This window comes from Medicago sativa, chromosome 4 (assembly GCF_051527215.1).
Source record: "Medicago sativa cultivar Bolivia chromosome 4, Bolivia_mono, whole genome shotgun sequence".
Classification (NCBI taxonomy): Eukaryota; Viridiplantae; Streptophyta; class Magnoliopsida; order Fabales; family Fabaceae; genus Medicago; species Medicago sativa.
Window position 1 is genome coordinate 77,605,526 of NC_140752.1, and position 144,179 is coordinate 77,749,704.

At 33.7% G+C, this 144,179-nt stretch overlaps 11 protein-coding genes, 2 long non-coding RNA genes and 1 pseudogene across 23 annotated transcripts; 6 read left to right on the forward strand and 8 right to left on the reverse strand.

Annotated features, from left to right (window-relative positions):
* Positions 1 to 2,136: 2,136 nt before the first annotated feature.
* LOC146932150 (putative carboxylesterase 2 pseudogene) lies at positions 2,137 to 3,665 on the reverse strand (annotated as a pseudogene). The gene has a single exon (XR_015006955.1). The product of XR_015006955.1 is annotated as a putative carboxylesterase 2 pseudogene (transcript).
* An 11,074-nt stretch (positions 3,666 to 14,739) lies between these two features.
* On the forward strand, positions 14,740 to 19,512 carry LOC146932151 (uncharacterized). Of its 2 annotated transcripts, none has more exons than XM_085703788.1 (6): positions 14,740 to 15,243; positions 15,561 to 15,796; positions 15,888 to 16,146; positions 18,061 to 18,240; positions 18,777 to 18,932; positions 19,038 to 19,512. In XM_085703788.1, the coding sequence occupies exons 1-6, from the start codon at positions 15,214 to 15,216 to the stop codon at positions 19,209 to 19,211; spliced, it is 1,035 nt and encodes a 344-aa protein (XP_085559914.1). In that variant the 5' UTR covers positions 14,740 to 15,213; the 3' UTR covers positions 19,212 to 19,512. The 2 variants fall into 2 exon arrangements, with proteins under 2 accessions (XP_085559914.1, XP_085559915.1); XM_085703789.1 differs by having other exon boundaries at positions 14,887 to 15,243; positions 15,579 to 15,796.
* Positions 19,513 to 24,074: 4,562 nt separating this feature from the next.
* On the forward strand, positions 24,075 to 28,484 carry RBP47B (RNA-binding protein 47B). Its single transcript, XM_085703793.1, has 6 exons — positions 24,075 to 24,659; positions 25,390 to 25,885; positions 26,914 to 26,999; positions 27,078 to 27,208; positions 27,536 to 27,632; positions 28,087 to 28,484. The coding sequence occupies exons 1-6, from the start codon at positions 24,237 to 24,239 to the stop codon at positions 28,216 to 28,218; spliced, it is 1,365 nt and encodes a 454-aa protein (XP_085559919.1). The 5' UTR covers positions 24,075 to 24,236; the 3' UTR covers positions 28,219 to 28,484.
* A 761-nt stretch (positions 28,485 to 29,245) lies between these two features.
* On the forward strand, positions 29,246 to 29,991 carry LOC146932153 (uncharacterized). Its single transcript, XR_015006956.1, has 2 exons — positions 29,246 to 29,330; positions 29,419 to 29,991. It is a non-coding gene; the product is annotated as an uncharacterized LOC146932153 (long non-coding RNA).
* Positions 29,992 to 35,592: 5,601 nt separating this feature from the next.
* Positions 35,593 to 36,771, forward strand: LOC146932154 (uncharacterized). Its single transcript, XM_085703794.1, has one exon. The coding sequence runs from the start codon at positions 35,647 to 35,649 to the stop codon at positions 36,601 to 36,603; it is 957 nt and encodes a 318-aa protein (XP_085559920.1). The 5' UTR covers positions 35,593 to 35,646; the 3' UTR covers positions 36,604 to 36,771.
* A 3,968-nt stretch (positions 36,772 to 40,739) lies between these two features.
* On the reverse strand, positions 40,740 to 45,806 carry LOC146932155 (C2H2 and C2HC zinc fingers superfamily protein). The gene is made up of 5 exons (XM_085703795.1): positions 45,614 to 45,806; positions 45,181 to 45,381; positions 42,495 to 42,573; positions 41,368 to 41,463; positions 40,740 to 41,283 (listed from the first exon to the last, which is right to left on the reverse strand). The coding sequence occupies exons 1-5, from the start codon at positions 45,620 to 45,622 to the stop codon at positions 40,931 to 40,933; spliced, it is 738 nt and encodes a 245-aa protein (XP_085559921.1). The 5' UTR covers positions 45,623 to 45,806; the 3' UTR covers positions 40,740 to 40,930.
* A 2,137-nt stretch (positions 45,807 to 47,943) lies between these two features.
* Positions 47,944 to 49,846, forward strand: LOC146932156 (PIF / Ping-Pong family of plant transposase). Its single transcript, XM_085703796.1, has one exon. The coding sequence runs from the start codon at positions 48,236 to 48,238 to the stop codon at positions 49,565 to 49,567; it is 1,332 nt and encodes a 443-aa protein (XP_085559922.1). The 5' UTR covers positions 47,944 to 48,235; the 3' UTR covers positions 49,568 to 49,846.
* Positions 49,847 to 52,726: 2,880 nt separating this feature from the next.
* Positions 52,727 to 57,480, reverse strand: LOC146932157 (uncharacterized). Of its 2 annotated transcripts, none has more exons than XM_085703797.1 (5): positions 55,887 to 57,480; positions 55,719 to 55,788; positions 54,368 to 55,238; positions 53,739 to 54,180; positions 52,727 to 53,153 (listed from the first exon to the last, which is right to left on the reverse strand). In XM_085703797.1, exons 3-4 carry the CDS (start codon positions 55,196 to 55,198, stop codon positions 53,752 to 53,754), a joined length of 1,260 nt encoding a protein of 419 aa, XP_085559923.1. In that variant the 5' UTR covers positions 55,199 to 55,238; positions 55,719 to 55,788; positions 55,887 to 57,480; the 3' UTR covers positions 52,727 to 53,153; positions 53,739 to 53,751. The 2 variants fall into 2 exon arrangements, with proteins under 2 accessions (XP_085559923.1, XP_085559924.1); XM_085703798.1 differs by having other exon boundaries at positions 54,368 to 55,244.
* Positions 57,481 to 65,268: 7,788 nt separating this feature from the next.
* Positions 65,269 to 69,258, reverse strand: LOC146932158 (uncharacterized). Of its 7 annotated transcripts, none has more exons than XR_015006952.1 (6): positions 68,576 to 69,257; positions 68,324 to 68,442; positions 67,962 to 68,016; positions 67,717 to 67,852; positions 66,318 to 66,432; positions 65,269 to 66,013 (listed from the first exon to the last, which is right to left on the reverse strand). XR_015006952.1 is itself a non-coding variant. In XM_085703791.1 (6 exons), exons 2-6 carry the CDS (start codon positions 68,644 to 68,646, stop codon positions 65,912 to 65,914), a joined length of 456 nt encoding a protein of 151 aa, XP_085559917.1. In that variant the 5' UTR covers positions 68,647 to 68,705; positions 68,908 to 69,258; the 3' UTR covers positions 65,269 to 65,911. The 7 variants fall into 7 exon arrangements, 2 of the variants coding, with proteins under 2 accessions (XP_085559917.1, XP_085559916.1); XR_015006950.1 differs by having other exon boundaries at positions 67,717 to 67,861; positions 68,324 to 68,438; positions 68,576 to 69,251; XR_015006949.1 differs by having other exon boundaries at positions 67,717 to 67,861; positions 68,576 to 69,250.
* An 18,934-nt stretch (positions 69,259 to 88,192) lies between these two features.
* LOC146932159 (proteasome subunit beta type-3-A-like) lies at positions 88,193 to 93,768 on the forward strand. The gene is made up of 6 exons (XM_085703799.1): positions 88,193 to 88,399; positions 88,491 to 88,598; positions 89,573 to 89,662; positions 91,680 to 91,764; positions 92,826 to 92,920; positions 93,488 to 93,768. Exons 1-6 carry the CDS (start codon positions 88,209 to 88,211, stop codon positions 93,534 to 93,536), a joined length of 618 nt encoding a protein of 205 aa, XP_085559925.1. The 5' UTR covers positions 88,193 to 88,208; the 3' UTR covers positions 93,537 to 93,768.
* A 401-nt stretch (positions 93,769 to 94,169) lies between these two features.
* Positions 94,170 to 94,976, reverse strand: LOC146932160 (uncharacterized). Its single transcript, XM_085707729.1, has one exon. The coding sequence runs from the start codon at positions 94,974 to 94,976 to the stop codon at positions 94,170 to 94,172; it is 807 nt and encodes a 268-aa protein (XP_085563855.1).
* A 4,836-nt stretch (positions 94,977 to 99,812) lies between these two features.
* LOC146932161 (CDPK-related kinase 5-like) lies at positions 99,813 to 105,429 on the reverse strand. Its single transcript, XM_085703800.1, has 11 exons — positions 104,451 to 105,429; positions 103,809 to 103,939; positions 103,174 to 103,215; positions 102,864 to 102,972; positions 101,738 to 101,816; positions 101,349 to 101,645; positions 101,153 to 101,265; positions 100,941 to 101,048; positions 100,797 to 100,859; positions 100,539 to 100,706; positions 99,813 to 100,389 (listed from the first exon to the last, which is right to left on the reverse strand). Exons 1-11 carry the CDS (start codon positions 104,982 to 104,984, stop codon positions 100,246 to 100,248), a joined length of 1,788 nt encoding a protein of 595 aa, XP_085559926.1. The 5' UTR covers positions 104,985 to 105,429; the 3' UTR covers positions 99,813 to 100,245.
* A 14,148-nt stretch (positions 105,430 to 119,577) lies between these two features.
* LOC146932162 (uncharacterized) lies at positions 119,578 to 120,566 on the reverse strand. The gene is made up of 2 exons (XM_085703801.1): positions 120,180 to 120,566; positions 119,578 to 120,041 (listed from the first exon to the last, which is right to left on the reverse strand). Exons 1-2 carry the CDS (start codon positions 120,454 to 120,456, stop codon positions 119,770 to 119,772), a joined length of 549 nt encoding a protein of 182 aa, XP_085559927.1. The 5' UTR covers positions 120,457 to 120,566; the 3' UTR covers positions 119,578 to 119,769.
* An 8,468-nt stretch (positions 120,567 to 129,034) lies between these two features.
* Positions 129,035 to 133,049, reverse strand: LOC146932163 (uncharacterized). Of its 2 annotated transcripts, none has more exons than XR_015006958.1 (5): positions 132,823 to 133,049; positions 132,691 to 132,745; positions 132,177 to 132,239; positions 129,926 to 130,060; positions 129,035 to 129,444 (listed from the first exon to the last, which is right to left on the reverse strand). It is a non-coding gene; the product is annotated as an uncharacterized LOC146932163 (long non-coding RNA). The 2 variants fall into 2 exon arrangements; XR_015006957.1 differs by having other exon boundaries at positions 132,177 to 132,236; positions 132,823 to 133,047.
* Between the last annotated feature and the right edge of the window lie 11,130 nt (positions 133,050 to 144,179).

The following is a 144,179-nucleotide window of genomic DNA, read 5'->3' on the forward strand; positions in this document are numbered from 1 at the left end:
CATTGAATCTCTTTTCTAAAATTAACGATGACAAGTAGTTTTTCAATAAGTTTAACTTTGAAAAACTTTTTTCTGCAAATGTATCAGTCAGCGAAAGTGTTAAGTGAATTCGATAAGCAATTGAAATATTTGTATAACAATATGTGGCTTTGATTAACACAAGAATTTCAAAAGTTGGCATCAACACATTTGGCAAAGATATTTGCTACACTTTCAATTCAGAAAAAAGATCAATTGGATCAACATTCGACATATCCTTTTTAGAATTGAAGTATTGTTTTTTGTTTTGGCCTTGATATACCTTTTTTATTTTATTTTGGGGCTCGAATTTTAAACTTATTTTTTGCGGTCAAAGATGATCGCCCTCTTCACCCTGCCTCAGATACGGCCCTGGTGACAAAGATGTGATTGTGGTCCAACCCATATGGTAATAAATATGGCAAGTTTGTTTATTCAGGATCACTTCAGTAGTTTAGTTTGTTTATTTGACATATGGTTTTAAAGCATGACGTTCCTCTTTGCTGTTTATTTAGCTCTCTTGTGTGCTTGGATTTTGTGAAACGAAAGAAATAATAGATTATTCAAGAACAAGGAAAGTTTCATATACCAATTTTTTTTTTGAACAAGAAAGTTCCGTACACCAGTTGTTGGATAAAGTTAAGTTATATTCCTTCTGGTGGGTGAAGGCAACACATGCTACTTTTGGTTTAGGCACATCTGGTAGTCGAGCATGTTCGCTTATTTGGGCATCAGCTAATTCTTGTCTAAATATGTTTTGTTTTTGACTGGACTTTGTTGTAAACTTTTGTTGCTAAAGAGAATCCTCCTTTTGCATTAGTATAATCCATTTTTGCTTGTCAATCCCAAAACAATAATATCTGATTTTGGAAATTTAATCTTGTCGGATGAATGTTACCAAACATTCCATAAGGGATATTAGTCACTTTAGTCCATGAATATGAAAGGAGGCGTCACTTTAGTCCCTGAATGCAGATAAATTGCAAAATAGTCCCTGAATGTAGACTCTGTTAATCAATTTAGTCCCTGAATGCAGACTCCGTTAGTCAATTTAGTCCCTGAATGTAGACTCTGTTAGTCATTTTAGTCCCTGAAATTGACAAACAGAGTCTACATTCAGGAATTGTTTTGCAATTTCTTTGCATTCAGGGACTAAAGTGACTACTCCTTTTCCATTCAAGGACTAAAATGACTAATTCCCCTTTCAATAACTTCTGTGGGATGGGGGTGGGGGGCGAATAAGAAATCAATGTTCCAAACCATAATTCAGAACAAGTTCACCACTTCCACATCACCCACTCATTCACAACAAGTTCAGCACTTCCACATCACCCACTCTTTTCAATCTTTTTTATGACATCCTCTTCCCATTTGAGATCCACTAGTTCTTACCAATGGCCATGGCTCATTGTTTGTGTATAGCACCAATTAGAAGTGGCAACTACAATTACAAAAACAACAACACTGACACACACGTGTACAAAATATTAACTCCAAACCACTGCTAAAAATCACAATCATATAACTTTTTTAGTAAAGTAATAAATTATAACTTTAAGATTAATATAGTATTTGCTCGATGTGCAAGAGTTATAATTTATTTTATTTCTTTATTCATAATTAGCACCAATGTTATTTTTAACTTTTGTAGAATTAACACCATAGTTTTTTTTTTTATGGAGAGGATATTTTTTGTTGTTTTTGCAACCAATGTTTATATGATATGAAGAGTGTGAATAAAAAAGTGGAGTATGAGTGGAACTTGATTGCACACTTTTTTTTAAGGATGTTGACGTGTTTTAATTTTAGATTTCTTTTTTATATATTTGACAAAGTTCTCAAATATTTTGTAGTTTATCCGATCATTGGGATCCAAACCAACTCATTGTTTTGTTTATCTATTTGATTTGGTTTGATCTTAATCACAAACTAGAGCTGTTATATCAAGCGAAAAATACATTCCAAGTGAATCAGGAGAATTGCGTAACCAATAGAATTGTTTATGGGCGGAAAACACGCCGGGTGTGGACGTGTGGTGCTAAGTTGGCTTCAAACATTATGCATGTGTTTTTGGGATGATTTCGCTGTCTAATTTGTCGCTATAAATATCTTTTCCCATCACAAAAATGTGTAAATTTCATAAGCAATCATGAAATCAAAAAGCTACACGTAATAACAAGAGATAAATTCAAGGTTATTCAAAAAAAAAAAAGAGATAAATTCAAGGAAGAAAACAAAAATACATTCATTATAAATGTCCATATGGACATCGAGAATTCAACATAAGTTACAAACCAAAAGTGATCAAAATTCAAAAGTAAACAAATTACTCCATCGTACTAAATTATTCAAGGCCCCATTGTCCCAAAAACACTCAATCGATTCTAGCATTAAAGTCACTCTCACAATGACGAAGAAGAACGTACGTCTTTCTCAACCTGTATCATAAAAGATCCGAACCTTTTAACAAGATCCACAGATTTTTCTTTAGTAGGGTCAAACAAATGAAACACGTGTCCTTCATCTTCTGTTTCCACCATCTCCACCACCCCATTCCACCCACTTTTCTTCACTGCTTCATAATAGTTTCTTCCTCTTTCCCTCAGAAAATCCTTCTCCGCCACAAACACAAGCACTTTCCCACATCCCAAACTTGAAAGCTTTGGATCCTTAGCTGCATGAATCTTCAGGTCATCAAATCCACCATAAGTAGGATACAGAAACTCAACAAGCTCGTCTTTCTCATCGTTTCCAAAGTATGGATGAATCAACACCATTCCTTGAAGCTTCAAACCACCAAAACCAAAACCTTCTGATGCACCTCTCATCGCTATGTTATGTGCTAGGTTTGCACCGGCACTGTCACCGGCGAAGAAAACAATGTTTTGATCAACATGGTCTTTGATCCATGGCTCAGAAGTTTTGGAAACCCATTGAATAGCTTCCCATGTATCATCATAAGCAATGGGAAGAGGATGTTCTGGAGCTAGACGATAATGAACGGAGAAAACAACAACGTTTGCATGGGCAACGACGTTGTTAAGGTGACGGTGGTAGCCAGGGTTATAGGGAGTGCAAATACAGAAAGCACCACCGTGGATGTAGATGAGGAGAGGTAGTTTTGTAGAAGGAGTGGCGTTTGGTGGGAGATAAAGACGAGCTCCGATACCGGTGTTAGGGTTGATGGTGATGTCTTTGGATATAACGCCGGTTAATGGATCGGTGCCGGGTGGGGTGGTTTCGGTGCCGAGGAAGCGTTCGACACGGCCGTCTTTGTATTGACGGAAGAGACGAGGGAATTCACGGAGGATTTCGTTGGAGTTTTGATCGGAGGAGGCGATTTTGTTTTGGAAAACTTCCATGGTGAAAATTGAATGGAATGTGAAGGGAGAAGATTTGTTTTGAAGAGAGAAAGAGTGAGTGAGGTAAGGGAAAGAAAAAGGAGAATGAGGGAACGGTTTAATTGATTTGTCTAACGTAAGGTTGTTTTGTTGTTTCTTTCTTTAGGTATGACTTTCGTAAGTTACGTTTAGCTTTCCATTCAAGTGACGGTCAATTCATTTTGTGTGAGCTATGATGTTAGAATATTTTGTCCAATCAATTTCCTTGTAAAACAATTCACTATTTATTTTTGGCAAATGTTCCAGGACTTATAATCTTATACTCCCTCTAGTGGGAGAGGATCCACTCCAGTGGAAATTTCCTCCTGTTTTCTCCTGTGAGACAATCTTAGCCGTCTATTCCTTTTAATGACACCTTAACTAATCTCAGCCCTTCATTCATTTCAATGTGTCATTTTCATTTTCCTCCCTTTTGGCTTCCTGTAGAAATAATAAAAACAACTTAATCATCTTCCATAACAACACAGATCCAGTGAACACGTACTGAACATCATCTTGATTGATGCCGTCGTCGTGTGCTATCTATTGACGCCCGTCGCGTGCTACTATTGTTGGTGTCGTTGTGTGCTCTTTGGTTGAGGATGTCGTCGCCGTGCTCCATTTATTACCACCGCCATGCTTCTTGATTGCCATCGCCGTCACCGTTGTCGTTGTCTCCGCACCAGTATTCGACGTTGTGCTTTGTCGATTGTTATTGTGCTCTATTTTTCTCGTCGTTACATCGTCCCCTGCACCGTGGTTGACATAATTTCATTTATAGGATGAATATTGAGTCGTTCCATTGTCCATGGTTAGAAGAGCAACCTCAGACTAACTGTTAATAACTCTTCAAAATTTGCTTATGTATAATTAACTTGGGTCATAGTTTGACGTTAGGTGACACTAGTAGAATTATTTTAAATTGCAGTAGCTTTTTTTTCAGACATATAAGCTGCAGTAGTTTTAAACTCTCAAGAATTATAGTATTTATTTCAACTAGTTATTTTTCTTTCAATTAATTAGGTTTGCCAATTGATTCTACTGTTGCACACCAGAAGCCATGACCAAGGATAATGAATTTGAGTGGCAACCTCATGTAAGAAAACTATTTAATACTTGGGAAGAGTCATGAGATTTTTGGAATGAATAAGGTTGAAAAATTAGATTTGATGTTCTTAGGCAAACTGAAGAGAAGAAATTTAACACTGACAAAATTAATTATATAGAGAGAATGGGAGAAGGAGAAAAGAACAAAATCGAACTGGAGAAGGAGAACAGAATCATGGAGTTGCAATTTATGGGGATGGGTCTTTTGAACAAGTAGGTTGAGGTGAGGAAAAAAAGGAGAAAACTGGAGATAGCCAAAATGAACCGAAAAACAAAACAGGGGAAAAGGCAAAGCGACAAGTCATATTCATGTGTTTTAATTCCCATCGATTGATCTATCATTAAACTAAATGAACAGCTTAGATTTGTCACAGGAGAAAACTGGAGATAAATTCCACAGGAGACAATCCGTTCCCCCCCTCTAGTCATTATTATAAGCAAAAATTGACTTTTTAGTTTCATTCAATAAATGATGTATGTGGTCTTCTTCATATAGACCACATACATCATTTATTGAATGAACCTAAAAATTAAATTTTTGCTTATAATAGTGACCGAAGGAAGTAAGGATTAAGGAGTACAATATTTAATGCATTGAAAGTATTTCTTTTTTGGGAAATATTAATAATCTTTTATGTTAAGAATTCCACTAATAGAAATTATGTATTGGAAATTGTGTTAATTTATTGCTCAAAATATTTAATATCAATTTATTTTCAATAAATTTTTATCATTAATGGAATAACATTAATGCTTAACATGTGCTCTAAGGGCACAAGTTAGCATGACCCTTCTTTTAGGGAATTAATGTATTGAAATATTGAAAAAGTAACTTTGTATATTCAATACATTGAACATTAAAAAATAACTTTTTCATAATAAAATTTATCAATTATTTCTTTTTTTTTTCTCTTATACGACACTTGATAGCAATACCCTTTATATTTTTTTTTTATTTTGACTTAAATGCAATTTTGATACCTTCATTTCAACTTATTTGAAATTGTAGCCCCCATTTTAAAAATCATTGGTCCCCTATTTTATATTTTTTAGGTTTTTTTAGTGTCAATTAATTTCGGTGGTTTGTCATTCTCATTAATGATGTATCAATGACCTGATGTGTGTTGGTTATTCATTTTTCATGTCATTAATAGCAAATTTTGATTAAAAATGAATTGAATAACAATTAAAAAATAGATAATTAATTAAATTATAGGAAAAATTACACTAACCTCCCCTGAATTTTATGTAAATATACTTTACCTCCCCTCTATTTTCTCACAAAACAGTAACATCCTCTGCCGTCACACCCCATCCACCTTCCGTTAAAATAAAAATAAAAAACATGAGAATGCTTCTTCTCTTTTTGACTTACACGTTCATACATACACATGAGAGACGACCTCATAAAGTTAAATAATCATAAAACCAACAACTCAAAATACAAACCAAATGGGAAGAAAAAAGACCAAAAGAAAAGAATTCACATATCTTAGACTCTTTAATATATTAATTAACAACCTATCTTCTTTACGATGTCTTCAAATTACCACACGTATAGAGTCTATGAATAAAAGGAGAGGTACATCATTAACATCAGAAGATAATAGAAAGAAAGGAAAAAAAAAACATGTAAAGAGAGAGATTTTGCTGATTGTAGAGTCAGTCAGCACTTAATTTTCTACTCGGGATAGGTGTGGAGATGGAACATTGATGATTTTTTTTCTCTATAAAGAGGAATAAGAGGTGGAATTATTACAAATGGATAGAAACCCAATTTTTTTCATGTAAAGATCGAGAGGCTTAATACTGATTGTAGAGGCATGTAATGTTGAAACAAAGACGTTCCCAAATGAAAACAACTGATTATAGTCGTTCTTTCCGATTGACTCGCTATTGTTGACTTGTATTAATAATAATTACACTTTCTAATGATGTTATGCTATTGTATCATTGCAACTCTGTTGTTTTTGGATTTCCAAACTATTGTATTTGGATTTCCAAATTCTATTATCCACCGAAGTTATTACTAGGTTGAGTCACGACCAGGTCGCTCTCTTTAAGACGTTTCGTGGCACTACCCAAAGTTGTGCAAGGTAGACTATCAACCACGCCGCCTCCAGGATAAAACAAGCTCAGCTACAACTGTGCGGTTAACTACTGTAGAAAACCGTTCGAGAATTACACCTTCAAATATGGTACTAAGACCGCTCTTTAATACTGAAACCACTTTAATATGGTATTATTACCATTCTATATGGTGCTAAGACCACTCAAATATGGTGTTTCCACCATTCTAACCTTTAAGTTCTCCAAACTTTCAATATGGTACTACGACCACTCAAATATGGTGATACCACCATTTCTCCTCAAATAGAAAAATATTTAAATAATTTATATACTGTTAAGATCATTCATAATTCCAACGGGACATTATTATTACGAAAGGGACTATGATCTTAATAGTACTCTTTATTCCGAAGGGACTTAGATTATCGAAGGGACTATGAACTTAAGACCATTCTTAATTCTGAAGGGACATTAAACCGAAAAGGGACTATGGTCTTAAGAACACTCTTAATTCCGAAGGGACAGAAAGGAGTAGAAAAAGGAGAATGACTTGTTAAACAAGTCGAAGGAGGGAGAAGAGAGGAAAGACTCGTCAACACAACTCAAGAAAGGGAGAAGAGAGAAAGAGTTCCCAACAACTCAATGAAACTCTTTGGTGTGTGGAATGCACTGTGTGAGCTCTCTATTTATAGAGAAAATTCACAACTAATAAGTGAGAAACTTTGGGAACAAGTAATACATTATTTGTCATTAAGTAATTCACATATTAGATCTAGTACAAAAATATCTCAATTGAGTACCAAAATATATTAGATTTAGTACAAAAATATTTTAGCAAAACTTGGGGACTAAGAAAGCACTTTCTAATAATGATTAAATTAATTATTTAATTTATCATTTCCAAATAATAAAATATATATCAATATATATTTTTTCGCTAGTGCTTATGTACCCCCATTAATTAGAGGTACACCCCCACTATATAAACACTACTAATGTGTGTGTTCCATCCGACGTGGGACTTCCACTTTTTTCAATTCACACAACACTAGTTCTACCCAACATGGAAATTTGTGTTTAGTCTTTTTACTCAATTTCCACACATGTTCCAACAAACTCTAAAGCCAAATTCCACATGACAAACCATGGAAGATGTTCTTCAACAAAAAGAAGATGTTTATAGTTTTAACAGAGAAAACTAAAGATGTTAAGTTGTAAGGGATATGAGTATCTATTTTAAGAGACTTGAAGGGAGGTTAGTGTCTAATATAAAATTAGTGGGGGTGTTTATGTTATTTAAAAAGATCTCAGGGGAAATTAATGTAATTTTCCCTAAATTATAAGAAGGAAAGGAATCAGATTGGAGGAAGACGAACCCTTATTCTTCTTCTTCTCATCATTGATTTTCTTTAGCAAAGTCAATATAACTTCTTTGGCACATGGGTTCATTTCTTCATCATATCAATTAAAATTGTTACACTTTTTTCCATTCAATTGCAACTGTAAAGGGCAATTGTTTAGATTTTGTTGCAAACCAATAAAACTAATACCAACCCACAGAACTTCAAAAACGATATGCTTGTAGAACATAAATGATATGCTTGAACCAAAAAAGAACAAAAATGATATGATGAAGAATGTAACGGGAATCGAAAATGAGAAGGAATTGATGAACGAATTTCGATGTCAAACATGAGAAAGAATTGGTATGATTTGAATATGTGAAGGAATTTCGAATTCGAAAACGAGGTCAAATGAGTCTGATTCGAAAATAAATGAATGAATTGAATTCGAAAATGGTTCTTATTCCAAAAGAAGAAAGGAAAAGAGGAAGAAAATGAGTCTGATTCGAAAATAAATGAATGAATTCAAAAATAAATAAATGAATGAATGTTTTGATTGAGGAATCTTTCTCTCTCTAACCTTTCCTTCTCCGACTTCTCTCTAAAAAACCAACAAATCCACCACCTTTACCTTTCTTCCCTTTCATCCAAATTTAACACAGCAAGATGTAGTCCCTTTTCACGGTGGTGCGACGAGAGACTTTTTTCTCCGCACCGCCCCTTTCCGGTCGTTTGGTGCTGAGGCATTTTTCTCTGGTTCCGTTGGTGTGGCGTCGGTTGCTTTGGAGGTGGTTCTCATTCCTCGGATCGACGTGCTCCATGCCTTTGTTCGATCTTCACCATCGTTCACAAGGTTGTTCCGACGTTCGTGTTGGCACCAAAGTCTGGTTTCTGTTCGGTGATGTCGCTGCTGAGGTGAGGTTGGTGGCAGCGCCGTTGCTTTCTTGTTTCGTTTTGCTGGATCGATGGTGCTTCTGTTATGTGGATATGGGTTCTGTTTGTATCGTTTTTCTGTTTTTTTGTATCGTTTGCTGTGTTTCAAATCAGAGACTTCGGTGGTGGTAGATTTGGCCTTTTTTGTGGTGGTTCGGTTTCGTAAACCCTAAAGGGTTTGGTTCTTTTAAACCCGAAAGGGTGGTTTCGTGAAATCGGCTGAGTTGATGTTTCTGTGCTTGACTCTTTGATGCTCCATGTCTGTTGAGATCTGCAGGTCTCAAGTCTTCAGGGTCACCTCCTCTCCGATACTGTCTTTTTATCCATCTTAGTCAATATGACTGTTATCGGACTGTGCTCGAAAGAGTTATTATGCACGATGCTTTGTTCAGGGGGTTGCTGGTACGTGGATTTGTTACCGTGTTGGCGGTCGATCCATTCGCCAATCATATACCTTTTTTGATTCTATGGATGTCGGCTTTTCACTTTTTTTTTTGTAATCTGGTTTCGTACTCGTACGCGGGTGCGCTGCGTTGCGTTCGTGAGAAGTGTTCTTTCCCTTAGGATTAATAAGGGTTGAGCTACCTAGTCTGAATTGTATTGTTTTATTCCCATTTGGGTGGTACTTGGGTCAGGCTTAATGTCCCCGCAGTCTCTGTATCTTTTGTTTTTTATATAATATATTTTTGTTTCCTGCCTAAAAAAAAAACATAAATGAATGTTTTGATGGAATTTTGGTCCTTGTAAAAAAAATCACTTTTTCGTCCTCATAATTTTTTTTGTTGTTTAATAAAGTCTCTGGACCAATTGAAGTTGTTAGGTGTCACTATGATGCTGACTGTGCATAAGTGCCCATGGGGCATCTGATGTGGCATTTTAATTAATTTTAAAATGTAAAAACAATTTTAAAAATTTGGAAATTAATTTTTGAAAAAAATAGAAATTATTAAAAAAATCTGTTTATTTTTTAAAATAAAAAATATGGAACTTAATTTTCCAAATTTCAAAAGAACAAAATTAGAAAATAATTTTCGAAAACTAAAAAAACAAATTCAAAATTAATATAAAAGATTTTTTTTTTTCGAACTTAAAGATATATTTTTAGTTTTTCCTTAAAATTAATTTTCGTAAACTAAAAAAAACAAAAAGTTAGATAACATTTTTCGAAAATTATAAAAAAAATTAGGAAATTTATCTTCAAATGTTTCTTTCAAAATTAAAAAGAATTTATTTATATTTTAAAAATACATTTTCAAAATTAAAAAATTGAAAAATAAAATCTGTTTTCCGAAAATTAGAAAAAAATAAAAAAACAATTTTTTATTTTTTTCAAAATTAAAATTTTTTTTCTAAAATAAATATGGAAATTAATTTTCATAAATTACCAAAAATAAATTCAAAATTAAATTTTCAAAAATTAAAATTAAAATTTTGGACAATTTTTTTTTCAAAAAGTATTTTGTGATTTTTTAAAATCTTGAATTAATTTCCATAATTTTAAATTGATTTTTTATTTTTTAATAATAAAATGCAACACCAGATGCCACATGGCCACTTATGCATAGTCAGCGTGCGCCACGTCAACATCATAGTGCCACCTTGCTGCTTCATTGGGACCAGGGGCTTTTTTAAAAAACAAAAAAATTATGAGGACGAAAAACAACATTTTTTTTACAAGGACCAAAATCCAACCAAGACATATTTGCAGGGACCTTTGGCATATTTTAGCCTTTTAAAAATTAGGGTTCATATGCCATATCATTAAAACATGATGACTAAAATTGATAACATGGTAGGTGTAGAGATTAGAGACACCATAACGGTGTCTGAGCTTTGCTGATTGACTTACTCTACCTAAATTAGTTTTAAGGTCTATACCATATTATCATATTTAGTATGTTAAGCTCCCTAAAACCCTTTGTATCGAGATGGAAAAAAAATCCAAAGGATTTTTTTTATGGTGAGATATGACTAAACTCACAAACCTCATCTGGTGAGATGGGGCATTTGTTGTCTTCCTAAGAATGAGGGTGGCTTAGGCATCAAGAAACAACCTCATCGTATGAACGACGTTTTTCCTATGAAGATGCTCTGGAATCTGATCATCAAACCTGATGACCTTTGGTGTAAGGTTCTTAATAGCAAGTATGGAAGGAACAAGAACCTTAGGGTAACAATAAATTATCAACCCTATAATTATCCTTTATGGAAAGCTTTAACGAGTATTTGGGATCAACTTTAGCAAAACATTATGTGGTTGGATAATGGACTCTTAGTGGAAATTCTTTAATGTCTATCACTAATCAAACTAGTATCGGTATGATCCTCTTTGTGAAGGATGTAGTAACCCCCCCTCAGGAGATTGAGATTGTTATTTCCTTATTTCTAACTTATCGCCTACCTTTGATTTTTAGGTTCTCGCTATCCCTGTACCCAAGGACAAAGATGGACATGAAAATAGTGGGTGGGGAGGAGTCAACACTACATATTTCACAGTTAAAAATGCCTATAATTCTCAGAACACTAGCTCTCAACCCACAGAGGGAGATTTAAAGGTATTGTGGAGCTGGAAAGGCCCTCATAGAATTCAAACATTTATGTGGGTGGCGGCTCATGGGCGGTTACTCACTAATTATCGTAGGAGCAAAAGGCGTGTTGGAGCTTCTCCCATGTGCTCTGACTGTCACAGAGAAATTGAGACCACTATTCGTGTTTTGAGGGATTGTCCCATAGCAATCCAAACTTGAATAAGGTTAATCCATTCGAATCAAATCCCTAATTTTGTTCTCTTTAAATCGAAGGGATTGGATCTTCAAGAATATCAATCATCAGGTGCATGATATTCAAAATAAAAGTGGAGATCGATTTTTATGGTGGCGTGCTAGCACATGTGGAAGTGGAGGAACAAAACCAATTTTGAGGATGACTTCCAACGTCTTCCTGATTCAACATACATGATCCTCGAGATGGTTTAAGACATATACAAATACCCACGTTGTCCTATAAATATTTGCCGATGTGAATAAAGTTAAGGGCGATGTTATTTATCGCAGGGGATAAAATCACGAAGCTATCGCTAAAGATTTGCAAGCATTAGGTCTATTTTGGCCTGAAAACATGAGTGGATGGATGTAAAAGCGGTCCCACTTAGGATACATGTTCGGCCTATCTGGATGTTGTTGTGGGCTTTTGCTTCGCGATATGTAACATTATCCTAAAGTTAAATGCACTATTTTTAAAAAAAAAAAATCTAGAATTCCTTAGCATTTGCCTTAAAATTTTCATTGTTCACTATCTATTTAATATTATAATCAAATACATTAGTCATTCAATTAATCAAAGAGGATAAGTAATGTTTTAAAAACAAAGAAGAGTAACGAGTGCTTCGGAGCATTCTTTATACACCAAAAACAATCAAATTTTATGAAAATTTGTGTATTTATTACACTAAAAATTAAAATGTTTGATTTTTATTAAAAATAATTTCTTCATAAAAAATTCTTAAAATATGTATGAGAGACAGTCGTTAACAAAACCTAAAATAAAAAAAGGGTCATGTTAACTTGTGCCATTAGGGCACAAGTTAAGGAGCTTAAAAAGGAAATTAAAAATAAATTTTATATTGAAAGTATAACTTTTGCAACTTTTAAGACATTGAATGCACAAGTTTCAAGAAATACTTTCTATATTTGCCTTCTTAACTTATGCTCCAAGGACACAAGTTAACATTTTCCATAAAAAAATAAAAAACACTTGGTTCTACCTTTAAACTTTTATTGGCACTGTCTGCGCCATACTTAATGCACCTGCTGTGGAAGGAAGACCCATGCTTTAAATTTGGATAATTACTTTTCAATGTGTCTAGAAGCAATAATCATGCTGATAGACATTTCCTTTTAATTTAAAAATCCTACTTTAAACGGCAAGACTGCAATCAACAACGTGGGTAGAAAATCTATAATATTGTCAACATTTATTTTTGGTAAGGAATCCAAAAAAAAGAAACTTTGCATTGGAAAACATGATATTTTAACTTTTTAGAAGTTGACTACACGACTTTTGATGTGTATATTTCTTTAATGAGTTCCTTAACATGTGCCCTTAGGGCACAAGTTAACATTTGCCTAAAAATTGTCAACAGTTTTTTGTTTTAATTTTGGTAACATCTTAATTTCTTCTCGTAAAAAAAAAAAGTCAAGATTTCATATTTTCTTTTTACAATTTTTTTTGAGGGAATATTTTCTTTTTACAATTAAACAGTCAAGATATCTCATGCATGTACTAGTAAAAAAAAATAAAATTCTCCCATTCCTAGTGGGTTTGATAATGCAAAGTTTAGTCTAAAAGTAAATAAAACCGGATAACAAATTATTTTATCCGAAATCAAACACATTCTCTTGAACAATTTGTATTCGGTTGGAGAAGTTTCATTATTTATTTTTTTGACAAAAACAAAATGACATTTTTGTCATACCCTAATTTTTGACCTAAGATTATATAGTGGGGGTGTACCTTTAATTAATGGGGGGTACATAATTGTGTGAACAAAGTAAGCACTATAAATTTTTATTTGGAAATGATAAATTAAATATTTAATTGTATCATTATTAAAAAGTGTTTTCTTTGTCCCCAAGTTTTGCTAAAATATTTTAGAACGCAATCTATAATATTTTGGAACACAATCTGAAATATTTTGGTAGGTAATCTAATGTATTTTAGTGCTTGACCTGAAATATATTTTGACATTCAATAATATATTTATGTACTGGATAACATATTTATGTACTGAATAATATATTTTTGTACTCAACATGATATATTTTGGTACACAATTGAGATTTTTTTGTACTAGATCTGATATGTGAATTACTTGCTCCAAAAGTTTCTCACATGAATTTTCTCTATAAATAGAGAGCTCACACACAGTTAATGCTTCCTGTGCTTTTCCTCTCTTCTCCCTCCTTCAACTTGTGTTGACGAGTTTTTCTTCTTTTTCTACTCCTTTCTGTCCCTTTCGGTTTCAAGGTATTTTAAAACACCTCATTTTGTTTCGTTTTAGGTCCATTTTTTTATTATTTATTTTCATAATTTATTTCAATTCTGTTACTTATTAATTTGCACTCAGGTTGTATTTTAGGAAGTGGTAACATCCTACAAATGCTAATTAAATAGTTATGATATCCGAAAAATGATGCGACAACATTCATTCATTCAATCGAGAGATTACATCATTCAACACCGCTAAAAACATAAAGGATGAATCTGCGAACAAACTCACAACATCCAAGTTAATAGCATATAACAACATAATGCCTACAAAAATATATGATAAAATTAAAGTGTCCGGAATATCCATGACCTCCGGATCTGCAACGTTGACGCCCAAATCTTTGATTGAATAACCGATCTTTCAATATGAATCAAATGAACACCGCAAAAAACGAAAAATCAAACAACACCGCACAAGACGATGAACAACAAACCACCACACTTAGATAATGAAATCACAAAGAAAAAACCCGGATCTATGTGAAAATCACTTATTCAGATTGAAATAGTGAGTGATTTCAGGTCAAGATTTGACCTAAAACTACCCCTCAATGAAGAAAATGGAAGAGAAAAACTAGAGAGAGAAAACTAGGACCGACTTATTAGAGAGCATAGCATAAACTATTGTAAACATAATTTTTTTTTGGGAAATAAGGCACAAGTTTAGAAGTCAAATGTAGAAACTTATTTTTAATTGTATTTTCAGAGACCGATAACCAAACAACACATCCAACAACAAATTGGTTTATACGGTAAGAGATGAAACTCATAAACAAGTCGTCACGAGTTGGATCTATACTCTTGCGTATACATAAGTCATTACTAAACGGCGCAGAAACATAATTAATGTAGGATTGATTGGGTCATACTCAACCCTAACGAAATTGAAAAGAGTGTTGCTGTGCACTTGCCAGGTGTGAGTTACAAGATAAATCAACGAATTTGTTTATTTCTGTATTCATTATTACAAAAAAAAACAACGGTCTAAATTTAGTTAGAATCCACTAAACACTTCATCATTTCGTTCTTCACAGTACCAAAAAAATGAAGCAAGATTAGATTAAAAAACAAAAAATAAATAAAATAGCAGAAAAAAGAAAAAGAAAAAAAAAAGCTCAGTGGAAAACACACACCCCATAATCAATCAACAACAATCCCTTTTTCTTTTCCTACAAATTTTTTATCATATCCATGGTTGTTGCAGGTTTTTGCAATGAGAGCTGAAAAAATTGCTTTACATTAAACAAATTTCCAAAAGGGTATCCAAAAAATGCATTTTTATCCACATTCCTTTTGATTTGAGCTCATCAACAATGGCAGATGATCTTTCTTCCTTCACCAAGGTTAGTGTTTTTCTTTGTTACCATGTTGTTTTCTTTGGTGAAAGATTCTATTTTTTATTTTGTTTTTTCATGGGGTGTGTGTGTCACATGAATTTGTCCGATCTGGTTTCTTGAAATAACCCGAATGAGATTTTTTTTTTTTTCTTTTTAAGGTTAATGGGTTGTTAGCTTTTTGATTTGGTTGTGTAGATTCTGTGGGGTTAATCTATTCAATGTTGTTATCGTGTTGGATCAATAAAGTTGAATTTTTTTTTAGGATATTAATTGATTAATTAATGATGAATCAATTTTAATAATGTTGTAGTTAATGGTTACAGGATGTTTTGCTTGTGAAGGGTTTGAAGAATTCTACGTTGGTTTGGAGGTTGATTGTGTTGGCTTTTGCGATGGTTTGTGGTGTGTATATATGTTCTATTTGTTTGAAGCAGATAAGCACTGGTAGCAGAATTGGTTTTCTAGATATCAATGTTATTCAAAAGCCTTGTCCTGAACCTAACATTGAACCTTGGGAGATTCCTTATGTGCACTATCCAAATCCCAAAACTTATAGCAGGTGATTGAAATTTAAGAGTAGAATAAGAGATTTTGTTTCTGAATGTTTCTGAATTTTACTGGTATTGATTGCATCGTTGTTTGTTTGTTAGGGAGGAATGCAGGTGCCACCCGGTGCGGTATTTTACTATTCTGTCGATGCAAAGATCTGGGAGTGGATGGTTTGAGACGTTTTTAAATAGTCATCCTAACATAAGCTCAAATGGGGAAATCTTTTCGGTTAAGGTTAGAAGGAGTAATGTGACGACAATAACAGAGACTTTGGACACAATTTATAATCTAGACTGGTTTAATAGCGCTTCTAAAAATGAGTGCACGGCTGCTGTTGGCTTGAAGTGGATGCTTAATCAGGTAAATTTTGTTTTATTCATGTTTGATTACTTGGCGTTGTGTTTTTGGTGCATCTTTCAAAAGGAAAGTAGATTCTTTTAGGTATTCTGGTATTAAATTCAAATGAAGTCCGAAAAACCAATATTAAAATGGTGAATAGGAACGATAATATGATGCTTTGAAATGCAATTGTTTATTGGAATGTATCCTACTATCCTTTAGTAACCTACAATATCTCAGATGATTTTTGACCAATACGTCTGTCGATTTATATGGGATTTAGAGGAAAGTATATTTTTTTATGTCCAAAGTGTTACTTGTGAGTTGTGAAGGTATAGTTTTGCACTTTTGCAGATTCTTTTCTTCCTATTTTAAAAGAATTGCAGAACATTGTTACATGAAAGGAAAAGAAGGATTGTAGAACTATTGTCTCAAACTCGCCCTCTCTCTTTCACACACACACGCGCGCGCGCGCGCGCACCCACAAACACTGACATGAGTTATGATGTTGATGATGCATGCATTCACCTTCACTTGTTATCGGTAACGCTGTTATCAACATTTCTCTGATTGTTCTGTTTAACTGCTGCTGTTATAAAGGATCAGTAGAGGTTGACTGGATGAGTTTTCCGTTATCGCTTTTATTTATATTTGTTTGCCATATTTTGCTTGCTGCTTCCCAGATGGTACATGTGTTTAGAAATGTGGGTGCATACTATGTTGAAGGTTCAGTGATGTTTAGGTTGGTATTTCTTCTTGTGGAACACTTTTGCATAAGATGGATGGTTCTTGGAGTTACTTTAAAAGATGGTAGAAAGCTAAAGAGTATACAATATAAACAAATCCGCATGCACAATAATAGAATTTGATTAAGAATGAAATATGTCTGTAGTGTGGGAAGATGACCTTCAGTACTTGGGTGCCCTAGAATGTAGAAGTTCTTTACTGCTAGGAACCCAAATTCAGGAAGAAGAAATTGTATTATTGATTGAAAATAGAAATATTACCTTTCCTTTCTCTCTAAGGTCCTAACTGAAAAGAGATGATATTCTCTGTCCAACCCTAAGGTCCTAACTGAAAAGATACCAAATAAACATTCCCTTCCTTTCTCCCTCCCCTGATACTCATGTTCTGTATGCCCACTAACTGCCGCATCAACAATCCTTCTCTAGCTTTCCTGTGCAGCCAATTTATTGGACTTAGGCCCAATTTCTTAAAAACCACACCTTTCGGACTTACCAATCCGAACGGGGAATAACATTTTTTTTTCTCTCGCTCTGATGGGTATATCCGGAAAAACTGCGTTTTCCCTGTCCTGATGGGTAAATCCAGATGAGAGTGGTTTCTAAGAACCTCGGGGGATGGGAAAAGTTGTTCTCACCGTCAATAAAGTTCGGTGAACAGTACTTTATTATGTTATATTAATATCTAATGGTAGAATTTTTCACTCTTTTCAATTACTTAACTTCTTCTACTAATATTTACTACCCATTCTTTCCAAAGGATATTTGGGGTACTGCCAGGTTAAGCTAAGCATTGTGGTTCCTCATATTTGTCTTAACTTTGTTGCAGTAGTTAATCAGATATTTCCAGTGCGTTATATATATATATATATATATATATATATATATATATATATATATATATATATATATATATATATATATATTATAAATGCGACTAATGCCCAGGAAAACGAAAACAACCTAAGAAACAAGCCTGTCAAATCAAAAGCACCTCATTAATAAGAACTCAGTTTTTCAACATCTGGATTTTGTATTGCCTACATGATATGGGTTTCTTTATTTTTTAGCTAACTTAATATTGGACATGTTATTGACTGTATATTGTATTATTATAAACTTACTATATAAGGGAGCTGAGGATGTCATACTATTGTATTGTTAATTGACTCTATGTTGTGATTTAATGCAGGGATTGATGCAGCATCATGAACAAATAGCCGAGTACTTCAGAATACATGGTGTTTCAGTCATATTTCTTTTCAGAAAGAACCTTTTGCGCCGGATGATTTCTGTACTTGCAAATGAATATGATAAGAATGCTAAGATATTAAATGGCACTCACAAATCCCATGTTCATTCACCCAAGGAGGTCCGTCTCTATTTTTTGTTGTGGATTTGTACTCATGTGTGAATTTGAATATGTCCCTGGTTGTACATTTGCATGAGCGCTTTATCGCGACGCTAGGTGCTTTGAGTTGGTTGAAATGTGAGTAAACTGCCTACTCTGTCCTCCAAAATCATGATGTCTTCACATTAGCCCCCATAGATTTTATCACCAAAGTAGTCTCTCAGATGATTGAACTGTTACTGTATTTTTCATCAAACCAGTCACTGATATATAAAATTGTAACCAAATTAGCCATTTTTGTCACTAGTATAGTGATTCTATGATGAATTTACTGAAAATAGTGTCTTTAAGAGAGACTAACTGGTGAAAATTCTTTGGAGGACTAATAAGGTGACACGTTGATCTTTGACAAGCAAATTTATGAAGAAAAAAAAATCTTTAAGAGGACTAATTTAAATTCCTTGATCTTTGGAGGACCAAGTTGAGGGTTTACTTTTGATGTATTATTCTACTAAAAATATTTACACTTGGTTAATAGATTCTAACTATATTTTCAGGCAGAAATACTTGCAAAATACAAACCCACACTCAATTCAACACTGCTGATTAAAAACCTAAAGCAAGTAAATGATACAACCACCAAGGCTTTAGAATCTTTCAAAAGCACAAGGCACATCATGCTATACTATGAAGATGTTGTCAAAAACCGCACAGTAAGTCACACCACCTCTGCATGATTCCTACTTCATCTTCCTTTTATATATGCCTAAAAGAGTTTCTTGACGGTTCACTAATTCACTTGTCTCTCCTGTTTTCAGAAACTCATGGACGTTCTGGAATTTCTAAAGGTTCCTCAAATGAATTTAAAGAGTCGTCAGGTCAAGATTCATAAAGGATCTTTATCGAGCCAAGTTGAAAATTGGAATGATGTGAGCAAAGCACTCAACGGCACGCAGTATGAGAGTTTCCTCCATGAAGATTACCGTAGGTAAACTGATGGGTATGTACATACCACGTTTTGCCTTTTCTTTTAACCCTTCCTACGCCGTTAGCATTCTTCTAATCTTTGCTCACAAGTCGCCACTCGAGCCAACAGGAAAGCCATCCTGTTGAAATTTTTGCCAGTCACATTTTTGTAGCAAGTTTTTGTTGTTAATTTGTCTGCCAATTCAATTAAATATTTAATTCATTCTTTGTAACTTTTCCACTTCACTGTTTTGAACACTTGTATTGAAGCCATCAAGAGAATTTGCAATTGTCAATGTTAAGATCAATTCCTTTTCCACTGCCATAGATATATGATCTATAGATAGATAGATATTTATAATGGATTGAGAAAGGTTTGAAGCCTTAGATTTCATAAAATTTGTCAATGTTAAGCACAAATGTCTTTGGAGGGTATTGAAGGGCAGTGTCACTAAAAGCAAAATCAAGTTGTCTAGCATTTATAGTTTTTCTTAAGTTAATATCCTGTTTAGCTGCAAACAGCTGTGGACATTTTGATGCACACAGCTGGGAATGAGTTGTATTATGAGGCAGAAAATAGAAGGTAGCTGCAGGTAAGTAAGTAGCTTGATGATTAAGAGAAAATCTCATGAGTAATCATATTTTAAAAAAAGTAAGTTTGATATTTGAGTAATGCATGCATCTTATCAATGATTGTAACTAACTGTGCTACCGACTAATCATCTTAATATTGCATTAGCAAATAACAAAACATAAATAAATTCACATAGCATTGTAATAGGTAAAGTTCATTGCAATATTCCGTCACATATCATATTTCTATCCAACTAATTATTCACCGTGTCTTTCTTAATATTTTATCTTATAGTTTTTCTATATCTTCTTCCGGCTCTATTTATTTGATTATCCTCTATCTAATCCACTCTTATCGTAAAACCTACTGAAAAAGTCTTTTCTCGACATACTCAAACCACTTAAACCTATAAAAAAAGTTGAGTTTTGTATTATGCAAAATAGAGGTAGTAAGTGGTGATATCATCATAATTAATTCGTGAATATAATCATGTTTTCCCTCCTCATTCATGTAATACAAAGTTAGTCAAAGGAGGTTAGGAAGCACATCAAAGTCTAGAAATTCCTTTCTAAATTTTCAGCGTTGACTTGACTGGCAAAATTTGACACGGTAGTTTATTGGTAACAATATATCACACGCATAGCATAGCCATTTTTGACCTGGTCGTGGTCCCAAACATCATGCAAGTGTGCAAGTGCAAAGTTCCAAAGCTACCACCAAACACAACTACTGTTTTTTAAAAAAATTGAATTGATTTGAGACCAACACCGACGTATCGTTGAATTCAAAAGGTACAAAGTGAAACCTTAGATTAGAGCCACTTTTGAAAGATTTTGATAAAAGCATGCAGTATTTATACATTGTCATCATCAATAACAAGGATTATGATGCTACATTGTCGATTTTGAAGAGTGGAGCAGAATGTAGGTTGGCTCAAGCATGTCCTAGTGATAAGTGATATAGTATTGATCTAGTGAACTCGTAAGGGTTTTTGATTTGTGAACTAAAAGTAATCATATTTAAGGAATTATCAAATATTTTATGTGGTACTCGTAAGGGTTTTTGATTTGTGAACTAAAAGTAATCATATTTAAGGAATTATCAAATATTCTATGTGGCTATTTCTTTCAGACGGTAACATTTCAAATGATTTGTTCATTATGTTAGACCTAACCACCATTTAAGAGTAATTATTCATTAATGAATGTTTATATCCTTCATTTTATATATCCTCGATTATTAATCTCTCAAGAATAATTTTTCATTTTATAATAATATTGATACAATTATTTGAATTAAAATTGAGATAATATATAGTATATACCGATACTGATTGTATAATGCTAGCCTCTAAGGTTTGAGTTTCTTTCTTTAGTAGAAAAAAAATGACACTTTTTTTTAAGGAAAAAAAATTACACTGTTTATTGGTTTACTACAACTCAGAAATTATGTAATTACCTGTACATATCTGTCCCTCCTTGTTATGTTTTTTTTTATCAACAATCATATATTGAAAAACAAAAATAAAAGTCATTTTAAATTATATATGCGTATAATTTAAATGATGATTGCAAACTGCTCAAAATTAGAGGTGGTGAGGTTTAAGTCAGTTTTGAGCCAAATGTTATCGCATTTTTTAAGAAGCAAAAAATTATCCTTTAAAAAAGTATCTGATGCAATTAAATATTAATATTATAAAATCACAATCAAATAATATTTTGATATAAAATATCTTACAATTTATTTTAAAATTAACATTGCATAATATCAATGATCGTTTATTGTTTTTTCGTCAAAATTTTAAAAAATGATCAATCATTTTTCAAACCTATAAACAATAGATTAACACAATATCTTATATCGGTAAAATAACAAATAAGTATTAAAATTTACGTACATTCTTTGATTTGATTTTGAAAAAGGAATATGCAATCGGATTTGATTCAATCCGCGCCATTTTAACACAAGGAGATATAAATTTTTAATAATATTCTATTTGTGGCATTTTTTTATTTTTGGGGTCGATTTACCATTTTGATTTAGATGGATTTGAATTTGCTGCTCTAAACAATAAAAAATTAATGTTACATGCATATATAATCAATTAATATACCATGGTAGGTTAATATCTATAATCAACTATTGTTTGTCAAAATGGAAATGTTCTTGCTTTTGCTCTAATCTGTACTTAATTTGACAGATATTTACAGGTAATTTCTCAGATTGTCAACAAAAAAACAGGATTTAGAATCTTAAATCTCTTCCATATAAAGCTGTTTTAAAATTAGAATTAGACGCGGTTTTTTTTTTTTTTACAGGACTATTCTTTATTCTTTTTTACTTGAGTTTCATTAATAAGTTCATGAAGTAGTAGTAGGGAATTTTATCTTGACAAATTAAATAGTATACACCGTACCTATTTACTACTGTTTTTTGTGTGGAAACTGTATAGACACATTAGTTGTCCAAAAGAGGGAAAATGTTTCTATATAAAAAATTGATAAAACACAAAATCTAACAATTTTAAAAAAGAGAAAATTACAAAAGTTTTTTTTTATGAAACACACATTTTTAAAATTACATTTTCACCACTGAAATCTAATACAAGTTGATACTTGATAGGCTATGCACATGAATATTGTAAACCCTAAAACACTAAATTAGATTCTAGGCTTAAATATGAATTTCGTCCCTGTAATATAGGCGTGTTTTGATTTTCGTCCCTGTCAAAAAAAAAAGTTTGAATTACGTCCCTGTAAATTTTTTTTTGTTTGAAAATGGTCCCTGGACCCACTGTAGCGCTGATGTGGCATTGAATTCGCCACGTGGCAGTTGCTGACTGTGCAACTTTTGCCACGTGGCACTGACGTGGCGTGCCACATAATATTAAATTTTAAAAAATATTTTAAAAATTCTGAAAATTGTTTTTAAAATTAAAAAATATGAAAATAATTTTAAAAATCATAAAAAATTACCGAAAAAATTCTGAAAATTATAAAAAATTTCTGAAAAAAATCTTAAAATTATAAAAAATTTCCGAAAAATCTGAAAATAAATTTAAAAATCATAAAAAGATTTCAAAAATTTTAAAATTTATAATTTCGAAAACTTAAAAATGATTATAAATTTTCGAAAATTTAAAAAAATTTCAAAATTCCGAAAAAATTTTAAAAATTAAAAATTCCGAAAAAATAAATTATGAATTTTCGAATTTTTTTCAAATTTTCAATTTTTTTTTAAAAATTATAAATTTTTTCCGAAATATTAAAAAAAAAAATTCCGAAATTTTTTCTGAAATTATGATATAAATTTTCTGATTTTTTCTGAAATTAATATATATATTCTGAAATTTTTCGAAAAAACTGAATATAATATATTAATTTCAGAATATATATTATATTTTTCTGAAATTATGTTTTTCGAAAAAAATTTAATATATAATTTTCAAATTAAAAAATCTATTTTTCTAAATTTTTTTATGATTTTTAAATTTTTTTTCAGATTTTTCGGAAATTTTTTTATAATTTTCAGATTTTTTTCAAATTTTTTTATGATTTTTAAATTTATTTTCGGATTTTTTAGAAATTTTTTATTATTTTCAGATTTTTTTGGAAACTTTTTTATGATTTTTAAATTTATTTTCAGATTTTTTAAATTTAAATAAATAATTTTCAGAATTTTATTTTTATTTTTTATTTTTTAATTATGTGGCACGCCACGTGGCAAAAGTTGCACAGTCAGCAACTGCACGTGGCCAAACCCTTGCCAACTCAGCTGAACAGTGGGCCCAGCGACCATTTTCAAACAAAAAAAAATTTACAGGGACGTAATTCAAACTTTTTTTTTGACAGAGACGAAAATCAAAACGCGCCTATGTTACAGGGACGAAAATCATATTTAAGCCTAGATTCTATTGATAAATAAAAACACTATCAAATTCAAATTAAATTCAAAATTCAAAACCAAAAAACTCAATCAAACGTTCCTAAAATTAAAATATTAAAGTGTGGGGGTGAGGATATGCATATGCTACTAGCAGTGGATATATACACACACAAATATGCAAGTGGGAGTTAAACTATAGACGTTAATCAGAAAACAAATGGGTCCCACACCACGAGACAACATGAGAAGAGATCTATTCACGGACGGCTATTTTAAACGACGTTAGAATCATTATATTTACCATTTTACCCCCAGATCCAAACCCAACTTGCCATACAATCTCTGACCAAAAAAAAAAAAAAAAATGTGTAACACAGTGTTAATGTTGTCGTTCCCTTTAAAACCCAACCCTACTTCATTTCGGTTCCTTCTCTTTCTTCTTTCTCTGTCTCTTTCTCTTAAGTGTCTCTCTTGTTTAGCTACAGACTCTCTTATACCAAATAGGGAGGTGCAAATAGCAAGTAGTAAAAAACTAAGCAGAGAGAACTAAGAGAAAAAACAGAGAAAGAAGTTTCATTGATTCTCTCCCACTATGGCTGCACAAACCAACGGTGGAGATCTGAATCAGAACCAGAATCAAAACCAAAACCAGAACCAGCACCAGCAGCAGCAACAGTGGGCCCAGCAGCAGCCACATCAGTATCAACAACAATGGATGTCTATGCAGTATCCAGCTACTGCTATGGCTATGATGCAACAGCAGATGATGATGTATCCTCAGCATTATATGCCTTATGTTCATCCTCATCATTATCAGCAGCAGCCTCCTCATCAACAGCAAGTGTCGCCGCCTCCGACGGGGCATAGTCATCATGGAGGCCATCAGCAGCATCAATATCAGCAGCATCAGCAGAAGCAGCTGGCGCCTGAAGAGATCAGGACGATCTGGCTTGGTGACCTTCATCATTGGATGGATGAGACTTTTCTTCATAACTGCTTTGCTCATACTGGAGAGGTTTATTTCTATCTCTTTAATTGTAATTGAATTTGTTAGATTCGTTGTTTTAATTTCAATATTAATATGCTTCATTTGCTTAATTAATAGCATATCTTGTTAGTTTCTGTTTTTATATAAATGGTCTTGATTTATTGCTGGAAGTTATTAGGGTACAGGCTTCTTTGTTTAATTTGCTGATTTGAATTTTTTTTTTTTTTTTGATTTGAGATTGATTTAAGGAGCCTTGATTTAATTAATCACTGAGGATTTGTTGAACCTTGATTAAATGTTTTAACTTTTAAGCTATGATTTCGAGTTTAATTTAAGTTCATCGATCTTTTTGTGTGTGATTATTGGACTCTTTAATGAATTAGGGTTGTAAATTGACTCTTGTGATTTAAGTTGGTTTCCTTTTTCTATCCTTGGCATTGCCCATATAAGATAGTTATACTTTTGGTACCCTAAGTGGTCCCCTAGAGTTTTGAAGGCCGAAAATGTGACCTTGTTGACCAATGTTTTTAACTAGACTTGCTAGTATAACCTAGATCTCTTAATTGCACTTTGAAAAATGGGGCTAATCAAAATTTGCTTTTTGTCCAATAATGTATTGTAGGATATTCACATGTTAAATATCAATAGCCGACTTTGACGCTTAGACATTGCCGATTATCGCATTTATGACCAAACTTTTTTTTTATTGTCGTCTTCTGATTGGTTTGTTGATGTTTTTTCGTTGGCTTATGTGCAGGTTGTATCGGCCAAGGTCATACGTAATAAGCAAACTGGTCAATCGGAGGGATATGGATTTGTCGAGTTCTATACGCGAGCAATGGCTGAGAAAGTCTTGCAGAACTTCAATGGTACTATGATGCCAAATACCGATCAGGCGTTTCGTCTGAATTGGGCTACATTCAGCGCTGCTGGTGGTGGTGGCGAAAGGCGTTCTTCTGAGGCTACATCTGATCTCTCTGTATTTGTGGGAGACTTGGCCATAGATGTTACTGATGCTATGCTTCAAGAGACGTTTGCTAGCAAATTTTCATCTATTAAGGGAGCAAAAGTTGTTATTGACTCTAATACTGGTCGTTCAAAAGGCTATGGTTTTGTTAGGTTTGGTGATGAAAGTGAAAGGACAAGAGCAATGACTGAAATGAATGGCGTTTATTGTTCTAGCAGGCCTATGCGAGTAGGTGTTGCAACACCCAAAAAAACTTATGGCAATCCACAACAATATTCTTCGCAAGGTTTGTTATTTAATTATTACCACTTAAATCAGCACCAACCTTTTCTGCTGCAGATACTTCAAATTTTCATTATAACTGAAAGGAGGTCCTAATAATTCAATTCCCTGGTTGGATTGATATTAATATTTTCTTTAATGATTTGTTTGATTTCATTTGTGCATATCTATTTTTATGTTGGTTAAAATTTGAATATTAACATGTATGATGAATAAATCGAAGTGGCCTGTTTTATTTGTAAGTGTGCTTTATGATTTCAGTAATCATACTTGACTTTTCAATACAAGTCTTGGAGCTTGTTGCATCTTAAATATGTTAATTCGTAAATATCATATTTGTTTCTGGCTTTATTCATGAATTTAAACATGTGTGATAAATAAATTGTGAAGAATAGTTATGCATGAATTCAAACATGGCTTTATGCATGAATATTTGTTTCTGGCTTTACCATAGATGTTTATTAAATATAAACATGTATGTTAATTTGTAAGTTAGCCTGTTTTATTTGTAAGTGCGCTTTAGTATTCATAGTTGACTTTTCAATACAAGTCTCTGAGCTTGTTACTTCTTAAATATGTTAATTCGTATATTAAATCTCATATTTGTTCCTGGCTTTATGCATTAATGGACTTGCGCTTTTTATTTTTGACAATTGCTTATTGCAGATTTTTCTATGCTTTTGCACCACTTTGTTATATTTCCTTGCACCACTTGAATCTATTCCCTTGCCTATCTCATGATGTATACTGTTTGATGTCTAAACGACAAGTTTGTATTTTTCAACCTCAATTTATTTATTGAATGTTAGTGATGTATGTTTATAGATTTTTTTTTTTTTTTTTTTTTTGTAATTTAGAATCTTGAATGCATAACCAGGCAGAAAAATTAATTTTTATGGCATATATATTGCAAAGCTTTCTTGTTTATGTTTATGTTTATAACACGAGAGAGTTATCACTGGAATGCAGTAATATCACGTATCATGCTTCAGAATTTTAAATCACTGACATTTTTTTTCTTTCTTAAACTAGCTGTAGTGTTGGCTGGTGGCGGTGGACACTCCAATGGTGCTGTGGCCCAAGGTTCCCAATCTGAAGGGGATTCTAACAACACAACTGTGAGTCTGCTTTGGTAGCTTTTTCTATATCTTTTAATCAACTTCTTTTGATATCTCAGTAACGGATATCTGTTGCAGATATTTGTTGGAGGACTTGACTCTGACATTAGTGATGAGGATCTCAGACAACCATTTTTGCAATTTGGTGATGTAATCTCTGTGAAAATCCCAGTCGGTAAAGGATGTGGTTTTGTTCAACTTGCTGACAGGTACACTTGTGGTATCCCTTAGCATAGATATAGATCGTAACTTGCTTGCAAGTCATTGCAACCCCCACAGCACAGTGGGCGGTTTCTTGCGAAATGAACAGTGGCATAAGTATTCCTCAAATGGATAGGGAATCCTTGATTATGCCAACTCTTCATCCTGTGGAATCATGTAAGGATGAGGATATGATAATAAAGAAAGTTGATGTGAACTACTGTATAAGATGCTATGATTCTGATTGCAATTGTAACTGCCAATATGTATCGTCTTATTTTTGACTGGGTGGATTAGCTATGTTTTAATAATGCCTTCTGCTCTTTATGTTACAGAAAGAATGCTGAGGAAGCAATTCAGGGATTGAATGGAACAGTGATTGGAAAGCAGACAGTGCGTCTTTCTTGGGGTCGCAGTCCAGGAAATAAGCATGTGAGTTTATTATTCTGCTCTGAATTCAATTTGTTGTTATATTTTCACTTTGGCCATCTAATGGGAAAATTACGAGTCTCGTTCTCTCTGTAATCAGGTCCTGTTCTAAGTTTGTGTACTAAATCTGTGAAACTAATTGTTTTTAGTAGTGTAAGCAATACAGGCATCAGTGTACTAAATGTGTTGTATATTTTCTATTATGAGCTGCATCTTCTACTTACAAACCAAATTATTTTATAAAATTTCCGCATTCATATACCTTCAGCATGTAACTAGTTGCTACTAAGAGTTTTCAATTAGCATATACATACACTTTTTAATTTCTTTTCACCTTAGATTTTGATTATGAAGTCCCTAAAATGAATTCTCACTTTTAAGTAAAGCAGAAACCAATCAAGTAATCTTATATCATCATTTAAATCCATCTCTAATTTAATTCTTTGTGATGTCGCAGTGGAGGAATGACTCTAATGGTTATGGAGGTCATGGATATGGTGGCCATGGATATGGAAGTAATGGATATGCTGCTAGACAAAATCAGGATATAGCTATGCAACCCGCTGCTGCAGTTCAAGGGGCTTCCTAACGGTCATAGCTGCGAACTTGGTATTGAAATAGGATGGATTTTATTGCCCTCTTAAGTGAACTGTAGTATTATTTTTATATTTGTAGCTGGGTTATATGGTACCCAGGGTTATTAAGATTATATATTTAAGTGTCTGAAATTTTGGATTGAACCTGACCATATAATATGGCTCAGGTTATTTTTGTTTTTTTTTTTAACCATTAGTAGACAGCTAAAATTATTTTTAATACTATCTTTACACAGTGCAACGTAGCTGCTTGCAAAAACTTGAAATTGAGTGTAAAGACTGAACAATATAGAAATATTCATTTCATTTTCAATCTTAAAATTAAAAAGACAATGTTAATGGAAAACAGCCAAATGCCAAGTTTAATCGGATTTGCACTTCGCACATAGTTCAGTTCTCTCCCAAATTGCTTGTGTTGCATTTCATCTTTTTTTAAAAGAACTGTATTTGTTCTTTTAAACAAAGTAAAATATGTCTGTTGACATGATAATGTGCATTAGTGCTTTAATCTGTTGTAACTTTTTTGTGGAAGGTCTGTCATCTTTTAGACAATACACATTATATTCAAAACTTAACAATTTTTTTAACGAAAGGGTGTTTATAGCATTTCATTCATAATGATGTTTTAGATACATGTGTTGTATCGATTGCATGGTTCCATATTTTGTTATTACGCTGCTTCCTTAGGCTCCACAACAGGCTACCGAACACTACAAATTTATGTTTGTCCAGCTGAGATTTGTCAAAACTGACAGTAGCAGCCGCGACATTGCTATGCAAAACTGTTGCATCCACCACTGCATGAAATCTTAATCTTTGCCAAATCTGTTGACTGCCTGCGTAATTAAAGAAAATGACAGTTACCGCAAATATGCCAACAAACCATATTTTTAGTTCTAGGAGAACCTGTACCTTCTAGATAAGATCTCGTTTTTTGGGCATGCACATAAATGAAGCGTCGGTTAATTCATTCACGCATGCGATAAGCACTCTTGACGGAATAAATGCCATTGTTTTCAGCCTTCCAAACTCGTCTATCTTCCGTAACAGTTGGAACTAAAGGTGTGTGTAGATTTTGGTTTGCCACATCTTGACTAAAAATAAGGTTAATCATATTCACATTCCAAGTCTTGCTACCTGGTAGCATTATATTTGCAACTATTATTGATTCAAAGTTGAATCACTGTTAACAGGTTTGGGTATCACGGAACCATAAATAAACCACCTTTGGTAGAATCAGAGCTCTGGAACCAATTAACCATGTGTTTTCTTCAAGGACAACACATTTAGCATTTCAGATGCTTCTCCAGACAAAGCTTGGAGCGTGTCTAGTATTCGAATCAAGATAACTAATTTGGGAAAAACATATCCTTCAAAAGGCGAGAGAAGCAAGGGCATTCAAATCCGTCATAAACCTCCGACTTTGTTTATCAAGCATAACAAGATTAAAAGCTGTGACAATTTTGAAACTCATGCCTCCATTTTTGTGCATAGACAATTTATCCAAGAAGAGCCAAAGAATACCTTGTTATTTGATCCACTATGTCCTCACTTAAAAGAGTTCACCATCCTTTCGATTTCTTCAACAAGAAATGAAAGAATAAGAAAAATATTCATCACATACGATGGGATCATTTGCAAGACTGATTTGATCAACACTTCCTGAGTAGCTTTTGAAAGACATTTGCTGCTTCAAGAATTTATTTTCTCCCAAACTCTATCTCTAATGAAGTTGAAAGTACAAAGTCATTTTAAGTTTAAGTTGATTTATTGCCTTTTCAAAACAAGTTTCAGTTTATCTATTGATTTCTAGTTTGAAAAATGCGAAGAAATCATACAAGGGGAGGATGAAATAAATTCACCCTTTCTTTGCACAGAAAATCACTTTTTTTAATCTTATTTCTCGTCTACCACACTCATCACTAAACATTCGGTTTGATTCCCCCCTGCCGATGTATGTAAACCTGATGCAAGTGAGATGTTTGATGAATCCCTTTAAGGATACTTTGGGATTCTTGACTTAAATTGCTCACACACATTAAATGTCTCGACTAATGATACTTTACAGAATAAAGTTCCGACAATTTCTTTGATGCACAATAAAAAAGAGAAGGACAAAAACAAATTAGAATTAATTGTGTTTAAATTGGGTATGTCATGCTTGCGGCCGTAGAGACTAATCATTTGAGGTGAGTAGGACCACAATATAGGACAAAACTCTCTCTCAAGCATTTTAATGCCACGACATTCTCAATGCTAAATTTGAATTCACAACTTTTGGTTCAACAGAAAGATATTCGAACTACTTACTATCTCATCCAAGCTCTCTTGAGTTGAGAAATGGAGGTTCAGACAGAAAAAAAAAAAAGAAATAGTCTCATTGTCTTTATTTTTTTATTAAAAAATAATAATGTTTCATACACATTAGTCATGGACGAGTAGGAGCATTGTACATGTGATTTAATTGCAATTTATTTACTAAACATTTTGTTTTTGACGTCAACAATTTTTTTTTTGAGGGGACGTCAACAATTTGTTAGTTGTACAAATGAATATTAAAAAATAAATAGAGTTGACGAGAACGCATTTGTCTGCGTTGTTGGATTTTCTATGCTAAATACTAATCACATGTTTTTGCAAGAAACTAAGAATTCTATCAAAATTATTTCGATTTCCAGAAGCAAATTTTATAAACTCAAGTACACATTATTTTTCATATAGTAATATTTATGGTCAATAAGCATCAAGAGGGGGGATAAATGAATGAATTTCATGTCAACTATTTAATCAATAAAAAACAACCGCTAATTAAGCTTCACAGTATGTCCCTAAAGAAACAAAATGACAAAGCATATGCACATAATTTTCTCACTATTTGAGGTCGTTTGTGATTTTAGTCATCTAACTAACAACTACTACCATGAAATATTGTTACAACAAAGCAAAAGCAAATCATGAATTAGATTTCTTATCGATTTGGTTCATGACAGAGATCTAGAATAAATCTATGTCTTTATTGTTTGCTTATTTTTATCGAGCAATCTTTATTGTTTATTAAAACCTGGAAATGATATCACATAATTATAATTATACTTATAATTGTACATACACTGCACATGGTATATTCATACAAAAAATGTTCAGACTAAGGCTAAATTGACCATATAAATTTCTCGGCAGACTATATGTCATAATCTGTGGTAGTTAAAAATTGCTGATTAAAGACAAAGTAAGTTTGATAATTATTTCTTTTATTTTTTTTTATTAATTGAATATATTGTATGTGAAATTGGTTGAGCAATGGGAGTATTCATGCATGATATTTTAATTTTATTACTAGAAATTCTACAATCTAGAAACCTGTGGTGTACATCGTCATGGTGTGCAAGTGGCCAAGATAGAAATCCGTTTTGAGAGAATATGTGCTGGGCTAGCCGCAATGTGATCCAAACTGGGTAATTGAATTATCATTTGTTTCCCGCGCGGTCTATACAGTTCATATTATAGAATTTGAATGACATAAATACCTCATAAAAACCTCTAAAATACGTTGAAATATTTCGGATTTTAAAATCTAAATAAGGCGGCGCGCGCGAAACTTATATGATGGGAAAAAATAATGGCCTTATTATTATGAACTTAATATAATTATGATATTGTTTTGTAGTAGCAGACTAAGATTATAAAACTTCAAATACTATTTAACCATTCTTAATATCATTGGCCTTAACAAGAACATGATTAGAAAGGTTGAAATTGAAAGGGACATTATATTGCTTGTTTGTTTCTACATGGTTGATAATAAACTATGGATGTTTCATGGACAATAGTCAAAAAAGAACAGAGGAGATATATTGTTATGACGTATTGGACATTTTTATTATATATTTGTGCAACGTGTTCATTTCGATTATCCTTTTTTTTTTTTTTTGTGTGAATTGATTTCAATTATCTTTTATTCAAGTGCATAACTTCAATTATAATATATTTATCAAAAAATAATCTTCATATATTAAATTCTCTTCATTAGAGGACAATGTGCCTTCCATAAAGTTCGTCAAAAATTGCAACCAAATTACTTAATAAATAACGAGAAAATGAAAGCATTCCTTCCACTGTTCAGCAAGATGAATGAGAAAAGTCTTATTTTTTTGTCATAATAGTGGAAATATGCATGTTTAATATATTTTGTCATTTTTAATTTTCAAATTTTTTAGGTGCAAAGTGTCATGATATAGGTGATAGCTCACTGAGATTCTAATGAAAGTTTAGTATTTCTTGTTGGTGTTTTGAATGGATAATGGATAAAGTAAAATTAAAATTCATTTTGTCTTCCACTTAAACCTTATGTTATCTACTCTAGCTAGCAGGGGGAATAAACTTTTCATAGGACTAAAATTTGGGACTAATCACATTAAAAATCTAAACATATATTTGTGTTATTATTCCTAATGAAATTTAACCAAGAAATTAAAAACAGAAAGAAGCTGAGCTGAGATAGACAAAAAAGTAACACAATGGTCAATTGCCATCCCATCAACAAAGAGAGAATTGATAATCAAATGCAAAATCATAATCTTTGTCTTTCTCGTGCATTTTTTCTTTTCTTTTGTAAACATGCGTCTCTTTAATTCAAAATGTATTTTTATGAAAGTTTGAATAACCCAACTGTCATTTTTTTTTCCTTTCTTTTGAATAACAAATATTATTAGGAAAAATTACACTCACCTCCCCTCAGGTTTGTGTAAATATAATGGACACCCCTTCTATTTTCTCAATTGTCAACAACAACTCCTGCCGTTATATCTCCATCCAATATCGTTAGGAAGTCTTTCTAATATTCGCTTTCACTCCATGAAACCATTACACACATGAAAGCTCCATGAATCCATTCGTCGTTAACAGATACTAGTACCCATTCATCCATCTCCATCTCCATCTCCATCTCCCTAATTCCATAATTGTAGTCTGCCGCCTCACCTCTTGGTAAAATTTAAGGGATAATTAACTATCCTAAGGAAAACTGACGATAAGATTAATAAAGAGAAATATGGGAGTGGTGGATCTCCCTCAAAATGCAAACATATTGGGACTTGAGACTTGAGACCAGAGATCCATCTATATATTGCTCCTTGATGTTTCATTCAGATTTTTAATCTATTAAAACCTTTTGAATTCTTATTCAAAGCCAAACTTGGACCACCTTGAATATTCTCATCATCTCATGTGTATAAAATTTCATTAATTCGCATCATTTTGATTAATTTGGTTCAATTTCTCCATGAAAATATGTAAATTCGATTGGAGCAAGGAATGAGTGGTGGTTCTGACATATGGGGTCAAAGGCTGGTTGCAAAGACAACATAAATATAAAATTAAATAACCGAAAATGTTGGCAATTGGTATGGAAGGATATGTATATTTTTACTGCTTAGTGATGGATTATCATGCTGATTTTTGTTGTGATTTCTAACTGTGTTTGACAGTCATTGGATCATCAATAAGCACTACGCAGTAAAAATCACAACAAAAATAATATGTGCTTTGTTGGTTTTTGAATTAGAAGTGGCTTTGTTGGTTCTGATAATTTATCTTTGTCACAGATTCATTAGAAGTGGCTGGAATTCATTTATTAACAGCAGTGGACATTTGGTTCAGTTCAGTATCTGTTATTTTAGCAACAGGCGAGTAGTAATGGCTCCTCATTTATCTTTATATATATTTTAGGTTGTATCTCCTTTCAAGTATAGGTTTATGGAGTTGGTTGTAAAGAGTGAGCTGTCAAACACAGACGTTTGCCGAAGTTAAATGGATGTTAGTCATAGGGGTCTGGAGAGCCATTTATCAAACAAATAGGGGAGGTATTTGCTAAGTGATAAAATAGAGGGGGTGTTAGTTACATTTACATATATCTCAGGGGAGGTTAGTGTAATTGTCCCATATTATTATGTTAGTAGGTTTGTTAGTAGTTTCTCCCCTTGTCGTGATTCAATAGATTGGATCGAGCTAAAAGAAAGAGATTAAGGGCACTTCTTAAACCAAGGGGAGGAAAAAAAATAGATAAGCAATTTTTGGGGACATATATTCTAACAGCATGTTCAATCAATATATTATGATATTTTTTAGCTCCTACAGGAAAAAAGAAGCAATGGGAAAATTTAGATTATGACATAACAAAATTATCATTTTTAAGATCATAATTACCTAAACTGAATTTCTAAGCGCTTACCTTATCAATATTTTGTATAGGGTGTTGAATTAAACTCATCGTAATTTTAATATGATATTAGAGTTTAGTCAACATCAGTTGGACTACATGTTATCTTAAAGTTTTGGTTGGATCTAATTAAATCTCACAAAATTGGTTTATATAGTATTATTTACTCCACTTATATACATATTTTGAAATAATGTATCATCTGATACACACTTCTTACGTCAAGAATTGAAAATTTAAAGTGTGATCCAATAACAAATAACCATCATATCTTAGATAGACTCTAATACCATCTTAAAATTTATGTTGGAGTTATTTCTTTTTACTGTCTATATCCCAATTGATTTTATTTACATATCTTAAAATGGTGGGACCCCTTCTCAGACCCTACAAATGCAAAGAGTTATTTTTTTTAGGACGGTATCACGATGTAGAATATAAGTGCTTGTGAAGGGATTCATTATAGAATTCATCCTTACAAAATTGACTTATAAAATTAGAGATGTCTCTCACTTGTGAACAAAAATTCATATCTGAGTTAGGAATAAGATCATCCTTATTTCTCGAAAGAAATAGAGGTGTCAAGTTAATTATTGTTAGTTTAAAAGTAAATAAATAATATAAATGCATTCATATTTACAAACAACAATGATAAATGATATATGAATATTCCAATATTTATACACTCATTCAACATCACATTTTTTCTTTATCTCTTTCTTCATATTACAAAATCAATTTATCACATTTGTCATATCAGTTTCTTTTATTTCTATCTCTTACACACCTTTGGGAAGTCTAACAAACATTTCCATTTACAAATTTGTGACATTAATTAAACATTATACCTTAAAAGTGTAATAATAGAGAAGTCAATTTCTTATGAAATGGTGAGGTCTCTACTTATTCATATCATATCCAAATGTTAGCTCACATCAACCAACTCACACATATCATTGACCCAAGAAAATACTATAATTAATGATAGCAAGGAAAACAATTGGTAGAGTAGTCTAGTAAAGGCTGCTCCTTCTAAAAACCAGTCTAGTCCTTCACTCAAAAGTCAATCTTTCCCACTCATACCCCCTCTTTCCTCTATACTTCCCCACTTCCCCTCTCTATATAATCACCTCTTCATATTCCAACCGACACCCATTTTCCATTTCCACCATAGCAACACAACTGTTTGGTTCCACAAACCAACATGGAGGTGGTTCTACCAGTTGCACCACCTACTCCTCCAGTAGACTTCAACTTCGACAGTAACTGTTCCTCTCCATACATCACTGCTCCTTCTTCCCCTCAACGCTTTGCCAACAACTTCTTCTTCAGTGCTCCTACTAGCCCCTCTCGTGTTTCACCTCTTTTCTCTGAATCCTCTCCTTTCAACACAGACACCAAACCCAACCACAGTAACAATAACTACAGCTTTGGCAACGATGATGATTTTGAGTTCGATTTCAGTGGTAACATCCAAAGAGAGTCTCTTTCCGCTGCCGACGAACTCTTCGACGGTGGAAAGATCCGTCCCATGAAACCCTTGCCACCAAATTCTCCGAGAACCCGAAAGAAAAAAACAGTTCATAACCCTGAGAGAGATTCTAATCCATTTGAAGCTGCAATTGAAGAAACCTTGAGAAAAGAAGAAGAGAAACGAGGAAGAGAGAGGGTAACATCTTCTGGTAGGAAAGGAAGCAGGTCTTTGTCTCCCTTAAGAGTCTCAGACATCGTAGAAAACTCGGAAGATAAAGATGTTTCTGTTTCTTCTTCCACAAGCAACAACGTGAAATCATTCTTGTCTTTCACGAAAGGTTATAGAAAATGGAAGATAAGAGATTTTCTATTATTTCGAAGTGCTTCTGAAGGAAGAGCTAATGAGAAAGATCCTTTGAGAAAGTACACGGCTTTGTCTAAGAAAAATGTTGCGGAAGATGAAGTTAAGAATTCTAGTTTCCGGTCTACTGAGAGTTCCGGTTCGTTTTCGAGGCGGCGTGGACCGGTTTCGGCTCATGAAATTCATTATACAATAAACCGGGCTGTTACTGAGGAGATGAAGAAGAGAACTTTCTTGCCTTATAAGAGAGGTTTGTTAGGTTGCTTGGGGTCTGATAATCGTATGGATCAGATTTCTAGGGGAATAGGGTCTTTCTCACGTTCCTAATCATTCATAATCCATATCTTGTTTTTTTATTATTTTTTTAGAGGGCTCTATGCTGTTGCCAAACATGTTCTTTTCTCATTTTCATGTTGTTGAGTCTGAAATTTGTATGAACATAATATCATAATTGTACCCTTCACACACAAACATATATAAAAAGGTTCTTTCATATGTTGATGCTTTGGTATTTTTTCATATTTGTATGATTTAATTTTGAATGAATTGATTTTATAAAATTGATTCTGATTATTGTAAAGTGATTTATGTTTAGATAAAAGTTAGATGAAAAAGAAAGTTGAAGCTAAAACCAATTTTAGATGCAAAAACTCCAAATTAGATTCAATTCTTGAGGCAAGATTAATTTTACTAGAACATCCAAACATGTCAAAGTTATTTTACTAATTTAGAATCAATTTTACCACTCAATATGGAAACTATAAAAGCATGACAGGAAAAAAGAGGCAAACTTTTAATCTACAATAATCATTAGTGTAGAGAATAATGATCGAAACATGTAAAACAGGGAAAATTTTGTTGCGGATTTGGGCACCCAAAGTCAAATTAAAGGTAAAAAAGGTCATGGTAAGATACCCTAAACTAAAGCATGTGATTATATTTGTCCAAGACTACATGATGCAATGATTGATGACCACTTAACAACGTTCTACCTCTAATTGGAATTGTAATTTAGAAAGAGGAATGATATAACATCTTGGCATGTGTCGTGTCTCAAATTATACCCTCCTATTACTCCTGGTCCCCTCATACCCCCACAACTATAAGAAAAATACAAAAAGAAGGATGGTAGGATCGGGCAGGGATCCTCTCCAGTCACTGGAGGGTCCAGTTGAATCCAAACCATTGATTTAGTTGACCAGTGTTCATTAAAAAGCAATAAAGACCAATTGAATGGTCATGATTGAAACTGGACCTCCTCCTGTGTAGTTTTCACAGGAGAGAATCCCAATCCGGTAGGATCATACACTTTTAATTTTTCAAATCATTTTCATTAAACATTATGGGTGGAAATAGGTCTGATTTTTTTCAAAAAAAAAATTCAAGGTTTAAATCTGGTTTGTTACTTTCATTAAGCTTGATTGAACTATTTGAAGGCTTGATATAGCCTATAGCCTACTTAAAAATATGTTAGAGTTGAAAATAACTTTTATAGAACTTTTGGGAATTTATAAACAAAATAAAAAAGTTTCTGACAATTAGTTTATGTCACTAACAAGGCTGTAAGCAGTGATAACCATGAGATGTTACTAGCAACTTAGTTGTACTATTTGGACCACTGGCACTGTACTGTCCACTTCTAAGTTCTAAGTACCAACTCGCTCAAGAATAAATATCATGGCCCTAAGTAATTGACATACTAATAAAATTAGCAAAAGTAGAGAACAGCACACAGATTGAAAAATGATCAACCAGGTGCTTTGCTCATAATAATGAACACAGCTGCTTAATTGTACTATAGTAATATACTTTAGAGATACTAATGACCTACCAGGTGCCTCCCTCCTCATAATTAACATAGCATTGCCTAATTGTATATGATACTGTTACTTTAGAGATTACAAAAAATCTCAAATATATGATAAATAGCATTGCTTTTTGTTGCTTTAAATCATATATTTGAATTAAATTTCATGTATGTATTTATGTATGTATATACACACTATAATTTTAAACTTTTGAGAGAGGTGGCCTAATAGAAATAGGTCACAGTTCATGTATGTGATTGGATATGCTCGAATCATGAATAGCATGCCGCAATCAGTGATTGATTCAAGCATAAGATATTTTCATCTAAAGAGAGAAAAATATTGGATTAGAAGGGAAGATTTTTCATCCTATATATCCAATACATGAATGTTCATGTGGTTACACGCAGTCTTTTTAAAGAAAAAGCAAAGTCCTTTACGAAAAGAAAGTGTGAGAGTAACTAAGCCAAGGCAAGCATGCAATACTGTCTTTATGTAAAGTCTACTTATGATTATGAAGATCTTTAATGTAATAGGTAACCCAATTCCCTTTTTTTTGCCTACTTTTATTTTTCCCTTTCGGTAGAATGCAAAGCACAACCAACAATTCAAGTGGTACGAGATTTAAACCTTAAATGTTTAATGGTTTGATTTTTACACAAGTTCTTCAATGGAGATTAGTTATCGCTAAACTCTGATGAAAGTTTTATACCTATAACACGATAACAAAATAACAATGCAAATCACTCCTAGCAGAATAATTTGGTCGTGAAGCATTCCCTTACTTAATAGTATTTTGATGAGATGATAAGTGATCTCTTTCGGAGTAATCAAAAGTTTTGGATTCAAATCTACCACTTGTAATGCAGCAGTGTTAAATCTCTCAAGGGAGATTAGTCCCTTCAAGAGATCTTTACAATCAATTGTGGTCATACCAATTCAAAAAATTAGTCTCAGCAATTACGTGCATGCAATAATAGGTTCACACCAAAAAATACTCTAGCACTCCTTGACTAATTAGTAAATAAAAATATTCCTTAACTATTAATATATAATCAGAATGCTCTACACACTTATTAATTTATTTAGCCCCTCAAAGCTGATTTAAAATTAGAAGAGAAAATGGTTGTTCGGATACTATTTGATGGAATAAAAATAAATGTAGGAATTTTTTTTTTTGAAGGAAAAATAAATGTAGGAATTATTGACTATATTTCGATAGTTTCAGCATCATATTAGAGAGAATAATAATATAGGGTATGGCCTTGACCAAAAAAAGTCTTTAAGTAGTGAGTAGTACACCTTAAAGATTATGATTTTTTTCTTATAAATAAGACTAAATTTCTTGTGAAAATCTTTTTATAAATAGGATCTACAAGTAGATAAAAAGAGTTTGACAAACGTGGCCCTATACTAATTTATACTCCCTCCGTCCCAATTTATTTGACCCCTTGACTCATTTCACACAGATTAAGAAAAATGTATAAATAAAGGGGAAAGTGAAATATATTGTATTGAGAATGATAAAAGTAGTATTATTTAGTGTTATATTGTATTGGGAATGATAAAAGTTGTATTGAAAATTGAAATTGGTCAGTTATTTTGGGACACTTTTTTTTAGAAAATGGGTCAGTTATTCCGGGACGGAGGGAGTAACTTTTTAGCTACGGACAGGAGACACGCGTCACTACCGGCCGAAATTATTGACTCGGTCATTTTAAATTCGGACTTTATTTTTCGAGTACAATTTTAAATTAAGAATTTAATGAAGGAAGACTAAGTCGTGGCACATGCTTATTAAAATTTTCATAAATAATCAACTGATGAGGAAAAAAATGTAGAAATCAAAGTACACGATGTAACATGTCCCTTTCTTGTAGATCATACGATTTTGCATAAATAATAAACTGATGAGAAAATATATTCAAAGAACGATATATTTGAAACGATGGAATTGTATTATTACACCTGAGAAAGATGTTACTGAAATACAATGTAAAAGTGCATTGCTTCCATATCCTTATTATTACACAAGGATTAACCTATATATTTTTAAGAGGAAAAAAATGTAGAAATCAAAGTACACGATGTAACATGTCCCTTTCTTGTAGATCATACGATTTTGCATAAATAATAAACTGATGAGAAAATATATTCAAAGAACGATATATTTGAAACGATGGAATTGTATTATTACACCTGAGAAAGATGTTACTGAAATACAATGTAAAAGTGCATTGCTTCCATATCCTTATTATTACACAAGGATTAACCTATATATTTTTAAGAGGAAAAAAATGTAGAAATCAAAGTACACGATGTAACATGTCCCTTTCTTGTAGATCATACGATTTTGCATAAATAATAAACTGATGAGAAAATATATTCAAAGAACGATATATTTGAAACGATGGAATTGTATTATTACACCTGAGAAAGATGTTACTGAAATACAATGTAAAAGTGCATTGCTTCCATATCCTTATTATTACACAAGGATTAACCTATATATTTTTAAATAATTTCCGATAAAAAAAAAAATCGCCCATTTCTAAAAAAAATATTCAAGGATTTTTAACCTGCATTTTATCAGCCTAACTTACATCAGACTTTTAAGTCCTCTCCTTCAGCCTTTTCGCAGAACACGAATACAAATACGACAGAAATTTAACATGCATTGCATAAAAAATTGAACAGTTACATATATTTTACAAGGTACATTCACAAGAGAGAAGAAAAAAACTTGGGAATTAGACACAGTTAATGCCAGCATAAACAAAGCAGGCATAAAGCATAATCCTCAAATTTTTGGGGAAAGACAAGGTTGTTAGTAAATACTTTTACACTTAGTAAGGCTTGTTATAAAGCCCAAGCAACGGTTTCTCCCTCTGTTCCACTCTTTTCCTTGCAGCCTCTCTTGCCTTGAGAGCTTCTTTTTCTTCTTGGGATATAACCTTGGGTTTTTCATTGGGTCTCTTTCTCTTACCGACAGCAAGAGATGACGCGGCAGCGGTTTTTGCATTTCTCATGGGATTCACTCTAACTGGCAACGTTCCTTTATGATGTGTATTTGGTTTGTATTCATCGTCTGATTTGGATTGTGAAGTTATCTTTCCCTTTTTTCCAGATGGTACATTCCGCTCAGCATTTGATGCAAAGTGTGGTGAGGCATATGCTTCATCATGGGTCACCCACTTGCCTGTTGAAATTTAAACAAGTAAATATGGTATTGACACGAATATTATTACTATATACATGTAAATGAGGAGTACAACACTCATACCAATGGCATCAGAATAGTAAAATCCCGACTTTTGATCATAGCAAAATCCATTTGTTTTATGGTAGTAATAGCCTGAACTGCTGTCAAACTCCCATTCTGCCAAAGCACACGGCAAAAATCAGCATCGAGGTAAAAAAAAATCAATATTGCAGTAAGGAAATACACTAACAAGTCTTCTTGAGTTATATGTTTGTGTCCATGAACAAATGTATGAAGCTACATGGGTATGCAAGATTAAACTGCCCAGAAAAGATAATGAAGATAATTAGATAACAAGTAAAAGTGGCCCAGGTTTCTCAAAAACACCAGAGCACCACTCTTGAAAGGGCGGTAATTTGGTTTGGCTAGTACTCCCTCCGTTTCAAAATGAGTGTCGCTTTAGCCAAAAAAAATTGTTTCAAAATGAATGTCACTTTCAGTTTCCAATGCAATAATAACTTTTTCTTTTCAATTGTACCCTCCAATTAATACTCTGCACACTACTTCCAAAATATTACTTTTAAAACTAACCAATAGTTAATAAGGATAATTTGGTAAAATAATCATTCTCTTTCTTTTAATCATTGCATTTCTTAATATTTGTGTAAACATCTAAAACGACGCTCATTTTGAAACGGAGGGAGTAGTAATTATGTATAACGAATTCTACCACATAAGCAATTTCCAATCTTTAACACAGTTTTCCATTTTCTTAATTTATTACTCAAATAGATAATTCTGTGACAACTGCAGCATGCAAGGCGTACAATATCAATCTTTGAACTCATTTGGAACATCCAGTTATAGAAGGCAACCCGTGGTCCCCCACTTTATCCCGACAAAAACACCTTATGAGTGCAATGATTCCTAGTTACTTTCGTAAAGATGTGTGGCAAAATAATTGTGCACTTCTGCTTTGAAAGACAGCATAATATTGAGTAACTTCCAGAAATTGAGCTCTCCTAAGTCCTAACAGAGATGTCACTAAAATTCTTTTTTCTTTGTATATCGCTACAACTCATTCCTTACAGCATCCGCCAATTAGGTCTAAACATAGTTTTAATGTTGAAACATGTATAAGACTATGCTAACGAACAGTTGATTAGAACTCTATCAAGAGAAATAGATGCAAGGACATTCATACTTACCGCCTTGAGAATCCAATTCATGTGATTCTCTAGCTTCCTCAAACTTCGCCTTATCCTTTAGATAGCTACGCTCTGCTTTCTGCATTAGAATAAAAAGAAATGGATATATGAAACGCTATATACCTCATCTATGTGTTCAAATCTAAAAACAATGTATGAACTAAGAAGTAGTCATGCAACATATACATTTCCCATTTTTAAACACCAATATAGGCGCTAATTTCTTCCTACTTCCAGTTCATTTTCAATTCTTTGAATGAGTCAACATTTGACTTAATGAGTCTCTTTGGGAATCCAACATCTTTATTAAATATAAAATCATTCATGTGTTTCATTTAAGAGCAGTGCTAGATCTAGATATTACAAAAAAAAAAATTAACACAAGAAAAGCAAGAATATGTATGTGTCATGTTTTGGACAAGCTAAGAATTATCATGTCCTTATTTGATGGAAATCAGGCGCATGTTTTGCCGAAAATCAACAGAGTACAATAGTTTCGTGTGTTTCATTTTCTAATATTCCCTAACAATGAGCATTTCCTTTCATTTAATAGCCCATGCTTTTGGCATAGTTGGCTCATGACATGTATCAAATCTTTCACCAAAATAGACCAAGCTTATGGGATAGTTGGTTCATGACATGCTATCTAAGCACAACATAGACATTTTCCTAACAAGAATCCTGCCTGATTAGTTTTCATTCATGTTGGTAATTCAATTCTCTCTGTCTCAACATATTCTAATAAGAGATCAAGTAAGATACTGTAATATTTAAGATACAATAAATATTATGATATCAATCTAACACTCCCCCTCAATCAAAAACTTACTTAGCTTTAAGATTTTTACAGATGAGTCGCTCTTTCAGAAAGGAAAATATAATATGGACTAGGCAAGACATGGTTCAGAAGGAAACTTAATGAGGCTGGAGATGCCAAAAATGAGCACCAGTGAAAAGAAGAGTAAAAACAAGAGTTCATCAGATGGGATGGATGCGATTCGGTGTGGCCACAAACATTATATGGTAACATGGTGTTGATAGTAGTCTTTGGATGTAAGCATGTAGGACAAAAGAACCATGTTAAATTGTGTAGTTTTAGTGATTACTTACTGGTATTTATACAAGCATGGGTAGACGGGGATGTGACATTATCCCGACAAATGTTACAAGAGCTATGAATCGAGAAATCACACGACGATACACTGTCTGTTGGCCTCTAGTATAAAAACTCAATCTGATGATGAAAGTTATTTTTTTTTTAATATAATCATAAAGTCGAAGAATATTGAGTTTTTCTTGACATTTGCTTGGCTTCCAAAGAACAATGGTGCAAGTATGAATATTTGATTTGGGATATTGCTAAGTAATATCTTGATCGTGATTTGGGAAATTTGATTTCGAATAATGAAGGAGAATATGAATTGAATACATTGAAGAAAGCTCTTGGATGACAAAGTTAGAGATTGTTGGGTTCCAAAATACATAATTTGAAGAATTAAAGTGATAGTTTAATATTTCATTGTAGATTCACATATCTTAATTTAGACATTAAAATGGAAAAGGACGTGATAGATGAGGAGTATATTGTGAAATTGTTTGATTGTAGAATTGTAAGATATATTACATATAAAACCATTAATGTTTTAATCCAATAGTATAATCTTTTGGGGGTACAACTGAGTATGAGTTTATCGCTCCCATTCTTGTAAGTTGTAAATAAATGTTAAATTGCAGCACAAAGTACATGCGTAAGTTACTTGACACTTGTCAGCTTCAAGCCCAAAGGGCTTTTGCATGAGTGTTGTTCTAGATAAAAATATGTGCATTCACTCGATAGCTTAACCTTTTGTTCTAGATAAAATATGAATGATGCATAAACTAATTATTTGAGGGTTAAATTAGAGAAAAAATTTATTAGTTTGAAAAGATTAAACGATACTTAATATAATATATTTTTCATTTACTAAATTGACGTCAATTTAAAACAATGAGAATGAAAAACCCTTCAGCATGACCGACTTTCAGTTGGAAATGAATCATGCAGTTGATGTTGTGTTGAAAATGATGACAGACATTAATATGGATTCAAAATAATTTGGCATATTCTTCTTTCTACATTATTAACTCTAATATGTACGCAGCAAACCTTCTTATTTCAAGTCTAGACTACAGATCAAATGAAAACAACTCAGCCCTGTTCACTTACTTATGATAATGCTAAACAATAAAATATAAAAACCACGAAATAAAAATAAGTTATTCTCAGGAAAACTATGTACAGTGCATGCAAACTAATATATGGAACAAATATGGTTTTTACAATAGATCCCTGAGCACTTGATTGAAAAACACAGCTTCTCTAAAGTGGAGTTTCAGTAAAGTTATATATATTGAATATTATAAATCTACTGAAAATATTACTCCACTAATGTTGTATTGCTAAGAATTGAAGATACAAGACAAGGCTTGGCCTGGTTACTGATATAACCCAAAGTTTTCTATCAATGTGTGCTATCAATGTGATTTTTATTTTCATAAGTAAATTCTGTATTTAAAAAAGCTATTATTCGACTAATATTCATCAACACCACATTCAAACTTGCTAGTAAACTTTCCAATGAAATGCAAATGAACCTATGCACCTTGACAGAAACAATCATATGTTTAATAAGAAGAAAAGTCTTACCGCTTCGATTTGCACAAGAGCATTAGCTGTTTCTTTGTGTTCTTTATCTTTAGCAGCATTCTCTTTTCGCATAGTCGCGAGCCGCTTCGTAACATTTTCCTTATGGCGTGTTCCAAGCTCATGATTTCTGATGCTGGAAGGGTTGTTTGATATGTAAATTTTGCACACATCACACCATTTGTTTCCCTGACTTACCCAGTACTGCAAAAACGAGAAAAACACTTCATAATCAATAAAAAGTGCATAGAAATTATCAGGCACAATTCAAAACCAAACAAAGTGCATCTAAACTACATCTAAACAATTTTTTTTTTTTTTTTGTGATTTTGATATGAAGTGTCGTAATATTTTTAAGGGAATACAAAAATTGAAGAAAATAATGCATTTTTAGGATAATAAATTGAAATTGTGAGTAAGATTTTGTTGATCAAACCTCAGTCATGGTAGCAAATTAGGGTTTGAATGAAGAGCGAAGGAAGCTAAGCTTGAGAGGTAATTCACCAAACTCTGTTCAATTTTGAAAACCCTAATTCACCGCAATCGGAACAAGCTCTGTTACTTCTTCTCTCTTCGTGTTGTTTTTGGGGGGAATTAACGGAGATTTTTACTTTTTTTGTCAGATCATTGTTTTTTCTTCGTTGCGAACAGAAAGAAAGAAGACTACTGGCAATTCTTGTGGGCCTATTTCCAATCTAAATGGGCTTTAATTGGGGCTAGCTGCCCAGGCCCAGTATAAGGTGTAACCCACCCAAGTTAAAGAAGAAGGATATGATAAATTAAAATCAAGATAATATTTGCATATTTGTACACACAAAAAATTATGTACAGTTTTTTTTTTTTTTTTTTTTGTTTTGTTTTGTTTTGAAATGTTGTCATTGTGAGAACCTCTTTGATGGATGGTCTATAGATAACTTTATTAATGTTTGTAGTTCGTTGAACCTTGTCCTAACTTTGGTGATCTCCAAAACTCAAGTAACCTATAATTTCAGGTTCAAATCCTCTACTACCACATGATGATTCTATACGACATGAATCATTAATTCCAGTCAACTACAAACAATCGACAATACGTATTTTTTGTTTATAGAAAGCATAAGAGTTTATTTTTTTTCGCACTTTTTTTGGTTACATGCATTGGGGGATTTGATCCCGATTCATTACATTAAACAAAATTTACTCTCATTGTTTCTTAACATTTTTTCAAGTAACAATCTTGTTCTTTATCTTTTTGATCGATTTGCATATGAATTTTTTAAGCTTCAAATATATAGTTCTTCACTATGTTTAAATATGAATTTTAGATTTAATGTTTGGACATTCATATGCAAACAATTTAAAATGTAAAAAAATGATGTGAAAAAAGATAAGCAACAAAATCGTTATCTAAAAATAAGATAAAAGCATGATGAGTATGTCCCGTGAGCATAACTCAGTTAGCAAGACAATGCATTAATATGAATATGAATTTTATCCACTGGCTACTTGAAAAATAACATCAATGTTTAATGTTTTTTTATTTAAATAAATGTTTAATGTTACTTTTTTCGACAGAAAAATGTTTAATGTTACTCAAAAAATATAATGTGGATAAAAATAAGTTCCTTAAAAAAACATGAATGTTTAATGTTTTGTTGGTAAAAATTAGGGGGGTGTATTGGATTAGGATTTTAAAAGACTATTTTAATAAAAAAAGTCTTTAAGATTTTAAAAGACTGTGTGAGATTGTATTGATTCTCTGAGATTTTAAAAGACTTTTTATGTAAAAGACTTTATACACTCAAGATTTTAATGGATTTATCACACTGACTTTTAAGGATTTCAAAGGATTTTATGGGATTTTAAAATTTTAAAGGATTCAATGAATTTTAAGGGAAAAAAGAACAAACTTACAAGTGTGAATGATAAAAATAATGAACAAATAAATTCTAGCGTTTGAATAAAGAAAAATAAAACCAATAAAAAATTCTTTTACTATTGATTTTAAAATTTTAAAGATTTTATGGATTTTATAAGATTTTATGGGACTAAAAAACACTCTTAACACATTATTCTCCATACACATTTTTTATTTGTTAAAAATGTTATTCCCACAAAATTTTAATGTTATGACAGCCCTTACAAATCTTTCAAAAAAAAAATATTGTGTCAGCCCTCATTTTTTGTTTGAAATTAGAGAAGTCGTTTGAGTTTTTCTAAGAGAGGTGAGAGAGAGAGAGAAGAGAGGAGGAGAGAGAGAGAGAGAGAGAGAGAGAGAGAGAGAGAGAGAGAGAGAGAGAGAGAGAGAGAGAGAGAGAGAGAGAGAGAGAGAGAGAATGGAGAGATAGAGAGACGAAGAGAGAAAGGAGAGAGGGGGGAGGGGAGAGAGAGAGAAGGGAGAAGAAAGAGATAGTAACTTTTATATGAAAAACAATCCCAAGAAATCTCATCTTTTCATGAAAGACTTTTTCTTTTTAAAATTAAACTACAAAATCCCACAAAATCCATCAAAATCCAATTTATTAAACAATCCTTCGAAATTTGAATGATTTTGAATACCATGAGACTTTTTTTAAGTGATGAAAAGTCTTGATTGAATACCTCAAGACTTTTTTAAAATGACAAAGAGTCTTGATTGAATACCACATGACTTTTTTTAAGTTGCAAAAAGTCTTGATTGAATACCACATGACTTTTTCATAATTAAAAAGTCTTTTAAAATCTCATAGAATCCTAATCCAATACATCCCCCTTACTATAAAAAAAGAATGGGTGGGAAGATGGAGTAGTGGTGCTGAAGTAGGCAGTGACCGGCTACTGCCACCACCACCAACACCAGAAGCAGACAGAGAAAGTGACACAACACAACACAACAAATGCTGCAATAGATCCCAAACCCAACACACACTTTTCCTTCTAACATTATTATTATAGATAGATTTATTTATAGCAACACCATGTCCGTCTCACTGAAGAGTTAGATCCATCATCGTCATCGTCATCAGAAATCAAAACCCTAATTCAAACCAAATTGGGGAAAAACTGCAGGAGAAATTAGGGTTTTGATTCAGAACTAGTAATGGATCAATGGTTCCTCGTTATGCTTTCAAATCTCCTTCACCTCCACAACTCCCTCGACCCAACCACCGACACTCTCTCTTCCACCGCCACTTCCTCCACCTCCTCCGCCACCTCCCTCCTCCAATCCTCCTCCATCGCCCCTCTCCTTCTCTTCACCATGGCCTCCGTTCTCTCCCATGTCGCATCCACCCGAACACCATCCTCTCCTTCCAACCACCACAATAAACGCCGCCGCCGTAGTCGCAACCCAAACGCCTCCGACTACTCCGTTGCCGCCTTCCGTGCCCTCTCAACGGAACACATCTGGTCCCTCGAAGCTCCACTCCGTGACGCTCAGTGGCGTTCTCTCTACGGCCTCTCCTACCCCGTTTTCACCACTGTCGTTGATAAACTCAAACCCCACATCGCCGTTTCAAATCTCTCTCTTCCGTCAGATTACGCCGTCGCTATGGTCCTCTCTCGTCTTGCTCATGGTCTCTCTGCGAAAACCGTCGCGAATCGTTACTCTCTCGAGCCTTACCTTGTTACCAAAATCACTAACATGGTCACGCGCCTTCTTGCCACTAAACTCTACCCAGAATTCATCAAAATCCCAGTTGGTCGTCGCAGACTCATCGAAATCACACAATCCTTTGAAGAACTCACTTCACTTCCTAATATGTGTGGTGCTATTGATTCCACCCCTGTTAAGCTTAGGTCTGGTCCTAGTTCAAACCCTGCTACTTATCTTTCGCGTTACGGTTATCCTTCGGTTCTTCTTCAGGTTGTTTCTGATCATAAGAAGATTTTCTGGGATGTTTGTGTTAAAGCACCTGGTGGAACAGATGATGCTACTCATTTTAGGGACAGTCTTCTTTACCAGCGTTTAACTTCTGGTGATGTTGTTTGGGACAAAGTGATCAATGTTCGCGGTCACCATGTTCGTCCTTATGTTGTTGGTGATTGGTGTTATCCTTTGTTGCCGTTTTTGCTTACGCCTTTTTCTCCGAGTGGGATGGGTACTCCTGCGCAGAATTTGTTTGATGGGATGCTTATGAAGGGTAGGTCTGTGGTTGTGGAAGCTATTGCTTTGCTCAAGGGGAGGTGGAAGATTCTTCAGGAGTTGAATGTGGGTCTTCATCATGTGCCGCAGACTATTGCTGCGTGTTGTGTTTTGCATAATTTGTGTCAGATTGCTAGGGAACCTGAACCGGCGGAGTTGTGGAAGGATCCTGATGAGAGTGGAGCTCAACCTAGGGTGCTGGATAGTGAGAAGTCTTTGTATTTCTTTGGGGAAAGCTTGAGGCAAGTTCTCACTGAGGATTTGCACCAAAAGCTCTCATCAAGATAGTTACCTTTACTGATATGTTATTGTTGATGGTGAGGGTAAATCACCTCGTGATGTTAGATTTTTATTTAATTTGTTTTAAAAGAAGAATTTTTTTGCTCTTGTAGGAGTAGGATGCTTATTATGTATTTTTATGTTGATTGATTTTAGTAACCTGTTGTAGAACTAGATTATAGAATTTGTGGATGTGTTCAACTGTAATGGCTACTTGACTTGTGGATGAGGAGAACTATTGTACTAACATTAGATTTGAATGAGATGTTTCGGACAAGTTTAACTTAACTCTATTGGCAGAGCTTCATCATTTTGCCATTCAGCTTCTTTTACATCCTTTTTCCGTTGTCAAGTTTAATCAGTTTGCAGAAGTATTAGACAGAAAATAGTTTTACGAAGATTTTACTTGAGTTATTTTGACTGCAAAATATATTCGCAAGCTCATGTTTTAATAGTTAGTTTGCTTTTAACCTATGATGAAATTTATAGCAGCATTAATACTCAGTAGATTGCTCCCTGAATGTCAAGCTGTTCTAATATATTGTTAACATGGGTTTTGCTTCGTGTTGGCTGACATAATGGTCAAGCAGATAACAAAATAACGAACTTATTGGTGTTTGGTTGTGATGCAAAGTTATTGAAGTTGCACAGCATTTTTTGAAAGTCAGTTCAGCCAATGGAATTGCTGAAGGTGGCGAGATCAGAATGCAATATTCTCAGGGTTAAGAAAGTTACAGAAAGGGGATCATAAATTTAGAATCACTTACAATTCTGTTCCTCTTTAAGCTGCACCTTAAGTGTTTATCCTCTTTCATTGCATATTATGTTTTATAGCAAATTATCAATACCCCTCTTTCTGTGAGACGTCCTGAGAATATGCTTATCTGGCATTAGGAGAAGGATGAAAATTATTCTGTTAGACCAGCTCACCGCATTCTGTGCGAGGAGAGAATTATTTCCCTGTCTGAATCATCAAACAGTAGATTGTTGCCCGAATGTCGAGCTGTTCTAATGTTTTGTTAACTTGGTTTTAGCTTCGTTTTGGCTGGCACATAATGCTTGAATAGATAACAATATACCGAAGTTACTGGTGTTTGGTTGTGATTCCAAGTTATTGAAGTTGTGCAACATATTTTAAAGTCAATTCAGCATGGAATTGCTCAAGGTGGCAAGATCAGAATGAAATATTCTCAGGGTTAAAAAAATTATAGAAAGGGGATCACAAATTTAGAACCGCTTGCAATTTAGCTCCTCTTTAAGCTTCACCTTTTGTTTTTATCCTCGTTCATTGCAAATTTACTCTCCACAGCAAATTATCAATATCTCTATTTTTGAGACGTCCCGAGGATGTCTTATTTGGCATTGGAAGAAGGCTGGAAATCATTCTAATAGAGATCAGCTCGCCGCATTCTCTGCAATTAGAGAAATATTTTACTGTCACTGAATCATCAAATGGTAGATGTATTGATTTATAGAAGAGGATTTGGAATGTTCCAGTCCTAAAAGTGCTCAGAATGTCCTGTGGAGATTAGCCAAAGATATCCTTCCAACACGAAGCTAAGGAAAAAATGGCATTAACTTGGATGAGCTGCCTTCTTTGTAACACACCATTGGAAAATATTGATCAATTATCTACGCAATGCCCCCTCCTGGATATTCGAACTTGGATGTTGTATTGACTATCAGCCTCCAATGTCCTGGCTCAACAATTGTTTAGTGTCTCTTTTGGCAGATTTGGAAACATAGGAACCAAACTGTTTTTACCTAAGATGTCTTTGATCCCGTTGGGATTGCACAAAGTGTATCTCTCTTTGTGGAGGAGTTTAAACAAGCCAATCCTTTTCCTAAAATAAATACAGAAGCCGTTGCAGTGCCTACGCGGGCTTCTTCCCCCCTGAATCGACGTGGATGCTGAGTGTTTTGCTGATCGAAAACTGGTTTGGGGTCTAGTGGCTAGAAATTCTTCTGGCTTGGTGATGTTTGCTGCAACAAAGGCTGACTGGGACATCTATGTCCCTGCCAATGGAAGAGTGTACGGGTCTTTGGCGGTGCCTTGCTTTGACCGAGGAACAACATTTCGCTAACCTCTCCATTGAAATTGACGTTGAGGCACTGTTTACTGTTTATGCCTCTATGGAGCTCCTATGTTTGCTGAGATTAAGCTCATAATTTTATATTTAGATTGTCTTTCTATATTGGAAAATGATATAGGGTTGTTAGTAGAGTTTGTAATTCAGTGGCTCGTAGCTTTCGAATGTTGGTTGTAGCTTTCGAGTGAGTTGTATATCTGACCGGAATGAACAAAGGTGCAACAATGTATACTTCTTTCCACATACATTAGAATCTAAGAATGTTAAATTAGTACACTCTGACGACAATACACAAATATAAAAAAAGAGTATAAATTATAAGACTTTCAAATGTAAAATGTATATAAAAGCATTCGTTAAGATAAGTGCACTAACTTATTAGTTATTACCACCCATCAAGGCAAAGCTAATCCTAAACCTACGATTCATATCTTAAGCCACGGTTCTGTAGACTATTTTACAAGAAATATTGTTGCGGCCACCAGCAAAATCACTGATGTGTTGCAAATGTGTTTAAAGATCATGGAACAATCTCATTAAATTTTCCTACTTTGTGAGTAAAAGAAGCAAGTTGCACATCTCTCGTAGTCTTCTAATCATTGAAAAATTCAATATGAAACTTCTCTCATGTGATAGTGACAATGAGAAACCAATGCTTGTCAAATCCCTATTTCCCAACAACGTAGCAAGGATCGAATCCTATGACAGTTGCAACTGTGTTTTCTGTCCCAATGGTATTTACCCACACACTACTAATCATGATAAGTTGATCATGTTATCATGTGGAACCCAACAGCTAATGTAATGAGGTTACCTCATTCCCCATGCTCCTTCACTCGGTAATTGTTACATTGATGAATCAATGTATTGTTTTGGAGTCGTTAATGATGACTTCAAAGTTGTTAGGCTTAGTTTATCTCATATCAATCCGGCGAATATGTTTTATCAAAGAGCAGATCAACTGCATGATGCTAATTGCTAACAAGAGAGTGAAACTATGAAATTATAATTTCATTCATACATATCTACATCACTCTCTTAAATAGACATGTACAGAACCAAACCAAGGTCACCAACATTTAAAAATTAAAACAGAAACTGAAACTTCCAATTATAGGCATGAGAAAACAGTACAAAAAAATGGGAATATCTACAGTGTATACAGAGACATTTCACCATGCTTTGTAAAGCAGCAATTTACCAATAAAGTAACTATCAGCAAGCATTTTTAGACTGTTTTTTTTGTTTATAAGATTTATATTCTGAGCTGAAGTGTAGAATATCATGTTGCTTGTTACTACAAATTGCATCAATGTGCATATAATATAAGCTCAAACATTTGGAAATTATGAAAGCTCTAATGGTTAAACAGTTGCCTTGAAGAGAAGGATATGAACTTTGTCAATGGAAAAATACAAGAAACCACCAACAGAATGAGTGACATAGGAACCAAAGCTAGTACCTACAATGCAATGCCAAGCTGGACCATAGGTAGAATCAAATTCCTGTAACAACAAAATATTCCCAAAGTTAGCAGGTAATAAAATAATACCAAACAGAGTTCTAATTCATTTGTTAAAAAATTACACACCAAGCCAAGATAAAGTTACAACTGACAAAATTACACTCAGGATATCACATAATTAGAAAATTCAAGATTACAACTTTAATATCATTTACCAATACCTGAAACCTCCATGAATGAAATGAGGGACCATCTAATCTAACTTTTTTATATTTCACAAATAACTTCCACACCAAGCCAACTAAGTTCATTAATAAATACAACCAACAAAACTATAGCCATACTTTTCAGGTTTTGGCCATATGAGAGTCACATCACATGCACAAGTCCAAAATATAGTGTAAGGATGGAAACTTTTGGCAGTAGTGAACATAGAATTGTAATAATTGTGTACTAGAAACTGTAACATTTTGTAGTTATGAATAAGCACAAGTTTGAGTGATGATGCTGTGAAATATTTTTGCATTAAAATCTGACAGTATCCCCACAAAATGAATTATTTTAGATCGGTATCTTAAAATTCTATTTCAAAACTAGTTAGACCTAAAACTAGTTAGATCCGTACCTTGAAAGATCACTTAAGAGTTGGACCTGAACTTCGAAACATCCATCATGGCCAGATGCAAATCAAGATTGTGGGCTGGGTCGTTATATTCCTTCACATCGAAGGTGTTATCTTTTAAATTGACGTGCACGAACAAAACTGTGAACTGTTTTCGAAGTGCCTGGGCCAACTGATATTGTATGGGAGACAAATAAAACCATTCTCTTTCACTTATGGATGACGACTTGACTTCAAAAAAGGAAATCGTGCCATTTATTGTATCACGGACGGCTATGTCATATGAAAGATCGGATTCATCGGATTCGTCTGGTCCATTCACCCAATCCACATCATACTTTGGAGCTGGATACCTACCCTTCAGATGCTCAAGTGCATGTTCCTCTCCTTTTCTGCCCACCTCTCGGGCTTCTTCCTTCGATTTTATCATGGATCTTTCATGTCTCTACAACAAAAACAACAACAAATAAAACAACATTGAGGTTGTACTTATTAAAAAAAAAAAAAATCTGGTACAACAAATACAAGAGCTGTCACACAAACAGCAGAAGGCATTAATCAATAACATCACATATGCAACAAAAATACAACTGCTCTTAAGTTGGGACTGTAACAAAATTTAACATACTTACATTTCTGACTGTTTGCCATGGATAGAACGCGTAAACTTCACCTTCAAGTTCTTTGTTCTTGTCTTGTCTGAAACTGAAAGAAGCTAATTGTTGAGCAAGAAAATGGTGTTGCGAGATTTCCAGCTGTAGTTTAGCCTTCCATCTATTACATGGGTGCCTCTCAAATGCCTTTTTGGCAGCTGCTCTATAACGATCTCCGATAACTTCAACTTCCTCTAGAAGTTCTTTGTGCTCACTAAGAAAATTCGCAAGAGCTTCTTTATAATAATCCTCTTCCACATCGGTAGGTTTAACTTCAACAATTGGTTTCGCAGTGATTTGCCTATCCGACTCTCCTAACTTCGGATCATCCTCATCTGACTCTCCTAAGTTTGGATCCGCCTCATCTGACTTTGGATCCACCTCATCTGACTTTGACTCTCCTATTTTTGCATCCGCTTTATTAGATTCCTCAGGTAGAAAATCAGACATCCCCAAATAAACGTCATATGCTTTCTTCCAAACTTCGGAAACAAAAAAACATTGTAAGACACTGCGTCCACTCATCAGGACTGTTTCCTCCATAGCTTCTATACACCCAAGAGTCGATTCCAATTCATTTCTTCCTGGCTGTGGAACAGGTGTGTATTGAAGGTTTTCTACCTTCTCTAACATTACCTCAACAGGGACACTCAAGCTAATTAGACCCTTATTTTCCTTCACGAAAACTGAGGATATCATAGGGGGATGTTTGAGGAAAAGGTACTTGACACAGCCAGTCATTACTATATCATACTTAACCTTCGACTCTAAGTGTTTCCATAAGAGAAGCAATAAGTCATCTTTTTGCATGTGCAAAACTTCCTTGCTGGAATTGCAAAACTCGAGAAAGCTGAAACTACATTTTTAAAAAAAAGAAGTCAATATTAATGTAATATAGGGGTGGCAAAAATACCCATGCCCACGGGTAGGGGTGGGCATTGCTAATCTAATTGAAGTTAATGCTAAAGCAACTTTTAGAAGAAATAAATTCAGTGTTAATTTTGTCAAAAAAAAAAAAATCACTATGTTAAAGAACTCGATTGAAGGATTTGTGTAATTACTCTGAAATTTCACCAACTTGTTTCATCAGCCACAGAATATAAAAGCAAAGAATTAAAGCTGAATTCAGACAAATATATGTTGCTCATTCGATTATCAATTATCATGTTCTCCAAATGAGCTATTTCTACATAAAATTGCAAACACTTTGATAAAAGGCATAATATGTTCCAAACTAAGATACAAACAGGAGATTGAGTTTCCCACAGATCACAAATCAACAAAACATAAACATTTTCCAAGCTACAGTTACTGTTAAAAAAAAACATACCTTATGATAAAAAATTGCGTCCAGCCGCAGAGATCAATTAAACAGATGTGACTTCAAAATATTTTCAGCACTGTTCAAAAAAAAACAATAAGCTTTGAATTCAAACATATGTATAAAATTGAATTGAATTTGAAAAAGAAAAAACTAAATAATTAATCATAAACATACCTTATGAGGTTAAATTGAAGTTTTATTTGGACCACTCCTTTATTCCAGTAACCATTTCCATCGACAAGGAGACCATGACACATAAACTCAAGGGGTGAATCGCCGCCAATCACATGCTCAAAGACACGCATTACTTTAGATCCGCACGGCTTCTCTTTAATGGCCGCAAATTGAAGTTGACAAGAAAAAAGACTCAAAGGAGCATGGTCAACTGTTATTTTGACATCAGAGTTAACCTTCAATTCAACTGAATTCCCCCAACTGTGAAGGTCTGAGATCTAGTCATGGATTCTTTGTTGCATGGGAACCGCACAGAACACACTAACACCCGGTATTTGCAGGAGGCCTCTCGAGGATCAGGCAAATTCAATCTATACAGGGCACTATGAAAAACATCTATGGGCGAATCATCCATCTTTGCAGTTCAGTTGAAAACAAAATTCGATTTTTGGACAATAAAATAATAATATCATTTCAGCTGAATCAAAATTCAAAATTTTTATAAAACCAACAAAGGTTATTTGCAGCAACCAACAAACAGAATATTTTTTACCTCAATTATGCGGTTTAAATCAAAACAAGATGGTATCAATTCAGAGTTAGTACACACATCAGAGACAGTGGTGTTTTGGTCATTAAATTTACATAGAGTTCTTTCTTGTTTTGGTCATTAAACAGTGGTGTTTTGTTGCAAATAAGCCTTTCTAAATGGAACATTCAACACACATCATCAGTAACAAAAAATGAACATTCAACACATCTAACCAAAATCAAAACACCTATCTTTACACTTAGAAATTTCACACTGTAGAGCCATAATCAAGAACTAAAGATTAAAGTTGATTATAATAATTAGAAAAGTTTTTGGTAGGGAGTGGCCCAGCTAATCCTCCTAATACAGTCTATCATAGTGTATTAAATGCTTAGTTTTTAATGCTTTGAACGAGTAGGCTACGGTGGTAGTATCTATTGCCAAGAGAAGAAAGGTAGAGAGAGATACTATAAAAGAATTCAGAAAAAGGGGTAAAAAAATTATCTTTTACATTGACGCGCTAATGATAAAATTTGTCGTTCAAACATAAGAAAATTGTTGAAGGAAAGGGGGAAAAATAAATATAAAAGAAAAGGTAAGAGATCTGGAAATAGAAAATCAACAAAAAAAATTCAGGTTAATTTTCCGCCGCTGCTGGGTTGACCTCCGGCATGGTGTCTCCGATGAAAATAGTCCAATTAATATTTTGATTTGAGAGTTTTGTTGAGAACATCAAGCAGGTTCTACTTCAGAACATAGTTTTATCAAGAGAAGCATTTGGTGGCTGGAAAATGAAGAAATGACAGTCTCAAAAACAAACTCTGAAGATCTGAGAAATAAAAATAACAATTTTATAGAGGACAAAGAGTAGATCAATATGGTGGTTTTATTTTAGCATGGGGTGGTTGGAGTTGATGGAAAAAGAAGAGAGAAGGTTCAGTTTCATGGTGTTCTCAGTTGAGAGAAATAAGAAGAAAAAGGGAATGCATGCAGAGAGATAAAGTTGGGAGTTGGAAGTATGACAAGGGATAGGCATCGGTGGTGTTAACACGTGAGAGAGACAGGGCGCAAAAACCAGTGAAGAAACATATAATATCCCTTTTATTTTCTTTTCTTATTTGTTAAATAATATCCCTTTTATTTTCTTTTCTCATTTGTTATGTTGATTTTTTTTAGGAATTTTTTGTTATGTTTATTTCTATTTTTATTTTGAGATATAATTTTTTTAATTGATTTTGAGATATAATATAATACTTTTTTTTAATAGATTTTAAGATATAATATTATACTTACTAAATCATTTTTTTATCATGATATTGATACGAAGTTTTCACAGTCGATTAACGGTGACTAATCTTTGTCGGAAAAACTATGGAACATACAAATTGTGTTCTCCCCTCTCAACCAATTTTCTTTTTATACGCATAAGATAGAAATTTTCTTGTCAAAAAAAAAACCACATGCTTAAGAGTTCAAGTTCATTACCACTTGAATCAATCTATTGTTGGTTACGTACTAAATCATTAATAGGATTAAATTAATGTTAAACAGATCTTCATAATCCTAACTCAGTTAATAGAAATATTGTAATATGCAACGTGGTTTGATCATCTTAAAAGGTGAAAATCTATCAACTAAACTAAAAGAAATAAAATAGTAAACGGTTAACTATATGAATTAAATTAATAGTCAATTGTTATAATATAGATTTTCGAGTCTTTTTTGAAATATTCATGTTTTTATAGACTTATTCAAAAATGCACTACAAAGTCATAAACTAATTTTATGATTTATTTTTTGTAAAAATAAAATCAATTAAAAAAAACACATGGATCATTGGAGGGTACCGCATAAACTTGGGACACACGGGAAACGTGAACAAGAAGAGTTACGATAGTAGGTTTTTCATTTACAAGTCAAGGATTGGTCATTGATTTTTACAAAGTCATAATTGATTGACCTCGACACTAATAGTAATTTATTTTCTTTTACGTGATAAATAGGTAAAAAATTATTGAAAAATAATGATCAAAAGATATAAAATCATAAGAAATTATATAAAAAATTTCAGGGGAAGGATTTTGTTAATAACCGAGTCATGGTTTTTTTTTAATTAAATCGAAAGGTATTTAATTTATTGACAAAAGAAAAAGTTATTTAATTTAACTTTTTTTTGCATTTTTTTTATAAATTATGTGTCATAACTCACTCGTGATCCAATATGAACTAAGTTTACGATCAGGTTTGATTGGTTCGGATTTGAAATAAGAAATTGAGTATTTTGATAAATGCAAATTAATGAAATTTGATTGAATCAGGGAACGAGTTTTGTCAAAACTTGTCCAACTAAGTAGTAAAAATTAGTTTAAAATCCAAGAAACAATTGTATCATTATTATTTAATCGACCTTATAATATTGAATTTATATACTAACCTAAAATTTGTGATGACCTGTTGAGATCCTTATATATTATTGATTAAGGAGTAGCCAGTATCAATTATCGTTTTTGGAAGTGATTGGAGGGAGTGTTATTGTGAGAATGACTTTCAAGCTCTAGATGTGTGGAGTTTCATTTCAAATGTTCATTTGTTGTGGACATTGACATTGTATCGTCACCAAGCATTAATAAAATAGTAACAAAAAATAATCACATGTATGTGGGGGGTTGCTAAATTTATTTTTGTGTGGTTGGTTGTTTGTTAAATTTTTATATGTTGTTGCATTATATGTAGTTTTCGTGCTCAATTAATTGTTTATTTTACACAAAGGATACTAAATACTCTTTATGAAAGTAATCAAACAAACAAACAAAAAAATTACTCATTTGCTCAACCAAAAACTTCTTAACAAAATAATAGATTTATATGTATTTTTGGTATAGCAAGCTGATACCTTTTTAGACATCTAAAATACTTATTAGATTGCATATTTTGTTTAACCTATATGAAAAACCTATATATCAATTTTAAATTTTATTTATGTTAGTATGTAAAAGTCATATAAACAACCTGAAATAATTTTTTAATTGTAGTAATTGGTTCAAATGTGGTTCAACCACATTTGAACTATTGAGCCTTATAATAGTGCCTTTACCAGTTCAATGATTGGTCAGGTTTTCTAAATATTGGTTAATCATGTTACATGTTTATCACTTACTTTATACTTTTTTTTAAGCAAGGGGAAATTATATTAAATAAAAGAAAGAGATACAGAGACTAGGAGGCGTTAGATATGACCCAGGTATAACCTAAACGGGAATACATAATGATAAAATAGACCAAGTGGCCCAGCATAATCTATCATAACAAAAATTCACTCATCACAACTGAGGGAACCCGTGTACGACCGCGAAACCATGTTACAAAAATTATGAAGAGTAAACATCTGCAAAGAAAAGTTAGGGTTTAAAAATGGTGAATAGATTGACCGCCAACACGGTAGCAAAATCCAAGTGCCAGCAACTTTCAGAATAAAACAGCCAGCATAAAATCTCTTTCAAGCATTAACATTCTGTGAACAGTCACAAGGACTGCACATATAACCAGCCGATACCAAAGTGGAGGTAGACATAACGCCTTGAAAATTGCAGATCTCAACAAATCTAAAACATCAGATAATTAATGAGGTAAAACCACCAAACACTACACTTTTCAATCGACGCATAAAAATTCATATTGAGGGATGAGTCCAATATATTAGTAATCAAAACCTTTCGGGTTAATAGAACTAAATCCTACTGGGTTTTTGAAACTAAACCACATCAAAAAGAGGTCATAAATCTTCGACCACCCAGTTTTTAATCAAGAACAGAAGCATAAAAGCACGTATCAAATAGTCGTAGTCCCACAAAAACAAACAACACACCAGTGAAGAAACCAACCACACACGAACACCACCGACGACCCGTCCAGAACAAAACAAAACGCATTCCACCAAACAAACGCGGGTGACAATACTACCACCAACGTCGCCTCAACAACGACTTCATCCACCAATGACCATCAACCTTGTGCACATACACCAACCTCAATTGGAACTAATCTCGCGAACGATGAAGAAGATCGAACTAAGACACGATGGACGCCAACCTGAAGAAGGAGACAACCTCCAAAACACACGGCGCAAAACCACATGAACTAGAGAAATCGAATCACGACACTGACAAACTATAAAAAGGGTGCAGAGAATAAATGCTCTCATTGCACCACCGTTAAAAACTATTAAATCTTGGTGGATGAGATTTGGATCAAAATGCTAAGGTTATGGAGGGGTTAGCTTAGAGAGAAGGCAGAGAAATAAATGTTAGAGAAAGAGGAAGAAAAATGAAGGGAAAAAAAACATCACTTAATTTGTTACCATTAGTGTTTCTATAAAAGAAATTAGTATTATTATTATGAACTATTTCTTCGTACCTACAAAATTAAAATAATTCTTTTTTCGTCTATATAAAAAAAGATCTCACACCAACAAAAAAAAAATCACATTTTAGTTCCTACAAAATTATCTGGCAAAATGTTTTAGTTTATATTGTTTAGACAACATGTATTTTTCAATACTTTTCCGCGTGAATATTTAGAACCTTATAAAAATTTCTAAAAAAAATGAGCTCGAAATTTGATTTATAGGTTCATATTTAAGTTACTTTTATCTGGTGTTTTTGCCATTTAAAAAATAAAATTCAATTTATATTTTTTTGGTGCATATTCAATTTATATTAAGTTAAGAAAATCTAAATTTTTGTGGAGGAAATTTTTATAATGTTCTAAACTTGTATGTGAAAAAAAGAAATCAAAAATTTAAAAATTAAAAGATAATTAAACACATTTTTTTTTGGCTTTCGCACCGGTTTCCAACCCACCAAAGGTGGGTGACTAATCCGGCTCGTGCGTAGAGGCATGCGCACTGGCCAAGCGTTGTTCCCCCTGGGAATCGAACCCGGTATTCCCCGGATACGTCCTTGGAAGGAGCTCCTTGCCACTGGAGCCCAAGCAACTTGGTTGATAATCAAACACATTTTGTCCCAACAGAGATTACAACTACTTGCATGATAAGTTTTCGGGGTTTAAAAAAATATGATTTTCTTGTGAGAACAAAACACGAACTTGGTAATTTTAAAGGGAGAAAAAACATATTCAGCATAAAATATTATTGATATTTTGCACGAACTCGATTTCAGATGGAGTGTACATGATGTTGTTATTATTTTTTTATGATATTTGTATCGATGTATTAACCATATTCCAATGTAGTCTTATTTAAGGAGAAATAGTCACCTTGGCCCTTGAATGAGTGACGAGTAGTCACAATAGTCCCTCAATGTATCGAAATAGCAAAATAGTCCCTGATTGTGCACTTTGTTAGTCAAAATAGTCCTTGATATTAAAATATTTCATTAATATTGTCATATTAGTCCTTCAATAGACTTACTTATTGTCATATTAGTCTTTATACGTACTTACTTATTATCATTTTAGTCCTTATATCAAAAGAGTTAATGTGAGTATTAAGGGGTTATTTAAGCTTTATGGACTATTTTGACTAACAAAGTGGACAATCAGGGACTATTTTGGAATTTTGATACATTGAAGGGCTATTGTGACTACTTGCTACACATTCAGGAACCAAAGTGACTATTACCCCCTCATTTAATTATGAGTCACACACTAGGTATAAGGCGTTCGACTTACACTAAATATGGACCGTTGAATTCAAGAGATCATGCGGTTCAAAATATTCAACCGAAAAATTAAAAAATTGTGACGTGAGAAATTTTATGCGATTTGCTTTCTTCCCTAGACATCCCTTTTCCATCGAGTAAACCCAGAGTGTGTCATCAAGGAAGAAAAAATCAAATAAATTTGAACAATAGTCAAGGCATTATGTTCCTCTAATCAATCACAAACTAATTATCATCCAAACGCTGTTTAATTTGTGAAACCTAATTTATGACTGAGACACTCAAGTTTTTTTTTATTCACAAAAACAATCAATTTTTCAATAATAGTTTGATCTATACGTCAAGAGAGAACAACACTGTAATTAAATTTCATCTTAAATCCTATGTTAGGATTTTTTTTTCACTCTCCACATGTGTTCGAAACAAATGGGAGATAAAGGGGACAAATTAGTCGAATTTTAGGTTAGCGTTAATCTAAGAATCCATCTGAATTTCGCAATTGAACTAGAATATAGAATTGGTTTTAGTCAAACTGGTTACTGCATTTTATATTTTCATCGACATCGTGTTTTTTTTGTTGTCAAATTGGGTTTAGTGCCTGCACAATTGGTGTTCGATTCTTTGAACTTTTTATAGATATGAGGGTCGTTGTGTTCTCTATGAAAAACAAGAAAGACTAAAAGAAACAGAAACATGACTCACATTCCTTCTTACGAAACATTTATGAACCATTGGATGTGTTAGATTTAATGGTTGAGTTTTACACCAGGTGTAGATCCTGACTCTTTAATTATAGCTATTTGTATCATCATATTTTTATTATATGCTCTAACACACCAAAAGTAATTTTTAGTATATGCTCTAACACATCATATTTTTATTTGGATATGAGTTTGGATTTTTCCCAATTTAAAATCACAGTACAAGACGGGTTACATGGATATATAGGTACTCACCCCGAACTCATCCCTGAATGTTAAAAATTACTTTATTCATCTTTTTATATAAATAAAAACACAAATCCTAAACCATTTCACCAAGACAATAAGAATACCAGTATGTGTCTACTCACTTGAGTTCTCTCTCTTCTTTCACATATCACACTTTTAATCTCTCTCTCTCTCTCTCTTCTACATTACAATATTGCTCTAGGGGCTGGAAAAACTTCTTTTTATATTTTGAAAAATGATTCGTATTGGGTACGGGGATACTCGAACCTGCCGAAGACGGGGACGAAATTCAGTTTCTCATCCCCGTTGGATATGAGTAGGGTAACAGGTTAGTATATGATAATCAGGGGATGGAAAAGGTAAAACTCATCCCAACCTCACCCCATTGCCATGCCAATGGTAATTTAAAGTTTGATCGCGAGGTAAGTATAGTCTGACCAAAAATTGTTTCATCCAAGAATCAAACTCGGGTACTCCCGAACAATTCGTCATTTAGTGAAGCTCATTAATCACTTGAACCCAATTAATTTAACTGTTGTAGCTCATCTTTGAAGCTAAATAACATTATTTTTTACAATACCAAAAAAATGAAATTATTTTTTGTTTTTAGTTATGTTAAAACATGTAATGTTTTTAGTTGAATGTTTATTCTATGTTGAACGTAGGTTTTGGATGTCATTATTATTTTTTTGGTATGAAGTTTGTAATTTGTATTTTTATTTCAAAATTTCGTCAGTTTTTGTGTTTAACATATAATTTATCCTTCATTTTGTACAAAAACTATTTTCTCTTTTTACATTTGTGTGTGCGAGTCAATATTTTTTTTTTTTTTTACATTTGTACGTGCAAATCAATATTTATCATCGTATACAGGTGAATGGTTGAAGAAAACCGAACGAAGTCCGATTCAAGTTAAATGAACAAAAAAAATTAACCGTGCGACGCACGGGTTAGATCACTAGTAGATGAACAATTCAACAGTGGTGAGAACCCTAAAATCATCTTTCGAGAGGTATCTCAAAACATCTACGTCGAGCTTCATTTTCGAATTTCTTCTTAGTTATCAAATTCACACTCTCTGCTGATTCAGATATGTGAAAATTGCAGCGGACGACGGAGATAGGTAGGTGACTGGACTTTCACAATTTGCATTAAGTTTTGTGTGTGAGAGTGAGAGTGTAATATCTTTCGTGTATCGGGTTAAGTTTCGTGAATCGGGCGGGTATTGGGTTTCGGGTTTATCATTAACCTAACTAGAACACAGACCCGTGCGCCGCACGGGTCTTATGAGTTAGAATAATTTGATATATAATAGACCGAGATATAGTGGAATGAAATTTAAATAATTAAACTACATAAATGAAATTTATCGCCAAACAAAAGCTACAATATCGATAAATATTGTATTGCCAACCAAACATGTGACACCAAAGAAATAAACGGTTTTTAATGACAACATAGCATATATTATGGAATATTACACATTTCGAAATACTTTTTTCGTACACAACATTAGACGTCACATCAATATCTTCACCATCTTCATTGGTTATCGCCCTCCTCTGGATGTAACTCTCGAGACAACAACATATAATTGTCAATGTGAAAATACTGGCGTTGAGAAATATAATCCAACATGTCACAGTAATTGCCCTTGGCTCTCGTTAATTGTCACGAAAAATGAGACAACTAAAAGAAACTGTCGTCTTTGAAACTTGAAAGATCACGATTGATGCACAGGTCTTTGTGATGCACACATGAAATGTTTGTAAAACATGTGTAAAATGTATAGTTGCTTCTATTTTTTTTTTTGTTACAAAAATAAATAGAAAGAAAAGTGGTGTAATTTTTTGGAAGAAAAGATGGTATAATTATTACTTGACAAAATACACAATTATTTTTAACCCAATTTTTCATTTTATGGATCATTGAAGCAATTGTTAGAAAGACGCTTAAAAATAGTAGCAATCACATAAATGATTTGCTATGTCATTTAATCATTCATTCATATTAGCAAAAAATAATAAATAATCATTCATTCAATAGCTTTTTCAAATGGACAATGGTTTCAATATCATATTTTTTTATAGTGATTTCAATATCATTGAATCATGCATTCATACTGTTAACATCAGTGAAAAAATGCTTTACTTTAAGGGAATAAGGATCAACAAAAAAAATTACAAAAGATATTACTAAGTATAAAAAAAAACTAAAAAAAATTGAAGCTTCAAATGTGCACTAATATAATCAAACACTAAGTATAGCCAAAAAAATATCAATGTGAAAAGGATCTTAAGTGGCAATAAGTTTTTTTTGAATCAGCAAAATATTATGGATAACCAAAACACTCGCAAGACGCTAAGAGACGGTGGAAAATAAAAACAAAGAGGCCGCATATATGCGTAACATCCACCCAAACAACCAAAACTATAATCCCACACAAATTCATAACAGCCCCACTAACGAAACGAAGCGAAATAGCGTAAGATATGACACTGAAATCCAATAATAACCACCGGAATTCAGACCCATAAATATGCCACAACCTGCGGAAATCGCAACACTAAAAACCGGAACCCCCCAAGCACCTGAAGCGGAGAGATCAGTCAAAAAACAGCAGCAGAAATAGGTGCCGAACCAGAAAAAAAAACAGGTGAAACAGGTGCTGCACTGTCATGACAGCAACAGAGCCACTGCCCACCTACATGCAATAAGTAAGAGCACATCATGATGTTCACCCCTCATTTTTAGTACAATCCACTATCAAAGCAACATAACAGAAAATTTCATTATGTACACTGATTATATGGAAGACTTAAACATTTGCCCACTTTTCCAACCCACTTTGAGAGTCTTGTATACTTATCCTTTATGGGAGCCTAGCTTCAACACAGGTACCAAAAAAACTATCTTCATTTGTGCTTGCACCTTTAATATAATTGATAAAGGTTCATCTTCACAAACCTGCAATGCAATTTCATAAAAATAACAATAATTTCAGATGAAGTCGACCCCTTTGCTTGAAGTCAGCCATATCATAGAAGTATTCCCTATTAATTTCTTCATTTCTGCACAAAACTCCATCAACATCACTTGATCAATACTACACTTTATCACATCACAACTACTCAATTTCACTACTAAAAATAGTCACATCTCGAATCGAGTTCATGATACTTCAGAGGTTGAAATCAATATATGATGAATTTTATATAAAAACACTATAGTTGACATAAAAGTTTTAAGACTAAAGATTTAGGAACTTTACCTGAAGTTTTACAAAACAATCACAGGAAGTGATAATCATGATTATCCAAAATGGTAGTGGCTTATGTATGGGGGAATGCAGCCGCCCTTCAAGGGAAATCAAACCATGCCAACACCTTCACATGTATTTATAGAAATGATGAGTACTTATCTCATTGATAACATAAACCTGTGCAAGAGAAATCGTGATTGCTTAAATAAATAAAAAACTATGACAACATAGAATAGAGTGCACTAATTACATAATATGTGGTAAAACGTGCAAGCAAGTCCATTGTGTCATTTTAACAAATTGTGCAAATATCCTTCTGATAGCCTATAGCTCACATCCAATTGAAATCATAATGAATGGATTTAATTGACAGGCATCCTTATAAACACACTCAGATTGATAACCTTGCTATATAAGAGCTTGCTTGTAGATGGTAAAACCTTAACCTAATTTCCAAAAAAAATGTGACAAAAAAAAAGGCTCAGGTATATCAGCCATTTTTATGGACATCTGGTTTAACCATGACACTATGGCACCTACAATATACATGATTTGCGCATCCTCATGTATCCATTTCTGCATCATTCACATCAGAACATGAATGACCCTCACTCATCCAATCATTAAATTTAATGATACAACAGATAAGGACTTAATGTGATTGAAGGGTTTCCATGAATTTGTTTTGAAGAGTTTTTGTTCATAACATCTGGTATAAACTAATGAAACTAAACTTTTTTCAATGTCCTTTTCATGTATATTTTTTAAACTCAGATAAACTGCCATTCAGAAAGCGCGTAATCTCTGACCACATTCATTGATAGCTATTTTACCACATACTCATTTTACTAACAGACCAAAGTTCAACAACCATAATTTATTCAACAACTATTACCCCTGCAACTGAGGGTAAAAATGGATAATAGTCTACCATACCATATATTCAACAACCATATACATTGACATGATCAAACTTCTAGCTTACCATAATTTTTTCGATGCACGGCAAGTAAATGTCAACCATGTGTTGATTAAGGATTGTTAACTTAATTGGTTGTCCATCATACAAAAAGATTGAGAATTATGATAGCAATTACTATCATATATAAAATTAAGATGAAATGGATTTTCATTATTTATTTGGGTGAATATCTATCTTTTCTAAACATACAAAATATGAGTTGATATAGAAAACTCAAATTGGATGTCGCTGCTGTTCATTGAAAGATAAAATAGGCATCCACAGATTCACATGGTTTACTCTAGAGCGAATATCAAATCCATGAGATTCAAGCTTAAAAAGAAAACATCCTTCAGTAGTATCCTAAATCATTGATTGTAGAAAAAAAAAAGTATAAACTTATCGACAATACACTTTTAAGTTAAAATTAGAGATTATTTAACTTGCCTCAGAATTGCAGACCTTGTCATTTTTCACATAAAATCTTCACAATAATAGTAATAACTCTCGATGCACATTTACCGTATGCCTGATAGACCATCCTATACCAGTCTTAAACTCACAGGTTCTTGCCAACACTGAACTGAAGCATCTATGAAGCAACATTGTTACACACACAAAATAAATTAATTTTGGCATAAAACAGTAGAATGAAGAGTAATCTTGCGAAAATCATGAACAAAATAATTAACCTCAGCTGATTCAACCAAATCTTCGATAGTTGTAGAAAATTATCAGAGAGAGGGACTGTAATCAGACCAGTAAAACAAATTAGAAACTTTAGGCAAATCATTAGTTAATTTTTTAAATGCACACAAAGGATAGAATAATGGTTATTGTAAAAGCTGCACCCTATAATTTTTTCTAAATCACGGCGGCGCACCGTGATTTTGATAAAGTCACCACAGAAACCCAAAATAAGCTTGGATAAAAAATATACACATCTAAGTATAACCTTATGAAATAAGCTCCTTATAGCAGTCAAAGAAAACTACCTTAAAACTCAATTTAAATTACTTGCAACTTGAAATAATATGAAAAAGGAAGACATTACACATGTAGAGCAGACTCTAATAGATAATGTTGTTTCTTCCTCATTTTCCTTTGTCCCTAGAAGCCACAAACCAAGCTTAGTCGCCTTAAGATTCTGATCGTTCTCATACGTCACTCTGCCTTCATAAAATGATACAGATAATGAGCAAACACCTTTATAGAAATGATTCCTCAAAAAAAAAAAAAACTATAGAGAAATGAGAAAATACTCGTGCCTTGGTTGAAGTCAATAGAGAAGAACATAGCAAAGTACCTTGATATAAAGTAAGCTACAATGTGATTCCATAAGTATGCCCACTTGCAAAAATATGTAACACACTTCATATGTTCTTGCCAAATGATTAGCAACACAGAATGAAAAATAATAGCAGATTCATATGTTCCTTTCAAAAACCAAAATCATATGTTAAATAATTAAGAGGTAATTACATATTGTCAAGCAAGATACTACAACAAATATCAGCGACACACACAAAGAGGTGGAGAACAACAAAACATATATAGCTTTAAATCAAGGCAAGCCTGATGCAAATACAATGTTTCAAAAAGCAGGACACAAAAAGGAAAGAACTATAAGTGAAAAACCTGAAGGGGAAAGAAACCTGTAAAAGCATCACCTTCTCATCAAAGCCTCACTCTCCATCATCATCTTCAACATATGAACTCAAACCTAGTCACACTAACTATAAGAGAAGTTACAGCTCCTAAAGAAACAGAAGAAAAAAAAATATGCTAGCATAAATTGTGTGAGAAGGAAATAGTAAAATTGAATCCACGTTAAATCACTTCTATCAAATTGCGAAGTTGGTGAGATGAAATAATATTTATAAAAAGATAGTGAAGTGATACCAATGAAACAACCAAAAAATACAATTTTCGTACCTTTTTTGCTTATGATTGTAGCTAGTTCTTTGAACAATGGAATGAATAGACAACATGAACGACACAACAATTTTTTTTGAACAAATGAAAATGATATTAACACACAACGGTAAACTCTCCCGCACAAGGTGTGCAGAAGGAAAGCACCGCTAAATATTTACAAAGTTAAGGTGCTGCAAAGGGAGCACCAAACAAAGTAATAAAGATTACAACCTTACACCAATACAGATAAGCGGTTGTTTACACCAGTCATAGTAACTGTATGCAAAATTAACCTGTTTAGATTTCAACCATAAGAATGATAATTGCTGAATTTTTTCAATAAGTGTGAAAGGACTTGAAGCCGGATTTCGGAAAACACGGCTGTTGCGATCCTTCCAAATCATCCAAACAGTTGCAAACCAAATAATATAAAAGTAGTGATGTGAAAAATGAGGCATAGCCGCCATGTTGGTGAACTGAATAAAATGGTGTCGCAAATCACCTGATAGCACTGATGATATACCTAACCAATTCCACACTTGAAACCACAAATTAGTTGCAAGGGTGCAATGCAAAAATAAATGAGTAGCAGTTTCTGATGAGTCACAGCCTACAGAGCATGCCAATTCCGTCGATGCAAGGATACCCCGACGACCCAAGTTGTCTTTAGTCGGTAGTCTGTTTCGTAGAAGACGCCACACCATCAAAGAGACCTTTGAAGGAATTTGCTTATGCCACACGTCATCAATCGAAGACCTATCGATCATGTCATATGTGTTTGAGAAGTAATTATATGATCCCCGAACCGTGTAACCATGGACTGGATCTAACAACCACTTCCACGTGTCAGATACATTATCCTGCAAAACAAAGTTATGCAATAAAACAGAACACTCCCTCAACATATCCTCCTCCCACGCAAACAAACGGCGTCTCCACACCCACGCCCTACCATCAACCGCCCACCCTAACCTCTCCTTATCCACCACCTTACAATTTTTATCCATCTCTAACTCAAACAGACGAGGATATTTAAACCTTAACGGAATATTGCCTAACCATTTATCATACCAAAAAAATGTATTTCTACCATTACCAACGACACGACGAATATTGTCTTCAAACCAGTTTCCAACCCCCAAACCAACACCCTCACGAATCTGACACACCGTTTTCCACCAAACCGACGAATTTCTACCACCCTCCCCTAACCGCCCCCCCACCTCACCGTAACGGGCTTTCAAAACCCGATACCACAATCCCTCCTTATCCACCAACATCCGCCAACACCACTTACCCAACAAAGATAAATTAAAAGCTCCCACCCGCCTAACCCCCAAACCTCCATCCTCCTTAGGTAAACAAATCGAATCCCATTTAATCCAAGCTATTTTTCTACTATCCTCACTACCCCCCCAAAAAAATTTCTAAAAAGAGATTCAATAGAAGAGATTATACCTGCAGGGGCTTTGAAAAAGGAAAGAAAGTAAACCGGAAGGGAGGACAAGACAGACTTCAGAAGAACCAATCGACCACCAAAAGACAGAAATTTATTGTTCCATGATGACAAACGTGCCTCAATACGATCAACAACGGGTTTCCAAAAGCTCAATTTCCTGGAGTCTCCACCAATGGGCAATCCCAAATAAATAAAAGGAATTGTTCCTTTTCTACAATTCATTACCGTCGACGCTTCAGTTAACCAAGAGTCAGAAACATTCACCCCAGTCAACAAGCTTTTGTGAAAGTTCACCTTTAGTCCTGATACCTCCGCAAATAACAACAAAACAGCCCTCATAGTGCGAACATTCAACCATGATTTTTCACCAATAATTAATGTGTCGTCCGCAAATTGGAGATGAGATAAACGGACCTCACTGCCATCGCCTACACCATAGCCATGAAACAACTGCGCTCCCACCACCTCTTGCATAAGAATATTGAACCCTTCTGCTGCCAATAAAAATAAGAACGGTGATAGGGGATCCCCTTGTCGGAGGCCCCGCTCAATAGAAAACTGTTCCGTCGGACTCCCATTAACCAGGACTGAAGCTGTGGCTGTCCCCACACACTCAGATATCCATTTTCGCCAAAGAGTTGGAAAATTCATTTGAACCATAACCGCCTCAAGATATCTTAAATCCACGGAATCATAAGCTTTTTCGAAATCTACCTTAAACATCAAAAGTTCTTTTCCCGACCGCCTAGCTTCATCAACCACCTCATTTGCTATCAAAATGCCATCTAGTATTTGCTTTCCTTTGACAAACGCCGATTGAGAATCTGATACTACACTACCAATAACAACACGTAACCTGTTTGCTAAGACCTTGGCAAGAACCTTATACAAACACCCCACTAATGAGATGGGTCGAAAATCATTAAGCTGTTGCGGGCTAATCACCTTTGGAATCAAAGCAATAAAAGTAGAATTCAACCCTTTTGACAGCTTCCCATTACGATGGAATTCGTTCAAGAAACGCATAAAGTCGTCCTTCAATAAATCCCAAAAACTTTTAATAAAATCAAAACTGACACCATCCAGTCCTGGACTCTTGGAACCATCACAGTCCCAAACTGCCTGTTTCACTTCTACCAACGAAAAAGGTTTAGTTAAATTACCAGCTTCACCAAAGGATAGTTTTCGGAATGGGAGACCAGACACACTAGGCCGCCCCTCCACCACCACTTGAAAATGAGAAGAAAAATGATTAAACACAGCCTCCCGGATATTTTGGACCCCCTCAATAACAACACCGCCAACAGACACCAAATTAATTGTATTATGGCGTCTTCTTTGGGACATTACTCCATGGAAAAATTTCGTGTTGGCATCGCCTTCATGAAGCCAATGCATTCGAGATTTCTGCCAAGAAATACTATTCTGAACCCGGGACAAAGAGTGCAAAGAAATAGATAAGTCATGTAACTCCGTTATTTCAGCATCTTGAAGCACAGTCTGTTCACCTTTTTCATCTAGTTGAGCTATACGACTCTTAACCCCCATAATCTTGAAGGTGAGAAAAACACAAGAAGGGGGGTTGAATTGTGTTTTGAAAAATTCTTCGTTTCTCTAAATAACTGAATACACTGATCAGAAGCTAAGTGAGACAGCTTCTGAAGTGATGATCAGAATCTAAATGCAGCGGAATAAAACAGAGAGAGAGAAGAAGAACGACACAAAGCAATTATACTGGTTCCTTCCACAATCCGGAAGTAGTCCAGTCCCCCTTGCACTTCCAAGGAGATTTCACTATGAGTAATATCTGATTACAAATGCTCAAGCACACAAGCAAGAGACTTCCAATGCTCAAGCACACAAGCAAGAGACTTCCTTTGCTCAAGAACACAATCAAGAGACTTCCTGCTCAAGCACAACTGCAAGAGACTTCCTAACTAAACAAAATTACACAGAAAATTGTTTAAGGTTGAACACTTGATATACAATCAGAGGTGCTCACAATACAAATCAGATACAGACTCAATGGACTTAAGAATTTCTAAGATATGACTTTGAGACACAGAAATTCTAAGTGAATGCAGAACAATTTCAGCAGAGGTTTGGTACTTGTGAGAATCTTGTGAGTCTTTCGTTCAGCGTTCTTGCATTACCAATTCTCTAGGTCTTCACTCCTTTATATAGAGGTGTGAAAGAGACGTTGTGAAATTGCCAGCACACCAAAGAGTCGTTGTTGAAGCTTGATCTTTCACCAATGATCTTTTGCCTGATTTGGTTGTTGTCCTATGAAGAACAAATTTGAAATCCATTCCTTATCCAAAGGAACATCTATGCAGGCGAGACCGTATTCTGGAGCTGTTTTCTTGTCTTGAAGTGCAGACACAAAACAGAGTAGTGGAGAACGTGGTTGTACAATTCGTACAAAGTACAATGTCAACGCTTTCGTCCAAATTGCAAACACACATCTTCAAACACCTTTGAAATGACCGTTGCAAGCTCCACTAATCCTTTGTTTGTGTTTTCGAATCCAATAGACAGCTTTTGCATTGATGATTCTTCAATTCTTGATTCTTTGCAAATCCAGTTGATATTCAGCTTCTGGTGAAATGGCTTCTGATGAGGCAGCTTCTGATGATGCAGCTTCTGATGATGCAGCTTCTGATGATGTGACTTCTGGACCTCTTGTCTTCAGGAGCACTATTCTTCAGGAGCGCTATTTCTTCAGGAGCGCTTTTTCTTCAGGAGCAAGTTGCCTTCAGGAGCGTCCAAGCTTCAAATTTTTGTTGTTTCCATAGCTCTTTATTTGCTCATTCAGAACCAATGATGATGTAACTTTATAATTATGGTCCTGTACACTTGAACAAATATTAGCTAATCCAATTTACAATTTTTAATACCTTGTTATCATCAAAACTCTTTAAAGTTTATTGTTAAACACATTTTGTTCCAACAATCTCCCCCTTTTTGATGATGACAAACAAAAGTATTTAAAATTGATCAATTGTTGTTAATCTAATTAACAAGTTGACTTTGGGGTTCTGAGGTTTGTAAGCTCAGAATCTGAGGTTTGTAAGCTCAAACTCCCCCTGAGTCTGATAGTCTTTAAGGTGAGGTTTGTAAGCTCCCCCTAAGTTCTATCCAGGTTAATTAAATTCATTTTGCGCGCAATAATTATTATCAGAGCTTAAAAGCAAAATTGAATCATTGAAAGAATTTACTTATAGATAAGAAGAATGGTTCAATTAACTTTACTTGAAATTTTGATACTCCTTTGTTCATTCATAGCTTATACCAATAAGGTAAAAAGATAGAAGTTTTTCAAAAATTTCAAATGCCATTAATGGGGCTCAGAGCCTTTAAATACTTGTCACATATACTCCCCCTTTTGTCATTATCAAAAAAAATAAAATAAATCTAAGCACAAAAGACAAAAAGATATGAGAAAAACTCAAACGTGAGAGAGTATACTAAGCAATGAACTAAATAAATCAGAGAAAAAAAAAATGTATATTCAATTGTCAGAAGCAGCTAAACAGTCAGAATCAGTAAGCATTCAGAAGCAAAGAGAATTAAAACAGAATGGTTTCAGAAGCAAGGACTAGGAATTCAAAACAAACAACAAACAAAAAGAAAAACACAGGGGTGTGCAACTAAGTGTTGGTTTGATGTTGTTTCTTCATCTCCTCCATTTCTTCAATCTTCTTCTGCAACAGTTCTTCAAGCTGTTGTTGCCTCTGGAGAAGAGCCTGTTCCCTTTCCTTAGCTTCTTGCTGCTGCTGTGCCATCTGTTTCTTCAGAAGCTTACACAACCTTGCTTCTCTGGTCAAGTAATCCGTTTCTAAGAAGAAAGGCTGGTTTGCCAGGAGCAGTGTAGAACTTCTTACTCTGAGACTCTGATTCAGATGCTCCATTAATTTCCTGACAGAAGCTTCTTTGCTTCTGATGCACTTAGCCCTTAAGCTTTCAATTAGCTCAGTTGCCCGGTTCTGAAGTGATGCCCAGGAGTCTTCATATGCACTTGTGAGATCAATTGTCCTTCGTTGATCCACAAGATTAAGCAATTGACTAAGGATTGTCTGAAGCTCAGAATTGATATATCCAGATTCCAGGATGTTTGTGGGTGGATGTTCAAGGATTTCAAGATCAGAATCACTGATTTCTAAGTCTTGAATAGGGTTAGGAACTGGAATGGTAAGGTGTGTTTGTGTGTTAGAAGATGAGGGCTGGTCAGAATCAATGTGTGTGGTGGAGGTTGAGGCTTGAACATTGACTAGAGAGATGTCAACATCCATGGGAGTTGGTTCAGGAGAGTGTTCAGGTAAAGGTTGAAATTCAGTTTCAGATGGTGGTTGTTGTGGTGAAGTTGATGTTTGAGTGTTGAGTTGGGGGTCAATGATGGCTATTGGTGATTGTGGGGGTGTTGTGGGTTTTTGTGGTTCAGGTGTTTGTTGATGGGGGTTTTCTGAAACAACGTTTTCAGAAGCAGCTGCTTCTGGAGTTGCTTCAGAGGCTTTTTCTGAGGTTTTGTCTATGGGTAACTCACCTGAGTAGTGGAGAGCAAGATTGTCTAAGACAGAAGTGTCTTCTATTGGTTCAGGTGCTAATGGTGAAGAGGGTGAAGTGGGGATAGAGGTGACTGGAATCTGAATTACCTGATCTGCAGGGCCAGCTTCAGAAGTGATAGTACTAGGTGCTTTCAGAACCGCTTCTGAAGCTTTAACAGCCACTTCCTTGACTTCTTCAGACTTCTTCTTGAAAAATTCATCACAATTCTCCAGGCCTGAAGCCTTGAGCCTTTGATCCCTCTCCAAATTGTATTGAGCTCCTTTCCTTTTTAATTCAGCTAGCATCTGAACAGCTTGCCCATCAGCTTCTTTCTCCATATCAGAAGTTACTTCAACCATTGGAGTGAAGGTTAGTTCAGATGCCTTCTTCTTGTGCTCATTTGCCTTTATCCCATCAAGAGCTTTATTCAGATGCTCTTCTGTGATGACTGACTCTGATCTGTCCTTGCTTCTTTTTATGGGAATAGAAGCAGCCCTAATTCTCTTCTTCTCCTGTAACTCTGATAACTTAAAAGCAGCAAATTCCTTAGCCATTCTGGCCTTGGCAGGAGTCAGCTCAACCATAGAGCTTTTTATATCAACAGGTGCCTTTTTCTTCTTCAGCTTGGGCTCAACTTCCTCCTTTTCTATTTCATCCAAAGCTTCATCCAGTTTTTCCTTGTGATAAACTGTTTCAGCTTTCCCCCTCTTTCTTTTGACATCCTTCTTTTGCTTGCCCTTATCAGTAATTGCTTCTGATGCAGTGACACTCTTTACCTTCTTTACTTTAGCAGGAACAGCTTCCTCCTGAGTGCTTGCATCTTCTTCCAGGACATACTCAGCTACTGATTGAACTAGGAAATCAGAGTCACTTTCCTTAACGATGGGAGGAAAGTCCCTGATTATCTCAGTTTCAGCAGTTGTCATCTCTAACCACTTTTCATCTTTAGGAGCTTCTTTGAAGAACTTCATAGAGTGTAAGCTCCTGCTACTGATAGTCCTTTCAGCAGTAGAGACTTTGAAACATTTATCAGAAGCACTCCTTGTCCTTTTTAAGAACTCCAGCACCCTTCCTTGATGAAAGATTTCAGACAGCAATCTTCCATAGGGTACTTGTTTTCTTCCTCTGATAGTGCTTTCATTTATGGCCCAGCAGAGATGATCCATTACATATCTTGGGAAGTTTATCTTATCCAAAATAGCCATGAAGTAAATTGCTAGCTTCTGTTGATTGTTGGGTTGGTCAGATCCTCCTGCTCTTTGAAAGAAGCAATCATTACTGAACTTCACCAACATCCTGTTGTGAATCTCCATTTCAGAAGGCTTTGCATCCTTCTTCCCACCCAAAAGAGTGTTGTAGTAACCTTGTAGCAGGACATCTTCCTTCCTGACTATTTCTTGGAATCTTCCCTCTGCATGCCTTCTACAAGCTTTAGCTATAACTTCCTCAGTAATGGTTATAGGAATGCCCATCACTTCAGACCTTATTTCTAAGCTGTCAAATGATGTAGGATTCATATCCATGACCATTTTCCCTTTCTTTGACCCAGCTTGTTTGCTTGCAACTTTTGCAGGCTTTTCATTGTACACTTCAGCTTTTAACCAGAAGTCCTTGACCAAATTCACATATGTTGGCCCATTTAGCATTCTGAAATACTCAGACAGCTCCTGTGTTTCTATTAAACCTTCCATGTTTACTTCGTACTTCTTGAGTGAAGTAAAATCCACTGGTGACTCTATTTGGACTATCAAGGATTCCCATGGAATATCCATAGTCTTTTCTTTGTAGATGGACCCAGATTCTGATACGCTTTGCTTGTTTGAAGTAGATTCTGAAACTTTTGAGCTTGATGATGCCATTTGATGATTGACGAAGATTTGAAGAAGATGAAGATTTTAGGGTTCTAAGGTTGAGAGAATGCGCTTACTTCGCAAACGGTTTGAGAGCAAATGTGTTTGTTGTGAGTGAGTAGTGTGTGAATTGACAAAGTGTTAAAAGTAAAACGATTGCAATTCAAAAGAGACAAACAAACATAACATTAATGACGAAATTGGGGGCGCGTGAAAAGTACTTTCAAAGCTTTTAAATCATCATTGCCCTTTTTAGTTATACACCAACACATACAGGCCACGTAAGAAGTTCACAGAGTAACTACCAGGTTAGTGGGCCAGAAGTTACTTTAAAAAGTAACTCCCAACGTTTCCACTTATTCAACTATTCAGAAGCAACAAATCCAGCTTCTGGACTTCAGATGCTGATGTCATCATCAGAAGCGAGTTTTCCTCAGAACCTCAATAAAGAGCTTCTGATGGACTACTGCTTCTGAACTAACTTCAGAACCTAAAATCCTATTCAGGAGCAAGCAAACATTTAATCAGACACGAAGTGCATGTTCAAATTTTTCTTTATAAAATCAAATCTTTCAACAGTTAAAGGCTTAGTAAATATATCAGCCCATTGATTTTCAGTATCAATGAATTGTATATCTAAAATTCCTTTTTGAACATAATCTCTGATAAAATGGTGTTTGATTTCAATGTGCTTAGCTCTTGAATGCAAAATTGGATTTTTAGACAAACAAATAGCAGCAGTATTATCACAATAAATGGGAATACTGTTAGCAGTTATCTGATAATCTTCCAACTGATGTTTCATCCAAAGTAGTTGTGTACAACAACTTGCAGCTGAAATGTATTCTGCTTCTGCTGTAGACATAGCAATAGTTGTTTGTCTTTTGCTAGCCCAGGATATAAGATTATCACCCAGAAATTGACAATTGCCACTGGTTGATTTTCTTTCAATCCTATCACCAGCATAATCAGCATCACAGAATCCAATTAGCTTATAATCTAAGGATTTCCTATAAAGGAGTCCAAGATTAGTTGTTCCCTTCAAATACCTGAAGATTCTCTTGACAGCAGTCATATGAGATTCTCTAGGATCTGATTGGAATCTTGCACACAAGCATACACTGAATAAAATATCTGGCCTAGATGCAGTGAGGTATAACAAAGAACCAATCATACCTCTATACAGCTTCTGATCTACTTTAGCTCCTTCATCTTCTTTGCTCAGGTTGCACGTAGGATGCATTGGAGTGTTCATCACTTTACAATCTTCAAGTTTGAACTTCTTCAGAAGCTCCTTTGTGTACTTTGATTGATGAACATAGACTCCATCTTTGCATTGATTGATTTGAATGCCAAGGAAGAACTTCAGCTCTCCCATCATGCTCATTTCAAATTCATCCTGCATTAACTCAGAAAATTCCTTGCAAAGAGATGCATTAGTAGAACCAAATATTATATCATCAACATATATTTGCACAACAAGAATATCTTTCCCAAGGGTCCTTCTGAAGAGTGTAGTGTCAACCTGTCCTCTCTTAAAATCATTTTTGATTAAGAAATTACTTAGTCTATCATACCAAGCTCTGGGAGCTTGTTTCAAGCCATATAGTGATTTCTTCAGTTTAAAAACATGGTCAGGATATTTAATATCCTCAAATCCAGGAGGTTGCTTAACATACACTTCTTCTTCTATGACACCATTGAGAAATGCACTCTTGACATCCATCTGATATAATATTATGCCATGATTAACTGCATAGGAAAGAAGTAACCTGATTGCTTCCAATCTTGCAACTGGAGCAAACGTTTCAGTGTAATCAATGCCTTCTTGTTGACTATACCCTTGTGCAACAAGTCTGGCTTTGTTTCTTGTTACTTCACCTTGCTCATTCAGCTTGTTTCTGAATACCCATTTTGTTCCAATAATGTTCTTGTGCTGAGGTTTGGGTACCAGATCCCACACATCATTTCTTTGAAATTGATTCAACTCTTCTTGCATAGCTAGGATCCATCCATCATCTGAAAGTGCTTCATCAACTGTTGTAGGTTCAATCATTGAGATTAGTCCAATCATTGACTCTTCTTGTCTGAAATGTGATCTTGTTCTTCTTGGACTATCTTTGTTTCCAATGATTAGCTCCTCAGGATGTGAAGACTTGTGTTTGAATGTGTTTCTGGGAGGATCTTCTTGATGTGAGCCATCTTGTGCTTCATCAGAAGCAGTTTCATCTTGCGCTTCTGATGTGGGTTCAGCTTCTGGACTATCTTCAGACTCAGCTATCTGATCAGGTTCTGGAGTAGCTTCAGGAACCTGTATCTCTGCAAAACTTTCACCCTGCTTTGAAGTTTTATCTTCAAGCTCCTTGTCATCAAATTTAACGTGCATAGATTCTTCAACACAGAGTGTTTCTGAATTATACACTCTGTATGCCTTTGACCTTTCAGAGTAACCTAAAAAGATTCCTCTTTGGGCCTTGGCATCAAATTTCTTTAGGTAGAGCTTGTTGTTCAGAATGTAACAAGTACATCCAAATTGATGAAAGTAAGAGATATTGGGTTTTCTTCCTTTAAAGAGTTCATATGCTGTTTTCTCCAAAATAGGTCTAATATAGATCCTGTTTTGAACATAGCATACTGTATTCACTGCTTCTGCCCAAAAATGTTTTGGTAAATTGTTTTCATGAATCATGGTTCTGGCCATTTCTTGTAAAGTTCTATTCTTTCTCTCTACAACTCCATTTTGTTGTGGTGTTCTAGGAGAAGAGAATTCATGGAAAATTCCATGTTTTTCACAAAAAGCTTCAAATGGCTCATTTTCAAATTCTCCACCATGATCACTTCTGACTTTCAAAATTTTTGATTCTTTTTCAGATTGAATTTGAGTGCAGAAGCTACTGAATACATCACACGCAACATCTTTACTCTTTATGAATTTCACCCAAGTCCATCTGCTGTAATCATCAACAATGACTAATCCATATCTACTTCCATATAAGGATGCAGTACTCACTGGTCCAAATAAATCAATATGGAGTAATTCTAAAGGTCTTGAGGTTGAGACAATGTCTTTGGTTTTAAAAGATGATTTCACAATTTTCCCTCTCTGACATGCACCACAAAGTGCATCTGAATGATAGTCAATGTCTGGTAGCCCTTTCACAAGTTGTAACTTACTAAGCTTAGAGATTAACCTCCAGTTAGCATGTCCCAACCTTCTGTGCCACATCCATTTCTTATCATTCACTGATAGTAGGCAGATCACCTTCTGATCAGCCAGTTCAGAAAAATTGATTTTATAGACATTGTCAACTCTCTTTCCCTTGAACACAATGGATTTGTCTTTCTTGTTGATTACTGTACAGTTGGGTTTTTCAAAAAGCACATCATAACCATTATCACAAAATTGACTTATGCTCAAAAGGTTATGTTCAAGACCATCTACCAACCATACATTATTAATTGAGGTAGAGGAATTACCAATAGTTCCTGTACCTATGATCCTGCCTGACTGGTTGCCTCCAAATTTCACATTTCCTCCCTCTTTCATTGTTAGGCTGAGGAACATGGACTTGTCTCCTGTCATGTGTCTTGAGCAACCGCTGTCTAGGTACCATGATCTTTGCTTTGGCACTGCTCTTAGACATACCTGCATTATTGACATTTTTAGATTTAGGTACCCATTGTTCTATGGGTCCTGGAAGGTTAGTACTTAAGGCTTTACTCTTCACTTCTTGTACCTTGTGCTGTGAGTTGGGTTGCTTCTGATTAGCCATCACCTTAGGTTTTGGTACTTCAGAAGCAGTAACTGTCTTCTTCTGAAACTTAGACTTCAGAACCCCAGATTTTGGTTTCACCAGACTCTGAGGAATAGGTTCTGATCTTTTCAGGATCCTAACCTTTGAAGTTTTGGAATCAGATTTGATCATAGCCTTTGACTTAGAGTTCTTTGGCTTTGAAGTAATCTTAGCCTTAGAACTAGAAGCTTCAGGTTCTGATTGAACAACAGTTTCCAACTCAGCCCCTTCTGGTACAAAGAATGTTTTCAGACCTTCCTTGATGCATTCACAACAAGACTTTAGATTGGTTTTCTCCAGTTTCACTTCTGGAAAGCCAATTCCTCTGCCATTGTTCTTGTAAATGCTATAAATCATAGAAGCCACTCTGCTTCTGTCAATGCCAGATATAATGAAGTCTTCAAGAGCAATTTCATGATTACTTAAAGGTTTTTCATTACACTTTTCTTGTAGCTTCTGACATAAGAACCTGAGCTGATCTTCATATGTTTTACACATGAAGTCAAAGCCCCTAAGTCCCTGTTCAGAAGCTTTCAGATCCAATAGAGTTGATTTTTGCTGTTGTACCAAATCAGCATATTTTTCTTTTAAATCCTTCAACTCATTGGTTCTTACTTCAAAATGTGTAAGAAGTTCTTTAAGTGACTCAACAAGTTCATCTCTAGGAATTTTGGAATATACCTCATTTTCATCTTCTGAGTCTGAATCTGATCCAGCTTCTGAAGTTGCTGTTGCTACCAACCCAACAGCTACCTTTGCATCTTCATCAGCTTCCTCTTTATCAGATCCAGATTCACTACCCAAATCATCCCAGGTTGCCATTAAACTCTGCTTAATCTGCTTCTTGAGTTTGCTTGGTTTGAAGGTAGACCTCTTTGACTTGTCCTTTGACTTTTCTCTTTGAAGATCAGGGCATTCAGCAATGAAGTGACCTGGCTTCTTACAGTTGAAGCATCCCTTCTGATCTTCTTTCCTTGAGCTTCTGGAGTTACCCCTTCTGGAGAGAAACTTTCTGTTCTTCTTGGCCAGATATTGAAGTCTGTTTGAGAGCATGGCCATTTCTGCAGCATCTGGTTCAGAATCTGAACTTGACTGTTCTTCCTCTTCAGATTCAACCACTTTGAGAGCTTTTGATGACTTGCCTTTGGATGGAAGAGCTATTGATTTACTCTTCTTAGTAGACTCATGTTCATTAAGACTTAACTCATGAACTTTGAGAGAACTAACAAGATCTTCGACACTTAAAGTGTTTAAATCTTTAGCTTCCTCAATGGCAGTCACTTTAGGTCTCCATCTGGCAGGTAAGCTTCTGAGTATCTTGCTTACATGATCAGAAGCAACATAGCTCTTCTTTAGAATCTGTAGACCAGAAACTAAGGTTTGAAACCTTGAGTACATCTCCTCAATAGTTTCATCATCCTTCATTTTGAATAACTCATACTGATGTACAAGCAGGAGAGCCTTTGCTTCTTTGACCTTCTTGCTCCCTTCATAATTTGAACAGAGAGAAGCAAACATAGCTTTAGCAGTGGATTTGTCACTCATCTTCATGTATTCTGCTTTGGGTATGGCAGTGACAAGAGCTCCTCTGATAATATGATGCTTCTTGTAAAGTTTCCTCAGTTCTGGAGTATGTTTCTTTCTATCCACAGCAGCTCCTTCTTCATCAAGGACTAAACCACCAACGCCGTCTTCCAGAATATCCCACAATTCTTCATCTAGGCTCATGATGTAACTGTAAAAATTGGTCTTCCACCAAGAGAACTCTTCAGCATCTCCATTGAACTTTGGAACTTTTCCAACACTGGTTTTCTTACTATCACTATAATCATGTGAGACATTTTTATAGCTAGTATCACCATCAGGAGGAGGAGTAGTCATGTTTTTCTCAGATCTTTGACTGTTGCACGGTTAAGTGATACACAACAGACCAAGGCTCTAGATACCAATTGAAGGTGAGAAAAACACAAGAAGGGGGGTTGAATTGTGTTTTGAAAAATTCTTCGTTTCTCTAAATAACTGAATACACTGATCAGAAGCTAAGTGAGACAGCTTCTGAAGTGATGATCAGAATCTAAATGCAGCGGAATAAAACAGAGAGAGAGAAGAAGAACGACACAAAGCAATTATACTGGTTCCTTCCACAATCCGGAAGTAGTCCAGTCCCCCTTGCACTTCCAAGGAGATTTCACTATGAGTAATATCTGATTACAAATGCTCAAGCACACAAGCAAGAGACTTCCAATGCTCAAGCACACAAGCAAGAGACTTCCTTTGCTCAAGAACACAATCAAGAGACTTCCTGCTCAAGCACAACTGCAAGAGACTTCCTAACTAAACAAAATTACACAGAAAATTGTTTAAGGTTGAACACTTGATATACAATCAGAGGTGCTCACAATACAAATCAGATACAGACTCAATGGACTTAAGAATTTCTAAGATATGACTTTGAGACACAGAAATTCTAAGTGAATGCAGAACAATTTCAGCAGAGGTTTGGTACTTGTGAGAATCTTGTGAGTCTTTCGTTCAGCGTTCTTGCATTACCAATTCTCTAGGTCTTCACTCCTTTATATAGAGGTGTGAAAGAGACGTTGTGAAATTGCCAGCACACCAAAGAGTCGTTGTTGAAGCTTGATCTTTCACCAATGATCTTTTGCCTGATTTGGTTGTTGTCCTATGAAGAACAAATTTGAAATCCATTCCTTATCCAAAGGAACATCTATGCAGGCGAGACCGTATTCTGGAGCTGTTTTCTTGTCTTGAAGTGCAGACACAAAACAGAGTAGTGGAGAACGTGGTTGTACAATTCGTACAAAGTACAATGTCAACGCTTTCGTCCAAATTGCAAACACACATCTTCAAACACCTTTGAAATGACCGTTGCAAGCTCCACTAATCCTTTGTTTGTGTTTTCGAATCCAATAGACAGCTTTTGCATTGATGATTCTTCAATTCTTGATTCTTTGCAAATCCAGTTGATATTCAGCTTCTGGTGAAATGGCTTCTGATGAGGCAGCTTCTGATGATGCAGCTTCTGATGATGCAGCTTCTGATGATGTGACTTCTGGACCTCTTGTCTTCAGGAGCACTATTCTTCAGGAGCGCTATTTCTTCAGGAGCGCTTTTTCTTCAGGAGCAAGTTGCCTTCAGGAGCGTCCAAGCTTCAAATTTTTGTTGTTTCCATAGCTCTTTATTTGCTCATTCAGAACCAATGATGATGTAACTTTATAATTATGGTCCTGTACACTTGAACAAATATTAGCTAATCCAATTTACAATTTTTAATACCTTGTTATCATCAAAACTCTTTAAAGTTTATTGTTAAACACATTTTGTTCCAACAAATCTTAGTATCCAGGTTCTTAGTGTGGTTATGATGCCATTCCTTCAAACTTGATTTCAGCAATTTCAATTTCTGTTGCAACACAAAACCGGCCCAACCAGTAATATTAAAAGAACCCCATTTTTCACGAACAAAATCATCGTAACCAGGAAAATCAGCCCAACATTTAATCATGCGTAATGGACGAGGTCCCCAGTTCGCATCATCAACATACAACATCAACGGAACATGGTCAGACAATCCTCTCTGATAAGCCACCTGAATACAATTTGGCCAAGCCACACACCACTTGTCAGACAATAAAAATCGGTCCAACCTACTCATTGAAACACCGTCACCTCTATACCAAGTAAACAATCTACCACAGATAGGCAAATCAATCAAAAAAGTATCATCTATGAATTTATTAAAACAGTCTGCATCCGCCTGTCTGAACACCACACCCCTACCCCTCCTTTCTTCAGTGCTGCGTACGGAGTTGAAATCACCACAAACGCATAAACAAACATCATTATTATTATTTACAAATGCCGTCAATCTCTCCCACAACGCCCTTTTTGCCACCAAATCACAAGGCGCATACACATTAACAATAACAAAATATTCTCCCGTCTGAATAATTGTGCCTTTAATAATCAAAGTATGACCAAAGCTCATCGAACACCAAACATCAATACGTGTACTATCCCATACCGTCACTAGACCACCAGAAGCCCCCAACGAAGATTGGTAAGAAAATCCATTAGGAGCATCTCCCCACAAAGATTTGACTAGCCCATCATCTATCACGGACAACTTCGTTTCTTGAATACACAACACAAACGGATGCTTCTCATTAACTAAACGGCGAATCTCACACCTCTTCTCTCCACCACCTAGCCCCCTCGCATTATAGGACAACACCTTCATTGATAACACACTCCACCCTACCTCCACCGACCCCTAACCCATCAGCACCCTCCATCAACACTCCCACGTCCCCCATCCACCTCTACCTCGTTACAACCACCCACAACACCCCTCCACTCTCTTCTCCCCGCCTTCGTCAATAAATTAAAACTATTAGAGGTATCACACTTATACTGTACCCCAACCACCTTGCCAATATCCTTCACATCTTCCGCCAACTTAGCCGGTTTACCATGTAATATAACCCAATTCTCCCAATCGTTATTAACTGAGGATGTGGAATTCTTAGAAGAATCAGAAGAAGATAAACCTGCTGCCCGGGAATGTTGTTTCCCTTTTCGAGCCTTTCTCATTCTTTCTTGTTTCTTCAGAATTTTTAAAATATCCTTACGATCATTCAACGGCATACGTGCTACTCTTTTCATAAAGGCAACTGAATGCTTCACACTGCCATCCTTCTTTTTATTAACGGCCTTCTTTAATAAAATAGGTTCATTTTGCAAGTTTGTAGCATGCTCAATATTATTTAAATTGGTAGATTTATCAATACAGTGAGACAACCAATCTAAACTCCATGGAATAGTACCTGCAGTGCTGAATGTGCCATCTTGTATTTGTTTGGGTTCACACCGAGTGGTAGGAACAGAAACTGAATTCAACGAGCGCTGAACCTGCTGCAAGACCGGTTGAGATGGCTGCAAAAAATCCTTCGTTCCGTCGTCTTTATGTAAATCAAGCTTCGGTGATGGAACACTTGTTAACTGAACCGTGTCCTTTTTTCCGCTATGTTGACACCACTCCTTACGTAAATCATCAACCAATTCATCCAACTCCCACTCCCCTTGAACCTCCTCTAAACCTGTATGAATATTAGGTTGTGATACCAATTCAGGCGAAGCCTCCGAGACCTCTTCCGTCAAAAAAGCGTCCTCCCCCAAACTACAGCCCCACTCCTCCACCAATTTGATTTCATACTTGCATCCGTCGATAAAAATTAAATCAAAACAATAGACATACAAATTTGAATGGAAAAAGTGCAACAAAATTTAGGATTTTGTTACCTCCTTTTTGTATTCCAGAACCAACTACATCCTCTTAATATACCATAAACAAATACATGTTACATCACATCTTCAAAATGACCCGGATCTTAAAATACACATAAATCACAAAAATGATTTAAAATCAAAACACGGATTAAGATTTATATTAACTTTCTTAAGTGGAACAGAGGTGAAATTATCACAACATCCTAACCTAATTCAACCTTTATATCCATTCCATTTCTTTCCATCAGCTTTCCCAACCTAATTCAAATTCACGGTAAAACTATATCGCTTCACAAAACTCACCACAACAACGGATCTGTTGCTTGGATTCTCTATCGTAAACCTCTCTCTGAATTCAGACCTAAAAATCACAAAACAAAAATCATCAGAATCAAATCGAACTTCAACAGAACAAATTCATAACGTAAACAATCACCCTTCGGTCGCCGTCTTGGATCCATCAATTTGTGCGTTCAACAAATTGATGCGTGCAAGCAAGTAACTCGCTTAAATGATTAAAGCAGAAAGAAAAAGAAATCGAAAAGGCCATGGTCACAGCAGCAGTGTCGCAGAGAGAAGGAGAGAGGGAGAGAACTGACCGTGCGGTAATACGTGATTGCATAAGGAATAGGGGGAGAGGGTTGGCGGTGGTGACGATGATAAGAGGAAGAAGAAGAAATGCGTGAGAGAAAGAGAGGAAAAATTGTTAGGTTTAGGTTTAAATTAGGTTTCGTAATTAAGATTTAGGTTAGGGTTAAAACAGGAATTTTAGTCATTAGGGTTTAGGAAAAATTAGGGCTTCAAAATTGGCTTGGGACAACTTTTATATATAGAATAGATAAAAAAATTGCTTAAATATGATTTTCGCCCCTGTAATATAGGCGTGTTTTGATTTTCGTCCCTGTCAAAAAAAAAGTTTGAATTACATCCCTGTAAATTTTTTTTTGTTTGAAAATGGTCCCTGACCCCACTGTTCAGCTGACTTGGCATGGTATTCGCCATGTGGCAGTTGCTGAATGTGCAACTTTTGCCACGTGGCGGTCCACATGATTAAAAAGTAAAAATTAAAAATAAAATTCTGAAAATTATTTATTTAAATTTAAAAAATCTGAAAATAAATTTAAAAATCATAAAAATAATCCGAAAAATTATAAAAAATTTCCGAAAAATCTGAAAATAAATTTAAAAATCATAACAAATTTCTGAAAAAAATCTGAAAATTATAAAATATTTCCGAAAAATCTGAAAATAAATTTTAAAATTATAAAAAATTTCCCAAAAAAATCTGAAAATTATAAAAAATTTCCGAAAAATCTTAAAATAAATTTCAAAAATCATAAAAAAATTTCAAAAAATAGATTTTTTAATTTGAAAATTATATATTAAACTTTTTTCGAAAAACAATGGCAATTATATTTTCTGAAAATAAATTATAATTTAATAAAAAAATCTAATTTCTTATTCTTTTATGAAAATTCTAATTTTTAAAAAAAATATTTTTTCAGAAATTTCAGAATATATAATATTCAAAAAAAATTAATTTTATATTGAAATTTATACAAAAAAATAAATTCAGAAAATTATTTTAATATTTTAAAATTTATTTTCAGAATTTTTAAATTTATTTTCAGATTTTTCGGAAATTTTTTATAATTTTCAGATTTTTTTGGGAATTTTTTTTATGATTTTTAAATTTATTTTCATATTTTTTAATTTTAAAAACAATTTTCAGATTTTTTAAAATATTTTTTTTAAAATTGAATATTACGTGGCACGCCACGTGGCAAAAGATGCACAGTCAGCAACTGCCACGTGGCCAAAACCTTGCCAAGTCAGCTGAGCAGTGGGGCCAGGGACGATATTCAAACAAAAAGAAATTTACAGGGACGTAATTCAAACTTTTTTTTTTGACAGAGACGAAAATCAAAACACACCTATATTACAGGACGAAAATCATATTTAAACCTAAAAAAAATACACTTTTTTGTCTTTTTCTTTTTTTTCTCTTCCTAAAGGCTTAAAAACCTTCGACTTAAAGCCCCATAGAAATTGAAGACCTAACAAACTATGTCGTCGATTTTGGACTACAACGGAAGTGCCCAAGTAGCCATGGTTGGCAAGAATTGCTTCGCCATTGCCAGCGATCGAAGACTCGGTGTTCAGCTTCAAACCATAGCTACCGATTTCCAAAGAATTTCCAAAATTCATGATAAACTCTTCATCGGTCTTTCTGGACTCGCCACCGATTCTCAAACACTGTAACTAACTTTCTCGCTTTTTTCTTGTTTTCTGAATCGTTTTCTGTTTTGGGATTTTCTAATTTTTTTTTTTTTTTTTTTGTGATTGAAGGTGTCAGCGTCTTGTGTTTCTGCACAAACTGTATCAGCTTCGTGAAGAACGTGATATGAAACCGGAGACTTTTGCTAGTTTGGTCTCTGCTATGCAATACGAGAAACGGTATTGTGATTTTCTGATTTAGATCTCGATTTTGTTTAGGTTTATTTTTGTGATGTGAATTGAATGATTTGGTTGAATTAGGGAAATTTATGTGATGATTTGTGAATATTACAGATGGACCAAGATTAGATCAAATTTATGACTTTTATAATCATAATCTGTTAAAAAAATGATTTTTTTTTTTTGTATTTTGACTTTTTAATGTGTGACACAACCCTTAGAACTTGGTGTGATGCCGACGATAATTTTCATTGTATATTAGTTTTGGAAGTAAAGGGATTGGGTTGTTAGTTAGGTTGCAACCACATTATAAAGGTTTTGGACTCCTCTGCAACCAAGTTGCTATTTTAACTGCGGCTTTATCAATATTAAGAGTTGCTGCGGAACTGTGAGATTAACCTCGTTTTTAAATCTTGGCGAAGTGCATCAGGGTAGTATATGGTAGGCTGGTTAGAACAGAACAAAGCTCGTATGTTCGATTCATATGAAGAGTAAAACAGAACTAGACATAAGGCAGAAAAATAGTACATTTTAGTTCAATTAAGGAGGTGGAATGTAAAACAGAACTAGACATAAGGCAGAAAAATAGTACATTTTGGTTCCAATTAAGGAGGTGGAATGGAAGAGAGTAGAACTGACTTTATAGACTTTTTCTTATTTTGTCTTGCTTTCTGCCAAATGCTATCTAAATCCAAACAACTTGTAGTGTATCGACATTGGTGCATTTGAGGACTGGTCGTTTTAATTGATCATAATGAATTTTCTATCTGTTTTGCTGATGCATATAGACCAGTAACTTGTTGAAATTTAAACCCTCTGAAATGCTATGTTTCTTCCTTTTGGTTGTTTACTTTACATACCTGATTACATCATAACAATTTCGAATAAACTATAATATTGTATGCACTTTTTTTTATGTTTACAAATCACTGTGTTGAAACTTTAAAAACAATATGCTTTCCTTTTCTTTTTAGGTTCGGTCCATACTTTTGCCAGCCTGTAATTGCTGGATTAGGGGATGATGACAAACCATTCATTTGCACAATGGACGCGATTGGAGCAAAGTAAGTTGAATCGTTCTACTGTTCATATATTATCTTGGAGTGGGAGGTTTGCTTTCCTTAAAGTTATAAATATCGAAAAAAAAATTTAGTATTAGTATAGATGAAAAATTAAAGATTATTAATTGTTTTTAGTATTAAATACTATTATACTTAAATACTTTTAATGTTAAAATATCATATTGTTCAAAAAGAAATATTAAAATACCTTAAATAATATACTTAAACATTATACTTAAATACCATAATACCTAAACATTATACTTAAATACCATAATGCTAAAAAAAAAAAATACTAAAATACCTTAAACAACGTACTTTTTTTTGTTTTTGATAAGCCAAGAGCAAAATGACATTAAAAAGAATAGTGTCCAACTAAGTTGGAACACTACTCTAATATGTTGTCGGTTGCTCATATATATATTATTAAAAAAAAAGAAGGAAAAATTACATAAAACTGGGGGACACAAAACTTGACCCAGTCAACAACCCTAACGGGCAAAAATAAAATAAAATAAAAAATCCACAAAGTGGATCCAACCCTAAACAAATCTAACAATTAAGCGCGGGTCTAAAGTTTGACAAATGAATCGATCGTCAACACAAAATCGGATCACGTGCCATCAACTCCCTGCAACGGCAGCAAGCATTGACGGCTCTTTCGAAAAAACTGCATCGTCCTCCTCCTTGTCTCTCTCTCTCTCTCTCTCTCTCTCTCTCTCTCTCTCTCCTGCAACTCGTCGGAAACAACCTCGAAAACACCAAAACTCGCCGGAAACAACCTCCAAAACACCAAAACTTGGAACCTGCTATCGACCCGCTCCGCATTCTCCAAATGCGCTGCGCGGTGGCGTTGTGACGCGGCAGTCCAGTTTTGGCCGCTCCGCGCCGCGATAGCGCTGGGAGCGGCCGCGTTTGACAACAGAGCTTCGAATAGTTGTGGGCACTGTGTACTCACAGTCACAGCCTGTTGGTGGCAAATATATTGGGTTGTCAAGCCATTTCTCACCTCAATCGCCTAAATTAAAGAAGTGGTTTACTTCTTAAGAAGATCCCCTAAACTAAATAGGAAGAGGTGTACTTCACAAAAAGGGGCCAATGACTTTGCTCCTGACCATGATATTCCTCATGACACTTTATTGGCGCTTCGTTACCAGTGGCCGCTTCTAGAGCCTTTTCCCAATTCACAGAGCCCCAACGACGAAGGACAGCTTTGCTTCATATCTTTGTTTTTCTTCTTTTGCTTAGGAGATGGATGATTTGTTATCCTTCCTTCTTTGCATAAATTTTTCTGTTTTATTTATGATTTTGTTCTTTTATTAAAAAAAGAAATAATGGTATTATACATAGAAATCACATGCGTTTGAGATGTGTAGTTTATAAAAATCTGCTTGTCAAACTTTGACGTCCAAGTTGTTATTGAGATAGCACTCACGCTGAAATATACTCCTCCGTTAAGCTTTGAAAAATAATGCTTTTAACAGTTTACGCTTCATATTTTTTTGGTTTTTTATTTTTTTTCAGATGCTATATTTAGCTTTTGATAAAGCTCTGAAACAATTTTTGAGAAGTTACTATAATAATGTGTAAATATGTGTTATTGTTAAAAAAAAAGTGTAAATATCTTTTGTGCATCATTATTCAATAATTGCCAAGCAAGAAAAAAAAATGACCCTGCCCCGCCCACCACACACACACACATTTATACCTCATGTTAATCCTTTGATCTGAAAATATTTGGGATTGTATGTTGTTTTGAAAGTTCCTTTTATGCAAAATATTATTCCCCTCAATTTTTAGAATAATCTAAATCAGTGTTATTGATGGCGGACAGCCAAAAATGTCATTTCAAGCCGCCGTAAAACTCTGTGATGCCGCCATCCTTAACAAATTGGACATGGTGGTTGTCAATCGGCCACCATGGCACTGATCTTTGACAACACTAATCTGAATGTTATATTTTATATATATAAGCTGCATTTATGAGATTCTAACTTATTTTATATTTTTGTATATACAGAGAACTTGCAAAAGACTTCGTTGTTGCTGGAACTGCGTCCGAGTCTCTGTATGGTGCTTGTGAATCGATGTTTAAGCCTGACATGGTTTGTCCTAAAGTTTAACTTGTTTTGTCTTTTACTTCAACTTTTCTGTGATTTTTTGCGTATTAGTGCAGTCATGTCTGTTTTTCACTTGTTTTGGTAGTGTTTTACTAACAAGAAAGCATATATCTAAACAGACATGCCTTTAAGACTACATGCTTCTTAAATTATATTGAACATCATCCATGTATAGCAAATTTCTCTACACCCTTGGTATCTGTGGGTGAAGGCATCAAGCCTTCATCATGAGGTGGTTTCCAAGAAATCGGGGATTCTGGGTTGTATCTTCATTTTATGGTTTTGATGGAGCCTGTAAGATCATATAACGAGGAGCTGGTTGTAGGAGAGGAGCAAGCACCCCCCACCCCACTCCACCCCACCCCACCACATGGATGGAAGGGGTTCCACCACATTGAAAATTGTCGAGGGAAAGGCACTTGGTTATGGACCTGCACCCTGTGGTGCTGGTTTAATTTCCAGCCCAAGGTTTCCAAATAAAAGACATGTTATTCTGCTTTTACTGTTCAGGCTTGGACACAAGCTGGCTCCAAGCATGAGGATTTGATGCAGGTGTGGGGGATATTTCTTAAACAGGAAGAGCACACTTCGTTCCAGGGCATATCTCGGTGGGTAACTACAAAGCTCAACCACTAAGGACCAGCAAGTGCTGAGTTCTGCCCTATCTCATTCGAGCAGTTTAAGAGTTTGAGCTACATTCTAGGGCCACATGCAAGTTCTATAGGAAGATCGACGATTGTACTGCTGGGCAAAAAGCAACAAGCAGAAAAGATCAGGGTTAATTTAAAATAGTTATTGGGTTACAAAAATGTAAGAGTAATGTGCAATGTCCGAGAGTGGAAGTGAGACGTTCTTTAGGGTAAAGGGAATCTGAGATTCAAATAGAGGAAGCCATTCGACCATTTTGCGGTTGTTTCTTCAGCAACAAAGTTTTGCATTATTTCATACCCCATGATTTAGCTTAGCTTGATATATTTTCTTAACATCGTTTCTCCATGTTTGCCAAAAGGGAAGCTTATGATTTTTGTGCTTGGTTTCTTATTCAGGAAGCTGAGGAATTGTTTGAGACCATCTCCCAAGCACTGTTATCATCTGTAGACCGTGACTGTCTTAGTGGCTGGGGTGGACATGTCTATGTTGTGTAAGTTTATAAATTAGCTTCTTCTTTAGTTGTTTGTTATTGGGGATTATTGAATTGTCATAAGTTTTTCTTTTCATGCACTAGTCAATATGTGTTCACTTTTTATGCACTAGTTCATCTTACAAGCCACTAGGTTGGACAAACGACTTTTGCCTTGGCATGTGGAAAATCATTTTGACAAAACTTCACGATGAAAACAATTTTTGTATATATTCATGCATTTTTCATAAAAATTGTAAGATAAAAAATATTAATGTGTATGGCATCTTTTTAAGTTCAAATGATTTTTTTTTAAATAATAATGATAATACAAACTAAAAGTGAATTAAATAATCATAATATTATTTTTATTAATTAGGATTGGTTTGATCTCATAATATTAAATAAATAATTAATTTATTTTAATATAAAATCATATTTTTGATCTCTTAAGGCAAGTTTTTAAAAATTAAATTGGAAATTACTGATTTGCTTTGATTAATAATAATGTAAATTATGTTTTGTAAAATGTCAAACCTAAACTTTTATCATAGTGGCTTATTGGTCCTCAAATTTTGTTTGCTGCAGCACTCCAACAGAAGTAAAGGAAAGGATTTTGAAGGGAAGAATGGATTAAGTTTTAAGCCATCTGGTCAAGTATTTCAAGTTCACTATGGATAGTGATAAATATTTATCTTGTATTTTATGTAGCAGTTACTAATATTGGTGATAAGCATGTGTCCCATGTTTTTCTTTATATTTATTGTGGACAAATGTTGTGTTATTCATCAATGATATTTTTTATGTATCATGGATAAATATGTCTCCCGTGCTTTTTTGATATTTATTAGTGGAAAATATTTGCTTCATGTTTGAATGACTTTTTTTTTTTTTTTTTTAAAATAACAAAGGCTTATATTAATTCAAAATTTCAGAGGTGTGCAAAGTAGCAATTGTTTGAGGGATGTCCTCAACCCAAACTCTTTGCCTAAAACTGAAGAGACGCCTAAAACTGAAGAGACAACAGTCAAATCTAGTCTTTATAGTTAACATTTCATTAACCATTTTTCCAACATAAGTCCTATTGTTTCTAATCTCTCTCTTCAGAAGCTTTATCACCGTCTCGTTATCAGATTCAAAAATGACTCGCCGGAAGCCACAGTCCAACGCAAGCTGCATCGTTTTAAGAACAGCAAAGGCTTCTGCAGAGCCTGCATCATCGAAATCATCGATCTGCCAAGTCGCAACTGCCATGTCCAGACCTTGTTCATCACGAATTATAGCACCAAGTCCCCCAAAAAGCCAGATCTCGCAAGCTAGCATCACTGTTCGCCTTCAGGAAGTTAGGATCCGGCTTGATCCAACGGCGAGGAGGCGGGTGGCTGCCGGAATGGTTCCTGGTGGAGTGCCGATGCTCATTGCAATGGTGAATTCCACATGCGAGTTGCTGCTGGCTAGAAGGACGAAGAAGAGTTGCATGCATAAATTCCTCGATGCTATTAGCTGCTAGACGGATGATCTCGTTTTTAGTTATGAATCTCTCTTCAAATATCATTGTGTTTCTGGCATACCAAATGTGGTAAATAATAGCTGCAATCTGAATGATAGTGTGTTCATCTTTAGATGTAATCATATGGTGAAGCCACTCAATTACATCTATGTTAGGTTGCTTAGGTATTCGAATAGATAGATTGGATCCGAACCATGTTCTGGAAATAAAAGGGCAGGTCATAAAAATGTGAGTGGCTGTTTCAATTTTGCCGTTGCATCTAGGGCAGAGAGGGGATACACGAATGCCCCTTTTAGAGAGCTCGGACCGCACAGGGAGGGAGTTGTTAAGGACCCGCCAAAGAATCATTTTGTGCCTGGGTATAGTATGGAGCTTCCAAATGATATCCCAGATAGGGTTAGTAGTTGAGCTGATAGTAGGCTGAGTAATAGGTTCTTTTTTCCAGTTCTGGAGGGCCTTGTAGCCTGACTTGACCGAGTAGTGTCCTGTGGGCTCGTACATCCACATGAGCTCATCCTCCTCCTTGATGTTAATGAGAGGTAGCTGTTCAATATGAATTTTATCCATGGGGTAAAAATTGGTATCCAATATGCCTTTATCCTAGCTATTAGAATCCCTATCAATCAAGTCTTGAACCAGCCAAATATTTGGAGAATTCACCTATTGTGTCATAGGTCTGAAATTTGGTTGGAAAGGAAGCCAATTATCGGTCCAGATATTGACTTTAGCCCCATTACCTATCCTCCTGCAAGTACCTCTTAGAATGGCATTGATGGAGGAGTGCAAACTTCTCCAGGAAAAACTGGGGTTGTACCCAACAACAACTTGTAAAACATCTGAATTAGGGAAGTATTTTGCCTTAAAACACTTGGCAATGAGGAAAGCTGGATTGGTATGCATCCTCCAAATTTGTTTGGCCAACATGGCCAAATTGAAATCCCTAAGAGACTTGAACCCCATGCCACCATCATGTTTAGTGTTGAACAACTTATCTTTATGAATCCAATGAATTTTCCGGTTGGAACCTGAATTTCCCCACCAAAAGTTACAAACAACTCTTTCAATTTTATCACAAATCCCCTTAGGTAGTAGGAAGCAACTCATGATATATGTGGGAATAGCCTGGGCTACTGCCCTAATTAAGACACCCCTGCCTTCAAAAGATAGGCTTTTTTCCTTCCAACCTTTGAGCTTAGACTATATCTTATCCATAATAAAGCTAAAATCTTGTTCCTTAGAGCGCCCAAAGTGTGTAGGCATTCCCAATTATTTATTAATGTTAGCACTGATTTTGACCGGAAGTTTATCTTGAAAAATTTGTTTATCCTCCATGCTGATATTGGGGCTGAAGAACATTTCTGACTTGTCAAGGTTAACCTTTTGTCCTGAGGCTGCTTGATATTGGTCCAAAATAGCTTTTATAGCTTGCCCCTCTTCTGGTTTTGCCTTGCAAAAAAGAATACAATCATCAGCATAGAGTAAATGAGATATTGGGGGGGGGGGGGGGGGGGGGGGGTTGGTAGCAATAGAAACACCATGAATGTGCCCTTCCTCTTGAGCCTTAGAAATTAACCCAGAGAGGACTTCAGCACATATAATAAAAATGTAAGGGGAGAGGGGATCTCCTTGTCTGATGCCTCTATAGGGAATGAATGTGTCAGTAGGTTGGCCATTTATAAGGATCGAAAAAGAAACAGTTCTAATGCAATTCATTATAACATTAATAGTGTTGGGAGGAAAACCCATAGATCTCATAGTGTTCTCAATAAAATTCCATTCAAGGCTATCATACGCCTTAGCTATGTCCAACTTAATGCCAACAAAGCCATTGTCTTTCTTTCTAGGTCTCTTTATATAATGGAAAGTTTCAAAAACAATAAGTGTATTATCTGTGATAAGTCTTCCCGGAAGGAAAACACTTTGTTGGTCGTTAATAATAGACGGTAAAACTGATTTGATCCTATTAGCCACAGTTTTTGTTACAATTTTGAGGATAACATTGCAAAGGCTAATGGTCAGAACATCATTATTGGCAAGATATTATCTGATAAAGCTATACCTATCCAAGTTCTACACAATACTTTCACTGTTATTTGGTGCAATCCACAAGGATTTAAGATTAGCGAAATTGAAGGAAGGCTCTACCGGATTAAGCTTGATAAAAAAGAAGATATCCAAAGGATTTTGAAAGGAAACCCTTGGGTTATACGCAATATACATGATGACTTGATGTTTCGGGTGAAGATGTGGTGTCAATCTCACTTGTGTGATTTTGCTTAATCAAATATGATGATTCAACCCATTGCATGATCTCTCTAAACTCTGAACATCATGATGAATTATTTTATTTTTTTAGTTTTTGGATGTCATTTGCTAAAAAAATTATATTTAATAATTTTTTTGGATGTCGTCCATTTTCATTCAATTTTTTATCTAACCTTTATTATTACAAATACCTTCACTTTTGGTCTTTGGTGGGACCTCACAAAGGAAAAATACGGATGTGTTATGCTTAATTAACAACGTATATGTTTATTAGACATTTTAAAATAATGAGATATTTGTTTAATTGAATATATTTTTTTGGTGAATTACTCATAAATGTCCAACTCCTTCAACTAACCTATAAATGTATTGGTAACTCACTTTACTCTCAACACCTCCACAGACAAAACACACTATTTTTTTCCCTTATCATTTCTCTCACGTTAATTTTTTTTCATATTCTTTCTTTTTCTAATTTTCTCTCTTTTCATGAAAGATAATAAAATCACCATCAACACATTTTTTTTATCATGTTGTGTCTTTGACTGACCTTATTTAACTACGTCATCAAATCATAGATATAAAGAATGTCATAATTAAGTAAGATATGATAATGTTTCAATTAAGACTTAAAGTTCTACATTGGTTGCAACTTGCAAAAGTAGATATTGAAAAACATATAAGTAATGACCAATATATCTAATGCCTTAAGGTTTTGGGTGATAGTGTGGTGTCAATCTCACTTGTGTGGTTGCTTAGACTAATATGATGATCCAACCGATTGTAGGCTCCCTCGTAACTCCAAAAGTAAATAAGTCCTTAAATAAGACATTTTTAAAAATATATATACCTTAAAAAAAATTACTTTTTTTCTTATAAATAAGGCCAAAGTAATTTTTGAAACTTTTCTTATAATAAGGACATGATGAAGTATATTATAGAAAGATACCGAGAGTCCATCTTCTCTTAACCACTTCTCCTGCTAAAATCTTGGTAAAGAATAGCATTACAAAATTATTCTATAATTGTTGTTTTTGACTTCGTGACACACCTTAAAGTGTTTGTGAGATTGAAAAGTTACTTGTAAATCCTCTTCCCTTAGCTTTCTCTATGATCTCATTCAAAAGGTGGAAAAAGAAGAAAGGGGAATCATCAGAAGATTAAAATAAAAAGAAATAAAAAGTTGAAGAGAATGACGAAAAAAATCATGTGAAAATTCTATAAGAGTGAATCGATGTAAATAACACAAATAAGGTATGGTGAATAGATAATTTAGCTCAGCTGCATTCTCTGCGAGGAGAGAATTATTTCTCTGACTGAATTATCAAACGGAACATTATTGGTTTATGGAAGAGGATTTGGAATGTTCCTGTCCCAAAAGTGCTCAGAATTTCCTGTGGAGATCTCAGTTTAGCTGAAGATATCCTTCCAACAAGAAGAAACTTAGGAAAAAATGGCATTAACTTGGATGAGCTGCACTCTTTGCAACACATCATAGTAACCAGATGTAGAACTAAATTACAGGATTTTTGAATTTGTATGTAATGCCTCTTGTCTTTTAGATAAGGAGTACTAATGTACTAACATTAGATTTGAATTATATGTTTCAGACAAATTTAACTGAACTCTAATGGCAGAGCTTCATTTTTTTGCCATTTGGGTTCTTTTTACATCATTTTCCCCTTGTCGAGATTAACTGGTTTGCTGAAATTTCAGACAGAAAATAGTTCTGCAAGATTTTGCTTGTGTTATTTTGATTACAAAATAAATTTGCAAACTCATGTTTTCATAGTTTGCTTTTAATTGTCTGAAGAAGTTTATAGCAGCATTAATACTCGGTAGATTGCTGCCTGAATGTCGAGCTGTTCTAATGTATTGTTAACTTGGTTTTAGCTTCATTTTGGCTGCACATAATGCACGAGCAGATAACAATATACCGAAGTTATTGGTGTTTGGTTGTGATGCAAAGTTATTGAATTTGAAGTTGCACACCATATTTTGAAAGTCAATTCAGCATGGAATTGCTCAAGGTGGCAAGATCAGAATGAAATATTCTCAGGGTTAAAAAAAAATTATAGAAAGGGGATCACAAATTTAGAATCACGTGCAATTTAGTTCCTCTTTAAGCTGCACCTTATGTATTTATCCTCTTTCATTGTATTTTTACTCTGCAGCAAATTATCAATATCTCTATTTTTGAGACGTCCTGAGGATATGCTTATTTGGCATTGGAAGAAGGATGGAAATCATTTGTTAGACACCGTGTTTCTGTCTCTGAATTATCAAATGGTAACTGTATTGGTTTATAGAAGAGGATTTGGAATGTTACAGTCCCAAAAGTGCTCAGAACTTCCTGTGGAGATTAGCCAAAGATATCCTTCCAACGAGAAGAAACTTCAGAAAAAATGGCATTTACTTGGATGAGCTGCATTCTTTGTAACACATCTTTGGAAAATATTGATCAATTATTTATGCCATGCCCCCTCCTGGGTATTGATATTACTAATCAGATGGATATTCAAACTTGGATGTTGTATTGGCTATCAGCCTCCAATGTCCTGGCTCAACAATTGTTCAGCGTCTCTTTTGGCTGATTTGGAAACACAGGAACCAAACTGTTTTTACCTAAGATGTCTTTGATCCCGTTGGGGTTGCACAAAGTGTATCTCTCTTTGTGGAGGAGTTTAAACAAGCCAATCCTTTTCCTAAAATACATACAGAAGCCGTTGCAGTGCCTACGCAGGCTTCTTCCCCCCTGAATCGACGTGGATGCTGAGTGTTTTGCTGATGGAAAACTGGTTGGGGTCTTGTGGCTAGAAATTCTTCTAGCCTGGTGATGTTTGCGGCTGCAACAAAGGCTGACTGGGATATCTATGTCCCTGCCAATGGAAGAGTGTACGGGTCTTTGGCGGTGCCTTGCTTTGACCGAGGAACAACATTTCGCTAACCTCTCCATTGAAATTGACGCTGAGGCACTGTTTACTGTTTATGCCTCTATGGAGCTCCTATGTTTGCTGAGATTAAGCTCATAATTTTATATTTAGATTGTCTTTCTATGTTGGTAAATGATAGGGTTGTTAGTAGAGTTTGTAATTCAGTGGCTCATAGCTTTCGAGTGAGTTGTATATCCGACCGGAATGAACAAAGGTGCAACAATGTATACTTATTTCCACATAATTAGATTCTAAGAATGTTAAATTAGTACACTCAGGTGACAATACACAAATACAAAAAAAGAGTAGAAATTATAAGACTTTCAAATGTAAAATGTATATAAAAGCATTCGTTAAGATAAGTGACACTAAATTATTCCCACCCATCAAGGCAAAGCTAATTCTAAACCTACGATTCATATCTTAAGCCACGGTTCTGTAGACTATTTTACAATTTGAGCGCCTTCAAAAGAATCATTTTGCATTTCATAATGAAACTATACTTTAATGGGCTATGCTTGCGATGGCTTCAGATGCCGGTGAGACAAATCATCAGTTGCAGTACAATAGACAAATTTAAATATGATTGATCCGCATAGCAGAGAAAATCCAGCATATCCACATGCATTTGCTTTACATCATAACTGAACCTTTGGAAGGCTTCGGCTAGATACACCATGCAATAATTTGACAAACCCAAGAAAGCTTAGCTTCCCATCTGTGTGGCGTATCCAGTCATGAAGAACAACATGAACAGGGATCGATGGACCAAGTCCAAGTTCCTATAAAACATTTTTTGAAGAAATATGGTGGTGATTAGCCATGTATACTGATGATTTAATATATAGCGTAGTTATAAAGTATAAACAAAATAGGTGTAAATGTGGTATTATGTATAATAATAACTATGGCTGAAGAGCTTTTAACTTACTGAAGCTAGTTCTTCAATGACAATTGCCCTGTTTCCATCTTTCTCAAAAAGTTCATATGCACAGCGAGCATGTTGTTCCCAACGATCAAGAGCTTCGAGTTGATGCACACTTAATGCAGCCGCACAAAATTCTTCAAAATCCATCCTTCTATATTGTAATGAACTCAGCTGTAATAAAAGGGAAATAGCAAGAACATGTGAGACAACAACCAGTCAAACTAATTCGGAATCTACAATAATAGAAGAAGGTATTATTACCGAGGAAAGAAAATCAGTGATACGAGACTCTTTCATGGCATCTGTTGCATATTTCTTCAAAGCCTGCCCAGAAAAATATGAATGAGAAAACTTGTGGAATCTGACAAAACAATAAACTTCTTACAAGTTGATATGGAAATCGACCTTGTTAATGTTCTCCAAGGATATGCTGCCGTTTTTGCTTGGTTCCAATAACGCAAATTGCTCCCTCAGATAATAGAGTTCATCAGCAGTTAAAGTCTTGGATAAAGCCTGCCAACGAAATGAGTATAAATTTACTAATACAATTAAAAACCAAAAACGGTAATTTTCATCACAAATTGCATTCTAGTGTATTTAGAAACCAAAATACTCACCCTTAAGGCAGCCTTACGCAAGGATGACGATCTCATATATGTCTTCATGAGTTTGAATATTAAAATATCAAGCGGAACTTTTACATCATTGTAATTACGTATCCAAGGATGACCTGCAAGCACAAGATTATTGTTCGAATCTCAAGAAATGTCCTATTAGAATCTCGTTTATATTAGAGGTGACAAGAAAACTTACTCAGAGCCTGAGCAGCAGATATTCGTTTCCGAGGGTCCTTATTTAGTAGGCGTTTGACAAAATCTTTTGCTTCTGAAGATAAGGATGGCCAGGGACCTTCGTCAAAGCCTGGATCAGCTTTCAAAACTGCCCTAAAAATGCCTGATTCCGTTCGAGCCCAAAATGGGCGACTGCCACATAATAGAATATATGCTATCACACCTATACTCCACACATCAGCTTCTGTACTGTAAGATCTATGGAGAACTTCAGGAGCCACATAATATGCACTTCCAACAATGTCATTAAGCCTTTCATCTGTATTACATGACAAAATAATTAAGAAAATTGCTGAACTCTCGTGAGGAAAAAGATACTCATACCAAAACCAAGGGCTTGTGAAGAAAAACCTGGTCTGACAAAATCTGATAACCCAAAGTCTATAGCTTTTAACTCAGAACTTTCATCCTTTGTAGTGTACAAAAAATTCTGAATAAGAGAACGCAAGGGGGGTTAGACAATATGCAATCAATTCAAAATTGAAATCCATATTCAATAATTCAATTTAAACTTGAATGAATTGTTTATATATACAATACAAACAACAAGTTTTTCCAGCAAAAATTAATTCTTGATATTTTTTTGTTTCTAGAGTTTAAACATATATAAATAAATTCAGTAAGTTTTTTATAATACAAAAATAATGCTAGTCTTCAGCTGACTGGACATGGAATTTGTCATTTTATTTATCCTAGCACCTCTGACAAGGAAGCTAGTTTCTAGCGTCCAAGTGACCGGACATGGAATTTGTCATTTTATTTATCCTAGCACCTCTGACAAGGAAGCTAGTTTCTAGCGTCCAAGTGACCGTGAACTAAATGAAACTGCATAAGGATGATATTGACCAATATATCATAAGGATGTGTTTCATTTGCGAAACAGTATGTACTGGACAAAATAGTACAGGACAAGACAAAACTTCAAGAATTATGTTGGAAAATAAAAAAGGGCATTTTTTATAGTCTGTACAATGGACAAAAATTTGTCAAGTTTGTCCCGTTCCTTGCTACCTGTTTTGTCCCGTCCCATGACCAGTTTCTAAATCAAACAATGTACAAAAAAAGTTGTCCAGTCCCCTTTTATAACAAATCAAATGTATAAGTAAACACGCACATATGGACAACTGTTAAAAGGAAAGAAAATATATCAAATTAAAGTTTATTGAGAAATTCCAAGTCCAGTCAGCTGAAGACTAGCTGACTGATTTGCAAAGACGACTCATGTTGAAAAGTTGGTAAGCTTTATCGAATGTTTTAGAACCCGTGCCAGCGACATAAAGCGATAAGAAAAGATGAGTGACCTTATAGGCTTATATCAGATCTAAAGTCAGTACCATGTCCCTGCAACACATGAATGATGCAGAGGCAAAGGCTTTTTGTTTGAAGGGAGGGTAAAATTAAGATATTTAAATATGATTAACTATAGCGGACTCTGAGACATTAACTATCTGAAAGACAAATGAAAGAATATGCTCACCTCAGGCTTAAGATCTCTGTGCACCACACCCTGAAGATGACAAAATGCAACAACATTTAGTATTTGTACCATGACAGCCTTGGCATCATCTTCTGAGTATTTCCCTCCTCTGAAGAAGCAATAAATCATGTGGCTAGTAAGTGGCAAGGTTTAATTACTAAGTCAATTTTTATTATTGAAATAACGCCGCTAACACGGCTATGATGGCCGCTGCTCACTTCTGTGGTGAGACGGTGCATGTGGGGGAGGTCACCCACTGCACTGCGCCGATAGCGGCTCTATTTCATGCTATCGACAACATAATAATTACCTTGATAGTATCATGTCTAAGAGCTCTCCCCCTTCACATAACCTGAAACGTCGATAGTATCCAGTTAATTATGAATATGGTATATAAACAAAAAATTCTCAAAATCAGCATGCATTCAAATCAACAAATAAATATTAAACCTAATAAATCACCTTGGTGTCACTATATATGGGGATTTATATGCTCTAGAAACAAATATTAAACTTAATCTCTTTAACAACTTTATGTGAAATATTAATTTAACAAATCCAATAGCTGAATCATTTAGTTAGACGCGTCAAATTTAGATACAGTGTGCAATCTAACAGTCAATACTTGCTATTTAAAAGTATATTACTCAATGAAAAAAGCTGTATGATTAAGTATCAATTGCTTCTTATATTTCACGACTGTTTGTAGACTCAATCTACTTAATAAGAACGTCCAATCCACTAGTTGAATTGATGAAATCTAGTTAAATTGATGAAACTAAATGTTTATACGAAGTTATTTAACAAAGAAAGTTTAAAAAGACTTGTTAGCTGAAGTGGATATAATGTATGTATAGTTACGTACATACATTTCTTAACTAGGATGTGCATGCAAAGCACTACCAAAATCAAAATTGAAAAGGAAACAAACGCTCTCAAACTTACTCCATTACAATGTAGACATTTTCTTGGTCTTCAAATGCATCGTAAAATTTTACCAAATTGCTGTGCCCGTTCAAAGCTCGCAATATTTTGACCTCTCTTCTCACATCTTCAATTGCAATTGCTGTTGTCATCTGGCAACAAAACACTTAAAATGAATATGTAATTACGGAGTATAGAAAATTCCAAAATATAGTCACAATAAACAATATCGTCCAAATTCCAAGGCAAATTCAATTCCTATACTCTTTATTCCTCAAGTTCAACTCCAATAAGTTTGATCAACATCAATCAGCAAACTATTAGATCAAGCTCAGAATAAGAGTACTAATCGAAGCTGATCTACTCTATTTTCACCAAAAAACACATAAACTAACACTTCATTCCAAGTCCTAGAGAAACATTTCCAAACAAACAATCCTCAACAGCATATCCTTAAACACAAGTAACCAGAAAACAACCTAAAACCTCAAAGTTTATCAAGCAAATAATATATGAATCACCAAAATTAAAACGAATTCCAAGCCTATAACAATATTCCAAAGCATACCAAGTGATTCATCAAAGTATCAACACTAAACAAATACAATTTTAAGTTCATGATCAGCTAGAAATAATCATAGAAGGTAAAAGAACAGAATCAACCTTTGCTTTAGGAATCACTTTCACAGCCACTTGTTGACCCTTAAACTCACCCTTTTTGAATTTAGCAGCAGAAGTATACCCAAAATGCCCCCTACCCACTTCTTCCCCAACCTCCAACTTACTACTAAAATCCTTTGAAAACCCAAATCTCTTGTCCAAATCCCCGGCACCCTCCTCTCCGTCTTCCGGTATCGCCGCGGCTTCCTTCTTCCCTTGTCTCCTAGCCAACACAGCCCTTATATGCTTCGCCGGAGACGGCGGTGGAAAGGGTCGCCGGAAAAACCTCCTCGGCGTCGAGTTCCGGCTTCTTTCACTCGCCGGAGTCGACGGAGTGGACGGAGACTTCTTCAGAAACCGAGCTGGACTTGGACTGTAAAACGGAAAAAACGGAGACTTTTTTCCGGCGATGACGTCATCTTTCCGGTTACCGGTGTAGGGACTTTGTGGGGTCTGTGGGATTTGTGTTGGGTCAGTTTCCGTTTCTCTAAGGGCATATGGGTTTGGTTTCTGTGGCTTTGAAGTGCAACCCCCCATTGTTGAACGATCGCAGAAGCTTGAAAGCTGAAACTACTGAATCATTACTCGTCGCATTGCAAAAATAGTTTTCTGGGTCTTGTTATTTTCTGCTTAAGATTCGAGCTTTGCAAAAGTTTTAAAATGGGTTGAAAAAAAAAATTGAGATAGGTTGAACTATAAGTGGATTTGTTTAGGTGTAGAAGAAGAAGAAGAAGAAGAAGAGATTGGAAAGTTTCACGTGACACGTGTCATGCACGTGAGTATTGAGTTTTGGTTTTGGTGTTCATTGAATTTGGAAAGTGAAAAGAGGAGAGAAAATGGTTATGGGATTGAAAATGATGATGGTGGTGAAGAGAATAGTGAAGCAATAGGTGTGAAGATGGAAAAGGGGGATTATTGTAATTGTATTGTTGCCACAGATTTGGCTACATATTGTTCCCCCATTTGACTGAAGGCCAAGAATGCCGTACCAAAAGAAATTACAAGTATCTAATAGAAAGAAAAATTACGAGCAAAATAAAGGGTGATTGTCATGGTGTAATATGAAGGCAAGAATACAAAAACTGAAAAACAAAACAAATAAAGTTTAGGGGGCAGTTATCATTGAATTGTGTATAGTCTTTATTCATTGAGTGGTTATGAAATGAGGTAGTGATGTATAAACAATTAAATAGAAGATGGATACCATACGACTTTCAATTATTTATTGATTTGTTTTCACTCAACTCGTCATATGCTTCAAGTAAGCAAACTCCAATTTTAGAGCATAGCATATTCTTGACTTCATTAACCACTTAGTTATTTATTATAAACGGTTTGGTTTGGGCATATGCATGCCTCATCCCTATTTTCTTGGCTTGAATCACATATCATGCCAAACTTCTTTCTTACATACATCACTATCTAAGTAATTTATAAGGTAATTTTGCAGATGTAATAATATAAATATAAATACAAAATAGAACCGATAGGTTAAATCAAAATTTAGATTTGTTTGAATTTAAGTGTGAATGATTGGTTCTTCAAAAAAAAAAATGTGTGAATTATTGGTTGCACGTCAACTATAAAATAGTCAAATGAAGGATATAAGAGAATGATGACTCGTATACTAAAAATATATAAGATTTTAATGGAGATGTGATGTTAAGGTCTTGTGGTCTTGGTCAATAGTTTCTTGATGCTTTGGCATTCCCTTGGACTCTCAAACAAAGTGGTGGTAGAGTGAGATCGAACTTGGTTTGGGAGTGGATCATTGTGTATTTGATTGTTGTGTCAAAAGTATTTATGATGGTGTAGTTAGAAGACATGCTTTGTCTGTTGATAACGATAATATTACAAGTATCTGATGTGGAATACTCACATTTGAGTGGAGATTGTTGGAATTCAAGTTTGAGTGATTAGTCTCACATTAGCTATAAACATGCTAAATGAATATATAAGAGTGGTGATTAATATACTCAATGAAGATATTGTGTTAAGCTCTTTCCGTGCTCTTGGTCATTAGTTTTTTGCTCCATAATGTTCTCCAAAAACATAGTGTCAAAGTCTTTTAGTGTGCATGATCATTAGTTTGTTGTTGCTGCTATAGTGCTCTACTGAAACACAGTCCAAAAACTATTTGTTGAGAATGTGTTTGATATTTCAACTATAAGAAGAGACATTTCACTATTTTGGGAGCAATTTATTTTTGGCAACCTAAGGTATTTATGATAGAACTGCAATGGGGTATGTAGCTAGGTTATGTTACATTAGGGTTTAGTGAGGTGGATGGAGATTAGGTCATGTCAGGGGAGTCTCCTCGTATATGTTTATAAATAGGTCTAGTTAGCTCCTCATTAGGTTTAGGTTGGTGGGTCATATCCTCTTACTCGAATGATCGCCCACGTCATTAATCTGTTAATCCTGGATCCCTTATTGCTTGCGCCGAATCAAAAATGACATGGATCAGTGTTGTCCTACTAAGGCTATCAATTGAGGAGTGTGTTATACTAGGGTCATATGCATGGATACTCTATTTGAGCCTTAACATATATAACTGTGAGGGGCCGAACAAGTGTTCAAAATCTATATCGGTACATAAACCCTCCAAGCACGAGCTTTGTGAGGGTGAAGTGTTTGAGAAGTATCGCTCCATGTTTTTGACGTGGACCAAACACCGATTCCTCAAATATATCGGTACACAAGTTACCCAAACACAAGGCTTGTAAGAACGAGGTGATTGATAAAAAAAAAAATACATATCCTTTTGAGGTGTTTTATATCCTTGTCTTTCCTAATCATGAAACAGGTTAATTTGACATGGCTAGTCGGTTGGATACGTAGTAAAACGATGCATTTTGAACATCTCTCTCCCCATTGTTTCAAATTTCATAAACGTTTTGTTTGCTCGCATCACATTTATCTTGAACATTATGACATATCCTAAAATACGTTTTTTTTTCCTTTTTTTTTTTGAGAGATACGTTTTTTTTTTCCTGCATGACCAAAGATCAATTTTTGGACCAAATAGTAATTAATTTGTTACACCACTTTAACAATTTTTTTCGTTATATTAAAATGTGCAATAAAAGTATTCATGCAGGAATTGATATACTCTAGCTTTAATTGTCTTGAGGTAGGGCGGCTCTAACAGAAATGACGAATAGAATTTTAAACCATTTTCACTTAAATATTAAAAAATCTCACCTACATATATGTTTTTTTTATATCTGTTTGATTAGCACAGATACGTTAGCTAACACATAAGCTTTTGAGTGCAATTTGAAATACGTGTGCGATGAGTCTAACTAAAATTTGATTTTTTTTTTTTTTGGGTCAAGAAAATTTGATTTTGTTATTATTATAATTATAATAATATAGTCTAAGATATCCCCTAATAAAAATAATGTAATCTAAGATATGTTGTTCTCTTGGGACTAAGATACGGATCCGGTACATGGAAGGAACTTGATCTGCGAGTCCATATGATTTGTGTTTCACATGCAATCAATTTAAATTTTAAATTACCATCTATCAAGCTAACAATGCACGTAACACTACTTGGAGGTTCTCACCCATGTGCAGTGCCAACTTATCATTAAATACTGAGTAATTCGCAAGCAATCCCTATATCCTAAATTTGGTAATGATGTTCAAGGATAAGAAATAAGTCTTCATTGTTGTAATCCATTTACAAACTCATCACCTAACCTAAATTGCAATACAAATCAAATTGATTCAGATTAGGCAAACTTCCTAAAAGTTGAGAGAATCTTAAAAGGAATCTAAGTCTTTTGAAGTTAAAATTAACTTGGACATCCTAATTTTTACATAAATTCTCACCTACAAATGTAAGCCCAAATATATATTTTTTTAACTGAAAATCTTTCGTAAGTTAGAAGTTAATCCAAACTAAATTTAGTACATAAAATTGGTTTCTAGTTCATTGAATGCAATGAGGTTTTGTCTTTAATATTTGTTTTCATTTTATTTTACTATTTTCATCATCTTGATGTTAGTACTAAGTCATGTTTTTTAAGCGTCTGATTAAGATTGGATGTCTCATACATATTTTAGGATTGAATTTTATTATATTTATTAAACATAAAGTTCATCTTAAAATCTGGATCGTCTAATCTTAATTGGATTGCCGTATATCTTTATACTTCAAGCAGATCCAAGAAAATGACATGTTAGGATTGAGACTTGTTCAAACTTTCCTTAGTTGGAATATTATCCGTTCAAACTTTCTTTTGTTTGTTTGTTTGTTTGTTAAATTACTATTATTTTCTCTCAAATTAACCCTTACGTTGTTTGTGTTTGTTCCTCGTAACATTGTTCAACGGTTTTATCGGCAGAGGTTGCATGGTGGTTGCCTTTGTTGGAAGGAATGTGCATGAGGAGTAATGTTCTTGGTCATTGAAGATATTATCGTTACCAAAGAATTGACAAAGGGTGGGTGGATTAATGGTGGTTTTTTTTATGAAAGGAAGATGAACAAAGTTATAATTTTTTAGTAGGAATGAGCATATGTAAAATATGGATTAAATATGTGTTTGAGTTTCTAATGATCTCACAAATCAAAGTTTGAAGAGGAATAATGGAAGGATTCTTTGTTTTCACAAGTATGAAGATGGAGGAGAGAAAATTAGGGTTTTGAGGAGAGAATTGTTGTAGGATTTTGAGGAAATGAATGAGTGATTAAACCAGTCTAATCTAGAAAATTGAGTTTTCATTGCTACGCGTGCACGAGTTTTTGATGTTGTGTGCGCGAAAGCGTGATACACAAGATTCTGAAACATGCTAACTGTGCGTACACAAGAGTTTTCGTTCGTGAATGCAAATAAGAACACGATAACTCCCTGTGCACAAACACACAAATGGAAACATGGCGACACTACACGCAAGAATACACGTCGCAAGCTACACAAGCAGAAAATTGAATATCTTAAGAATTATGATACCAAGAGGCCTAGTAAACTATTAGCCACTAAACTAAAGCTTCTTATGGGTGATTCTACACACATAGAGCTTACAACGACACATAAGTCCCAAGAATACGCAAGAAAGATTTTCTGGTGTGTTACAAATGAGAAAACCGACAACATTTGAAGTAGTTTAGAATGTTACATAATGTTAATTCCAATGTCAATTATTCAAATAAAATATCTTTATATTCTAGCATTGTGGTCACACTAATGTGTATTTACTATTAGCCACTAAACTAAAGCTTCTTATGGGTGATTCTACACACATAGAGCTTACAACGACACATAAGTTCCAAGAATACGCAAGAAAGATTTTCTGGTGTGTTACAAATGAGAAAACCGACAACATTTGAAGTAGTTTAGAATGTTACACAATGTTAATTCCAATGTCAATTATTCAAATAAAATATCTTTATATTCTAGCATTGTGGTCACACTAATGTGTATTTACTATTCTCACTTCTATGTCGTTAAATTAAAAATATCTTTATATTCTAGCATTGTGGTCACACTAATGTGTATTTACTATTCTCACTTCTATGTCGTTAAATTAAATTTAGTACAATGATGCCAATAATGAAACGATCTAAATAGTAAGAGGTTAAACTCTTTAAACAAGTGATGGCGGATATTAATTACCACTAAACGACGGTGGAAACATCATACTTATGTCTATGATATCACTTTTTAATACAATGGTACAACTTCTAATTAGTACTACATCAATAGTATATAAAATCTCGTACGTATTGTACAACTCCAAAATGAAAAAATAGAAAAACTCAAAAATAAAGTAATAGTATTTCTCATGCAAAATGCAATGCAAATATATATTGGCCTTCTTCTCTTAAGATTTTAGGTACAGAGTACAAACGGATGGTACATGATTGTATCTTGATGCACTTTTAAGAATTTGATCCTAGACACGTGCTCAATCCCTATTCCACCGAAACAGGATCCTTGGTCAATTTTTAACCATTACAAATAATGTTGTCAAGATTTATTTCAGAACGTTCCACTTCAAGTCTCCAACCACATTTCTGTTTGGTTTAAAAGAGTGAAAAACATATGCTTGGTCCAACAATAGTTTTAGCTTGTACAATGAATATTAATTCATGCCATAATCAATCATTGTATGTTTGGTTGTGCCTAATATCAATATAACTAATTAGTTTATTGATCCAAACGTACACAATCAATAAAGTAACACATGGGTGCACCTCAATTACCGGCCAGGGAAAATAACTATTGGTAATAATAATGGTATGGTAAGTAAATATTAATGTCATGATCAATTATATTGACAGGTCTAGTCTTGAATTTAGACTTGTCTGTTAGGGAAGTAGATTGAACCCTTGTCCACTATTAAAAAGCCAGAAATGCAGCCATCAACCATAGTACTGTATTTTTATTACTTTGAATAAAAATCCACTGAGACCTGAGTCATTGAGTTATATTCTAGCAAGAAAATGACTTTTGACAGAATCCACAAGGAGGTCTCAATTATTCCACTGTCAAAGAATAAATGACACAGTAAAGAAAAAGAATCACTTGTTGTAGCAAAACTTGTGCTTTTTCATGAAAAACTTCTTATCTGTATGATACTGGCCTTTCTAAAGGAATCCTAGATGTATATTTATGGTGTAAATTAAGACTATCATAAAAGCAGGTTCAATGTGATCATATATTAGGTTGATCTTATTACATTTTTATCCCCCGCCATTCCCTTTCTTCCACTACCTCTATCTGACTCACTTTTCTGCTTCTTAAAGAGTCTCCAAAATTACATCTTCCAACAACTGAGAAAGAAAATAAAAAATTCTTTGATATATTTTTGCCATTCCACAAAGAGATGATTCTGTTTGAGACACTGGAGCATACCATATGGAAACATATCTTTCAATCAAATTTCAAATCGTAATTTGTTACATTGTGCATTAGTCTCCTTTTGCAAAATACAAACATTTTTGATACATTGTTAGAACTATTTTAAAGCAAAGTAGTATTATGGATCTGATTCATATATACTCCCTCCGTTCCTTTATAACTGTCACTTTTACAAAATTTTTTTGTTTCTAATTAACTGTCACTTTCAAAATTCAATGTAGCATTAAATGTTGTTTTTCCTATAATAGCCTTAGTAATTTATTGCAGAGAGAGAAATATATGAAATATGATATTAAATAATTAAGGATATTATAGGCAAAACACAAGTTATTGTATCAAAAGTAGTGAAATACATTTAATGTCTTGGTTTGTGTAAAAAGTCAAAATGTGACAATTAAAAAGGAACAGAGGGAGTACTTTTTTAGTGTAAAGATTCTTTTATTTTATACCGTCAATAACTCAATATCAATAAAAAATTGTTTAATTTTAAATCTAATCAACTTCTAAAATCCCATATATAAACAATTGTGATTCATTGACGGCGTAAAAGTTTTTGAAATGAGAGCGTATCAAAAGTAAACTATTATTGAATGATAAATGTTACATAGTTTTAATAATAAAATTATTTCGAGTCTCAAATTCACAATAATTTTATTGTCCATTTATAAGATAGATAGACATATGTGATAGTTTCGTAGGATCCATTAATGAGATCTACTTAATCACTAAGCTATCATATGTGTCCATTTATCTCATAAATGGACACTAAATGAAGGAAAGTAAATGGAAGAAATCCAAACTCTAGAACTCCATATTGATGGTATATAAAAAAATGTATACAAGTGACATGGCATATATATCTAGCTACTTTGAATAAATACATGATGTACAAATACTTATGTGATTGCTCTTATATTGATGTAACGATTATGATGATTTAGGCTTCCCTAATCATTCAAATTAAATAGCCTATCTAACTTATCACTCAAATCAATTTATAGTTAACATGAAACTATATATAACTAAATGTAATTGTACAATATATTTTCAAAACATGCTTAGAAAAACTATATTTATAATTTATTGATTTAAATAAGGGTTAAGAACGTTTTTTAGCCCATAAAAAATTAAAATTTTTCAAGTCTAGTACCCATAAAATTTTAATGCTAATTTTAATCCTCTCTAATATTGTTGTTTGTAAGAATAGTCTTTATTTTAAAAATTATTTAGAAAGAATGAATACTTTTAATCTACAAAACAATTATTATAAAATGTAAATATGGAATAAAAGTGGATTGTTTTTCGGAACTAGACTTAAAACTCCTAATTTTATAGGGACTAAAACATATTTAACATTTTAAATAAATATCCGTAATTGGTTATACTCTACTTAACATTTTTTTTTTTTTTGAAAGAACTTAACAAATTTTCTTGAAAATTTGATTACTATTTTAGGGAGTTGAAAAGTTGATTTAGAAAGATAGTAGATATATTTTTCTGGCCTCCTCATCATGGGGCTGTGATAGTGGGTTCCCCACTAAATCCCATTGTAACCTTTCTGTTTGATATGGACACAAATTTGACCATAATTATCCATTCTTTGGTGGTCGGTTTAATCAATGCATCCATTTAAAGTTTCTCAGTTGCTTCAAGGTAAAAATAGTTTTGGCACCCACCTCTCAAAGCTCATATACATTTTTTCACTTACGCTTTCGTCAACTTGTTTAGTTACATGCAAACATAAAATCAATAATCTAATAGCAATACACAATATACATACATAGTCAGTATATGTCATTCCAACATAAATGTTTTAGGTCAAAGACAACCTGTTTAACTAACATAAAAGATTAATTTGGAACATATAATTTTTTTCACACATCTTCTAATTAATTTATCAACTATCCCCACGCAAAATGAAAATGATATCCCATTACTTATTATTATCTAGTGGATGGTGATATGGAGTACTTGAATCTCTCTCTATGCTTCACTTTATTTCCTTAGAAAAAATATATGGAACCATCATCATGATTTAAACAGCAACAAGCAGTGATGACTTGTACTGTTCAAAATTATGTTGGATGAGTCCCCACATTTGACAGGCATACGTGTGATCCACATGTTCTTGTTGCAAATATGACTAAAACTACTACTAGTACTAGATATATCGTTGCTGCACTTCTCAAACATTGTTCTCTCGGTCTTTTTCTTGCCTCTGTTTGCTATATTAATTAACTGTGTACAGTGCATGGTTTCTATAGATATATTCATTCCATTTATCTCATACCACCTACCTTACAATTATTGTTTTTTCAGTAATCGGTTGTTTGGACTGTTGTACAACTCCTACTAGTTTTTTTATTTTTAAATGATAAATATTAGTAATAAATTGTTAGATTAATACTTACTCGTTCATTTGAGTTTTGTTGCATGCATAACTTCGAACTTTTTATCTCTTATCTCAAATTAGTTAAGTTATTCAAAACCATGTACAGCTCTTCCTAATGTTGTGGTGAAATTAAAAATCTTTGACCATATTATTTTTTAAGATAATTTTAAAAATTAAATTAATCAATTTCAAAAGACTAATATAATTTTTCCTTAAAAAAGAAAGACTAATATAATTTTAAAAATTTGTTAATTTCGTAAATCTAATTGTTCTTCGTCTGCAATTTTAGAATTAAATCGGGAATATATATATAAAAGTAATGCAAGTTGAACACGATGCTTTTGGTTTTTGTTGAATCAATTAGGAATAAGTTAAACATTAAATATAATGTGAGAGATATATCACATATACACGATGTCTTAAGATTTTTGATTGAAGTATGATGTCTCTGTCTTTTATGGTTTAATATCATTCCTCCCTCATAGCTACAATGTAAAACCCTTTCTCCCACCACCCCAACCTCACGTAGTAAATAATGTGTGTACTACAACTACCACAACATGTGTAATTGCGTACAAATGAGCTTCATATTTATGGGGATTTCCTTTTTCTGCCAACTGAAAATTAAATGAAGAAAAAAGAAGCCTCTCCCCTCTTATTTTTGTTCATGAAGGTTTTGTCATGATAAGATAGACCAAAAGTTATGTCAATATCGTTTATTTACTTATGAAATTCCATCTATTTCAAATAAAATAAGTTGTATAAAAATAAAACCTAGTGCTTGATCTTCTTATAAACAATACCTTTTTTCAGGATCTCACTCACTTCCTTCCACTTATCAGTCCTTTATTTTTGCCTCATCGTGGTTAATCTATTTTCTTGGAATCTTTAACAATTTATAGTAACTTTGGATATTTTTAATTCATCTTGTGTAGCAAATAATCATTTTTTTAGAGGAAGCAATCATACTTTAACAGTGTATGAAATTAATTGAGATATTATATAGTACTGTCAAAAGGTAAAAAAAAACAAATAAAATTTGTTGGTTTCTTAAATTCCAAATTTCCCCAACTACGCACAGGTCAAATTAAGACACCTTTGTAATCTGAGGAGGAAATCTTTTTGATACAGAGGATATTTTGGCAGTTACTATGCTAATGACTCATTCCATGGTCCTTGTTAATTTGTCAATATGAATTGAATTTGAAGGTTCGAAAATGTATAAAAAGTTAGTTGGATAAACCATCAAATGCCAAGTACGTCTAATTCATAAATAATCACGTATGCTATAGTCCATAAAATATATACTATTTGATAGATGACCAAACACAAAGCTTTACATAGATTTGATACTTTGAAAGCACGATTTTGTTGATAGCAAGGGGGATCAGATTATACGCATATATACATATTTGAATCTCTAATGCATTAGGAGTATCATTTTCAAGTGTATAATTTGATAAAATAGCTATAAACTAGTATTTTTTTTGTCCACAATAACTTATCTTTCTCTACAATTTTTCATTTGAACCTTTAAAATACAATTTTTATTAAGTTGTTCGATTTCTGCTACTAATATTTTTTCTTCCTCTAACAATTTAACCACAAATATTTGCATATAAGAAAAATGTTACAGTAATATTTTTTTTGCAGCTTTTACAACGACGGGTCATAAAACAGCAACAATATTGTGAACATTAAATTATTGTACATATAGCTGCAAGCCTGCAATAGTGTTCCAACAATTTTTTGACTGCTTCCAAAATTTTCAGTGCTAGCATTTGGAATTTCTTCATTAGAATCAGGCTCAACTTGTAAGTAGACAACAAGAATAAGTTGATATAGTAAACATGAATAGAGAAAGTTTTGGAAATGTAAAGGTATGTCGTCAAATAAATAAGGAAAGAGTTCCAAATTGAGTCTTTAAACAGATTGAAATAAGTCAAACAAGCAACTGTAGATCTTCAGTATATCAACCAACATTCAGACAACAAGTGCAGATATCGGACATGTATAGATACTGATAATAATTTAAAAATAAATTAAAATTCATTGAATGTATACATACAACGTACACCAAACATGCTTTCAATCTACAGTGCTTGTGCTAAATAGTTGCTACTATTGTCTAATTATCAAAACATGTTAAATAGATTATCACTGATCACACCACAATGTCATCCTGTTATATTTGCAAATTGTCGAGGGTTCTTAAGATATTAAATATATAAGTCACATATCTTATATATATACAACATTTAGCTCATTCATATATAGTCGATATGAGAGCAACCAGTCATACTTTGAACCAACACAAATGACAATCATGCTTCCCGAATTTGAGTTATATGTATCTACTTTCCCGAATTTCCAAACAATGCAACTTGTCAGTTTCCACTTTCAACTAGCAATGCTATCCAATAGTGGTTACAGTTGATCAGTTCAGTTTTTGAATTGTTTCTGAAATTTGTCATAGAGCAGTACTATTTTAGCATCAGGCAGCCTTTTGGGATCTGCTCAATCAATTGGAATTTCAACTTTCGGTTGCAGCAATCTATATTTTGTCATGGTCATGGCAGTGGAAGTGCTTAATAGTTCTTTTGTTCTAAGTATTTTATATTTCTATGATTAATCAATTTTTTCCCCTACAATCAGGATTCAGCAGCAGGGTGGTGCGGTCCCTCTGTGCATGTATACATTGTAATTTGTAATTGTAATATTAGGCACATTCCTCCATTTTTATCATAAATGTGCATGACCATGGAGATACTCATTTTTTGATATTTAAAAGGTCTCATGTGTACACATCACTCATTTGTAATTTTTTAATAGCAGTACTTAAAGCCCCTTCCCCAACAAGTCGATTAAAAAAAATAATTAACTTTATGTAGGAGGTTATAGTAGGTATTTCATGACTAATGTAGGGGTGAAGGTATGAGAGGAAGGGTATCGGGTAAAATTTCCCCTTCCCCAACAAAACTTCCAATTTTTTTGGGTTCCTTTTGTGTTACACACCAGAAAAAGTATTTTCTCACCCCCACCCCCCCCCCCCCCCCCCTCCCCCCCCCCCCATTTGCACTCCTATCCCCTATATAACACAGATCCGGGGAAAAATGTTTTTTTTCTTCAAATTAACGCATGCTTAAAAAAAACGAAAGATCAATTTATATATGATGAATGTGAATAGCATATTGTGCGGTAATCTTGACTTTGGTTGACAAATTTTGTTTATAACTAAAAGTTAATTTTATTTCAAATTAATTTTAATGACAAACAAAATCCGTCACCAGAAGTCAATTTGTATATATGATGAATGTGAATGTTAGGTAGTACACTAAAACTGACTTCTAGTGATATTTAGCATGTCACCAGAAGTCATTTTTTTTATTGTGGATCTTTTCATTTTTTTTTATTGAAGGGAGGTCGTTAGGCCAGCTTTTATCTTTTTAAACATCCAGTAATTTGGCATAGGGTGAGGGTATGTGATTTTGCTTTTAAGAAAGAAAGGTTTGAAATTTATTAGAATGAAGGAGCGACGAACATTCACGTTGTTAATGAAAGCTTCTTTTTACACTTCCGAGTAGTTCAGAATCAGATGGGTAAATCTAAAAAAACCTATTCCTATCTTTCAAATTGGTAAATAAAGTGTAATTTTTAAAAATAACTATGGGTAAAGGCAGTCGTCGTCATGGATTGTGCTTTTTTGTGACTCCAAACTACTATAAATATGTTATTAACCCAATAGAGGTGCTATATCCAGCGACAAAATGAATCACGAATGCTTCCAGAATAAAAACTAGCCAATAAAAATCATGCATTCAGCTAAATACACGAAATGTTGATGGAATACATTGAGGCTTGGTGGAATTCACAATGCTCGTGAACAGTGGCGGATCTTCTTGGGAGCCCATGGTAGCCATGGCTCCCCCCAGATCTAATATAAATACCATATTACACAGATATATCAGAAGTTGTGCCTGTGTCGCTGCGGAAATTGAAGTTGTTTTGCGTTATTTGGTCGTGAGTTCGACCCCTTCCATCTCTTTTTTCTTCATATTTTTATTTTAATTTCACAAAAAATGGCCAAGCAGGACTCGAACCGTTGATCAAAAGGTGGTATCCAAGCTCTATGAACCAACACACCACATATCATCTTGTTTCTGTTATGTGAAAAATCTTATATATATATGTAACAAATATTTGGCTCCCCCCAAATATTTTGTCAAGATCCGCCACTGCTCGTGAATAATTCGCTTTCCATTATTTCGCTATATATATCTTTTACCTTGACCCAATTGTATATTACAATCCTGGTTAAACCATGTCTTACTTTGACATCATAATGTTTTTCGTGTGTGCACAGTTTTCCTTTTTTATAATCAAAATTGAATTAATGACAATATTAGAAGTACATCGACTCGAATACAAAACAAAACATGGTGAGTTTCAAGTTATGTGCACCCTTTATAATCAAACACAAATAACTAGACCAGTTATATGTTTTCATACATAGAAACTGGTCTAGAATGTCTCGAGAATGATGGTTGGACTGGTAGACTTCTAAGGACAATACTTCGTCTACTCTCAAGTCTTTACATGATTAAGTGATAGTAGAGATTTTTAGATAAAAAAGGTGTACCTTCGATTGTGTCTGGATAATGGTATTTATAGTGTGAAGAACGAGTCTTGGAGGTCATAACATCCACGCCATTGAACATGAATCATCACCGTGTGTACCTTCTAACTAATATTATGTACATCACTCCCAAATTATTACTTGTTGGTGAAGCTAGGAAATAGCCAAGGTATCAGTTGATGTCCTCTACAATGATTCCCTTTCATCAAGCAATTCTCGTTGAAGAATAAACTTTGTCCCTCAACTATGCGTTCCTTATCTACTCTAATAGAGCGTTAACTGCAATTGTTTTTGGGTTTTTTTATCATAAAAATATCAAAAATAGACTGTGTTTGATTGATTGTGTGTTTACTACTTTGTACAAAATATGTATTTATAAACCCACTTGGATTGGTCTGGATGTGTTGGTTTGTGCTCCTCAAGTTTTCAAGTTTGATTATCCCCGATGCCAACTTGGACGAGTTAGTCTAGCTTCTTAAAATAAACATAGGTATTTATGAGAAAAACTATTCCTATGGCCGATATGACATGCACTACAATGTCTAGCTTTGCTCGACTATTTTGGCGGTTAGTGTGTTAGTTTCCCCTCGTTGAGGGGTTTGTGGTGCCCCCACATACAACTCCCAGCTTCCCACTTCACGACATGATTCGTTGACAAGGTCCATAATGTGCAACCTTCCCTCAAAATATGCGTCCTTACTCATCGCTCTTTACGGTTAGAAGCACTATAAACGAGGAGTGTGGATTTAATGCCTCATTGTCCGGTTTTACTGAGTTTTGACTCGGTCTTAGGTCTCCAAGACCCGCATACTAATATGTAGACTTGAGAAAGAGTCAGATATCCCCAACTCGACATGAAAGTCACCTGTTAATAATTATTTTTAGGTGTAAACATTACTATTCTCTTTACATTTATTATAATAAAAGTACTCCAATGGTTGAGAAGGATAAAATCATCATACGTTTTCTTTTATTTATAATATTTTCTTATTAATTCATGTGAAATAATCAAATACATATTGAGTTACTGAGATAGTATTTCAGAATTATAAGAATAAGTGAGAAGGGGGAAAAAACAGAAATCTAATATAACATAGAGAGTGGGAAAAACTACAAATCTTACGGTAAATGTCTAGAGTTATAATTCGTTAAGCTTATTCCGAAACACAACAATTATGTTGTTATTCAGATGCTCCACAATATACCTTGATCAGTACAACAATGATAAAATTGGAGAGGGTAAAATCCTTTATTTTAATTTGGTGAAAAATACATTGAAAATAAAAAGAGAAAACTATAATTCAAAATTTGGTGACAAATACATTGAAAATAAAAAGAGAAAACTATAATTCAAAATATGCATTATTTCCACTTTCCAAGAGCTAGCTAGCTATGGAAAGTTGTTGGAACTGAACATTTTTTTCAAGGCCATGACGGCCAGAAGGGACGAATCATTGGCATAATAGCAAACTTCATTTGTCCAACGTTGCAATGTAATCCATTTTTCTCACCGCATGCAAAGTAATAAGGCTTCCATTTGTTTAACACAAACTTGAATCCCTCTCCAACACCTTGTGTGTGATTTGCCAGCATCTTAGCCTTCTTCACATCACATTTCATGAAGCTCTGCCAAGTTGGAAACATGTATACGCTGTGTGGGAAACTCGTTGCATTTGGAGCATCATACTTGAAAACTATACATGCATAAATATCAAATATTAACATCATATAGGAATTCATCCCGTAAGTACAATCAAATTGTAAAAGGCTAAATGAACATTGGAGTATATGTTAGAACAATATAATGGAGTTTATAATAAATGGAAGCTTACCGAGAGTATCATTGAGATAAAAAGGACCATTCTTAATAGCCCAATCAGAGTAGTTATAGCCAAAGTGCCAATTTTGAGAGCCACCAACAATGATCTTCTTAGGTTGTTGTTCTGTCTTATTTATTTGATGATGATGGTTTCCAAATCTGGACCACCAATCAGTGTAGTTGAAATTACCAAAGGAGGGCCAGTCTTTGTTTGCCATAGTAACCGTAAACATTGAAGCGGTTATTATAACTAGTAAGGTGAGGACATGAACAATGTTGGTGGAGGCCATTTTCTGATTCGATGTTGTCTCTTGGCTGCTTTCTAAGTTCTAAATAAAGCAAGGGAGTGTGTTTTTTTTTTTTTTTTTTTGAGAGAAGCAAGGGAGTGTGTTAGCGTTGTGATTTGGCAAGAGTTATGAAGGGGGTTTATATAGAGGTGCTAGTGATAGAAGATTAAAGCGTTAGGCAGTAGGCATGAAATATAGGTGGTGGTGTGGAATGACCAAATTGACTTTTAATTAGTCTTTATATAAGTGGGGTAGAACTTAGAAACAAGTTGAATATAACATTGTTGTTTTTGGATAGGACACAATTTACATAGTTACAATACCATAAGGAGATAGATTTATGTAAAATAAATTATTAATATCTTACATTTTTGTGGTTAATAAAGTATTTGATGTGATTTATGAGATATATTTATAAAAAAAAGTACCACCAGAATATGAAAGATTTATTTATTTTACTCTATTTTTTACCCCAAAACCTTCCCCTTATCTCCTTTCCATTTGGGTATGTTTGACGTTTTAAGAGGGAAAACTTTGGAAGAAAGGAAGTAGAAGGAATGAAGAGTTTTGAGAGGGAAAGTCCTTGGAGTGTTTATGTTTTTCTTCATAATACAAAAAAAATTTAATTTGAAAAAACTCAAAAATACTTTCGATGAGGATGTTTAAGGATTTTAGATTAGGATTTAGATAATTTTTTCAAATTATTTTTATGTTGTTATAATACTCTAAAAATTTAAAATATATTAATCATTAACATTCTCTCGTGTCATTTCTCTAAAAAAATATTTTCTTGTATAAGATGGAAGAATTCTATTTCTTTCCACTCTTTCTATTATCAAACTTTAAATTGTGTTAATTTGTGTTGTACATGGGAATGGTAATTTGAATTGAGACATGATCACAAGGTTAAAAAAAATAACTTATTTGTCAGGAGTGAAAATAAAATGTATGCAAAAACAACTAAATAATTCAACTGAAAATGTCAATATTTTTAGGCCGCAAACATTCACTCGAGTTCAAACTTAAAAACTTGCAATTGTGCATAGATTTTATATGATGTTTGTCACTACAATATTGACAGAAATGATCACTTTGGGCAAAGTTTGAAAATTAAAGACCAAAATAATTCTTTTAAAAGATAAAAGTAAAATAAATTTTAAAAATAAGATAAAATACCAAATGTATATATGTTAGCGTCGTGTTGCTATCATGAGAGGGAAGTAAAATGAGGAAAAGGTCAAATGGACGTGTTGCTGTTATGAGGTTTGAATTTTATGAGGGTAAAACCATTGTTTCTTACCATTAATGCACATTTAACTGAATCTAGTACTAGGTAGGAAGTTTCACATACAAAACCCTAAATATTCAACATGATTTAATAATGCTGAATTAAATACACGCCTTTGAGTGACGGGATGATGACGGCTTGGTGGCATGTTAATTTTTTTTTTTTTTGTCATTGATGAGTTAACAGTCCAATTAAAATCTTTATGCTGACAATAAGTCATCATTGCAAAAATTATAGGTGTCATCCTCCAAAAAAGGAAGCAAGAGACAAGGATAAAAGACTAACATGATGGCATAACTAAGACATCCTATTCCATACCAAATTTCACCACAAGTTGACTTTCCAAATGTGATTTCTGAAAATATTCTAAAGTGCTTATCAAGCATTCTCTCGAGAATGAGTGCTATCAAGAATGTAGGTTCTGAAGGCAGCAACATATTATCACCCTTATGGACTTAAAATCTTGTGTTGAAGGAGCATAGTTATGGGATCCGTATGGTATCAGTCTGGAGTTGGAAAAGAGAGACATTTGTCCCTAGAAACATTTAGGTGCAATTGATGCTAAATCTTTCAATGCAAAGGCACAATAGAGAAACTACATCGATCACTTGCCTTCATTGAATGGAAGCAATTTTAAAGATTGCAAACAAATTCTTTTTTTTGAATCAGCATAATTTATTAGGCTAACAACCCCGCACAAGACGTAATAGTTGTGCCGCAATCAAATATATTGTTGTAAGCTAATCCATTTGTCCAAGATGAAGTTATAGGAAGCACAATAGCATTGTTGTAAGCGAATCTATCCAGAAAAATTATAACCGATTGGTGTCGTTGAAATAAGACATCTCAACGAAGATCTCTATCTATGATTGCATCTTGAATTAATTAGGTATAGTATATGCCAGACACGATCAGTCAGTCTGCGTTGTCTCTAGTAATTGCAATTGCAACACTCAAACAGAACAATAGCAACAACAATAACACATATTTCCCTCCTCGCCAGAAAATGTTCACGAGTGGATATTCTAAAAGAGAAAAACTAAGAAACAGGTGAACAATATGCCCTTGACTCTAACTTGTTCAAGAATTTACCACAATCTCTTCCATCAACAATGCACGGCTTTTCAAATCATAGGCATATTCTTTAGTGAGAAAATGATGTTTTAAGTTAGTCAACCGAAAATAATGCAACTTTGAAGAAAATAATTAGAAATCTGAATAAAATTGCTTGGAAAGCAAACAAAAAAAGACATTGAAGAAAATTAGAAAGAAATGAAATCACTGATATATCAGTGATATAGAAGTATATATCAGTGATAATATATCAGTGATATAGATATATATTTCCAGAATATATCAGTGATATAATTTATATATATCATATATAAATTATATATGATATATATAATTTCCAATTATGTTTTTAGTAATTTCTTTCTAATTTCTATGGATGCTTGATCCTTAGCGTATCTTTTCACTTATATTTTGTTTAACATTTAATTGTCTATCCAATGTGGGACATACAACTTACAACACTTCAACATTGCTTGGTCCAAATGTTTTTATACTTGCTTGGCCATTTTATTGATTGCATTATTGCATTTCAACCTAGGGAGTTGCTGGTCTGCAAGAGGATTTTACCTCCTCAATTAGGTATGTCCTTATTATTTTGAAGAAGCTAAAATGAAATTTATTTAAAACACAAAATCCTAGCAAGCATAAGGAATGCTAAGCTAGGAGACTTAAAGAGCAACATACAAAGGATAAGTGTTCGTATATATACGGAACAACCAAACAAACACCATGTATAAAATACAAACTTCTACAAGCAAACCAAAAACACCCTCCACAAAGGCCCTCGAAACCAATAAAAACCAAACACCAAACCAAACACCATGTATCAAATTTTCCATGTTTGAGGGAAAATTTGAGCGAATTTGATTGAAAATCATCGAGTGTCTTGTTCACGGGAATAGATTGAGAAATGGATAGAAATTAGGTTTGTTCTTGGAGAGCTTGTTGAAGCTAATTTCTTGTAACAATTTTGTATCTCTTTGTAAAGAACTAATTGATAGTGGATTTGAGAGATCAATCTCTCCCCAGAGTAGGTCATTGTTGGACCGTACTTGGTAAACATTTATGGTGTTGTTATCTTTTCTCTACTTTCTTTATCTTGTTTATTCTTTGATTCGATTGTAGTTTTGTTATGCACTTGGTTTCTAGATTAGACCTAGATTGTTGTTGCTGCTGCTTGTGTTTATTTTGGTTATTGGTTGCCATTGATACTTGTCCCACAAATCTAAATTTGATTGGTGTGAGGTTTGCAGTTCACAAATTCACAACATGTGAATTAATCAGTATTAGAATAAGTAGGATTCAAAACGGTTTTAAATAACTGTCGTCTAAACAATATTGATCGCATCCAATTTTTTATATTTCGAAAAACTGTAGTCAAATTAATGTGGCCAATGCAACCTCAATCATATTAGTGTTGTTGTTTCGATAACATATAAATTGTCACAACCAAGTTGGCGGTGGCAAATATCCTTTATTATAAAAGCTAGAGTTGATTAGCTAGCATGTTTGCCCTAATCACTAGCTTTTTTTTTCCCTCCTAAGCATGTATCTAATCTCAGCCATTGGTTTAAATTCTATGTTAATCTAATCTCAGCCGTTGGTTTCAAGGCTATGTTTAAACTACTCATTTCCTCTCTCATACAGATATGTCATAATGGCCATTGAAAACGTAGTTAATGCTAATCAAATCACCATAACTCCTAACGATTACCATCACCTACCACTACCATCTCCCACCATTATCGTCTCTTACCATCATTTTTATCTACAGAAACTCTTAACGATTGCTAAAGGCGAAGTTTCCCCCAAATTTTACCACTAAAGTTATAGGAAGATATGCGTTTTACCACTAAATTTTACCACTATAGAATACGATAGTCATTCACGTTAAAAACACGCGAGTGAATATACCTAGCTAAAATTTCTTTACAAAAAACTTTCTTAGAAAAATACATTTAATTTGCACTAATTGCTTTTATGGCTGCAATAAATAGGTAGTAATTGCTTTTAATAAGAATTACTTTTAATAGAAAAACTTTCTTCGAATAAGAATTGCTTTTAATTGCTTTTATGCAGTATGCACTAATTGCTCTGCCAATTACTACCTATTGAAAGCATTCATGACTGCAATGATGATATTAACAAAAAACTTTCTTAGACAAATACATTTAATTTGCAATAAATAGGAATTACTACCAATAGCATGTTTTCATCACAGTTACCTCATAGAGACATACCTGTGTCAATCATTATGCATTATTCTAGCATTATACTAATCGAAATTCATTGCTCATTATTGCTACTCGAAATTTCAGGTATGAGAGCATTACAAATTAATTCACAATAATTGCATTTTATGGCTACAATGAATAATAACTGTTTTGTAAGCGAAAATAACTTGTCAATAACTGTTTAAATACCACTTAGTTGTGAGAATACATCTATTTTGTTTTGTAAGAGAAAGTAACTGTTTTTCTCTTTAAGATGGCCAACATTTTCACCCCCATTTCAGCCGTCAAAGGTGGGAAGAAGGATTTGAAGTTGCTTGTGTGTGTGGCCCATATCTGGCTCATACGTGATAAGGAGAATCCAGATGACATCATCTTCATGAACATGATATTGGTTGATGAGAAGGTATTTTATATGAACCTAATGTCTTACCACATACAATAATTTAGGTTGGCACTGCGATTAGGTTTATTCTTATTTATGTTAATGACATGTTATTTTTGTTTAGCGAGGACGGATCCATGCTACTGTTCGTAAATTCTTGGTGCCAACGATGCAAAATATGGTTGAAGAAGGAGGAACATATAAGCTTGAGAATGTCCTGGTCGGATTCAACGAGGGGAATTACAAACTCTTGCCACACAAGCACAAGCTTACCATGATGGGAAATTCGAGATTTACTAAGGTGAATGCTAGCAACCTGCCTCGGAACGTGTTTGAATTCATGGACTTCAAAGACATCTTGATCTCTCAGGAAGATGATTTGGTTGCTGGTATGAAATCCTACCTTTTAGTATTATGCGAATTTGTTTTTAGCTGTTTGGGTAAATAATAATGCAAATTTTTGTGTTGTAGATGTCATTGGTCATGTAGTCGAGAAAGATAGTGTAAGAGAAACCGAGAAGAATGGAAGAAAAAACAAAGTAATTGATTCGATTAACTTCTACGTGGTAGGACCCGTATGGTAGCACGGGTCATTAGTCTAGTTTATTTAGAAAAGTTTGGATTGGATCCCACTCCAACATATTTCTAAAATTTATCTATTAAAATTGATTAAATATACATGCACTATTAGTGTAAAGATATTTTATACCGTCAATTTATCATAATGGTTAAATAATTAAAAACATTTGACTTTATTCATAACTACTTTTTTTTGACAAATTTATTCATAACTACTTGTAAAGTCATTTATTTGATTGATTATAATTTGCTAAGTTAAATGTACACATAAACTAAACTCTTAAAAATATTATTAGTCTCATATAAAGTAATATATATGCTTCAATAATAAAGCTTGACCAATATACAATAAAGGGAGATATTTTTTGAATTATAATAAAGCGAACCATATCGAGAGTATCGTTGAGGTAAAAAGGACCATTCTTAATAGCCCAGTTTGAGTAGTTGTAGCCAAAGTGCCAATTTTGGGAGCCACCAACAATGATCTTCTTAGGTTGTTGTTCTGTCTTATTTATTTGATGATGATGGTTTCCAAATCTGGACCACCAATCACTGTAGTTGAAATTACCAAAGGAGGGCCAGTCTTTGTTTGCCATAGTAACTGTAAACATTGAAGCGGTTATTATAACTAGTAAGGTGAGGACATGAACAAAGTTGATGGTGGAAGTCATTGGCTGATTTGATCTTAACTATCTCTTAGCTGCTTTCTAAGTTCTAAATAAAGCAAGGGAGTGTGTTTTTTTGGAGAGAAGCAAGAGAGTATGTTAATTTGGTAAGAGTTGTATGAAGAGGGTTTATATAGAGGTGATAGCGCGATAGAAAATTAAAGCCAATAGGAATGAAAAATATGTAGTGGTGTGGAATGAACAAATTGACCTTTAATTAGTCTTGATATAACTTATAAGTGGGGGTAGAATTTGGGAACAGGCTGAATATGACATTGTTGATTTTAATTTGCGTAGGAAAGTAACACAATTTACATAGTTACAAAATAACATAATTAGATAGATTTATGTAAAATAAATGGTTAATGGGAAGTAGTAAGTAGAAGAAATAGAGAGTTTTGGGAGGGAAAGTGTTTGGAGTGTTTATATTTTTCTTTATAATACAATTTTTTTTTAATTTGGAGAAACTTAAAAATACATTCGATGAGGATGTTTAAGTATTTTTTTTTTTGGTAAAAATATGTTTACGGATTTTAGATCAAAGATTAGATAATATTTTTCAAATTGATTTTGTATTGTTATAATACTCTAAAAATTTAAAATATTATTTATTATTAATATTCTCTTATCATTTCTCTATTAAAATGCTTTCCCGTATTAGACGGGAGAATTCTATTTCTTTCCGCTCTTTCTATTATAAACTTTAAATTGCGTTATTTGTTTTTTGTGTTGTACATGAGGAATAGTAATTTGAATTGATACATGATCACAAGGTTAAAAAATAACTACTTTTTTTTTTTAAGTAAATGGGGTGCAGATGGATCTACAACACCCTAAGTAGATTAAAATTTAAAAAGAACATTACAAAAGACTGTGGGACATAAACCTTACCCACTGTAATCAAAACAACCCCGGCAAAAGAAAGCAACCACAAAGGTATAAACAAACCACAAATGCCAGTCCAGATCTACCATACACACGCTGCTAACACAACCCAGCGCACCCTGACCCACGTACGAATGCGAAACCAAATTGCAAAAAAAAAAAAAAAGAGCCATGTGTGACATGATATAGAATGGATGATTACGGCGAGTGAATTCGACCGCCAACACAGTAACAAATCCACACACGCGCCTTGGTTAAAAATAACTTATTTGTCAGGAGTGAAAATAAAAAGTATTTAAAAATAATTAAATAATTCAACTAAAAATGTCAATATTGTTAGGCTGTAAACCTTCACTCGAGTTGAAACTTAAAAATTTACAATTATGTGTAAATTTTATGTGATGTTTGTCACTTTATCTACAAACTCAAAACACTAAATAATTTATGTAACATTTGAGAGATAAAATGAATCTTTTAAAATAGAACTAATCGATCAGAATATATTATGAAAATAAAATAAGGGGCTACATATTTAGCAAATCAAACATTTTCTGCATCAATTTCCCGTCACTAAATCTAATGGAGTTGACAGAAATGATCACCTTGGGTAACGTTTGAAAATTAAAGACCAAAATAATTCTTTTAAAAGATAAAAGGTAAAATAAATTTTAAAAATAAGATAAAGACTTAATTACACTTTTGATCATCGCATTTTCACCAGCTCACGAAAATGCTCTTGTCTCTTTCAAATCGAACAAAACTGTCCCTAAACTATCATGTTTTTGCACTTTTGGTCCTAACCCTCATTTTTACCATCCAAAAATGCTAATGTGTCCATTTTTAAATGAAAAACACTTATACATGTCAACATATCATATTTTATTAATAAAAAAAAATACTTACATTAATTAACTAATAGCAAATAAAAATCTGAAATGGAAAAAAAAAACTGCAAAATCAAAATTGTAGAGAGATCTGGAAGTGAAGGAAGGGGTAACGAATACAAACACAGACACTACAAGAATTTTCCTTATTACTGGTGGAAATAATCCCCCAGTAATGCAAAAAATCCCTCAGTAATACGCATTACTGGCGGATTCGAGTCCCTCAGTAATATGAGCGTCAGAAATGTTACTGCGGAATTTTCCCTCAGTAATGGGGAGTTAGTTTTGACAAAGCATTACTGAGGGATTATTCCGCCAGTAATTACTGACGGATCAATCCGTCAGTAATTACTGGCGGAATAATCCGTCAGTAATTACTGGCGGAATAATCCCTCAGTAATGCTTTGTCAAAACTACCTCCCCATTACTGAGGGAAAATTCCGCCAGTAATGTTTATACAGATTTACATTAGTGACGAAAAATTCCGCCAGTAATGTAGTGGACCTTTTTTTTTTGTGATCCCTTCCTACTTTTTAATTCTAATTAAAGAAATAAAATTAATTCAACACAAATAAATAAAAGAAATAAAATTTTAATTTAATAAGACACAAATTAATTAATCAATATATCATAATATTTGTACAATCCTTAAATAGTTTTCGTAAAAAATCATAAATATCTAAATAATATTCATACAATCTATAAAACTAACATAATAAGCTAATGATCATAATATTCAAACAAATTTGTTCCTAGTCTCCCTCCTGGTAATTTGCTGCTCGTATTTCCTCCGGTGGCATCGGAACAAAGGATGAATGATGGAATGTGAGTTTAGGTCCTCTTCTATATGGCTTTGGTAGCGGGGGTGGTGGTGGTGGCTCTTCAATCAGCTGAGGCATGGAAGAAACCAACATATATACTTCTTGTAACTTCAATCAGTTAGTTACCATTAACTGAAGTGAGTTATCCTGAGCAATCAACTTCTGTCTTATGCACTCCACTGAAATGCAAAGCATGGAGTTAAAATTCTATACTGGCTTAAAAAGGTAATTTATTAAGGACCAAGCCACAAAATACGTTCAGATGATTATAAATTTAAAAATGGATGCAATGTGGCCATCAGACAGCTTTTGCATCAGTCACTTGATGGATAGTAAGTCGAGCTAAATGTCAGAAATTTAAGTACTGAAAATGAGCCAACTATTGGTAAAATTATGTTTCAAAGACTAAACAATATTTTGGACAATCCATCATAGGTAGAGAATCAAAGAGGAGGTGTCAGCCATACAAAATTTGGTAGAATGTACTGAGAAAATTGATGACATGAATTCAAATTGTCAATGAAGAATTAATGCAAGAACTAGATTTTTTCCAGTGATCCTGTTACTACCAAATATTAAGTACTTATGTTGATTGTTATAGATACAACTTGCATAAACTATTTTCAGAATATTGTCAATCTTAGAATGTTGGTCACTTACTCTCCAAGTGCATTTCCTTTGTTCCTTTGTTTACTTGAATTATGTCATTTTGAACAGAATCCATGATCATTGCAAACCTGCTCAAAGAGGTTTCCATTATGCCTATTCTGTTTTCGAGTCCTTCACTTAGCTGATCTGTGGAGCAAACAGAAGATTTAGGGCCTGTTTGATTAACTTCTGCTTTTTAGTTTTCGAAAACTATTTTATAAATCGATTTTCAAAAACGGTTTTTAGAAGTAAATAAAAAAAAAAACTTGTTTGGTAGTTCTATTTTTAAAAACTGTTCTAGAGAAGAGAAAATAAAAAAATTGTTTGATGAGTTTGTTTTTGCAAATCCCCATTTTTGGAGTTAAATTATTGAAATAAGACTCTAATTGCAATAAATGTGATATATGATAGACTAAAAAAAGTTTGATCGTAAAAAAAACTATTTTTATGTGTATGATAAATTAAAGGACCAAAAATATAATTAAGTTTTATAATTAAACAAAAAATTATGTTCACAAATTCTACCTTAACTGATAAAAATGTCAAAATTGTTAGATCGAATGTTGTGCTAGACTCCTTTACTAATATGTGTGAGTTCTAAATTTTACATGATTGATGTCATTTCATTTATCTAAAAAAATTATTAACTAAAAGAAGAGTCTAAAAAATTACAATAAAAATAAATTACGGCAATAATATGCAATCCCAGTAATAAATTTAAATTCAAATTATTACGTTGACACGTTTTAGTATAATATATATAATATAGAAAGAAAATTAACGTAAAAAAAAGAAAGAAAGAATATTAAGCTGGTACATTACAGAGCCATATCTGTTCAACTTTTTTACTCTAGCAAAGCAATTTTTTCACTTATATTGTATTCTATCATGCATTGCCAAATATTACAATACTGCCATTAATGAAAATTGTCCCTTTTCTCCGTGTTTTCCCTTTTCTCCAGAGAATACAAAATTGAAAACAGAAATCGGAAACATCTTTTAGCAGTTTTGCTTTTTCAGTTTTAAAAACCATTAAAATGAAAATAGTTTTCTAAAACAGTTTTTAGAAACATGTCAATCAAACAAGTTTTTTTATTTTAAGTTTTTAAAAACCAAAAAACTGTTTTTGAAAACTGAATCAAACAGGCTCTTATAATCTTCAGTAATTAACGAGGGAAAATGTAAACACATAACTGATTGGCTTCCTACTTTGGCATAGGTTCAAGAAAGCCAGTTTATCCTTGGATATGTCCAATGTGGATGCTAAAATTACAAGTTATAGAAACAACCTTTGAATAAGTAAGAAGGGGCAAACTAGAAAACCTCCTTGAAGAGTTCTCAAGTTCTTGAGAAACAGCTCTCTATAAGGATTAAAAGAAAAATTCACTCAAATCAAATGGAAAACAGGTGAACACTGAATAATTGTGTAAGAGGTAAGCATTTAAAGCCAAATGTTCAGCATATTTGTAAAATAGGCATCTATGGTTTCAAACGAGAAATTAGCGAGTCTTCAGTATCTTGACCCAAGAGTTACGAAAAAGGATAATCATAAGTTACAGGGATAATTATAGTAACCTAAGGTAAACTACATTGGCACACTCCTTGATTGAAATATAGCACCCACCACCTCTACTTTTGTACCCTTCTTACACATTGACAAAGCATAAGGCAATGTTCTTTTTGGTGGAGTATTTTTTAAATAATGTGTTTCATTATCTCAATATCATAGAAAATTATAGAACATTGCCTATGGAGTATGAAATTATAGAAAATTATCTCATTATCTCAACCAAGAATGGGAATGATGAAAGAAAGTTTGATAAAATAAATGCTGCTACACCATAATATCCATTCATCCTTTCTCTATAAAATACCTGTTTCAGATATACCAACAAAAACATCATAAGCCTAACATAAATGGCTTATTGAATAAACACATATCTTACAGGATGCTAAAAGTTACAACTTATGACACTAGCATAAGCTATTTTCAGAGGCTCTTCCAAAGACTTATACAAGTGCTTATGGCATAGGATTTGTACGGATATACAATGGTTATAGCATAAACGCTTATCATATAATGTATAAACTACTTTTATAATAGTTAATGTCAGTGTTCTGCTTAACAAAAAGAAACATCCTACAACTTTGCATTATGATTTATTTGGTCACCTTAATTGTTACTATCTCATAAATCACACCAAACTTTGTTTTGATAATTTCATACATCTAACACAACCGGAATTCATATAGACTATATTACCTTTGGCCAATCGCGAATCTGATAACAATTCCTTTCCCCATTCCAATTGAAGTTGTTCACCTCCTCAAAATCAGGGGACAAAAACAAAACTAATCAGTCACAAACACAAAAGTCAAAATAAAGAATGACTTAAACATGACAGGTTTTTGCTTTCAAATCATAGGGATGACAATCTTTATATCATAATTTCCAACTATCTTATAAAATAATGGGAATCATGTGAATCAAAACAAACCCTTTTTGTCCTCTTAAAATGTGAGTGTTGAACGATACCAAGGAAACCAAACTAAAATGTACATTAATATTAATCAAGTGGATAAATTTTACATCTATCAAATATCAAAAGTGTCCATATCCAACAAGAACAAAAAAGAAAGTAAATTTATAATAAAGAAAAAAAAATACCCAGATCAATATCAGTTTCCATTATTTCTCAATATCCAAAAAAAAAAACCAGAAAGAGAGGAAATAAATCACTAAAAAAAATCAAATGAACAAAGATTTAGTGATTTACCAGCACAAATCTTTAAGCAGTGACGACGAGTGTGTCTTCAACAACCTGAATCCACCTTCAAGAACAAAGATTTAGTTAAATTAACCATGGGTTTTAGCAATACATGATTAGTTAAGCAAACAACAACAATACCTGATAAAGATCTACGGGTTTGAGACGAAGATGGATGCGTTCTAGGTTTCCAGATGTGTTCTAGGGATTCAGATACGGAGAAGGAAGCAACAATCTTGGAGATGAATTGAAGCAACGAGCGATCGATCAGAGAAGGAGGAAGTATTCTAGGAATGGAAGAAAGGGTTCGATCTCTGGATTTGTGGAGAGAAAGAAAAAGGGTTATGGGAGAAAATACAAGAAAAGAATGCAACATTATTACCGGCGGAATTTCTGTCTTACTGACGGATTCGAATGCAACAATATTACTGGCGGATATGTTGCATTACTGGCGGAATATTTAATCCATTATACTATTACTGTCGGATTTATATCCCTCAGTAACGCAAAGGCACATTACTGGCGGATCTATTGCATTACTGGCGGAATATTTAATCCGTTATACTATTACTGTCGGACTTATATCCCTCAGTAACGCAAAAACATGTGCGTTTACATTATTGGCGGAATATTTCCGCCAGTAATACATCGTAGGTTCTTTATTGATATTACTGACGGATTTATCCATCAGTAACGTTATTGAGGTTTTTTTTTTAATGTTACTGAAGGTTTATTCCGCTAGTAATTACTGAGGGCCTAAATCCCTCAGTAATGCAATTTTGAATTGGTTAGTAGTATTGGGAATTCTTGTAGTGAGACAAATTAACAACATCAACATCAACATATTCGTCCGAAACTTCATCAACCTCAACCTCAAAATTGTAGAGATATCTGAAAGTGAATTTAGGAATTTTAATTTTATGGATGATGAATATATGGAGATGAGAAAGATGAAGAGATGAAAATGTTAACAATTATGGGTTTTTATCTATTTAACTCTAAACATTTTATATTTTTGAATTGCTTTATGTTAATTAATTGATTTTTCAATTAAAAAAAATGTTGATTTGATGAGTTGTTAATGCCATTTTCCATGTTGGAATTGCAACCTAAATGTTTTTTTGGACACCTCATCAAAAAATGTGACACATCAGTGTTTTTGGGAGCTAAAGTGGGGGTAAGGACCAAAAGTGCAAAAAACATGATAGTTTGGGGACAGTTTTGTTTGATTTAAAAGAGGCAAAACCATTTTTGTGAGCTGGTCAAAATGCGAGGATAAAAAAATGCAATTAAGCAAATACTTAAATATATAAATATTAGTGTCGTGGTGGGGAAGTAAAATGTGGAAAAGGTCAAATTGACGTGTTGCTGTTATCTCTATATAATACAAAAGGATACATCTATGAGCCATAGTACACTTGGCATCATATTTTTCATCTAGCATTTAATGTTATTCATCTAGCATTTTTCATCTCTCTCATCAAAGAATATTCCTTCTTATTTTTATGTGATTAAAACGTAAATGTTGACTAAAAAATGGATGATTTAATGGCGTGTAAATGCTATTAACTTTCATTACATTTTTTTAATTTGTTTCATAGTCAAACCTGAAAAAATGAACATATTTTTTTATCCTCCTTCTTTTCCATACGTTTCTTCCAAACTTTAACACCATTTTTTTTTCCTCTTCCGGTTGTTAGGTAGCATATTTTAAATCACGATCATATTTTCAATCACGAAGATATGATATAGTAAAAATCAATTAGATGAAAATCATAGTCTCAAGTGTAATAAGGTAAGTGGATTCAAATATTTTATTTTCTTAGATTATTGACGATGACGACATGTTAGTGCTGGTTTGATGCCTGTATTTGTGTAATGTTCATAGATGTGTGCTAATCGTTCTTCCATTAGTATTTGTGTACAAAAAGTTCAAACATACTTTTAACCACTATTTAATAGATATTTGTTTATAATTTCAACATTACTTCTCGGTTCTCACCATGCTTTGAATTTTTCCTTATAAATATTACTTCAACCATCACCATTCCTCACATCATTTTAACATTCAGTTATAGAATTTAAAATTATTTCAAAATCATGTTTGTTCATTTATAGTTTGTATCCATTTTTTATTAAAAAAATTGTATTATTTTTCTTCATAGTGCCCATAAATAGTGTTTCATCCTTATTCTCTAAATATTACATATTTGTTTTTGGTTCTTGACTACTTTGGGTTTGCAATTTATTTAAATCTATTATTTTATATTTTAATCCTCTTTCTATCTCTCTATATTTTTATAGTTTTTTACCTAATTTTTTGTTCAACTTTTCTTCTTTAGCTCTTCGATCAATTGTTCTTTGGTTTTAACGGGATTTTATTGATTTGCTCTATTTTTCCAGTTATGTGGATACAATTAAAGATGAAGCGCAAGGATGCAATAATTGAAGTTTGACTACATGGATTTGTAGAGTTCCTCTCAACAAAAGAAAGAATTTGGAGAGAGTAGAATATTTTAATCAAGCTTTATATTTTAAGAGTTGTATATATTACAAATTTGATTAAAGTGTCTGATGTTATATGAATTTTAAGTAGTTTTATTTGCATTGAGATTGTAAAAATGCTAGCAGTAATATTGATATTGTTGCAAGTGTCTAACTAATCACACTAATGACGAGTTATGAGTGTTCGAATATAAACCGATTCAAAAGAAAATCATAAATTGGTACAAAAACTGAAAATCACAAAATTTAATATCGTTGCATATGTTTGAATGTCCTTTGTGAAAACCTTTTGCATTAGATCATACTTTGATTTGATTATTCGATTTTTTTTACCTCAAATTGATCGAAACCGCACGGCAAACCCTAGAATGACGAGCCACTATTTTTTTTCTTTTTCTTTTCTTATATGATATGATCCTTTGGTTTTCGTCTTCCTCTTATAATAGTAAATGAAGGGAGTATATTTTATGATGCTGAATAACCCAATGATTTGTGTTCTGTTAGTTCTCTCATTATTTGTAACATTGTTCCATGTTTCTTCAATGACTTTCTGCATCTGTGTCAAAATAAAGTTATGGATATTTAGTGCAACAAAGGTTTAAAAAAAATATATTTGTGGATGTTTTTCAAATTAAGTATCGTCAAGCACACAACTGAGAGATGATATCTCTAGAAAAAAATTGTTAGCTTAACGTAAAATTTCGCACAAGCGTACACACCCTTGGTCAAAAAGAAATGCATTAAACTTTTGGAAATACCGACGCTAAATTAATGGTTTTTAAATTCATAGGGAATTAATCCTTGATAAAAATCATGGGATTGACTTTCTATTATGTTTGATATATCAATCTTTGCTCTTCTACTCATGTTTCTTTCATGATTTTTTTAAAGTTGCAATTTTGGGTTGTCTTTATCCAATAAGATGTCGAAACATGACCTAATTTCATTGTTGTTCTTTTTAGCAAAACTTGCAACAAAGTATCCCAACCAAAAAATTTAGAATAGAATCAATCAAAGTATGGACTTCATCTTTTTAGAAAATTTGGGAATTAAAGGTAATTTTCACTTTTTTATGTTATGTGGTTACTAATTTAAAATTGAACAAAAAATAAATAAAATTTATGGTGAACCTCCAATTATAAGTGGAAATTAATGACAAGCTGATCGTCATGAAAATTTCTTTTTTCTAAAGAATCGTTGTGGGAATTTCTATTATAATTATAAATGATTATTACATACTTTTATTTACTAGAATTTCCATTTTTGGTGTATTATCTTTTTAAGAAATGATTATTATATATTTTTATTTGTATGAAATTCTATTTTTGGTATTTTTATCATGGATTATTTTATTAAGGAAATCATCTAAAAAAATTAATCGATTTTTATAATCATCATGTGCATTAAATCAAAATTAAAGAAGATGTTTTATCAAAATAAAAATGAATGACAATTAGATATTTAAATGTTTGAATTTTTAATAAGAAAAATGATATATAATTAGAGACTACAATAAGTACTCCAACCCTTATTATACCAATTCATCCATTTTTTAAATAAAAAATTATATAACCATTTTTTTATCCTTCATCAAATCAAACCATGCCCATAAGATTATTTTAACATTATTAACCACCTCCCTTTATTTTGGTGAAGCCAAATTGATCATAGAATGGATAATTGATCTGATCAAATGATGAGTCTTTTTATTCTTAGAGACAATCAAATTGAATCACAATTCCATAAATTACCGCATTACTTTTAACATTATTAAATTCATTTTCAGTAAATTTTAAGTATTTTTTAAGGAAAATTTTAAGTATTTTAAAACAGGTTTTTTTAAAAAAATCCAATTACAATAAAAACAACATATATATTTCATGAAAGCCTAAAATATACCCCAATAAAATCAAACTAATTAATATAATAAATATTTTGAAAAATAAAAAACTTAAAGGCTAATAATTTTAAGTCTATAACGAAAATTATATTAAATTTATTTTTATTGTGTCTGATAATTGATTGTGTGACTGGATGTTAGTGTAAAACAAACATTGATAGTGTATATCATTTAATCTCATAATTTTCAAAAAAAAAAAAAACATTTCATTCACTAATAAAAAATAAACAAATAAATAATAATTAAAAAGAAGAAAATTCTCACGTGCTTGACATAAGAACATCTTTTAATAGTATAATAATAATGATCATAAATATCTTTTAAAACAAAAAACTTCATAATGATCAATGGACCATAGTGATTCTTGGGTATGACATTTAATTCCATTATTAAAAAAATTAAAAGTCATAGTGAATTTTTTGTTGGTAAAATTTTTTTATGGTGAATGAATGTTAATTTTGTATAAGGTAGAAAAAATCTTAGAGATAAAAGAGCACTCACTAAGTTATTTAGTATTTACATTTGCATACCTCCAAAGATACTAGAAGGGCTCAAAACCCGTAACCTTTAAATTTAACGTATGTCTTTACACTGCTAGACTAAACCCTCTTTGATGGTCGGTATAGGATAGAGATATGATAGAATATGAAATTTGATAGAGACATGATATGATATAGACATGATAACAAAAATCTTATCATGTGTTTGATTCGTACATGATAATAAAATATCATTATAATTATATAAAAAAATTAATCTCACAATTAATTAAATATTGTAAAACTGACATGTATATAATTATAGTAACGAATATATATATTTTCAAACATTACTATCATTATAAGAATGTATTTTGTCGAGTTAAAATAACACATCTGCATTTCAACCAAAGACCAAATATGTAGGATTTTGAAATGACAAAGGTTGAATAAAAAATCGGCTTGATTGCAGTTTTAACTCCCTAACTTTCACAAAGTTACGATTTTGGCCCCCTAAGAGGAAAAAAACTACAAAACGGCCCCCTAAGTTTTGCATCTGTGGCAGTTTTAGCCCCCAATGCCAACTTTGACTCGGTCTACGCTGACATGGCACCCTAAGCGAGGTGCCCCGTGTTATTTTTTTTATTTATTTTGTCTTGGGGGGCCAAAACTGCTACAGATGCAGAACTTAGGGGGCTGTTTTGTAGTTTTTTTTATTAGGGGGCCAAAATTGCAATTTTATGAAAGTTAGGGGGTTAAAACTGCAATTAAGCCTAAAAAATATTATGAAAGCGAATAAAATCAAAAAACTAAATTTTAAGATTTTTTTTTTTAAAAAATGACATCCAAATACTTTCAAAATAGTTAATCATAATGTTGATACTTCAAGGAGGAGTCTATACTGGATTTAATCATTAAATTAGTATAAGAGCAACGACACAAGTAAGGTTGATAACACATCTTTACTTAAAATGTATAATAAGCATGTATTTTGTTAACTTCACATAACACATCTATGTTTTGCTATTGTCAGATCTCATCAAAGACCATAAATGAAGGAAATGGAAATAATGAAGGTTGGATTAAAAAAATAGAATTAAAGCAAATGATATAAAAAAAACTAAATTTTAAAATAAAAGAATCAAGAAAATGACAAAAAAAAAGATCATTATAATGTTGGGACTTATGTATCGGCCTAAACAGGATAGGATAATCACATGCTAAGAGCAACCACAAAAGTGAGATTGACACCACATCCAAATTCTCAAGGTATTAAGTATATGGGGTCATCTTACTTATATGTTCATCACCTTATGCTCTTCAATCTAATGTGCAACTTTAACTTAGATATGACATATTAATATCTATCATTTAAGCAACTTGGGTAAGTCTGGTGGTATTGACTTGGGACCCAATGCTAAATTGGCTGGGCTAATTTAGCTTATTTAAAAAATAATAATTATCCCTTAAGTTTGAGACTCTCTGCATATGATCTGGTAGCACAACTAAATAAGACTAGAGAAGGTGTAACATGGTAAAAAAAGTGGGTTGGTGGTGATTTAATGAAGGAAGATTTTTGTTCCTTTCCTGAAAATGGAGAAAAGAAGAGAAAAAATAAACTAGAAAAATTGAGAAGACATAAAAGGAATTTGAAATGAAAGAAATAATAAGAAAAAAGGGGTTTATGCGTTGTCAGTGAATATAGAGAATAAAGTAGTTGTTGGACGTGTTTGTTGAAGGAGTTGTATATTTTTGGACAAATTTTTTAACAAAAAATTAAAATAAAAAAATCACATTATTTTAAAAACTCTAACAAGCGTGTATTTTGTCAACTCAGCAGAACAGTATCCAGTTTTTCTTTGTCAAATCTCACCAAAGACCAAAAGTGAAGGATTTTAAAATAATAGAAGTGGAATAGAAAATATAACCTGAAAGCGAATGACTTCCAATAAATAAAATTTGAGATAAAAAAAATCAAGCAAATGACATCCAAAAACTAACAAAAATGTTTATCATAATGTTGGGATAATATTGAGATTCCTGGTAAGCCTACCTACACTGATATGAATATTTATATTAGGCCAATATCAACCATACAAGTGAGATTGATACCGTATTTTAACACAAAACCATAAGGCATTAGGTACATGGAGCATCTCACTTATATGTTGTTGAAAATTTACTCTTTCATCCAATGTAGAATGTACAGTCACACTTGACATATTAACATATCTTAATCAAGTGTGCGACCATCCGTGCATGTAATTATGTGACAGTCAATTAATGTCAAACAGAGACACAACATGTTCAAAAACGTGGGCTGGAAGTGGTTTCTTGAAGGAGTTGAAGGTTTTTGGGTAAAAAATTAGCATTTTAAAATGAGTTTAGTAAACATGTATTTTGTCAAATCACAGTCGTTATAAAGATTCTTCTATTTTCAAATCATTCAAAAGACCAGGCGTGAATGAGTTTGAAATGATAGAGGTTGAATAAAAATAGCATGAAAGCGAATGACATCTAAATACTAATTTTTTAGATAAAATAATTAATAAATGACATTCAAACACCAGCAAAGTAATTCATCTTAATGTTAGAATGATAGATGGAGCCTAAATTAGGTTGGATCACTGTATTAGGCTAAGAGCAACCACACAGGTGATATTGACACCGCATGTTCACTCAAATTGTCTACTAAGTATGTATTTTGTCGACTCAACATAATGCTTCTACAATTGTTTATATTGTGACCCACCGAAGACCAAAATGAAAGAATTTAAAATAATTAAAGTTAGACAAAGACATTGCATTAAGGTGAATGACATCAAAAAACTTAAATTTAATATAATAAAATTAAGCAAATGACATCCCAAAACAAAAAAAATATCATTATAGTGTTTGGATTTCAGATAAATCCTACAATGGATTGGATTGTCACATTTGAATATGAGAAACCTCATATGTAAGATGAAAACCACATCTCCATCCGAAACCTAAAGACATTAGGTATATTGGCCATCTCACATATATGTTGTTCAATATCAAAAGTAGAAGTTTCACTCACACATGACACATTAACATCTCTCTGTTTTATCTTGGTTTTCGGGTGTCAAACATTGATTACGTTTGAACCTTTTAACCGGTGATATCTTATTTTTTCTTGGGAAGGGAAAAAGTAAGCAAAACCCTTGAGAATCGAGGTCCGGGAGTTGTTTTCGCTACGGGAAGGTGTTAGGCACCCATAACGACTATAGTAACCTATAGGAACCGTCTTTAATTTCTACGCGCGCGCTTTATTTTTAAATGCTATTTGAAAATGTTATTTACACCTAAAAGTTACTAAATGAAGAATTGGAGGGAGAAGAATGTTTTTGGATTTTTATTTTAGTTGAATTGAAGGAATTTTGTTCCTTGCCTACGTACCCGTTTAAGGGATCAAATCCACCGTAGTTCTCTTCCAAAAAAGATTTTTGTTTTTGTTGGTTGATTTTAAGTTTGAAAATGGGAATTTTGAAGGATGAGAGAGAGAGGCCTCAAGGGCATGAGATTATGAAATTGTGAGGTTGAATTAGTCATTTGCAAAATGTGGTCTAAACATGATTAGAGTTCATTGAAATTTGATTAAGAAAATAAAGGGAAAATTACAATGGGATTTTGATCCCAAGGTTTATTATGAAAAAGAGTTTGAATGATGTTGTTCACATTTTTTTTTTTGGAAAATTGATTTTTTCTAAGTATAAATCCTAGACATTCATCTAAACATACAATCCTAAGCATACATCTAAACATGCATATTCTAGCTATATACCTAAAGTGGTGTGTGTGCATGTGTCGGTGCTTGTGTCGGTGTACATTATTAGAGTCCATTGTCCTTTACATCATACCCTAGATACATTCTATGGCCTCTTTGCCAAGAAATTAAATTTGCATAAGAAAAAATATTACAAAAAAATTCCTAAGTTTTACATTCTAAATCTTGCATGAATTTTAAATGGTAAGGAAAATGAAGCTAAAAAAAAAAAAAAAAAACACAAGATGGAAATAAAGGGGTTAGTGGACAAAAATGCATGAAATGATGGAAATATTGCATAAAAGAAATGGTAGAAAAGACAAGAAAACAAAAACTAACAAAATGCACTAGAAGTATATACAATCACATAGAATTTTTGGAAAGTTTTTATAAGCACTTGAAATGGTAAAAAGTATAGGAACATAGAAAATACAAGAGGCAAATTCACATATGGCATTTCATACATCTTGGAAGCAAGAATTTCAGCCGAGTCATAGAACAAGAAAATTGCAATTAAACACATGTTTGAAGCGTTTTTTAGGCAAGAAAAGTACCAAGACATGGGGTAAAAAAAAAAAAATCTATCATAACACACATTTAGAATCATTTTCGAGTGCAAGAAAGAATTAACCGAATCACAAGTAAAAGATAGAACAAATTTACAAGGCATGGCACCCATTTTTTTGGAGCGTTTTTATAGGCAAGAAAATCAAACAAAGTGCAAGTAAAAAAAGGAACCATTATTAACAACTTGCAAAGAAAATTGAAACTAACAAAAGATAGTACACACATTTTTTACGTTTTCAAGAACAAGATTCAAATCTGAAAATGATCAAGAGACAATCAAAAGGATCAAAGCATATAGAATTTTTATCTACATTTTAACAAAACATTCAACAAGAACTAAAAAACTAACGATATCAATTACGCCTTACACATATATTTTTCTAAGCAATTTTAACATATAAAACACATCAAGAATTAACAAAAATATTAAGAAGAACAACTAGAAAAAAAAGTTAGTAATTTTACCAATTAATTTGGAGCAAACAGGGGTGTACCTGGCAAGAAGTAGCATGCGGATAGCAAAATGCAGCAAAGAGCAAGAATGAGGCCCAGGCCCAAACTCAATTCTTCTTGAAGCCACACAACACTTCTTCTTTTCTTCTTCTTCCTCTTTCCTTCTGCAGATTTGCGGCACTCCTTTCTTCTCTTCTCCGTCACTTCTTCTTCTTCTTCCTCGCACCTTCTTCTGGGTTGCCGGCACTCTTTTCTTCCTTCACTTCACTAGATCCATCACCATCAATTCTTCTTCTTCTTCACGAATCTTGTTCTGCACAAGTTTCCCCATTTGGGATTTCTAAGTAAACAGCCGTCGGTAATGTTGTATCGAAGAGCTCTGATATCTCTTCAGGGTTGGATAATTCCACACCTTGTCAAACCAGTGAACCAACTTCCTCATCCAGCAACTGCTTCCCTTGAAAGTAAACAAAATTTGGCTTACACGATTCAAGAACTTTACGAAACTGAAACTCGAGACGCCCCGAAGAAACCAACTCAGGGAAAGGATACTTGTGCTGATTCTGTAACTGCTTCTGTTCAACAGAACGTGTTTCAGAGGTAACAGCAAGAAGAGTACAAGTCTGTTTAGAAGCTCCTTGTGGCTGAAACTGCAACATCGTTTAAGATGAAATTGTAGTTAAACACGATGAGGTTGAGTTCCGATGAGAAAAACAGCTTTACAGTGAAATTGTGAAGGAATTGTGTTGCATCGTTGAAGAGAGAAATCGAAGTGTGAGAAAGTTGAAACCCTAACGCGATGTGTGGATTGGGATTTGAGATTGAAGATTGATTCAACTTCGAGTAGCCTCGTCGTTGAAGAATTCGTCCGTTCGTTCTTGCGACCGTATTCGCATTGGTGAGGAATGTGTGAATCTAACTTTGAAGAATTTGAATGTTTTGGTGTTGAATCCGTGAATGAATCGATCGAAGATTAGTGATGATGATTGTTGAAGGTGGATTATGGTGGTGTGGTGAATTTGTGATGAATTTGGGAGGTTATGGAGGTTGTTATGGTGGTTGAAGTGATGAATGTGGTTGTTTATGGTGGTTGAAGTGATGAATGTGGTGGAGGAAAAGTTAGTTAGGGTGGTTTGGGTGGTGGTTGGAAGTTTGTTAGGGTGGTGGAAGGTTGTTAGAAGAGAGGGAAAATTGAGAGAGAAGGTTTTGTGAAAATGATTGAAAAATAATTAGTGTAAAAAATGATTAGTTGTTAAATTTTGACTAAGACTTTGACTTATATAGGGGATGAGAGGAATGCTTGGACCAATGAGGAAATGCCACATGGACTTGGACTCTAACAAACTCTTAAGAACCAATAACATTTGGACACATGGCACTTGGACTCTAACAAACTTAAAAGGGATTAAAACGTAAATAACAAAAGTGCGCGGACTAAAATGAAAATTAAAACTAAAATTGAATTGAAAAAGTAAATTGAAAATTAACGTAAAGCGAGACGATTAAAAACAACAAAGCAGATTAAAATGAAACAGAGATATTATGTGAAATGACCAAAATGCCCCTGGAGGCTTAAAACGACTAAAAATGACTCAGATGCAATTTTAAAATGGATTTTTAATAGAGAATTGAAGCAAACACTTATTCAAACAAATTAAAAGACTCAGAGACAAATTATAGAATTTAAACAAGACTTTAACACATGAAAAGACTAAAATGCCCCTAGGGGCAAAACTGACTCAAAATGACTTCAAATGCAATTTAAAAATGGATTTTGACATAGAATTGAAATGAAGACTTATTCAAA

Bases quoted from the DNA above. Each gene is read 5' to 3' on its own strand.
- LOC146932151 (XM_085703788.1), top strand. From the start codon at position 15,214: ATGGCAGATGATCTTTCTTCCTTCACCAAG. The intron at 15,244-15,560 runs GTTAGTGTTTTT...TAATGGTTACAG, and splicing joins ATCTTTCTTCCTTCACCAAG to GATGTTTTGCTTGTGAAGGG. The intron at 16,147-18,060 runs GTAAATTTTGTT...GATTTAATGCAG, and splicing joins TGAAGTGGATGCTTAATCAG to GGATTGATGCAGCATCATGA.
- LOC146932161 (XM_085703800.1), bottom strand. From the start codon at position 104,984: ATGGGGGGTTGCACTTCAAAGCCACAGAAACCAAACCCATATGCCCTT. The intron at 101,266-101,348 runs GTAAGTTTTCTT...TTGTGCTTGCAG, and splicing joins ATCTGCTGCTCAGGCTCTGA to GTCATCCTTGGATACGTAAT. The intron at 100,860-100,940 runs GTCGATTTCCAT...TTTTCTGGGCAG, and splicing joins CCTTGGAGAACATTAACAAG to GCTTTGAAGAAATATGCAAC.
- LOC146932156 (XM_085703796.1), top strand. From the start codon at position 48,236: ATGGATCAATGGTTCCTCGTTATGCTTTCAAATCTCCTTCACCTCCAC.
- LOC146932155 (XM_085703795.1), bottom strand. The intron at 42,574-45,180 runs GTAAGACTTTTC...ATTCTAATGCAG, and splicing joins CTCTTGTGCAAATCGAAGCG to AAAGCAGAGCGTAGCTATCT. The intron at 41,464-42,494 runs GTAAGTATGAAT...GTGCTTTGGCAG, and splicing joins TGAATTGGATTCTCAAGGCG to AATGGGAGTTTGACAGCAGT.
- LOC146932158 (XM_085703791.1), bottom strand. From the start codon at position 68,646: ATGAAGTGTGTTACATATTTTTGCAAGTGGGCATACTTATGGAATCAC. The intron at 66,433-67,961 runs GTTAATTATTTT...ATACATGTGAAG, and splicing joins ATTTGGTTGAATCAGCTGAG to GTGTTGGCATGGTTTGATTT. The intron at 66,014-66,317 runs GTAAAGTTCCTA...ATTGCATTGCAG, and splicing joins ATTGTTTTGTAAAACTTCAG to GTTTGTGAAGATGAACCTTT.
- LOC146932160 (XM_085707729.1), bottom strand. From the start codon at position 94,976: ATGGATAAAATTCATATTGAACAGCTACCTCTCATTAACATCAAGGAG.
- LOC146932162 (XM_085703801.1), bottom strand. From the start codon at position 120,456: ATGGCCTCCACCAACATTGTTCATGTCCTCACCTTACTAGTTATAATA. The intron at 120,042-120,179 runs GTAAGCTTCCAT...ATGCATGTATAG, and splicing joins TTATCTCAATGATACTCTCG to TTTTCAAGTATGATGCTCCA.
- RBP47B (XM_085703793.1), top strand. From the start codon at position 24,237: ATGGCTGCACAAACCAACGGTGGAGATCTGAATCAGAACCAGAATCAA. The intron at 25,886-26,913 runs GTTTGTTATTTA...TTCTTAAACTAG, and splicing joins ACAACAATATTCTTCGCAAG to CTGTAGTGTTGGCTGGTGGC. The intron at 27,209-27,535 runs GTACACTTGTGG...TTTATGTTACAG, and splicing joins TTTGTTCAACTTGCTGACAG to AAAGAATGCTGAGGAAGCAA.
- LOC146932159 (XM_085703799.1), top strand. From the start codon at position 88,209: ATGTCGTCGATTTTGGACTACAACGGAAGTGCCCAAGTAGCCATGGTT. The intron at 88,400-88,490 runs GTAACTAACTTT...TTGTGATTGAAG, and splicing joins GCCACCGATTCTCAAACACT to GTGTCAGCGTCTTGTGTTTC. The intron at 88,599-89,572 runs GTATTGTGATTT...TTTTCTTTTTAG, and splicing joins GCTATGCAATACGAGAAACG to GTTCGGTCCATACTTTTGCC.
- LOC146932157 (XM_085703797.1), bottom strand. From the start codon at position 55,198: ATGCAAAAAGATGACTTATTGCTTCTCTTATGGAAACACTTAGAGTCG. The intron at 54,181-54,367 runs GTAAGTATGTTA...TTTTTGTTGTAG, and splicing joins CATGGCAAACAGTCAGAAAT to AGACATGAAAGATCCATGAT.
- LOC146932154 (XM_085703794.1), top strand. From the start codon at position 35,647: ATGGAGGTGGTTCTACCAGTTGCACCACCTACTCCTCCAGTAGACTTC.